This window comes from Sesamum indicum, linkage group LG3 (genome assembly GCF_000512975.1).
Source record: "Sesamum indicum cultivar Zhongzhi No. 13 linkage group LG3, S_indicum_v1.0, whole genome shotgun sequence".
Taxonomy (NCBI): Eukaryota; Viridiplantae; Streptophyta; class Magnoliopsida; order Lamiales; family Pedaliaceae; genus Sesamum; species Sesamum indicum.
The window spans coordinates 5,821,789-5,961,167 of NC_026147.1; the positions used below are offsets into that span (position 1 = coordinate 5,821,789).

The 139,379-nt window shown below is 35.2% G+C and overlaps 17 protein-coding genes across 27 annotated transcripts in view; 9 read left to right on the forward strand and 8 right to left on the reverse strand.

Annotated features, from left to right (window-relative positions):
• Positions 6,471-6,953, forward strand: LOC105157490 (homeobox-leucine zipper protein ATHB-23-like). Its single transcript, XM_011073895.1, has one exon. The coding sequence runs from the start codon at positions 6,471-6,473 to the stop codon at positions 6,951-6,953; it is 483 nt and encodes a 160-aa protein (XP_011072197.1).
• LOC105157329 lies at positions 15,344-23,796 on the forward strand. Its single transcript, XM_011073724.2, has 8 exons — positions 15,344-15,478; positions 16,047-17,336; positions 18,141-19,494; positions 20,335-20,614; positions 21,389-21,496; positions 21,570-21,848; positions 22,092-22,235; positions 23,129-23,796. The coding sequence occupies exons 2-8, from the start codon at positions 16,109-16,111 to the stop codon at positions 23,315-23,317; spliced, it is 3,582 nt and encodes a 1,193-aa protein (XP_011072026.1). The 5' UTR covers positions 15,344-15,478; positions 16,047-16,108; the 3' UTR covers positions 23,318-23,796.
• LOC105157330 (protein NRDE2 homolog) lies at positions 24,525-34,154 on the forward strand. The gene is made up of 10 exons (XM_011073726.2): positions 24,525-25,085; positions 25,350-26,091; positions 26,776-27,391; positions 28,318-28,489; positions 28,826-29,186; positions 30,141-30,251; positions 30,816-31,167; positions 32,280-32,505; positions 33,001-33,222; positions 33,740-34,154. Exons 1-10 carry the CDS (start codon positions 24,577-24,579, stop codon positions 33,891-33,893), a joined length of 3,465 nt encoding a protein of 1,154 aa, XP_011072028.1. The 5' UTR covers positions 24,525-24,576; the 3' UTR covers positions 33,894-34,154.
• Positions 34,671-37,230, reverse strand: LOC105157332 (transcription factor MYB56-like). Its single transcript, XM_011073727.2, has 2 exons — positions 36,196-37,230; positions 34,671-35,184 (listed from the first exon to the last, which is right to left on the reverse strand). Exons 1-2 carry the CDS (start codon positions 36,920-36,922, stop codon positions 34,937-34,939), a joined length of 975 nt encoding a protein of 324 aa, XP_011072029.1. The 5' UTR covers positions 36,923-37,230; the 3' UTR covers positions 34,671-34,936.
• On the reverse strand, positions 43,235-48,031 carry LOC105157333 (DNA polymerase epsilon subunit B). The gene is made up of 13 exons (XM_011073728.2): positions 47,603-48,031; positions 47,319-47,505; positions 46,860-47,013; positions 46,615-46,746; positions 46,145-46,222; positions 45,136-45,240; positions 44,963-45,043; positions 44,724-44,854; positions 44,547-44,641; positions 44,363-44,462; positions 43,971-44,085; positions 43,768-43,878; positions 43,235-43,674 (listed from the first exon to the last, which is right to left on the reverse strand). The coding sequence occupies exons 1-13, from the start codon at positions 47,994-47,996 to the stop codon at positions 43,534-43,536; spliced, it is 1,824 nt and encodes a 607-aa protein (XP_011072030.1). The 5' UTR covers positions 47,997-48,031; the 3' UTR covers positions 43,235-43,533.
• LOC105157334 (bifunctional D-cysteine desulfhydrase/1-aminocyclopropane-1-carboxylate deaminase, mitochondrial) lies at positions 48,774-53,788 on the reverse strand. 2 transcript variants are annotated; one of them, XM_011073731.2, is made up of 10 exons: positions 53,473-53,788; positions 53,310-53,375; positions 52,298-52,492; positions 52,074-52,184; positions 51,469-51,560; positions 50,453-50,545; positions 50,307-50,364; positions 50,113-50,226; positions 49,423-49,520; positions 48,774-49,274 (listed from the first exon to the last, which is right to left on the reverse strand). In XM_011073731.2, the coding sequence occupies exons 1-10, from the start codon at positions 53,746-53,748 to the stop codon at positions 49,070-49,072; spliced, it is 1,308 nt and encodes a 435-aa protein (XP_011072033.1). In that variant the 5' UTR covers positions 53,749-53,788; the 3' UTR covers positions 48,774-49,069. The 2 variants fall into 2 exon arrangements, with proteins under 2 accessions (XP_011072033.1, XP_020548584.1); XM_020692925.1 differs by having other exon boundaries at positions 49,167-49,274; positions 50,082-50,226.
• LOC105157335 (mitochondrial import inner membrane translocase subunit TIM14-3) lies at positions 55,998-58,116 on the reverse strand. The gene is made up of 4 exons (XM_011073732.2): positions 57,904-58,116; positions 57,719-57,772; positions 56,585-56,763; positions 55,998-56,471 (listed from the first exon to the last, which is right to left on the reverse strand). The coding sequence occupies exons 2-4, from the start codon at positions 57,719-57,721 to the stop codon at positions 56,315-56,317; spliced, it is 339 nt and encodes a 112-aa protein (XP_011072034.1). The 5' UTR covers positions 57,722-57,772; positions 57,904-58,116; the 3' UTR covers positions 55,998-56,314.
• LOC105157336 (pentatricopeptide repeat-containing protein At3g24000, mitochondrial) lies at positions 58,657-64,029 on the reverse strand. 3 transcript variants are annotated; one of them, XR_002286871.1, is made up of 3 exons: positions 63,872-64,029; positions 59,747-62,855; positions 58,657-59,621 (listed from the first exon to the last, which is right to left on the reverse strand). XR_002286871.1 is itself a non-coding variant. In XM_011073733.2 (2 exons), exon 2 carries the CDS (start codon positions 62,787-62,789, stop codon positions 60,852-60,854), a length of 1,938 nt encoding a protein of 645 aa, XP_011072035.1. In that variant the 5' UTR covers positions 62,790-62,855; positions 63,872-64,029; the 3' UTR covers positions 58,657-60,851. The 3 variants fall into 3 exon arrangements, 1 of the variants encoding a protein (XP_011072035.1); XR_002286870.1 differs by having other exon boundaries at positions 58,657-59,230; positions 59,373-62,855; XM_011073733.2 differs by having other exon boundaries at positions 58,657-62,855.
• On the forward strand, positions 65,566-74,610 carry LOC105157337 (probable cyclic nucleotide-gated ion channel 20, chloroplastic). Of its 2 annotated transcripts, XM_011073735.2 has the most exons (14): positions 65,566-65,690; positions 65,891-65,936; positions 66,978-67,500; positions 68,038-68,229; positions 68,993-69,091; positions 70,400-70,537; positions 70,923-71,171; positions 71,644-71,904; positions 72,199-72,344; positions 72,605-72,682; positions 72,815-72,944; positions 73,186-73,432; positions 73,516-73,678; positions 74,090-74,610. In XM_011073735.2, the coding sequence occupies exons 3-14, from the start codon at positions 66,991-66,993 to the stop codon at positions 74,214-74,216; spliced, it is 2,340 nt and encodes a 779-aa protein (XP_011072037.1). In that variant the 5' UTR covers positions 65,566-65,690; positions 65,891-65,936; positions 66,978-66,990; the 3' UTR covers positions 74,217-74,610. The 2 variants fall into 2 exon arrangements, with proteins under 2 accessions (XP_011072037.1, XP_011072038.1); XM_011073736.2 differs by lacking the exons at positions 65,566-65,690; positions 70,400-70,537 and having other exon boundaries at positions 65,699-65,936.
• On the forward strand, positions 80,934-84,733 carry LOC105157339 (homeobox-leucine zipper protein HDG11). Its single transcript, XM_011073737.2, has 10 exons — positions 80,934-81,243; positions 81,464-81,581; positions 81,686-81,874; positions 81,972-82,442; positions 82,535-82,636; positions 82,714-82,926; positions 83,005-83,185; positions 83,270-83,538; positions 83,632-83,721; positions 83,819-84,733. Exons 1-10 carry the CDS (start codon positions 81,116-81,118, stop codon positions 84,209-84,211), a joined length of 2,154 nt encoding a protein of 717 aa, XP_011072039.1. The 5' UTR covers positions 80,934-81,115; the 3' UTR covers positions 84,212-84,733.
• LOC105157341 (NAC domain-containing protein 86) lies at positions 88,960-93,043 on the forward strand. Of its 2 annotated transcripts, none has more exons than XM_020692418.1 (3): positions 88,960-89,300; positions 89,602-89,882; positions 92,084-93,043. In XM_020692418.1, exons 1-3 carry the CDS (start codon positions 89,138-89,140, stop codon positions 92,378-92,380), a joined length of 741 nt encoding a protein of 246 aa, XP_020548077.1. In that variant the 5' UTR covers positions 88,960-89,137; the 3' UTR covers positions 92,381-93,043. The 2 variants fall into 2 exon arrangements, with proteins under 2 accessions (XP_020548077.1, XP_011072043.2); XM_011073741.2 differs by having other exon boundaries at positions 88,961-89,300; positions 89,602-89,879.
• LOC105157340 lies at positions 93,392-97,998 on the reverse strand. Its single transcript, XM_011073738.2, has 7 exons — positions 97,736-97,998; positions 97,542-97,640; positions 96,843-97,173; positions 96,016-96,150; positions 94,191-94,273; positions 93,832-93,937; positions 93,392-93,735 (listed from the first exon to the last, which is right to left on the reverse strand). The coding sequence occupies exons 1-7, from the start codon at positions 97,921-97,923 to the stop codon at positions 93,640-93,642; spliced, it is 1,038 nt and encodes a 345-aa protein (XP_011072040.1). The 5' UTR covers positions 97,924-97,998; the 3' UTR covers positions 93,392-93,639.
• Positions 105,179-113,042, forward strand: LOC105157342 (protein argonaute 1). Of its 3 annotated transcripts, none has more exons than XM_011073742.2 (22): positions 105,179-105,336; positions 106,727-107,412; positions 107,515-107,723; positions 107,832-107,981; positions 108,066-108,199; positions 108,412-108,521; positions 108,849-108,955; positions 109,315-109,453; positions 109,532-109,648; positions 109,843-109,950; positions 110,034-110,105; positions 110,476-110,598; positions 110,675-110,840; positions 110,944-111,203; positions 111,289-111,431; positions 111,587-111,649; positions 111,745-111,808; positions 111,915-112,050; positions 112,155-112,228; positions 112,307-112,401; positions 112,473-112,504; positions 112,590-113,042. In XM_011073742.2, the coding sequence occupies exons 2-22, from the start codon at positions 106,735-106,737 to the stop codon at positions 112,802-112,804; spliced, it is 3,195 nt and encodes a 1,064-aa protein (XP_011072044.1). In that variant the 5' UTR covers positions 105,179-105,336; positions 106,727-106,734; the 3' UTR covers positions 112,805-113,042. The 3 variants fall into 3 exon arrangements, with proteins under 3 accessions (XP_011072044.1, XP_011072045.1, XP_011072046.1); XM_011073743.2 differs by having other exon boundaries at positions 105,185-105,393; XM_011073744.2 differs by lacking the exon at positions 105,179-105,336 and adding an exon at positions 105,449-105,471.
• On the forward strand, positions 114,957-119,360 carry LOC105157343 (sucrose synthase 7). The gene is made up of 15 exons (XM_011073745.2): positions 114,957-115,219; positions 115,367-115,499; positions 115,591-115,745; positions 115,832-116,024; positions 116,112-116,230; positions 116,315-116,531; positions 116,612-116,707; positions 116,794-116,967; positions 117,057-117,173; positions 117,267-117,433; positions 117,522-117,746; positions 117,850-118,416; positions 118,499-118,637; positions 118,726-118,871; positions 119,007-119,360. The coding sequence occupies exons 1-15, from the start codon at positions 114,996-114,998 to the stop codon at positions 119,164-119,166; spliced, it is 2,832 nt and encodes a 943-aa protein (XP_011072047.2). The 5' UTR covers positions 114,957-114,995; the 3' UTR covers positions 119,167-119,360.
• LOC105157491 (receptor-like protein kinase FERONIA) lies at positions 119,066-125,002 on the reverse strand. Its single transcript, XM_011073896.2, has 2 exons — positions 119,796-125,002; positions 119,066-119,141 (listed from the first exon to the last, which is right to left on the reverse strand). Exon 1 carries the CDS (start codon positions 123,235-123,237, stop codon positions 119,839-119,841), a length of 3,399 nt encoding a protein of 1,132 aa, XP_011072198.1. The 5' UTR covers positions 123,238-125,002; the 3' UTR covers positions 119,066-119,141; positions 119,796-119,838.
• On the reverse strand, positions 125,080-128,920 carry LOC105157344 (protein REVEILLE 7-like). Of its 4 annotated transcripts, XM_020692555.1 has the most exons (8): positions 128,281-128,920; positions 128,131-128,186; positions 127,969-128,038; positions 127,107-127,220; positions 126,889-127,000; positions 126,298-126,767; positions 125,523-126,192; positions 125,102-125,385 (listed from the first exon to the last, which is right to left on the reverse strand). In XM_020692555.1, exons 3-7 carry the CDS (start codon positions 128,014-128,016, stop codon positions 125,530-125,532), a joined length of 1,407 nt encoding a protein of 468 aa, XP_020548214.1. In that variant the 5' UTR covers positions 128,017-128,038; positions 128,131-128,186; positions 128,281-128,920; the 3' UTR covers positions 125,102-125,385; positions 125,523-125,529. The 4 variants fall into 4 exon arrangements, with proteins under 4 accessions (XP_020548212.1, XP_020548213.1, XP_020548214.1 ...); XM_020692553.1 differs by having other exon boundaries at positions 125,080-126,192; positions 128,281-128,918; XM_020692554.1 differs by lacking the exon at positions 128,131-128,186 and having other exon boundaries at positions 125,080-126,192; positions 128,281-128,918.
• LOC105157345 overlaps positions 136,434-139,379 on the forward strand; it is a 3,951-nt gene continuing 1,005 nt past the window's right edge. Inside the window, exons 1-3 of the mRNA XM_011073748.2 lie at positions 136,434-137,149; positions 137,910-138,134; positions 138,280-138,663. Coding sequence (XP_011072050.1) covers positions 136,541-137,149; positions 137,910-138,134; positions 138,280-138,663 — 1,218 coding nt within the window. The 5' untranslated portion in view covers positions 136,434-136,540. The remainder of the gene's footprint in view (positions 137,150-137,909; positions 138,135-138,279; positions 138,664-139,379) is intronic.

Below are 139,379 nucleotides of genomic sequence, written 5' to 3' on the forward strand. Positions count from 1 at the left end.
AAATTTTTTATTATTATTATTTAATTTTTCTATCATTCAAAAAAGAGAAAATACTCAATTATTTAATTATTATAGTTAAATAAAAATAAAATTAATATTGATATTATATTTAGTGAAAAATATTAAATTCAAAAAATTATAAATTATACAATTAAAAATAATCATTACGTTAATAAATAAAATATAAACTATATATCTATATTAATATTCGACTAGCATAAATGCACATGCATATTATTTTTATTCAAAAGTTTAGATAATAATTCATCAATTTTTTTATGGTAAAAAGATTATTTATTAAATTTTTGTTTAGAAGTAAACTAATTTATACTATTCATAAAAGCGTTTTAAAATTTTTTAAAGCAAAATATGTCAAGAAATAACAACTTATTTGATTAACGGTGTCATGCCATTTTAGTCATTTTACCAATAAAAGACCTTATTATGTCAAACACCCTAAGGAGTTCATAAGATGTTTTAATAAAATTGAGTCAAACATCCTCTAAGTCGACTTTGTCGGCTAATCAGGATGAACTAAATTAAAAAAATTCTAACACAAATCAGGTTTGGACAAATCAAATTAATCATAGAATAAATATAATACACTTATTATGTGATTGGTTATTTTTTATAAATTATACGCTAATCACACGATACATTTATTTTGCACTTATCATAATATTTCAAATTTAATCAAATCCGATCTGAATAATGAAGAAAATAATGTAAATGAGATTTGTTTGAATTTGAATATATATGGGAGAGGAAGAGCACTAACCCGAACCCCAATAAAACATAAAGTTGGTGAAATGCTAACATCAGAGCCCAACACCACCACGTTTTCAACTCAACTCCACATCAAAGCCAGCGTCAGAATATTCTCCCCAACAAAATTGCTCTCAGCTAAAGTACAAAAATCTGCGACTTGTTTATGGCGAAAATCTCATCTCTCCATGGATTCGAATTCTACTGGCTATTACGTAGAATCGCATTTCCTTGAACCCTCTCCAATCCCGCAATTCTCTTAACATGCGTGTTGTTTTTTCTTTATATATATATTTGTGCATGATGGGAGGAATGTTAAGAGCTGGAGCTGAATTCGGTGGAGAGACTCATCCGGGACTGGATTCGGAGTAGAAATTAGGTTCTTTAGACGTGTAAAGAATTGGGTTTTACTCCATATCCAGTCCTGGCCGAGTCTCTTTCTGCTGCTCACATTCTTTGATATGATTGACTCTGTGTCTCGTTTTAGCAGCTCCATGGTAAGGATTTTGTGGCTTGCTTTATTGTCCTGAGAGGAAATTTGGGTAAGTTGGTACTTTGTTGAGGTGCATTATGTGAGTCCGGGTCTTATCTTGTGATTTGTATTTCACTTTAGTTATGAACACCAGTTGTATGATATATTCCCTAATAGACATCTGTTTAGCTTTCGTGAATGAGTGTTTGATAATTTAATTTAGAGCAAAAGATTCGTTTCCATCCAAAGTGCAGGCAGTTTATGCACCCGCCACATTACAGTGTGTACATAAAGAAAAATTTGATCTTGAACAGGTTTCGCTTCGCAAGCTCATTCTAGTCGTTTACCTCTCTGTAATATTGGTTGACTGGTAATCGATAACAGTGAAGTAGTTTTATACCCTTAGTTGACGTTGCATGGATGTTGCTTTGACTAAGAAATAAGTTGAATGATTAATTGTATTGGACTCAAAGTTGATTTGAGGACCTCTAGCATTTTGATAACCGTCTTGAGCAAAAATCAGTTTATGAATGTGTCGTAAATATCGAAAAGCTGCCTTGATAGCTCTGATGCGATCCGTTTGGAACGAAAATTTGAGATACCCTTCAAGCTGGGAGATTAGATCCTGTTGATGGACATATGACAATTCGAGATTATGGTCTGGGGTTTAGGAAATTACTCCTTGAAAGTGACAATTTTTGCTTTTAGGCATGACTGGTTCTCGGACGAGCTGGTTAATGATGGGAGCAGAATAGGAAATTGCATATGGTATGTTGCAACATTGTTGTCTCGTTGTATTTAGAACTTAGGTGGACTTCGTAGCATTTTCCTGAATCCACTGCCAACTGTCCCTTCTAATGACTCCTCTGTAATGCCTAATCAGTCCAACTAAGTAAAAGTAACCATTTTGTTGACTATTCCCTTGTTAAATTCTTAAATTAACCAAGTCATCGATGGATATGGATTGTGTTCTTTCAGGTTTTGACGGGCTATGGATTGTATTCTTTCAGGTTTTGACGGACCATGGATTGTGTTCTTTCAGGTTTTGACGGGCTATGGATTGTATTCTTTCAGGTTTTGACGGACCATGGATTGTGTTCTTTCAGGTTTTGACGGGCTATGGATTGTATTCTTTCAGGTTTTGACGGACCATGGATTGTGTTCTTTCAGGTTTCGACGGGCTAAGATCCATGAAGTATTAGATTAAATGTTCTAGAAACAATCAAAATGCATTACATTAGTTAAATTACCCTGAATATTTGTAGAAGACACAAGATGAAAAGTTATTTAAGACATTCACTTTTGAAATTTCTGTCTGAAGTTCAAGTCTTATTCCTCTACCTAGTTTTCCTCCTTCAATTTGGTTTAGGTAAGCTTACCATTATCTATAAAGTAGAAAAGGTTCCATGCAAGGATGCTTTGAACACAGAGAAATACAGGAACCAAGTGGCAGTAAATATTGAACACCATCTTGATAAAACTCTTCATAAATAAGACAAAAATTGATGTCATCTTGACATGGATGAGCATCGTTTGGCAGGATGATGAGGAAACCAAGACTCAAAGTGAATGATTTATGTGTTTGTTTACTTTATTCGAACATGCTTGTGCATTTGCCGGCACAAAGTACGTCCTTGTACAATTGCTAGCTCATAATGTTGACATAAAACCTGCCAAAAAAAAAAAAAGAGTATGTCATAGTCCATAAAGTACAGCTTAGTAGAAACGTTTACATCTCGTGTCACAGTAAAAGATAAAATACTTGCCTTGATGGCTTCTGAATGCATCCTAGTCCTTTTCGTCCTTCCTCTGGATTCATCTGCCTGTTGTGATTAAGTTTCTTTACCACTAATTTTGGTGATTTGGCATGCCTATAAAGTATGAGAAAGGCTAACGAATCTTAAACATGAGAGGCTTTGGGTGAGGAATCATGGCTAAACGTTTTGAGAAATATCAGATTGAATCTCTTGAGTTGGCATTCAAAGAATCAGAGCACTTAACCAAAGAGAAGAAGATCGAGTTGGTGAGGGTTACAGGGCTGGATATGGAGCAAATTACCAGCTGGTTTAACAGGAAACGAGCATGCAAGCGATCTAGAGAATCAAAGGGGGAGTTGGAGCAGATCAATGCTGAGCTCAAACAATCAGTCCACGAACTCCATAATCGGAAAGCCAAACTCCAAATGGAGTTTAAAGAGAGCAAGAGGAGGGAAGCTGAGCTTGAAGCTGAAAATGAGCTTTTAAAACATCGATTAAAAATTCTTGGAGGTGATTCAGTGTTTGATTCTGTAATTAGGTAATAAGTATCCTTAAAGACTATACATGTAATAATTGTCACCTCTTTCTTGAGAAAAGAGTGCCATGGCTGAGCCGTAAAATGTCAAGCTGACCAGCGTCATCAATCAGCAACACTGTTGTCTCTACTATGAGTTTGTCCACTTGATAACTCTGGCTCTTCTTTTTGTAATATGCTCAAACCTCAAGCAGTATCAAAGTATTTATCCAACCTTTGAATAGAAATGCTGTAAATGTGTTGTTTAGACCTGTAAGTGATGGAGGCCGGCCGGTTTGCCACTTTCTTTCTCACCAGTCACCACCTAATTAGAGCAGGTCTTATTTCCGGGTTGTCGGTACCTGTGTTTTACATGAGAAACAGGACAATAGTACCCCTAAGTTACATTTCCATTGAATCATAGGACTTATATAGCTTTTTATAAGCTAGATTATCAGTACTAAGTTTGTAATTAGTGTAGAGTAAATCCCATAATCCCACACAAGGAAGAGACATTCTATCCAGTTAGTTACAAACATTAAGACATGCATGTAATTTACCTCTTTTCTGTTTTTGTATGCATGCACATTGTTTATTGAGTACTTGTTGGGATTTTCTACTTAACTTTCAAAGTAATTTTTAGTTATTTTTTGTTTATGTATTATCCTGCACTCCACGTTCACGCATAAGAGATTTAGGCAGCATGTCAGTTCCCTGAACTCCCTTCTACCTGACAAGGTATATATATTTTTAAGACAAAATCGTGAAGTTTCAATCACAGTAAATAATACTGTGTACAAGTATGCCCTGTGAACATTTTCTTATAATTCTTGCATGCTCTAACATATGGACGCAAGTTTTGACATTTGAAGTCTCAAATCTCAATCCCAGATCTATTTGAACTTGACCTATGCAACATCATCAACATTTCTTTTAATCGATATTGAAATTTGAATCTCAATTTAATATGTATGACAATTTATTGGAATTTAACTCATGTTTAATTTTATATCTGCTTAATTATTTCAAACTGAATTAATCAAATCAAATTTAAATGTAATTGAAATTAAGAAATATTCATAGATATATACATACATTAAGTAAAACAGAAAAATATATTGTTCAGCTTGATCAGCAACACCTCTATTGTCCCAAATATATACTTATTGCAGGGAAACAACAATTCTGGTCTCGAATTTTACTATTTAATTGAAAAGACAAAGTGACCGTTAACTGTATAAGACTAAAAAGTTTTGATTTTGTTTTTAACTTGTTTTTGGGTATTTTGTGGAGATAGAGAAAGAAAAACAAAGATAAATAAAAATAAGTTAGATATAGTGTGTATATTTGGATTTGTTTTTGGAGATAATATAAAATAAGTTTGGTATATTTGATGTTGGGTAGTGAGGAGACAAAAAGTACTGTTTATTGTCAAATCATATCTTTTTTATATATATTTATATATATATAAATGTATATAATTTATTTGTAAATGAAGAGAGAGAAATTTTAGTTTTGTCCCCTACTCACTGTTACAAAATACCTAGAAACGAGACAAAAAGTGACAAAATATTGAATGCCAAACATTGCTTTGATTTTGGGCCATCTCCGAGATGGCCCAAAAACGAAGCCAAACATAATGTCTATTTCTTGAAAGTTAGAGATAAAAAAAAAAAGATAATCTTGTAATCAATGAGATAAAAAAATATAAAATTTTAATGGTCACATACTAAATACGTGACATTTTTCGTTAAATTATTTAATAAAAAAACTTCATGAGACCAATTATTGCTATTCTTTAGAAATTATGCAATGAAAAAAAATGAGGATTTTATAAACAATAAAATCAAAAATAAAAAAAAATCTTAAATTAGGAAATGAAAAGTGTTATTTCTTATGGCTAATAAGTCGGAGTTGGGACAAATGGAACCAGTCTTTGTTGAATTGCTATAAAATTATCCATCATATTAACATTGGCGGAGAAAACAACCAAACACTATATATATATATATATATATATGCAATTATAAATCAAATTAAGTTTTCTATGCAAATATATATTGCATTTACATCACGTGTATAAAATTTATTTTAAAATAAATAGATGACAACTTTTATATATACAAGTTTAAAACAATAAAAGCATCAACATAGTGTTTGGAAATTCGTTTTATGAGTATTCTGTGGAGATAGAGAAAAAAAATAAAAATAAATAAATATGTGTGAGAGATAGTATATATGTTTGGATTTGTTTTTGAAGATAATTTAAAATAAGTATTATATGTTTAATGTTGTTTTAGGGAGACAAAAAATACTATTCATTATCAAATTATGTCTTTTATATATATATATATATATATTTATGTATATGTGTGTGTATATATGTATCTATTTATACTAAAACGGTTAAAAACGTCCAGATAAAATACTTCTATATGATAACAAACATTAAGTATGTTTTGACTCATTTTGAAGATAACTTGAAAATGAAATATTAAGGAAAAAAAAGATGTAATTTTAGTCATGAGCTTAGGGTGATAATTCTGATCCGATTTTAATTAAAATTTATAATTTGATCTTGTAATTTTAAAAATTTATGGTAATTTTAGTTTTTCAAGCTAATTTGACCTAAAATTCTAGGTTATCAACCATTTCAAGATTAAAAGACTAACATTGCATTTCTTCCCCAAATATCAATATCTTAACACAAACAACGTTACGACAAAGACCCTACATCAATTTCTCAGACAAATTTTTTCATGCACATTCAACCCAATCAAACTCAATCCCCCTTCTCGAAACCTTCACTCCCACAACATCAAATCCTCAATTTCTTCGCCCCTAATTCATCTCAACACATCTATGCTCTCTTCTTCCTACATACTATAAATCAAGAACCAATCTCAAAAACCCTAATTATCATGCATGAGCACAAGCCAAGCCGAGCTAGCTACATCATACCATGGCTAAAAGATTCGAGCAACACCAAATCGAGGCTCTGCAGTCCGCTTTCGAAGAATCGGAGCACTTAACCAAGGAAAAGAAGATGGAGCTGGTGGCTGCTACAGGACTGGATGTGGAGCAGATAGCCAGCTGGTTCAGCCGCAAAAGAGCACGGAAACGAGCCAAAGAAGTCGAAACCGAGCTGCAGCTAACCCACTCCAGGCTCCAGCAAGAGCTCAGGGTTTGCCGATGGACCGAAGCCGATCTGCACAAGGAGCTATTAGAGAGCAAGAAGAGAGAAGCCAATCTCAATGATGAAAACCGGCGGCTGAAGGAGCGCCTCGCGATCGCTGAGGGTGATAAGCAGTTTGGATCGTTGATTAGGTTTTTCGAAGATGAAAACCGTCGGTTCGAAGAGCGGATCGCTGTTGCTGAGACTGATGATCATAAGCAGTTCGGGCCGTCGATGAGGTTTGTCGCGGACGACTATCCGGATTGGTAAATGGGTCGTCGGGTAGCCGGATCCGAATTATTATATATGTATGGATGTATTTGGATACATATATATATATATATATGCATCTGGATCTATAATAAAATTAATCATAAGTTGATCTATATTTTTTAGTTTTAAATTTATATTTCTATTGAAATAAATTAAATATCAATGTATTTATGTCCAAAAAATTATATAAAATTAGCGGGTGATGCATATTATTTCTTCTTTTCAAAACTTACATATTTCTCTAGTCCGAATTTTCTTTAGCATGTGAGCTATTATAAAAGCATCACAATTAAAATGATCTCAAATATACAATGAATTGAAATAGGAAAATTTGTATTTTTCATCTCATATATTAGGTTCTTTTTTTTTTAATGTAACCCCCGTTTGTTATGATTTTCTCATATTGTATTAATTACATGCATTTGTTGAATGTTTTCTCGATTTTAGTCCTCACATACTTTTTTCTTTTAATAATTAACAGAGCTGTTAGCATTTTTCATACATTTTTCGTTAATTATTGAATAAAAAATGCGCGTAATTGTAGAGTGGATATCAGACTCAGCCTATCCAACTATTACAAAAGATTTGGAGTACTAAACTCCTCAATATATATACAAACCAAATATTACAGAAATATTTGAATAAATGACAGTGAAAGGAATAACAAAAAAAAAAAGGAAAGCAAACACTGTTAAGAAATGGTCGGCTCAGATTCTGCCAGATCCAACAAGGAGGGACACGGTCACAACAGTTCCGTACCCAAGGTCACCAAGTCCACAGTAACACCACAGTTTATCGGAGAACCGACCACTCAAACCAATCACTAAGATCTCAGTCTCACACTGTCACAAAGAGCCCTCAAAAACTCACGGTTCATAGAGAAATAGAGTAATAGGCTTTCACTGTTCTGTGTTTTAGAAACGGGGAGAAGACCCCTATTTTATATGGTAGAGAAAAGAGGTGAGAATGGAAGGCCATGGGGGCTTTCCTTAAACCATCGGATTGGTTTAGGAAATGAGCCATGAAATCCGATTAGAGAAGGTAGTAGAATCACAGAGAGATTCTGGAGAGGAAGAAGAAGAAACAGCGGCGCAAATGAGAGATAGAAGATTAGGACAACAGATGAGTAGTATATAAGTACCGGTAAGTGGGTCGGGTCTTGGGCCAGGGTTGTGGGCTGCCGGGTGGACTTGGGTTTGGGTATTGGTATTGGGCCTACCATATAAAGGTCATGGGCCATAAATAATAACACACTCCACCTTGGACCAGACCTTAATTCAAGGAGCTGAGTCCTGGAGTCTTAGTGTTGGATCTGGCGTTCTCATCATAGCCTTCGGGCCCGCTCCGTAGTTCCTGCAGAAAAAACCGAAAATTAGTCAGGAGCCAAGTTCAGAATTTTGAGACAGTTAATAAATTTTTCTGCAGGGGACACTTAGTACCCATATCGGCTGGGGTTTATTCAGTTCTTACCTTCTCCAGTTTGATGATCTCTTTGCTGACAATATCACGAATAAAATGAAATCTTACATCTATATGTTTTGTTCTATCGTGAAAAATAGGATTTTTGTAAAGTTGGATTGAGGATTGACTATCAGAAAAGACAGTGAGTCGATTTTTAAGAAAATCAATTTCTTTAATAAGGCCCTCAAGCCAAATATCTTCTTTGAAAGTTTTGGTAGTAGCAATGTATTCGGCTTCAGTTGTAGATAGTGCAATAATGTGTTGTAGTTGGGATTTTCAACTTCTGCATGAGCCACACAAAGTGAATATGTATGAGGTAGTGGATTTTCTACTATCCTTTTCATTTGCATAGTTGGAATTCATATAACCAACAAGATTAATAGAATCAGAAAACTTTGAGAAGTTTATACCTATATTGCCGGTACCACGTAGATACCTTAGAAGCCATTTTAGGGCCTCCCAATGGGGAGGTCCAGGATTTGACATGTACCTGCTCAAACAACTTATAGCATATGCAATTCGGGTCTAGTACATACCATAAGATTCATTATGGACCCAATGACATTTGAATAAGGAACCTTACTCATTTTCTCTTTCTCTCAAGTAGTTTTAGGACATTGATCCTTGCATAATTGAAAGTGAGCAGCTAAGGGCACAGAAGTGGGTTTTGAATTTTCCATAGAAAACTTTTTCAGAATAGAATGGATGTAGGATATTTGGTTTAAAAGAATGGAAAACCGTTTTCTATTTCTGCAAATATCCATGCCAAGAATTCTTTTTGCGTCTCCAAGATTTTTCATTTCAAAATTTTTGGAAAGGTCCTTTTGTAAGGATTCAATGAGTTTGATGCTAGGACTAGTAATGAGCATGTCATCAACATATAACACAAGAAAAATAGGTACATCATTAAAAAACTTGAAATAGAGACAATGGTCATAGTCACTCCTTTTAAAATCTAATGAAAGCATGAACATATCAAACTTTTTGTTCCATTGTCTTGGTGATTGCTTTAAACCATATAAAGATTTCTTCAACAAGCAAACATGATTGGGTTTGTTTTTATCAATAAAACCAACAGGTTGTCGCATATATATGCATTCATCAAGATCATGCAAGAAAGTAGTTTTGACATCCATTTGTTTTAACTCCCAATCAAAATGAGCAGTAAGAGCAAGAATAATACGCACAGAGATATATTTAACAAAGGGGGAGAAAATCTCATTGTAATCTATCCCTTTCTTTTGAGTGAACCCCTTGGTCACTAATCTAGCCTTGAATTTTAAAGGATTTTCTTGCTTGATTTTAAAGATCCATTTGCAATCCACTAAGGAACACTCTTTTGGTTTAGGCACTAGATCCCAAGTATGGTTGTCTTTTAGAGACTTCATTTCCTCACTCATGGCACTAAGCCATTCTTTTGACTTAAGGGCTTCATCTATATTCGAAGGTTCAGAATTTTCGATATTGAGTGCTACTTGGAAATCGTTTAGCCTAGAGGGAATCCTCCGTTCTCTTCTACCCCTATCTCGTGCTAGTTGGTAATTTTCTAAAGAGGGGTTTTCTAAAAGGTTTTCTTCTATGTTTTGTTCATCACTATGTTCTTCACTACTAGTCTCTCCCTCTTCTTGGTTATCCTCCACCTTATTACAGGTCACATCATTTTGTTCTATTTCAGTTTTAGAAAAATAGGGCATCTCATTCTCATTAAAAGTCACGTTTCGGCTGATAATAACCTTAAAGCCAGGTTGATCGCGAACCCATAACCTATACCCTTTAATCCCATCAGGATAACTAATAAAAATACATTTAATAGAACGAGGTTCAAGTTTATCAACATTCTGATGAACAAAAGCAGAGCAGCCAAATGTACGTAAAAGAGAGACATCAGGTTTCTTACCACTCCAAATAGTTTCAGGAGATTTACCTAACAAAGGTACAGATGGAGATATATTTATGAGATATGCAGCAGTTAAAACTGCTTTACCCCAAAAAGATTTTTGTAAGCCTGAACTAATCAGCAAATATCTCACTTTCTCAAGCAGGGTACGATTCATACGCTCAGCAACACCATTTTGATGTGGGGTGTAGAGATTAGTCTTTTGTCTCTTAATACCAAATTTATCACATAGATCATCAAAGTTTTTATTGCAAAACTCAAGGTCGTTATCAGTACGCAAAGATTTGAGCCTTTCCCAGTTTGGTTTTCAACAAGAGTTTTTCATTTCTCAAATTTATCGAAAACCTCATATTTGTGTTTTAGCAGAAAAACGAACACTTTTCTAGAAAAATTATCAACAATAGAGAGAAAATACCGATTTCCATCGTGGGTGGGTTCCTTAGAGGGACCCCAAACATTAGCATGAACATAATCCAAAATACAAGAAGACATAGAGGGGTTAGGGGAAGGTGAAGCAGGAAAGTGTACACGGTGTTGTTTGCCCATCACACATTCATCACAAAAAGGCAATTTGTCAACTTTATCGCATAAGATACCTTCTTTGTATAGAAATTCTAGTCCATTTTGACTAATATGCCCAAACCGTTTGTGCCAAAGAAAAGATTTATCATGCATGTTTACAGATGCAGCAATGGAGTCATATGTGACAGAACATAAGTATAAATTGTGCCTTTTCTCAGTCTTGAAAACAATAAGAGACCCTTTCATGATTTTTATAATGCCCTTTCCCCATCTACCCTCTAATCATTCATCTTCTAATGCAGCACATGATATAAGATTGTGACTGAGTTCAGGAACATATCTAACATGCTTGAGAGTCATATTATAACCATTATCAAAAATCAGAGAAACATCACCAATGCCTTTAATCTCACAACGTTTTTCATTTGCCATAGATATAGAACCAAATTCACCAAGTTTGAGGTTTGAAAAGATGTATTTGAAAGGACTTATATGGAAAGTACAGCTAGAGTCAATAAGCCATTCATACATGCTCATGGGATGCACAAAATTCACATCAGAAACAACAAACACTTCACCATCATCATCAACAACATTATTCACTCTCTCTTTTTCATCCGTATTGTTATCTCTGTTATCACGATTATCCCTCATTGGTTTTCTACAATCTTTGATATAGTGTCATTTAATACCACAGTTATAACATCTCCTCTCTCTGATTTTATCATCTCTATGTGAGCTATACCTAGTTCTGGATTTACTCCTATTGTTGTTCTTATTACGACTTTTGCTTCAACTATTGTGTCTATAGCTAGAGTTCCTAGATTTAGGCCTACCTCTCACAGAGTTTACCTAATGTAGATTATTACTAGGTCTACTCGTTTTTAAATCCATCTCCTTGCTTTTTAACCCATTAACAATAGTGTCAATATTTACGCTATCTCTATCATACTTAATAGCGGCTTTCACATCAGAATATGTATCAGGTATAGCATTCAAGAGCACAATAGGAGAATATTCATCAATATTCTTATCGCCGGTCAATTTAATATCTTGAACTAATTTAGTGAAATCATCAAAATTTTCGTCAATGTTCTTAGACAAATCAAGTTTGTATTTGAAAAATTTTTCAAGTAAAAACAGTTTACTAGGTAGCGAAGTATCAGTATAAAGTTCCTCCAAATTTTCCCATAAATCTCTTGCAGAGTTTTGTTTATCGACCTTTCTTAAAACATTATCAGATAAATTAAGAATAATGGAAGAATAGGCATATTCATCATTTTCTAAAACTTTTTCTTCAGAAATAGTGTCAGTGTATCTCTCATCTATTGTTTTAAAAACCTTTTGTTGAATCAAAATGCCTTTCATCTTTTGCTGCCAAATTGAAAAATCACCCTTTCCATCAAAATGTTGCAAATTGTATCCGGCCATTAAAAAATTTTCTTTTAGAAAAGGTTCAAGAAAATAGTTTCAAAAATTTTGCAGCGGAATTAGGCCAACTGGTAAACACAGGTCACAAAATCAGAGAGGAACACACAGTAACAGATATCCAGAACAGGTTTTAAACAGTTTAAGACACAAATTTAATGCGGTTCAATAAATAGTTCAAATCACAGATTTTAACAAAGATGAAGAAATAGAGATCACAGAGAGTATATCAACAATCACAATCCATAGTTATCAATAGAATAGGTTTAAGGTGAGATATATCAAGAATAGGCACAGAAACAGTAGTCGTAGTTAAGAAATATATCAATAACAACCACGAGACCGAGGCCTCTCCAGCCTAACACCCAATCCAGATACCCGACGACCTCACGGGTACAGCCAGGAGGGTAATCAGGGGGATAAGCACCTCAGATATAGAATAAGATATGTACTGAAAAAAATAAATCGCAGTAAATGAAAGATGAGGGGTTTCAGCAAGTTACCACCACCGGAGCTTTGACGGATCAGAACCACGGCTCTGATACCACTGTAGAGTGGATATCAGACTCAGCCTATCCAACTATTACAAAAGATTTGGAGTACTAAACTCCTCAATATATATACAAACCAAATATTACAGAAATATTTGAATAAATGACAGTGAAAGGAATAACAAAAAAAAAGGAAAGCAAACACTGTTAAGAAATGGTCTAGATCCAACAAGGAGGGACACGGTCACAACAGTTCTGTACCTAAGGTCACCAAGTCCACAGTAACACCACAGTTTATCGGAGAACCGACCACTCAAACCGATCATTAAGATCTCAGTCTCACACTGTCACAAAGAGCCCTCAAAAACTCACGATTCATAGAGAAATAGAGTAATAGGCTTTCGATGTTCTGTGTTTTAGAAACGGGGAGAAGACCCCTATTTTATATGGTAGAGAAAAGAGGTGAGAATGGAAGGCCATGGGGGCTTTCTCTTAAACCATCGGATTGGTTTAGGAAATGAGCCATGAAATCCGATTAGAGAAGGTAGTAGAATCACAGAGAGATTCTGGAGAGGAAGAAGAAGAAACAGCGGCGCAAATGAGAGATAGAAGATTAGGGCAACAGATGAGTAGTATATAAGTACCGGTAAGTGGGTCGGGTCTTGGGCCAGGGTTGTGGGCTGCCATGTGGACTTCGGTTTGGGTATTGGTATTGGGCCTACCATATAAAGGTCATGGGCCATAAATAATAACAGTAATAAGTAACATTGAGGAAAAAAAATAACTTTAATGTCATGAGTTCGAATCCCACCAACGTATGGTGATGTTATACTATATTAATAGTAGACGATCATTCTACTTTAATAGTAATTATTGAATAGAGTATATGATTGTTATAATTGTCGGTTGTTGTAAAATATAAATATTTTATTAATGATTGTAATTGATTTATTCAATAAATAATAGTTCACGGCTCTCACTTTTTAGAAAAAAGAAAAAAAAACATTGAGAAAATTCAATTTGTGACATGCAATGTGAGAAAATCATAACAAATTGAGCTATTAAAAATAACTATACCATATATGTAGGACCATAAATGCAATTTTCTCAATTGAAATAATTATAATAATTTTCCCGCGCCATGGAAGTTTTAATAGGAAAAAATAACTATCAAAATGGGTCTGAGTTTAAATATTGCACATTAATTGACGGACCTAATACGTTGGATCTAAAATTAGGTCAAAGGGTGAAACAGAGTTACCACATGGAAAGAAAATACGCCATATATATAAAAATTATATTATTAATTTATTGAAGAAAATATTTTATATACATAATGTATAAGTGTAAATAAAATAGAAGATGTAACATGAATTGTTATAGAAAATTCACTCTTGGTCAGCTATCATTAATTATGTTCATCATTATCCAGAATTAAATGCCCTTATTGGAATATATACCCACTAGAGAGTCCAATTCACATCAAGTTTAATACATGAAAAGATAATATATATATATATATTAAAGTACAAAAAATAAGTGTACATTTTAGCAAGTCCAAAATAGAATATAATGGTATTTTATGGACCATAAATAGTTGGTCACAAAATATTTAAATACTATTGGCTTAATTGATTTTTCATGCATGAATCAAATGTGAAATATAAAATAAAGCATATTATATCAGTAATAGCATTTATATTTTGCTGATGTGATATAGTACGTGATATTTTTAAACTTAAATCGTATATATAAAAACGAAAAATTCAACTTAATACGATGAATTTATGGGTAAAAATATAATTCAAAACGACGCATTTTTTCAATATATAATATATGAATATATATATATATATTACATATGTATAATTATTAAATATAAAAAAATATAAATCATACTATTTTAGAGATAGGATTTGTATTTGATGATGCGATATAATTCACACCATTTATTGTTTCAAACATGTTAAAATAATATTTAATGAATTTATTTTTATGGGCAAAGTGGTCATTTCCAATCAACAACCTCAAAATATAGCGTGTATGTATATTTTAATATATATTAAGGGTCGGACACACTCGATGCGTGTACAAAATTAAATTTTTTATATTTATTTAATTGAATAAAAGAGACTAAAGATAAAATGAGTAACAAATAAAAATTGATAAAATCAATTGATCTTAAATATGCATCAAAAAATCAATTAATATTAAATATGCATAAATAATAAATTAACTTAATAAAGTTAATTCATTGTATTAATTTTAATAAATTATTTATAAATCAATTTTATTTTTAATTCAATTAAATAAAAATTGAATCAGGTACAGATATCGAGTCGTATTTCAATTATTAATGTATAAGAATTATTATATGGTAAAAAATATTAAATATTTGTGAATGTATTTTATCCAATCACATCCCAAGACCTGAGAATATTGCAGGCCCATGCAATATATAATAATAATAATAATTATAAAATGAAATCATACCCAGAGAAAGTATTAAAATAAATAAATAAATAAATTTTCCCTCAAAAGGTACCAAAAAATTCAAAAAATTGTCATTTTCCATTTCATAAATTAATAGTTAGTATAGTTTATGTGTTTATACTCAAAAAAAGTAAGGGAAGTGCTTCAAATGTATAATAAGATTTCTTGAGTTTGGGCGATGGATTCAACAGCACCGGATTTGGTCTCTCGAATATCACATTCTTCGATCTGTAAGTTTCCATGTTCACTCATTTCAATCTGGTTTTCCTGTTTCCCTTTCCCCCCTTTTTTTTCATTTGATTCGTTATGGCAATCATTCGCATTGTCAGAAGGTGGTCGTGATTTCTAGGGTTTCGGTAAAGCGCAGATCTTTATGAAATCTCGTTGGGTTTTTATGTTAAATCCTTACGGAAAAAGTGCGGTTCCTTGAGTATTGTAAATTTTGATGTAATTCTGTGTATTGGGATCCATGAAAATGCCATATTACTGCTTTTTTTTTTTTTTTTTTTGGGTTTTTTTTTTTTTTTTTTTGAGTTTATGTTTAGCTCTGCTTGTGGAAGTTTAGTATTCCCCGTTTGCTTCATTGTATCTTGGTTGTGTGGCTATGGTGAAACGAGGAAAAGTGTATTGTTTTTTCCTTTTTTCTCTTTTTTGGTTCCTTTAATTAGAGTGTGGAACAAAAGGAAGCTTACCGCATTAAATTTCTCATTTGTGAGGCAATGGTGGTGAATCGGAATGTTGCTTAACTCGTGTTTAAAATAATGGGTTTGTGGTGGTGTTGTTTGTCTCATTTTCCAGGTTTAGTTGAGTGGTGTTTCTAGTACTTGGCTATTTGGATTGGAGGAAGTGTTTGTATATAAATGGCGGATTCAAGTCCTCTAGATGTTATATTAGAGTTCCTGAGAAGGAACAAATTCACCAAAGCAGAGGCTGCTTTGCGAAGTGAATTAGGTAACAGACCTGATGTAAATGGAATTCTTCAAAAGCTTAGGCTCGACGAGAAGGAGTCAGGTACTAGATCAAGTGAAGCAGCAAACGGGGGCATTGTAGTTGAGGAAGACCGAAAGATAAAAGCTACTCGGCATAGTGGGGAAAGTCTGAAGGAATTATCAACCTCAAGTAGTGCTGACGTGTCTAAGGAACTAATTGTGAAAGAGGTAGAGTGTGGAACAGGAAGGAATGGGTCTGAGACCAAGTGGAAGAGCTGTGGTACTATTGGGGAGCAGAGCAAGGTTAACGAGGGTGTTGGAACGACTGATAACAACTTCACCTTCTCCAAGGATTCGGATGATACTGTGCTTGATTTGTATTCACGGAAATACGGTATGAGCAATGGTCCAGTTACTCTGTATCAGAATGATGGTGGCAGTGCTGATGAAAACAATTTTTCAGGATTCCATATTCCTGGGAAGACGCGATTGAAATCAGCTGAGTCTCTTGATAGGATTAATCAGAAGTCTTCCGAAGATGCTAGTTTTTCTGGTGAAAAGAGAATGTCTTGGCCTGGTAGTGTTAGTAATGTTAGTGTTCGATCAAAGCATGATAAGAACGAACATATGGAACTCGATCAACAAAGAAAGGCAAGCATGTATTCTAAGGATGAGCTTGACGATAATTCTCGGTCCAGAAATGATGTACCTGCCAATCCATCTTCAGAGCATTGGAAAGAGCGTTCCGTCAAAACTGTTTTCCCGTTCTCTAGTGGAGACACTTCTACCAGTCACGATACTGCTGTTGCTGTTGTTGATAAGAAGGATGGGAAGAGGAAATCAGAACTCAATGACATTAGAGCAGCAATAAAAGAGCAAGTTGATGAGGTGGGAAAAGCTCTTTTCCTTGGGAAGACTCAGGTAGCTGAGCCAAAAGATTTTGGTGCATTAGAATTTCATCTTGCTTCCGAGAACCAAAAGGAAGAGTTGCCAAGACTACCACCTGTTAAACTTAAATCAGAAGCCAAACCTTTCAATATTCATTGGGAGGAGAAATATGAACGTGATGGACTTGGTCCAAAGATCTTGAATGCTGACAGTGCTTATCTCATAGGGTCATTTCTAGATGTTCCTATTGGTCAAGAAATCAATCCTTCAGGTTTGCTTGAAATCTTAAGATGTATAGCTTATTCCTTTTTTTTTTCCCCTGTGTTATTACTAGAGCATGATAAGTTTTTTGTTTTACATGAATGCCTATGACACTCTATGGACAGATTTTTGCAAACTTCAATTGCAAATATGTGAATTATCTCTGAATTATAGGTAGAATAGACTATTTATGTTTTTGTTGTTGAATCGGTGAAACATCGTGAATGCACTGAATGGGTGTTGTACTGTGGATCATTCAGTTCTGTGCTATATAAAACTTAAAGACCAACTAAAGCTGCATCTCCAATTGTTCAGCCAAAAAAACTGTCAAAACATTAAGTTAAAGATTTGTTTTTGTCTTTTAAACAATGTACATTAGAAAGTACTTGAGCTGTCTGGTTGCTTAAGGTAATGTTAGCATTTTCTTGGTCCCTCTCATTTCTTGCCTGTTCACTGGCTTCTGTAACATTGAAGTGAAAATGGATTAAGCAAAGTGATCAATATTCTCTTGGGCCAAAGAACTGATCTGTCTTTGTCCTAAGGGTCAGAAACCACTCTCAACTCCACCAACCTTCAATCTGTTTTCAAGGGTTCCAAAGCAATTAGTACAAAATTGTTTATGCCTATGAACTTCCTTCATCTAGCATTTCTTCTTTGAATTAATCTCTCGTTCCTCCATTCCTTAAATGCCCATATTATTGAAGTGGTGGTTGTTCTTTTATCAATTTTTCTGCGTTGATCCTGAGCTTAGATACTGCCTAATATGTTTTTATATTTTTTATGTATCTCTTATTTCTGTAATTATGATTGACAGGCAAAAGGATGGCAGCTGGCAGTTGGCTTTCCGTTAGTCAGGGTATTGCTGAGGATACTTCTGATCTGGTTTCTGGTTTTGCAACTATAGGTGATGGATTGAGTGAATCCATTGACTACCCTAATGAATACTGGGACTCTGATGAATATGAAGATGATGATGATGTTGGATATATGAGACAACCGATTGAAGATGAGACCTGGTTTCTCGCACATGAAATTGATTACCCAAGTGACAACGAGAAGGGGACAGGGCATGGAAGTGTTCCAGACCCTCAAGAAATGGGACAGAACAAAAACGATGAAGATGATCAGTCATTTGCGGAGGAGGATTCGTACATCTCTGGAGAGCGGTATTTCCAATCAAAGAAGGTTGATTCTATTGTGCCTTCAGATGATCCTGTAGGGTTGTCAGACACTGAAGTGTACAGGAAAAACAATGAGAACGACTTGATTGATAAATATGATGGACAATTGATGGATGTGGAGGAGCTGAATTTGATGCGTGCCGAACCTGTCTGGCAGGGATTTGTTACTCAGACAAATGAACTCATTATGCTTGGGGATGGAAAGGTTATAAATGAACATGGAAGACCGCGGCCAGATGATTTCTATATGGATGACGAACAACATGGTTCAGTTAGATCTATTGGCGTTGGAATCAACAGTGATGCTGCTGATATAGGCAGTGAAGTGCGGGAAAGTTTGGTCGGAGGCAGCAGTGAGGGGGACATAGAGTACTTTCACGATCATGATGTTAGTATCTGTGGGTCTAGACATTCACTGCATGATTTAGATAAGAATGCTGGTGAACAGTCCAAGAAAGACAAAAATAGAACAAAGAGACATAGTTCTGATAAATCTGTAATGACTAATGATAAGGGTGGGTATACACTTGCAAAGAATCAAAGTGATGGAGGATTTTCATTCCCTCCTCCTAGAGATGGACAATTGCTGCACGCAAGTACAGGTAAATCTTTGTGGTCAAACCGGGGGGACGCCGTTGTCAATGATGATGCTCACGACTGTTGTGTGGCTAATGAAGAAATGCTAGTGCCATGGAGGCGCACAAGCAAAGACGCTTCATCAATAAAGAGTTCGCGGGATGAAAACAACACTAGCGCTGTGGAATCAGCAAATTCTAGTCCCTCATCTCTTTCAAATTATGGCTACATTGATAGCGAATATGTAAACAAAAAAGAGGATGTAAAAACAACAGGAATAAGAGAAGAGGACCCTGGGGCATCATTGGAAGACGAGGAAGCGGTTGCTGTGCAAGAGCAAGTGAGGCAAATAAAAGCACAAGAGGAGGAATTTGAAACCTTCGATTTGAAGATTATCCACAGGAAAAACAGGCATGTTTCTTTTTCATCTGTTCATGATATAATTTTATGAATAGTCCTTATATAGTTTGACAATTTTAGAAGTGTATCACAATTCTAACGTCTTAACCATATTTAGCCCTTTTGCTTAAATGGGTGGCTATGTGAGCGTACTAAAAGAAAAGGTTTTTGTACCTGCATGTTAAATCCTGAAATTCTTTAAAGCTTCTAATCTCCTCAGGAAAGTTCTAGCACGAAAAATACTTATATTCTTATTATTACATGAAATCATGATTAATACTGTTGGTTTTCAGTTTTTTCAATCACTCTCTTATGTGGAATAAATATATGGGTGGTTGAGAAGCTTTTATAATGTTACAAATACGATTATTCCTTGAGAAAGACTGTTCCATAAGGAATATGTCATGTTGGTGAGCTTTATGGGGTGCGAATTTGTGGCAGCATCACATGCTGATACACAGTTACAACACACATTTGATAGCTATTCAAGTTTACTACGATATGAAGAAATACAGTCTACATGAATGAGTAGGAGCTTAGTTAACAGATAGATATGCTTGTTCTCCAATCTATTACTCTTGGACCTATAACTTACATCACCCTTTATATATTCCAAGTACACAGTTTAAATGTGTCAGGTCATCAGATAGTAGATTTGACTCGTGGAAGTTTTCTTCTGTCAAATGGCTGCAGCAAACACATGGTTTGAAACTGTCATCAAAGCATATGTTGATGTCTCTTTTTAATTGCCAAATTATGATTCTCCACATAGAAATTCTCTTCATTTGACTTCTTCGAACTGTTCTACTGGAGAGTAGTTTTCCTTATTTTGTGCTTCTGCTTATTGTTCAGGACTGGCTTTGAAGAGGACAAAAATTTCCATGTTGTGTTGAACTCAGTTATTGCTGGCCGCTATCATGTTACTGAGTATCTTGGATCAGCTGCATTCAGCAAAGCTATTCAGGCACATGACCTGCACACCGGCATGGATGTTTGCGTGAAGATTATAAAGAACAACAAGGACTTTTTTGATCAGAGCCTTGATGAAATAAAACTGCTCAAGTATGTGAACAAGCATGATCCTGCTGACAAGTATCATATTCTCCGGTTGTATGATTACTTCTATTATCGAGTAAGTGAGCATTTCTTCCATCACTTGGAGTGTAATCAGTCTTTTTGAGCATTAAACTGTAGAGTTCTTTTCTTATTGGTTCTAAATTAGTTGACAGGTGATGAAGAAATCAGTTCTAGTGTGCTATGTTTTCTGATCCTTGTCTATTAAAGTGTGAACATGAAGAATATTGAGGGGCTTGAAGACTTACTTTTTCTATACATTACTGCATCACATGGCTTGATTTTCTTCTTGACTTCTTAAACCTTCTTCTTATTTAAAATAATTCTTCTGCCTGAATTACTTAATAAAAAGCGGTCCAGAAAGTGAAACTGCAGAAGATATTAAAGAAGTTTCTATGTGCAAAATATCGAATGAATGTCTCGTGCTCTTGTCAAAACACCAGATTTGCCAGTTAAGTACTTAAAGGCATTACGAGAGTTGGTGCCACATAGGCGTCAAGAACTTTGTTTTTACTTAGCTTGAGACATCTTGCCTGATGGCAAGCTTCAGAGAACCTGATGCATTCATTTGGACCCCCTTGTATCTGATAATTATATTGTACTAGGGGCTATTTCCATTAAGTCTAACATATAAAAGATTTAAATTTTCTGCAAAATTTTGAAATTGTAGCTCAAAATTCATCAAAGAAATTGAGTTGGCATGACTGGCATACATCTTTCCTACAACTAACTGCTGCAGGATTACAGGTTACACTTTGGTGCAAAGTTTTGCATTTTTGTAATAGTAGTGGGTGAAAATTGGGTACCATCGTCCTTTTATTTGTTTATGCAGGAGCATCTACTGATTGTATGTGAATTGCTTAAAGCAAACCTGTATGAGTTCCATAAATTTAACAGGGAATCTGGAGGAGAAGTCTACTTTACAATGCCAAGACTGCAGGTTTGCGATGCAAATGTCATTTTTTGCTTACTTATTACAGTATTGGTTGCTGATGAGGATTTTGATTGTGCAGTCGATTACAATTCAGTGCTTGGAAGCACTTCAATTCTTACACAGTCTTGGCCTGATACATTGTGACCTGAAGCCTGAGAATATATTAGTGAAAAGTTACAGTAGATGTGAGGTGAAGGTTATTGATCTGGGAAGCAGTTGTTTTGAAACCGATCATCTTTGTTCATATGTTCAGTCTAGGTCATACCGGGCACCAGAGGTTATTCTAGGATTGCCATATGACAAAAAGATTGATATATGGTCCCTTGGCTGCATCTTGGCAGAACTTTGTACAGGCAATGTAAGTTCTTCCAATTTAAAAGCAATGTGTTATCAGTTGTCGATTTATGAGAAAAGATCATATGTAGATTTACCTTTTCCTCTTTTATTTAAAATCAATGTGCCATCTTTTGCCCCTTATCTCTTGTTTCACTGTTTGGAACGTGCAATCTTTTGTTACCATTCTTCTTTGTTCTCTTCATTTTCCTTGTTATATTCTGCTTCAGAATTTTGAAATAAAGTAACTATAATGTTATCTTAATAGGTTCTCTTTCAAAATGATTCTCCTGCTACTTTACTTGCTCGAGTAATTGGAATCATAGGCCCTATTGAGCAAGAGATGCTTGCCAAAGGACGAGATACATACAAATATTTCACGAAAAATCACATGCTTTATGAAAGGAACCAGGTAACCTTTTTCTGTTTCTGTTCTCTCTTTTCTATGTTTTTCAGTTCAGACACAACACATCATGCGAAGAGTAAATATTACTATGGGGCATATTGAAAATTTTGTGTACTGTTTCTTGTGCGAATTCTTTCCTTTTCAATACTCCTTGCAATGTTTTGCATTTGAATTTCTATATTTGTTTCTTTTTTCTCTAGTTATATTATTCTTTTCGTATGGTTAGCTTGGTATGGTAAGGTTTCAACCATCTTTGACCACTCGCACCCGCATTTTCCACCACTCACCCTCATGTGAGTGCAGCTTAACATATGGGAATTATGCTATCAATCTGTTTCAAGCAATCCTGTAAGAACATGGGCTTGAATTGAAGTGCTTATGTGAGCTATGCGTCGGATGACCTAAAAGTGATTAAATTGCATCTATTCGAAGTAACATCTATGGGTCGTTCAGCTGTCAAGTTGTAGTTCTCCTACCAGCTCAGGCGTAGTTCAGTACTGGGAAAAGGGAAAAGCAAAGAAAAAGAATGTTAGTTATTGCAACGTGTTGACCTTGTTTTAAATGCAAACACTGTTAAATGTTTGAAGGACCTCACCAGGTATGAGGCATGAGATAGACTGTCACTACTATGGAAAACTGTTTTTTTCAGCTTTGAAAAGGAAACAAACTAAGGATGAAGTGGATATACAAGTGAAATCAGTGGGTAGTTAACATTGAAGGGAGGAACAAGCTTTCTGGGAAGATAATTGTGTACTGAAACTTGAATGACAATACGATAACATCCCCACAAATTTACAGAAATCTGCTTTCTCTAGTTCGGCACGTCATGACTGCATGCTTGACCTGTTACACTTCCCTTTTTTCACCATATCACATATTCAGCTCTTCTATCTCCTCAGGACACTAACAGACTGGAATACTTGATACCCAAAAAGTCATCCTTAAGACATCGGTTGCCAATGGGAGACCAAGGCTTCATCGACTTTGTTGCTCATCTGCTTGAAGTAAACCCAAAGAAGAGGCCTTCGGCATCAGAGGCTCTTAAACATCCTTGGTTACAATATCCGTATGAACCAATATCATCCTGAAGAATGCAATGTTCCTGTATGAATGATCCATTCTGAAGGTTCCTTGTTTGGCAGACACAACTGATGCATAACATGGACGGAGGACAAGTGCACCTATACTGGCATACCCATTGATTTGCAAACTGATCTTCAAAAGGGTCGTGACTTCGAAGTGCCTGCACAATGAAGGTGTGGTTTGGTTCGTTTTAACAAAAGATGGTCGAATCTTCCTTACCCACTGCCAACTTGTACTCTGATTTTACCACAACCGAAAATGTAATCTTGCACGTAATATGTATCAGTAGGATCTTATGTTCTTTCTTACATTTTGTTCTGGTGGGAAGGAAGTCTCCACTCTTGTTGTACATGATGTGTGATAATTCAATAGGTTATTTAGTTATGATAGCTTGTGAAAATAGTTGCTTTTCCAATTTTGATTGGCTTTTGGGAAACCCTCATATGAATTGTATTGGTATTTAAGGTAGAAAATGTTTGCTGAATTTGGTGAGGAAAATTTCACCCCTTTGAATTTGGTGTTAGCAATGTTTGCTGAATTTGGTGAGGAAAATAATTTGGTGATAGAAAATACTTGTTAGTTGTTTGAAAAATAACAATACATTTTTGGAATTAACGATCATTTAACAAATATCTATAGCAAAAATTACAAATATATTTTTGGAATTAACAACCATTTAACAAATATATTTTTCTAATAGCGCATTGCAGGAAGTATTTGTTAAATGATTATTAATTCTAAAAACTATAAGTAATTTGTCAAATAACGAATGGTATTTATAATTATGATAAATTTTAAAGGAGTTAGTTGTAATTTATCATAATTCAAAATTAGTGGTTATTGAATTTTGAATTGTAGTGATTTGAAATTATTCAGTAAGCTTGATAGATTTTATCTAATGTTTTTCTTTAACTTTGAATATTTAAGATTTATAGATTACATAAAATTACAAGGGTAACTGTCTAAAATTCCTTCTTATTTTACTTTTTGTCTACTAATGTAATTTTGAATTCTGAAGTGTAACTGTTGTAAAAATTTGAAAGAAATGGTGTAAGATTTTAATGTCAAGTATTTTGCATTCATATTACTCCTAGAAAATGCTCTGAAATTCCAACTACCATACTTAGTTAATTCTGAGTAAGGGTTAAAATTAACATTTAGGTAAAGATATGGGGTACTTTTGCAATTGCTTATAACATGTGTGGCCAAATACTTTTTTTTATTCTCACTTTAGAAGCTGTGTTTCGTGTTTCTGTGTTACACCATGGAGGAAGAGGAGCAACCCACTGAAACGACGTCGCTGTTCCCCGCTTACGTCCAGCACCCACCGCCTCAACTTCTCCCTTCCGACCCCAACAAGGGCGCTTCCGCCGCGTCGCAATGGCTGCAGAACACCAGCTTCACCACCGACCTTTCTGTTATAAACGACGCCGTGACGAAATACGACCTCCCCCGTGAAGGACAACAACAAGAAGAAGAAGATAAAGTGGAAGAGGTTAATACCGACAAGCGGCCGCCGCAGTACGAGATGGTGCCGTCCGAGGCGACCGCATCTTCCGACGAAGAGCATAGGAAAAGGAAAAAGAAGAAGAAAAGGAGGAAGAGGGAGGAGTCAACTGGTTCGCCCCCATTGTATAACTATGCTGCAACTCTATCTTCGTCGAGAAATTCGGGTTTTCAGAAATGGGCTTCTTCTTCTACTTCAAATGATAAAGACTACTACTTTGATTCTCGTGGAGATCGCGATAATTTAGCATTTGGTTGCATCTACAGGTGAAGTATCTTTCACTTCATTTTTTGCTTTGCAATTACTAATGCATTTTTGGGGGTTTCTATTTGGTGTGTCATCTACAAATGGATGTCTTCATGGCTGCACTACGAAGTAAAACTATCTATTGTAAATATCTTCTTGATTATTTTTTCGGCTTGGTGTTATAAATTATGTCATTCTTATGTGGATAGAGTTATTTAATTATGGAAATGAAATCGTATTCTTGGTGTATTGACTTGAAGTGCGTCTGCATGATTAAAATGCAGAATGGATGTTGCTCGCTATAAGCTTTACAATTCTAAGAAAGTTTCTGGAAACAACTATTTTCTGCGGACTAAGAAGGTTGGTCTGGAGAGGGATAGTGATATTGATGCATTGGATACAAATCTTAGATCAGGGGGTCGCTATTGGTCTGCGAAGTTTGCTGCTATCGAGCGTCATAAGAACTTGAAACGAGTGCGAGTTCTTGCTCCTAGCAAACCTGGTAGGAGTTCGCTTGCTGATTTTATCCCCTTATCGGCTGAAAATTCTAATAGTAGCCTAGTTTCGAGTGTATCAGTAGTTGAAGAGTCCTGGGAAGATGAGGTGTTGCGAAAAACAAAGGAGTTCAATAAAATGACAAGGGAGCGTCCTCAGGATGAGAGTTTGTGGCTGGCGTTTGCAGAGTTTCAAGACAAGGTGGCTAGTATGCAGTCTCACAAAGGCGCTCGTTTGCAGACTCTTGAGAAGAAGATTAGTATTCTGGAGAAGGCAGCTGAGCTTAACCCGGAGAGTGAAGATTTGCTCCTTTCTCTTATGAATGCTTATCGGAGTAGGGATACCACTGATGTCTTGATTAGGAAATGGGAGAAGATACTCATGTCCAATTCTGGGAGTTACAAGCTGTGGAGAGAATTTTTATGGGTAGTTCAGGGTGAATTTTCCAGATTCAAGGTTTCTGACATGAGGAAAATGTATGCTAATGCAATTCAAGCCTTAGCTGGTGCTTGCATAAAGCAGCATAGGCAGGTTCTCTCTTTAATTTTCCGTACTTTCTTTCTTCTGCTTGCATTATACACTTTTTCACAGACGAGCACCCCCAAAGGGGGTAAGAAAGGGGGAAATGAAAAACCTCTGGAGTCTTGGACTTTGAAAATGAATGGAGGTGTAGATTTGTATTCTTTTCATTGAAATTAATGTGATAAGTGTTGAATTTTCATTTCAAGTAATATGCATTGAAAAGGAAATTATGTGCAGGTGATCCCCATTTGAGTATGAGGGCAAACAAAAAGAAACATTGTCCTTCAGGCAGAAGCTAGACCTGGAAATTTTTTATATCTAGACTTATCTAGCATACACCTAAGTTGAGGCTAGCTTTATGGTTTTATTTTCAGTTATAAAAATACTTGGTGCAATATACATTTTATGCATTTTGCTCACAGAAATTGAAATGCTTCTTTGTTCCCACATGTGGGAAGTGGGATGGCAATGGGTGCCGTATATTTTGTTAACATAGCAAAATTAGAGGATATTTTATGCATTGACTTTGTCCTCCCATTTTCTTTGCTTAAATTTGAGAATGCATGAAATATTCTCAAGGATTATATTTCTTCATATGTTAGTCACTTTACATGACAGTGATGAATTCAGTTTCTCATTATCGGAGTTTCTAAAGTGTTGATGTAGACTCCTTTGTATTCCTGATGGATGCAGGTTCATCCATCTGGCAATGCAACTTCTGTTGATCCGGCAATTATTCAACTAGAACTTGGTTTGGTTGATGTTTTTATTGGTCTTTGCCGTCTTGAGTGGCAAGCAGGTTATCAGGAGTTGGCCACTGCTTTATTTCAGGCAGAGATTGAATACAGTATGTTTAGCCCCTTCGGTCTTTCTGAACAAAGTAAGCGAAGACTGTTTGAGCACTTTTGGGGTAGTAATGGTGCCAGAATTGGAGAAGATGGAGCCCTTGGATGGTCAACATGGCTAGAGAAAGAGGAGGAACAGAGACAGAAGCTTGCAAGTGAGGAGGCCTCAAACGTAGTTGAAGAAGGTGGTTGGACGGGTTGGTTTGAACCATTATCCAGAACTCAAGAAACCGAAATGCCAGAAAGTATTTCTGAGAATGATTTGGTTGCTGAGGAATTTGATGTTGAAAACACAAAGGATGTTGAGCAGAAGGATGATGTTGAGTCTTTGCTTAAAGCTCTCGGGATTGATGTTGCTGCTGAAGCTGATATCAAAGTCAAAGATACAAAAACATGGACTAAGTGGTCAAAGGCAGAGATGTCCAGGGATCTTGATCAGTGGATGCCTCTTCGCCCAGATTCTGGTTTGCTTTCATATCCTCACTGTTTGTGTCTCCTCTAGGTGGAATATCATTTTTCCACCATTCTGCATTCTGTTTCTTTTTCCGATGTGACTCAGAGGGCTTACTCCTGCAATCAAATTGACGAACTCTAAACTAAGCAAGCAATTCTTGGTGCGAAGAATGGTTTGGCACTTACTGCATGACCAAACCCACTTGTACATGCAGATTTACACAAAAATGAACCTTTTTATTTAAGAATTTGGAATGGAAAATAAATGGGCTGTTGTTCTGTGCACTGGTACACTTGATATCATCAAATTCGTTCTCCTTCCATTTTTAGTTCTTTAACTATCATCTCGCTATACTTGTTTCAGTAATGGTGTAGTTATTATAGACTTGGCAGGTATTGCTTCACACGATATCCGTCAAGCCACATCCTCTGTCCCAATTTGATATCTTTGCTTGTTCTCCTGCATTTTGCGAATTAAGAAAGGACCGTAATGCAGTGTCATCTAGTAATTGTGTACATTATTTGCTTTTCTTTCCTTTATGGAGATAAGAATGGTGACCGCCATTTTATTTGTGTAGGAGAACATTGACCTCTTTTAACTTGAGTGGTGTATTAAAAATTCTGAAACTTCATTGGTTCACAAGTTGTGGTAACTCAAACTGAGAACAGTAATAATAGCTGAAGTAAATCAGATGGGGACCAGTATCTAAGTGCATTTCATTATCCCCTTTCGTATGCATGGTAGAGCTTGTTATGTAGGAGGCTATGTTCCATTACCCACACAAGATAAACCCGTTATAAAATATTGTGATGATATTTCCACCTTACATCACATATGCTCCCAGTTCTGTAGACTTCCTTTTTTGGTTGCAATACAATATGTGTTTGAATTAATATCTGTACTGGGGAATATGACTTATCTTAATTGGCAAAACAGGTCATGTTTCTCATGATGCTGCTACGGCTGATGCAGAAGATGATGAGCAGCTTTTGAGCATAATACTGTATGAAGATGTGAGTGATTACCTGTTCTCAATAAATTCTGAGGAAGCTCGGATGTCTCTTGTTTCCCAGTTTATAGATTTCTATGATGGGAGGATAGCTCAATGGTAGGTCTTCTGGCATATGAATACTATTCTGATTTCCTGTTTGTTTAAGCTTCTACTATATACCTGAAATCATACGTCACTTCTAAACTGATGTCAGCTACCTATACATGTCTAACACATAAATCATGAAAAACTGAGGTAAACCACCATCACTGAATACCTAAGTTATTGGTGACTATTTGGGTTTATTTTGAAATTTACATATATTATTTTTTTGGAAAAAATATTAAATGTTTGTTCAAATCTATATGTTATCTTCTTCTACTTGGTGATCATCATAGGATACTGCTATTTCTTTTCATTTCCTTATTACTGCTATGCATTTCATGTTTATAGGACTTGCACAAACAGTTCGAGTTGGGTTGAGAAGACACTTAGTTTAGAGAGCCTTCCTTATTCCCTTCTAGAGGATTTGAGAAAAATGCATGATGTGGTAAATGGAAAGCTGAGCAATCCGATTAGTATCAGTTTGGAGCTTCTTTTGAACAGTTTGGATGACTCAAACATGAGAAGCAACATGATGAAGTTTCTGCGGAATGCTATCTTACTTTGTTTAAAAGCATTTCCAAAAAACTACATCTTGGAGGAAGCTGCTCTTGTTGCTGAAGAGTTATCAAACACGAGAATGGATTCAGTAAGCTGTTCTGTGACCCCATGTCGAGCTTTGGCTAAGACTTTACTGAAAAACAATAGGCAGGTACGTGTTATCTGGTCTAAATTCACATTGACATATGAGAAATGCAAATCCTTTATTTATTACTGTACACCAGTAGTCTCACTGGATCCTTAATTTCGTCTAGATGGCTTGTGTTAGAGACTGTGTTATATCCTAGTGCTTGTCCATTTCAGAGGAATGGTGAAATGTTATACTCTAGTGAGTATTCATCTCATGTGGAACTTCAGTAGGATGTAAGTCTTGCTCTAAAAGAAGATCCAGGAAGGGAACCTGCTAAAACTTCCAAAGGTTGCAGGAACGTGATGCCATAAACATGCTAAGAAAGTCATGCATTACTGGAGTGGTTTTGCATCATAAAGTGTTCAAAGTTTTTATTCTCTCTTAAAAAATTTGTTGAATGCATCTCCAGTGTCACAGAAAATAGAAAATAAATTTCATGAGTAATTTTCTTGGTCAGGTTTTTTATTTGTGATTTTATTACGCTATGATATAACAAAATTCCTCAATAGCAAAGATTATCTCTTATGTTTGTGCGAATGCAATAACTCTCTGGAAGTCTTCCAATACTTATTTTAACCAGTTTCAGATTAAAGATCTGTATGTAGATCACCTTTAAGGTCATGGGTATAGGACCTATAGGTAAGGGTCTGATTAGTATCTGATGCATATCTTGAAAGTTTTCAGTGGAAGATTATTGTCCTTGTGCACATGAAACAGATGTCTGATACTATCTGGGGAGTCTCGGTGTCCAACCTATATCATCTTTGCGTGTAACTTTTAGGGCATTTAGGGTTAGAATGGATTTTTTTTCTAAATCAGTAAACCCAATTAGAAAACATCCTTGCCTTTATCATTTCTTTAAACTCAATGGAAAAATGGTTTATATTTGGTTCTTGAAAAGAATGATTATTACTTCTTACAATGAATTCAGCACTGTTTTTTATGCTTTAATACCTTTGTGTTTCATTATTGTAGGATTTATTGCTATGTGGAGTATATGCTCAACGAGAAGCATTTTTTGGGAATATTGATCACTCTAGAAAGGTTTTTGACATGGCCTTATCTTCTATAGAGGGGCTTCCACTGGTAGGACTGCTATGTTTTCTTTACTGTTCTTGATGTCATGTGCCATCTGGTTATGTTCTTTTGTAAACTTTTGACCAATACTTGCCATTTTGCATCACCTCTGAACATTTTACATTTCTGTTGATATATACTATTTCTTGTCTAGATAGATCATGAGAAGTAATTAAGGCTTTCATATGGATTTCTTTTTTGTTTTCTGTTATTTTGGTTCACTGAATCCTAATTGTACCTGCGACTTGGTTCCATCCATGTACACTTCCCTTTTTCCTTGGATAAAGCTGGGAAAGGGTTCAGTTCTATAGGTAAGCTAGGTAATATTCAGTGCAGTCGGCTTGAAATACTTCTGTTGTTTGACTTTTCTTCCTACCATTTGTTCATTTTGTTTTCATGCTGGGTTTTGGATTACAACTCATAGATCCTAACTGACTTAAGCAGACTTCAAGTCCTGTTTAGATGATGTTACATCCACTTATCCCTGCATGTAATGATTTTATCCTCCTATAAGTCCTTAAGGAAAAGCCTGGAAGATAATGTGTTTGTACCTTTTTAAATTTGACCAAGCAGGATGTTCGCCCAAATGCGTCTCTTTTGTATTTCTGGTATGCAGAAGTGGAGCTTGCAAATAATCCTTCTGAAAATTCTGACTCCTTGCCCCGTGCAATGCATATCTTGTGTTGCTTGGGCAGTGGGGCAAGATATACTCCATTTAAAGGTCAACCATCAAGTCTGCAACAACTGAGAGCCCGCCAGGGGTTCAAAGATCGTATAAAAATGCTAAGTACCACTTGGGCACGTGGTATTATTGATGATCATTCTGCTGCTCTCATCTGTTCAGCCGCTTTGTTTGAAGAGTTGACTTCTGGATGGGCTTCTGCCTTGGAAATTTTGGAACACTCTTTTACAATGGTGCTTCCAGGTGCATAAAACATTTTATAAATGTATCTTTTGCAGTGAACTCTAAATATTTACTCTTTTCCATAGATGTGCACTACTAGAAGGCATGAAAAAGTTTGTTATTCTGAGAGAAGAACATATAAGACAGAGTAGGACTTTGAATGGCTGGATGACTGTTGAATCTTCAGAGAGATATTACATTAAGAAAAATAATTTACTTAAAAATTTAATCTTGTCCAAGCTCTTTCAGAGACTATCTTAAGTTAAAGAAAATACCTAAGGTGCGGTTTTAGAAAATTTGCAAGAAAGGTGATAAGACAAATTTTGCTTAAGGTGCTGCAGTGGATGTAAAAAATGCATACAGACCTGAACAATGGCCGCATAGTTGGGGTATGACCTCAGGTGGTCAGTGCCTTAGAGATAATATGTCTATGATTGCAAAACTACTTCATACAGCAGTCTCCTGCATAAGCATTGGTATTTTAGTGGACACAGGTCCATCAATATGAAATATGTTTCAGATGAAACATGAATTATAGTCTGTGTGGCTCAGTGTATATCTTCCAATAGCTCACAGCTTTCTGGACACGTGTATTATCACTAGCAAAATGGTACAGGACTGAGATATTGTAGCATTTGATATCATTCCAGTCCTAGTACCTAATGTTTTAGGAAGTAATATTACTTTTTTTTCCCCAAACAAATTGATGCAGAAATTCTTTTTGCTATTAGTTTATAAAGTGGGAAAGGAAAACTAACTTGACAATTTATTGTAAGATCAAAATTGAGTCATGCTAGAAAGAGAAGCTAACAAATGGAAAATCCCAATCCTCATATTGGTGGAGAGAAGTCGCCTCCCACCCCAGCCTACCCCACTGCACCTTCGCTACGCCTACACACACTCACACTCAGGCGCGCACACTTATGTTCCCTTCCTCTGGGGTTTTACCGTTATAGAGACTGAGGAAATCAAATACTTTTTCAAATACTCAACGTAGGAAATCAAATACTTTTTCAAATACTCAACGTTCTATCTGTTTTTCAGTTAAATGCCTGCATTTGTTAATTTGCTTGTTAAATATATCCATTTTTGGGTGTTTTGTTGCTTATTTTCTGTATGATACTTTATTGCAGAGAGGAGGCGGCATAGTCGCCAACTTGAATTTTTGTTCAACTATTATGTGAGGATGCTTTGTAAAAACCGAATGGAACTCAAAAGTTCAAAAATATGGGAAGCTATTGTGAAAGGGTTGCAGATATACCCTTTCAGTCCATGTCTGCACAATGCTTTGGTTGAAGTCAGCCATCTTTACTCTTCACCCAATAAACTGCGGTGGACTTTCGACGATTACTCCCAAAAGTAAAACCTTTTATTCTTCTTATTTTAATAAGATTTGCCATTTCTTTCCGTTGTTTGATAAATAAATTTTTGCTTATGCATGAAGGAGCCTATGAATTGATTACACTTGGTACAAGTATATTTTTAAATTCGAAACATATAGAATAACATTCCAAAGCATATTTGTGATTCATCTACGCGGCTGTTGCTAATCTCTTGTTATGAGTCTCTGCCATTGGCTAGATTTCTGTTTTGAAAGATATAATTCTCTGATAAGCTGACCCATTTAATAACGCTGCTGGGGTAACTATTAGTTTACTCTAGTTGTTTGAACTTACAATGTATGAGTTGATTGAATTGTTGTGAATAATATCTTGATTTACTTTGAACTACACGTTTTGGAACATGAGAATCTGCCGATTTTTTTTTTTTTATCTCCTGTAACATCATCTCCAAAATTCTGTTGTCAGATGATGGCACAAGCAATTATAAATCGGTTTGCTTTTGTGTTATCAGGAAGCCATCTGTCATTACGTGGCTCTATGCATTGTCATTTGAGATGAGCACCGGGGGTTCTCAGCATAGAATACGTGGACTCTTTGAGAGGGCGTTGGAGGATGACAAATTGCACAATTCGGTGATTCTTTGGCGTTGTTACATTGAATACGAGAGGACTGTAGCATGCAATACCTTTGCAGCTAAGAGAGTGTTCTTTCGTGCGATACACGCATGTCCCTGGTATGATTTCTATGATAAAAGTAACATGGTGCACACATGCATATCTAGGAGGATTTACCTTACATCTGAAATTGTCTATTGCTTGCTGATTTTTCCGTTATCAAACCGTGTCGTAATTTATTTTACTTCTGACGTAATGCATGGAATGGAAAGCCTGTTATCTTTATTTTTGGAGGATAAAAAGATTATGTGACTAGTAAATAAATCTGGAAACTCATAAATCAACATGCCTTGCGACACGATGTATGTATCGTAGTTAAAGGGGAACCAAATCTTGGATTACTTCGCTACTCAATGTCATGCCTGCCTTACCAAGACAAGCAGGAAGACCTGCCTCAAAGACCACATTACACACCTCATATTGTCGTCATGCTTGCCTTACCAAGACAAGCAGGAAGACCTGCCTCAAAAACAAACACATTACATACCAAATATCATTGTTTGTTTGTTTGTCATTCATTTTTCAATTTTTATCTTCACATTAATATCATGTCTAAAATCTTGTCCAATTTCCCAGGTCAAAAAAGCTGTGGCTTGATGGTTTTCTCAAGCTCGACTCCATATTGACGGTTAAAGAGCTGTCGGACCTCCAAGAAGTAATGCGAGATAAGGAACTCAATCTCAGGACTGATATATACGAGATTTTATTGCAAGATGAGATGGATGCTTAGCCTCTCAATTGTCTTCCCTACCATAACACATTGGGGTCAAACTAGCTCTTCTGCTGTTGCATAGCTTCAAGTACTTGGTCATTCTTCTAATTCCAGTATCAGTTGGATCAGTATCCAAGTACTTACCTGTGATAACTACGATTGTGATAAATGGAGTATTCAGAATCAGAAGTGTGATCTTGGCCTGTGCATTAGCCATCTGCACCTCATCATAATGTAAACTTGTACATTATTTAATACGTAATATTGCATGTTGTTATAGCTTGTGTGATATTGCAACTTTGAGTTATAAAATTTGTTTCTTTTTTTTCTATGGATCTGTTAATAATTTCAATGATGGGCATCTATTAATTATGTATTTCCATGCTGCAAAAATTTCATTTGTAAAAGCATGCTTTGGTTTTTATTTTGATGAAATTTAGCGCAATGGGGTTGCAATCATCGACTGCTTTGGGGCAATAAAGTGAGGGAAATCTGCCTGTTTGGTGTCTCTGATGTAATAAAAACTTGCTGCATGACATTGTGAAAATATAGACATTTGCACTAAATCACTTCAGCCCCAGTATAGACATTTTCACTTTCAAAGTTCTCTGGCTAATAAAATATTTCATAAAGAAATTAACAGTATTGATGTAACTAGGGAAGTAATTAACAATAGCAATGGCCAATAAATATGCTCAATTTACCCCAGATTAATTGGAGCATTAATCAATTTCCAGTAGTGTTCTCTCTCTAGTTTACCATTACCATATTTTTCTGTGTTTGATTATTAATACAAGAGGAATTATCAGTCGATGATGACATCTTTACTTCATTAATGACCACCTCATTTAACAATATTGGAGTACGTGGGTAGTACATTAATATATGATTAATTACATTTCATCTCTCTCTCACTCTATATGTATATATATATGTGCATACAAAAACATTCTGTTAATGCATGCATGGAATGAAAGATGATACAAATCAATACGAGCGTCATGCATGTATGTATAACTCAGGGTAGCTACGGAAATCTACGTATAGCGAGGGGTCGATAATCAAGAAGAAGCGGCGCCTTCCACTGATAAGAAATCTATAAATGGGAGATGATGATGATGATGATGATGTTGAGAGTTGCTGCTAATTTCAGCTGCTTTCTCATCATCATCATCATCATCATCTTTGTGATGTAATTTGGTTGCATGCAGCTGTTGCAGGTCTGTTACTTCACTTGTAGTAGTGATGGACTCCTTATTCACTTGCAAAAAATCGTAGAACTCCACATTTCCTCCTTTGCTTCTGCTTTCTACATTTCAACAAACCTAAACATTAATTGAATGGAAAACAATCGACAACATGCATGCATTATATACATTTCAATTTCTCATTAACTCTTGTGCATGAAAATTAAGTATATATATATATATATAGCAAATGTCACTATATAATTTATTCAATTTTTTTAATTGGTTAATTGAATTATATAATTAATTAAGATATATAACAAATAGATATTCAGATATGTGCAGCTCAGTAAATTAGTTAAACTATCAAAGTTTTAATTATAAGGACAATAATTGAGTTAGTTATTAACAATCAAGAGTTAGACATACATAATTACATATGTGCATATATATATATACAGTATAATATATATAGTATATATTTTGAAAAATGATTTTAGAATAATATTGAAAATCCAAGATTTAATGAAGAAAATTGGGCAAAATGTTTTTTAGTCCATAAAATAAGGACAGAATTTTTTTTGGTAGCACAATTATGGCAGGGGGGGGGGGTTTTAGTCATATAAAACTTACAATCGCATCTTTTTAATCCCAAAATCACAACGCCTTTTTACTCCCAAACAAAGCCTTTTTAGTACCAAAACCACAACATACATGACTCTTTGGAACTAAAATACGTGATTATGAATTTTATGAGATTAAAAGCGACACATGTCATAGTTGTGGTACTAAAAAAAATTATGTTCTTGTTTTATGGGACTAAAAAACCATTTTGCCGAAGAAAATTCTAAAAAATTCCATAGTAATCGAGTTTCCTCCATTTTTCTTTGGCACAAATCTCCGATTCTCAAATAATTAGAAAATCATAAATAGATAGTGATTTTCTTTTGAAAAGTTTCTCCATCTATTAATGTTTTAATTCTTTCATTTTTTTTCCTCTCTTTTTTTCCTATAGAACAAACAAGAAATAAACTAAATAATCCAAAACAAATTAGTGTCTACTACATTCAAATCTTAATTAGACCACACAATTTCAAATGCATGCACAATATATATATGCGCAAATATATTACCTTCATCGTCTATGGACTTGATCATACGATGAAGCACGGGTTTATCTGCAGATTGAACCTGCTTCCATGGTGGCAGCTGGAAATTATAGCTAATTAGGCCACATGATGACTCATCGAATCTGATTTGATCACATGATGACTTAAATTTGTCCAGATTAATTAGATGATGAGGAGGTGTGAAGCTTAAATTCTGATGATCTCCACCACTGCAAACTGCTAAGTGATGAGGCGGCTTGGAGGAGGAGGAGGATTCTTGTTCTTGCTCTTGCTCCATATTATTATTATTAGTATGGCAGTAGTTTGTGATGAATAATAAGGGCGGGTGCGGGTGCGGGTGGTTGTGCGTCCATGTATTGGAATTATTAGTAGAAGCTGATAGTGATTTTGTGGCGTAGAGTTTGGAGGTCTGTCTGCATTTTCTTGCCATGATTACATGCCAGTGGTTCTTGACGGCGTTGTCAGTCCGTCCGGGAAAAAGCCTGGCTATTATAGCCCATCGGTTGCCGTGGATGCGGTGGGAGGCGAGCAGGCGGTCTTCTTCCTCGGGCGTGAAGGGGCTGCGATTGATTCTTGGGTCGAGCTGGTTGAACCATCTGAGCCTGCAACTCTTCCCTGATCTACCCTGAAGCTTCTCAGCTATGGCGTTCCAGTTATGAGCTCCATATCTTTCAACTAATTCCCGCAGCTTCTCATCCTCTGCAGGTCTCCAGTGCCCTCTACTGCACATGGATTCAGAAACCCTAAAAATCCAAGAATCTTGCCTTCTATATATGGATCATCTTCCTACCTGCCTACCTCTCCGCAATCACATTAAACTAAACTCAAAAGGGTCTAATATTAATTGATGAAGAAGGTACGTACGAAGAGGAGATTATATATATATATATAATCACGGATATGAAGGTGGCAAGAAAAGCAGATATATATATATAGAGAGAGAGAGAGAGAGTTAGATAAAGAAGTGTTTTCCGTTAAAAGAGAGGATTTGGATAGAGCAACACCACCCATTGATATATGATGCAACATCTACGCTAATTAACACCCCCCCACATGAACTACTACTAGGCGTGTGTATTATATAAAAATACGTACATATATACAGATGGTGTATCTAAACTCTTCGTCTCTCTACTCTGCAGATGATGGGTTGGTGTGGTGGGGTAAATCAAATGTCCTTCTCATTTCCAAAATTCTAACCTACAAATACAATACTTCTCTTTCCATCTATAAATAAATATATTAGGCACAAAAATACTTGTTGTTAATCAATCATTCATATCACCTCTAATACCTCTACTCTAAAATTAATTTGATTTTGATTATTCTACTTACTTAAACAACAACTAATTAACTCTAGTAAACCCTAATTATGTGATTCATCATTGAAATGGGGATTGGGGAGTTACAATAATTTATATAAAATGAGATAAATGAATCCACATCGCCATGAAAAGTTTGGTATTGTTGTTAGAGCTTAACTACTGAAGAAGTAGGCATGAGGAGGCTTGTAAGTGCTTTCCACCACCTAACTCAAAATTGCACTACATTAATCTCTCTAAGTTACGTATCTATAATGCACCATCATAAAATTAATAGAAATCATGTTTCTACTTAAATTCCCAATTTAAATCAAATTAAATAAACAATATATATATATATATATATGTGTGTGTGATTTTTTCTACCATTAATGAAACTGAATTAAATTATTAATTAGATATTAAATAATTAAAATTAATCTTAAAGTGCATGAATTAGCTAGAAGTGCGATCTTTATATTTGAACTACTCTTGTTATATATAGTTTTACTCATTTATATATATACCCATGCAAACATATATTGTTAAAAATAGTTATATATATTAATATATAAAGCTTAATACGAAGCAATTTTAGTTTTAGTACATATATATATAAATGTGTATGTACCATCCAAATTAATAAGCATGAGAGAACATAAATACATATATTTAAGTTTAAATATATTTTTGGTACTGTATATTGACATTTTGGTATTTTTATTCTTTATTTTTTTAGAATTGCAGAATAATCTTGTAACTTTTTGACATTTCTTGATTTTTATCCTTCCAGTGCTAGATTTTGCAAATTGTCGGAAAAAATCACCGTAATGTTTGGATTCATTTTTTAAGTGCTTTGTTGTGTTTCATGGAGATAGAGAGAGAAAAACAAAGATAAATAAGTGTGTGTTAGAAATAGTATGTATATTTGGATTTGCTTTTTAAGATAATTTAAAATAAGTATTGTATGTTTAATGTTGTGTTTTGGGAGACAAAAATTACTATTCATTGTCAATTCATAGTCAAATCATGTCTTTTTTATATATATTTATATAAATGTATGTGTATATATACGTATGTATTTATGCTAAAACAATTTAAAACACCTAAATAAGGTGTTTTTAAATAATGACAAACATTGAGTATGTTTTGACTCGTCTCAGAGAAAATTTAAAAATAAAAACAAACATAGCGCACATATCCCTCACAATTTGGACATTTTTATCCTTTATCTTTTTAGAGGTTGCAAAAAAAATCCTATAACTTTTTGATATTTCACACTTTTGATCCTTTCGGTGCCGGATTTTGTTTTTTGGTTTTTTCATGAGTAGATGGTTGTTAATTAAATTGATCGTTAAGTCATTAATTAATCATACAAACTAGTTAAAAAGGTAGTTGAAATGAATTAATTACGTATCTAGTGATAAATATATATATATATAATATAATTCTATTGAAGTTAAGGTAAGTATATATATACATAATTAATTAAATAATAAGACTGAATTAATATTCAGTTTATATCCAAATCAGATAAGAATGTTAAGTGTACAAATCAACACCAACCTGCAACGTCTATTGCCCCATTTCACATTTATATAACTTAATTTCACACCACACCAAACCAAACGTCTTTTACTACTTAAATTGCATGCACTTTCTCTCAACTAATTTGCCTTTTCTTATTCATAACAAACTAACTATGTGTATATACATATATATACATATATGACGTCATACATAGAAACCGTACGTTAAACTAGCTATATTTTCACAAGTTTTTCAAACTCAATTCCCAATGATCCATCCATCACAAGTTTTAGCTACACAATATCATCTTTTTGTTTCACTCTTATGCCTCTAACTATACATGCAACAATTATTCATTATGATATTCTTTAACAATAATATTGTAGTTACAAAAATTATTTATTAACATGGCCTCATCATACTTTATAAGCACACCTTGATAAATATATATATATTAGTTAAAACAAAAGAATTAATCAACATTAGACTAATTATAGAGACAGGGCAGGGCATATATGATGATGATAAGTAAATAGTTGGTATGTAGTTGAATTGTCATACCTATCTATACATAACTGCAAGGGAAACTGGTTCTCAACATCGGAAACCTGCTTACAAGAGAAACTACTTTGTTCTTGACCGTTGGCCTACCATTCTTCTCCCTTTTTCTTTTTTATTTATTTCAATTACCTTATAACTACTAATATATGTATTCTTGTAATTAGGTCATGTGTACACACAAAACTTCACTTCCTTCCTCATATATATACAATAATATCGACATCTTACTTTATAACGTCAACATATTAGCTAACTACCCTACTTCAACAGGACAACACGCTCAATAAACTAATATAACCTAATACAGCCTGCAACATAAACAGGCCTTGGATGAGATGATGGAGCAGTGTTATTTCAACAATACAATTCATCTACAATACTAGATGTGCTAAACCAATTAAGCTGATCAAAAAATATATTCATGATTTGCTGCAAGATCGAGCATCGTATTTGAGATTAGTATGTCTAAGTTCATACAATCTTCCAAGTGGAAGATCATGCCGACTGTCCACCAGCTTTACCTACTACACTTCTGCCCATCAGTAAACAAAATTCTTCATCTTCTGCAGTAAATGATAGCAAATATCATTTATTCAACTCACACACACACTATTCCCCAAATATGATCAAAATGTTTAATAACATTTCTGCACTCCACATGAACAATTTATTTCTGCATGTGCCAAAAAAAAAGCATAATGCAAACTTCTGACTCATTCCACTAGACTCTACCTCTACATCTCAACTGATTTTGACTCGTTATCACCACCAATTGGCATACATGATTTCTGAGTCAAGAAGTTATCAGAACTTCCCAACTGCAACACCACATGAAAACTAACAGCCAAACCATTCTAACGAGAAATCTAAGTTTTCTAAGGAACAATATAAGAGCACAACTATCTGACCTAACAGCCTATACTACAGCCACCAAATGCTGCTTATAACTTTACTATACAGTATTCCTGTTTCACGGAAAGCTTGTATTGGCAATAATATCATCAATACTTGTATATGCATCATTTCCTTCATTACGGTGTAAATATCACAATAGCTACTTTTTTTAAGAGGATATTAATAAACAGATAAACCGATTAATTAAAATGTAACAAAAGATATATCCTTTGAGTACAACTTACTTTTTGGGCTTATGGGTTAGTAGGTAGAAGACAAGGATGTAACAATGTCCTTATTTGCATTTTGGATACAATACATTGCAGTTTAACTACTACCTCTGATGGAGTATAACACCTTCCCTTTGCTGCTTACCTATTCATAAATTTCTGCATTTGGATGGAGAACAAAATATACTCTGCAGTTTCCTAACAACTATTTTCTTGCAGTCATACCAAAGGCAAAGTACAATAATATAGCGGACGTTTAATAACCAACACTACAAATAAATCATCTACAGTAGCTTTGCTAATAAGAAACCTTTTATCTGAAGATTAGAAAGTAGAATGACAAAGGCAATGAAAATAAATGCACTAACGCATTTGGCTGTTATTGTTGCCGTGTGCAGAATGTCTTTGACATTTATCGTATAGGATAATGAGTGGAAAAATGCACACAAAGCCATAACTTTCGGCTAAAGTGTTGAATATCACTACTATCTTACAAGTCCATGATGATTGTTACATTTTGTGGGGGCATTTGAAAAATGACTGATATTTAGTAGTTTTTTCATCCTAACAACTTTAGCACACACAAAAATTAGAATGAAACATGATTCTTCAACACTACTCAATAAGAAAGGCCACTAACAGAAAGAAAGGTCTGCTCTCCAATCAAAATGCTCCATACCAGAGTTTGATGGCGGCACATTTCACGCCACATAATTTTCCACAAAGGAACTAGAAAATCCAGTGCTCTCCTGATCTCAGCTTTTATTGCAGTCAAACATTAAATGATAATGCTCAACAGAATATGATATGATGCAACTAAACCACTTATGAGATACTTTAAAAGAGAAACGTGGAAAATAAAGGAAATGCACGGTTGAAATATGAAAGCATAATCTCAATTATATATATTCTCCTGTTTCATATACAGTTCAATTTGAGAAGCCTTTTCCTTAAATCAATATTAATGGAAATTTGTTACCTCACCAATTAAAAGAAACTTCTAACCTAGAACTTCACGTTTTAACCTCATCAGGTTCAGATCATTCAAGCACTAATCAGATATAACAGAAGAAAATCCCACATTAAGCTGAACGCTTAATGTTCATTTTCAGTAGGTAGATGACAGTATTATCCTAACTATCAAATATTACCAAAATTTTAACATAAACAATTTTGGACAGGGAAGACCAAGGCATATACTCTGTCCATCGAGTTTTTTGAGAACCCAACACCAGGCGGTCCAGGCCTCCACGACTGCAGTGTAACCTAGACTTAAAATTTAAATTAGTTGAGTTATATAATCCCAGTAGTCATCGAACTTTCAAACATTGTGTTCCCCCCAACCTCCCCGCCCCCGATTTTTATCCGTCATTGTTACCTTAAGTCTCCTTAGGAATCTTTTGCTATAAGTCTTGCCCTTTAGTGCTGCTTAAGAGCCTGGCTTTGCTTTCAGTTCAATTTTTCTTTGTCTGCTGAGACAGATTTGCTTGCTCCTGTAGCAGGTGTTCAGTCCAAAGCTTGGCAATAACTTAATGTGGTGCTTTGAATTCATTTTTGTTAAAACTCTTATTTGCCTGTATGCCTGAAGAGTCCAAATTAAACTTGAACATTTCTTAGCTATGACACCAATATTGGCACTTTTTTGGTTAATATTTCTCAATCTTTATTTTTGAAGTAGGAAATTATGTTATGTATATTTTTTTTGTCTGGTTATTTATTGTGTTTGTTAGCATAGTCCCCTTCTTGTGTTACTTTAAAATTTCACCCTCAAGAGACGGTAGCTAGGATGAGGGCTTGATCTTGAATTATAATATAAATCAAGATATTATTGAGATCAAATGAGAAATAAGGTTGAATTAGTGGCAGTTCATATAGGTGAAAGTTCCTCTATATATCCCTCAAAAAATCTTGTCCAGGACTCCATCCACTGGAAATAGAAAATGAGAAGCTCTGCTAGGAATTTGCAAAGGGTTTCACTGTTTAAGTAATCAGAACTCAGGTGACACTTCTATATCTGTTTCAAGCTGAACTCTGCAAGTTGTTGATCTTAACTGCAGTCTTATCTAATTTGAATAATGTGGTTCACCTAGATTCTAGCCATTGACACACCTATATTATCCATAATTTCTTTAATAAGTCTTCTGCATTCTGATACTGATTCCTAACTACCACAATATGTAAGTCAACTTCATCATGTCTAGTAAACCTCATCAAAGCTATCTTCAGCTTTCATAGTTCATTTTTTAAGTCTGCCCAATTTCTGAACTATTATCACTTTCTGTTTCTGAAGTTGTATTAATGGCTTTTGCTTTATAAAATTAAGCTTTCTGTTATGCGGAGTTTTCTGCCAAAACCACATATTCCGATCAACAAATCTGAAATATGATAAAACGAAGACGAGAATGAAAGTGAACCCCAAAGATAATCATTAGCAAAGTGCAAACTAGCCATGTATCGTATTAACAAATTGAGAATTTGCATAGGAAGCAACTCAAAAAGTATATGTAACAAACAAAATGGAGCAGATTTTGCACTAATTCTCCTGTTCCCAAGAGTCAAAACATATCCATAAAGTTAGATTAGGCATAACCACTCTTTATATTACATAGAGAATATGTAGAAATTAGGATACTACTTAGAAAGTATATCTGCACAAAATTTTCAGACAAAATAATACAACATAATTCTCACTAGTCAAAGCATTATGACTAAAATCATTGCTTACATAGCTGGTAGTTAGACTTTCCAAGAGGCAGATCCCCAAGCTAGGTAAGAATGGTCATTTGAGAAAACCAATCAACGTATTTAATCTTTGGTGTGTGTACTTACACGGCTGATAGTTCAACCTCCTGAGAGCAAGGTCGATATGCCACGAAAGTGAAGTCATTTGAGAAGGAACCAGGATTAAAGCATGTAATTCCAGTGTACTTGAATGCCTTTTGTTCACTTCTATCCCCCAAGACTATCTGCATAGTAATTGACAACAAAAACACAAAGCTTTTAAGCCAATTTACATCAGTTTGAATTTAAGAAAAGTTATAATTAAGAAAAGGAAATACTGTATGTGGAGTTGGATAGATGTGAAGACAGTGATCAAAGTTCCAGATGATGGGCTGTACGCTCAAAGGCAAAGGGCACAGATGGCTTTGATGTGTTATAGTGGCAACAAGCTGCAGAAAAGAAAATGATCAGCAAGTATATATCAAGGACAATAATATCAGCCAGTTCACACTGGAATAAGGGTGTAGAAGAACAGACTCACATGCTCAAAAGGATCACTTGTTTCTTCAGTTGAGGGAGGCATCAGACATGATCTGCGCATTCTGTAAAGCATATCTTCACGGAAAAACACAATTTCTTGGGTATAAAATTTGATCCTGGTGTAAGCACGAAAGAGTTTATCTCAGTTTAGAAAAAATAAAACATAGTGATGAAGTATGGCATTACAGCAACTGCAGCCATCAATAATCAATGTTGAAATTCATAAAGAAAGCAGCTGAACTAGTCAAGTGCCTCAGCCTCCTTGTGACCATAAGATAAAATAGCCACCACAATTCAGAGTAAGAAATGAATTGTAGTGAAATGATATCGGACGCCCTCCTAAATACTGACTTGTACATCTATAATTTTTCTGAGAAGTATTCAGAAAAAAACCTGCAAGGATTACTTGAGAACACTGCATTTGGGATGTGACTTTGAAGCTCCTCAGTTATGTATTTTGGCAGTGAGCATCTGGGCAGCACATTTGAAGGCCCTGAAAACCAAAAGTAGTTTCCTGTTGACGCATGATAAATGGACAAACATATCAAGAAAACCCGAAAATAATTACTAAAATCACCTATATCATCAGGACCAGGAATAAAAAGAAATCTGCTATGTTCTTTAAGACGTTGATGAGCTGCAATCATTTTTCCTAGCTTCCCAAACTGTAATCTGCATACAACACTTGTCCACTGTTACTCTCACTCACTCCATCAACGATATAACAACAAGAACATAAAAGAGAGTTTCTCACCTGAGGGTTGAGTAAGAATTAAAAGAAAGGTTGCATGGATGAGAACAGAAGTTTCCCATGAAAACAAACAGAGAAGGAACCACGCTCTCATTCTCATAACCACTGAGGATGGTCTCAAGTTTTTCCATAGTCTTCTCTAAGGATAGGAGACTGAAGCAATTAGTAACCATATTCATAAGACAAGAAGAGAGAATGCGAAAAATAATTAGATAATGAGTGACAGCTTCGGGAGTGATTACCTCCTCATCATCCAACCAGACATCAGAGAGTATAATAAACATGTCATTCACTGCGCCTCTTTCCAGCTCTGCAAGTCTAATCTGTAGAAAGCGTTAGGGTATATATGATCACATGTTACTTTGCGAACTAGAGAAACATTTATTTCCAATCAGTAAAGACTATCAAAGGATACGGTCTCTTCTTTTGTAAGTGAACCACCACCAAAGAAATCAATTCCTGCAAACATTGTGACAGACTTTTCTCGGTCCTCCAGTGGAGGAAATCCACACGTTTTCACCTGCAGATCAATTTGCCACCAACTCTTACTGGTCTAAACAAGATTCAGATATCAGCTGAAAAAATACCGGCAAAGCATTAAAATGATCAAGCAGCCTGGTCAAAGCATTTCTATTTCCAGGCACAAAGTACATGCACCGACAATTCAAGACTGGACTTAGAGACTACAGTATGCAATGACCAAGCATTTCTTTTTCTCAGTATGCACTGAAATTCATATACATGAATCGACGGGAATGTAACACAGAAAAAATTGATTGGCCCTACTATAGCAGCAAAATCAAATTAAATATACATAGCATAAGATGCACAAGTATTACCTAATGGAATAGCTTAGTCTTTTAATTACGTTGGACACACAGTCCGTGATTCTAAGTAAAGATGTCAAGAAAATAGCCCAGGGCAGATATGGAGAAAATAAAACTCCAAGCAGACTAGTCACAAACAACTTTTCCATTGCGTAAGGCCTTTCGTTTTACAACAGGTCAATAAGACTTCAGTATACAAATCTAAAGAACCAGTGATGCAACACCAGAAAAGTTCCCAATTCCTGATATAAATTAGTCGATAACATGGGGGCTGGGGGGAACAAAAATCAACATATTAAACTATAGAAGAACATACATTTCTTAGAGTAGACACAGAACAGTAATGCACGGACTACAAATTGAGCAAGTGTCAGGAACCTCACAATGACCAGATATGCAACTCTTTCTTTGTGTAGTATAGCACAGTGTAGTGTTGTACTACAAACCTTCTAGATTAAGGGGAGAAAACATCATTGCAGAATAGATTAAAAAAAAAAAAGACAAAGTAATTTCATCACCCAGTGATGCAGACTGTCATTTGAGCCCTCCAAAGGCATTTCATCATCAAAATGTTCCAAAGCAAAGCAAAAGACAAACCTGAAAGATACCATCCAAGAGCATCTCGCCTTCTGCTAAGACTATTGTATTTTCTGCAAAGAACCCTGTTGTTATTCTGTAGTTTATGTTAAAGAAACTTCAGATGTAGACATTCACATGTGAGTCATTCAACATCTAACACCAATTTTTCCCCAATTTCATCATATGCCTATATGCTGATGATGAGGATTCTCTAGGCATAATGCATGAAGAAACAAAGGAAATGACCCTTTCTCTAGACATTAACTACGCTAACTTTTGCTAGGAATTTAGACCCCTGACAAATATAAAGGAAGCATAGCTTCATACAACAGGGTGTATGGTTTTCAAGAATTACTTACCGACATAGATAAGCAACCAAACGTAACAGAAACTAGAATAAGGTTATCCCTGAATCATCTCGTAGACCACTCAAATTCACCAGAAGCGAATACAGAGAATTCGAGCTGTATTGGTATAATAAAGGATATTGCATTAGATAAATCAACTTCGACAGCTGCAGTTAAGTCTTCCAAGTAGAAATGACCATCCTCCAGCTGAGATATAAGACCCATCACCCACCGCTTTCCTGTCTGACCAACCAGAGATTGAATTGGGGATATCTGGAAAACGAAAGAAGATATTCATTCTCAAAAAATAAGTCTTGCTAAGTCTGTGTTTTGTGTTTCATAGAAGATGAATACAGGAATGCAGGATGATGAGAGGCTAGGGGTACCTGGCAGCTGCCGTAATCAGATATATCACTATCAAAAACAGGCTTGGAAAAATGGGGATCACGAGAGAGCCTTTGAGACAACATGAGAAACCTGTCCCTGTATAAAGTGGCCTTGGCAGAAGCATCACCATGAATTGGAAGCTTCCCTGTGTATCTGCACAAGTTTAATTAATCCTTAACTATCTTCTACAAGAGTAAAATGTTAAACACACTTTATACATACGTCATGAACCATTGATAAGCTTTGGTTTCTCTAAACAGGTGAGCACGTATACCATTAAATTACCTAAACCATTTGCTTCTTATAATAAATGGAAAAGGCAAGTAAAATACGGAGAAAATCTAATTCTTCAACAAAGTACCAGCTTTTAGGATTGAACTTTAAAACCCCTCCTTATCAAGGGGAAAATCCTTTTAGAAACTCAGAGTTAAGACGAACACAAAGAGTTAATAACATACTTGTGAAACAATTTCTTGATTGGATCATATCTAAATTTCGGAAAATCAAAGGCATCAATTATCCTCAAAGCAGAAGCAGACGAGCCAGAACCACTACTCGTTGGACTCTCCTCAACTGCAGCCTCAGCTTCCAGCAAAAGACTGACCACTTTGTGCACCGGCTCCTTATCCAGTATCGAGGATTTCACTAAAACAAAAGAAGATAACAACGTCACCAGCGAAAATTACTCACAAACCCCGATTCCAAAAACAAAAATAAAGCAATAAAATGTTCATAAGCATACGTGAAAGGTGGTGGAGCTCATCAAGGAGGAGTTCAATTGCTTCATCTTCTGCTTCAGGGAAGCGGCTTAGAAAACCGAGGATTTCGGATAGGGCTTCGATTTTGAGCGTATAACCCCTCATTTTGAATTTCCTCTGAACTTTATTTCTCATTGCACTGCTCATCTTTTCCACTGTAGTTACCTCCCTGATCTGAATCTGACAATTTGGAGAAGAGAGTGTGAGTGTGTGTAGTGTGTGAAGATGTAGGCTTTGGCGGCAACGAGCTATCTTCTTACTCAGATCTGAATTCTGTGGTACGAAAATGGCGGGAAATGATTCTTTCTTGGGCTTGACCTGTTTGGTCCTTTTGGGCTTCGGTAAATATATGTCATATGTGGGCCTAATTGGACGCATATGGAGTGGATATGATGGTACAAGTTACTATTCTATCAAATTAATAATTAAATATATACATGTGCATGTAAAACTAATAATTTAAATGAGAATATTGTGAAATATTTAAAAAAAATATACATATTATTTAACATTATTTTTATTCAAACAAATGGAAATAGAAAATTGGAATTAAAAGGATAACAAGAACTAAAGTTTTATTTATTCGGTTTATAGAATGGTTGAGTTATATTATATATATATATATATAAGTATTTATCTCAGTTAATATACATTCCATGATGTTTCGTGAACAAGTTCGAGTTCCACTGAATGTGTGTCTCACATTATATGAGTTTATTGTAATTTGTTTCACTATTCTTAATATTGATGTATTTATTAAATGAATGTATTACTCAATTTATTGATATATAAATATAATCATATAATTACGCTTCCAAAAACAATCTAAATTAAGTGTTTAACAATCCTCTTTAATTTAAATCTCATAGATATGTAAAGACACTCAAGAAAGCCTCAAACCCCCTCCTCTAAGTTCTACATTTAAGAAGGCAGCAATAATATTTTCAACAAAGTTGATCTCTATGATCCAAAGATGAGTGGAAGGATCAATTGAGGTTTATGTCATAGCAAGTAGGGTCATGATCTTCACCGCTCCATCCCCTCTTTATCCAATGATTTTGGATGGACTGATTACGCTCAAGATCTCGTGCAAGACACCAAATGGACAGTAGACGCCTTCTATCTGAAAATACCAGCAAATAATACATATCCCACTTGCAAAATTTTCTTAGATGCATAGTAATCACCAGATGAGGGCTCAAGCCCCAGAAAAACAGAATCATCTCTCAGAAGAAGAATGATAAGCCACTATGATGTTATTACCACAGCCACATATGCAAGAAACAGGGAGGAAACAATTTCTTACAGTTGAACAAACTGTCATGAAACCTTGAGGCTTCCCTTTATTCTTGGACCTCAAGCAAAGGATTTTACAAATCGGAACGTGTGCTTCTTCGCTCCTTGAATGAGTAATAAAATCAATAGCCAGGAGAAGCTTGATCTTGATATGTTCAGAACATTTTACCAGTGCCCTCTTTACGGGGTACAGATTCGTGGATATCCATTCTACGCCAGTTCCCAACCAATGAAGACATCTGCTCTGTTTTGTCGAACAAGCCCAAGAGTCCACCAGTGTGGATGAAGAGAACCTTTCGTCCTTCCCACTTTGCAGGATTCTCAGCCATGTCCTTCATCATCCCAAAAGCTGCTTTCCCACTGCATAACTCAACAAGAGAAACAATGCGTTAAAAGAATTTTAAACTTCATAGAAAAAAAACGTCTTCGTTCTTTTACTAATCTCAGTCCAAAAGTTAAGGAAAGACCTGCAGCATGAAGCAGTTGTTTGCCAAGAACAAGCATATACCTGTAGACTGGGTCAAGAACAACACCAGTGGATTGAGCGATTTGCTTGACAAATGCAAGTTCCTCTGCTGTATTTATAGCATAACCAAGACCTTTGGCCTGTGCATTTATATTTTTAGTAGATTTAGTGAGAAAAATAGATAAAAATCTGGAACAAACCAGGACAAATTGTTTTGTCACAGGCAAGAAACAGCAGAGTGTCATAATACACATAAAGGAACCAGCTCTGTCTTTTTAGTCTCAGTTAAGTGATAATTTATCAGGCCAAGACTCTTTCCACTCAACTATTTTACCGGCTTTAGTTAGCTCTGGGAACACAGAACATTAAGGGCCCGTTTGGTTGTGTTTTCATTTTCAGTTTCCAACATTTGGAAATGGGTAGAAATGCTTTATTGGTTTTTGTGCGAAAACTGATAATATGTTTGGATTAGTTGTTTCCAAATATAGGTATATAGGTGTGAGAATGTTGAATATAAGTATATGTATTTTTGATGTGACAGATGACCAAATTGATTGAATATGTGAAATTATAAAATAATCAAAGTGAGTCTTGCCATTTGAAATAATTTTAATTGATTTGAAATAAGAAAAGACATGTTGACAAGATAAGACAACTATGACAAACCCATGTGACCTATAATTTCAAAAATTTGAGCTTACATTTTGCAAAACCGGCAAACATGGAGCTTACATTTTGAATGTCGACAATATCACGTGAATCAATACCAGCTTGAATTCCGTCAAGTAGGCCTTGAGTGAATTCATAGAAGTACTTAGGATCATCGCATACACAGTAGGCATGGACCTGCATTCACAACTTTTAAAAAGTGGAGAATTTCCAAGATGATGGGAACGCAGATTAGAAGGTGAAAGAAGAACATGTACTTTAGCTCTCAAATCACTCAGCCAAGATCCAACCGCTAATCCAGCAACTGTGGCTCCACTGAAAATTATTAGGTAGCGTATATAAAGATCCATGAATATCATCAGATCATTGGATGATGACTAGAAGCATCAGAACATGGTCAAACCTCCCACATGCTGAAACAATGTCGTCGAATGCTAAATCACCATTTCCCTTCTCGAGCTGTTCTTTGATCTCCCTAATTGCTTCAATGTAGCCCCTGAGAAACCAAAGACTTCTATATTAACTGATGTGAACGTTATCACGTGATATTACAGAGTACTAGACAGTCCAGTAAGCATTTAATATTTATGTCCTCAGGGTGGATTGCCCTTAGCAGTTTCTTAGTAAGTTCTATTAAGGCAGTGCTAAGTTTCCAAAACAGGAGAATAGTTGAGAAAAGGGAAAGGAAAACGGCCAAGTCCTAGGGGAGAAAAAGCACAAAATTCAAGAACTTGCAGATAACTCACTTGAGAAATGAATTTTTAGCATTTATTCTCCTCCAGCAAGGCAACAACTACGGGAAATTGAGGACCCTTTTGGTTGTTATGGCATGTTTAACGACCTATGAAATCCCATCAACCAAGGATCGTACAGAAATTTGCATTGCCATAAAAATAAGTAAAAAGATAACCGGTAATGTGCATCACGGTAATGATATAACATGGAAAGGATAGCTCAGAAAGAGGTTTTCATTTGCAGGTGGGGTGATTGACCCACAATCTAAAGAGCCGTAACAGTAGTCTCTAGACTCATTCTTCAAGATAAGATCAAAAGTTCCTTGAACAATACTAAAATGCTTAAAGTAAATTTCAGTGAAAAATCTAAGGCTGACAACAAATTAATCAAAAAAGAACTGCAGATGTTGAACATGCACACATAAGCCAAGGAAACGAGGTAGATTGAAATTATATTATTTTAGGTCATTTGTGGTGACTGCTGACCAAACTCAAAGAGATGACAGTACTGCCGACTATCCTAAGTACTGTTCATTCACAAGAAAGCAGCTTCAGTTGACTCCACTTGTCATTTTAACCTTGAATAGTCGTTAACAACAGTCCCTATGAAGAGTTACAAAATAAAATATAAAGAACACGTCAACAACATAAAGCATATAGAACATAATGCAAGATAAAATTTTACCAAGTTCCCAAGGAATTGGATCCCCCTACAGGAATGACATAAGGTTTTCTGCCTTCACTCAATAATTTTTCCTTCAGTGTGTTAGTGAGAGCCTGATAGCATAAATGTAAGAAAGAAAATAAATCAGGGAGCTAAGTAGGCACAATTGGTAGTTCAAATAAAAATAGTAAAACCAGCAAAGAATGGAGATAGATCAATTCAATTATAAAAAATTCCTATTTCAAGAAAGACAATAGTAATATTGATTCTCCGACGCTGTTGCATGAGCAAACTATCACCAAGGCTCAAAACAAGAGTGATACGGTGAAAAGGAGCAGTATTCATAGCTCTAATATCTTCAGCAACAATAAAATAGCTAAACATCAGTTCAGTGTTTAAGGACCTTCACCATTCACAAAAATAATAATAATAACAATTAATAAATAGAAAAAGCTATGAGCATCACATGCTATATCCATAATTAAGAAACTGAGTTGTATCAGTCCCCAAATTCCCACACTTGTATATGCAGAAAGTATAAAGAGCTCGACCACTCATACATTGAAGGAAGTGAAGCGATCATACAATTATCAGACGATAAACAGTGAGGCATATAGTAGACATACTACACTCCCAACATTAGCATACTCTTCTTTTGAAACAAGGTCAATATGAGCTCCAACCAGACGCTCCACTAAGAGATTTCCGGTCAATCCAGGATCTTTGTCTACTAGAGCCTGCAAAAATCAGAATGTGATTAAACTCACTTAAGTACAAAATCCATTGGAGCAAGTGCGCGGTACGTCTCAGCAAAGTAACAAGCAAAAGTTTTGGCTGCATAACCAAGTACCTTTGAAGTGCGTAGTATAAGATGACAGTCAAGATTCAAATATTTGGCAGCCACAGCAGTGGCTCGGCAATGATTGCTCTGTATTCCTCCAATTGTTATAATACAATCAGCACCCTGTGCCACTGCCTCTGCCAACAAGAATTCAAGTTTCCTGACTTTGTTACCACTCAATTGCATTCCTGAAAGATCATCGCGCTACGCAGACTTCACACATTAGACTATAGATATTAAAAGAACCAGTCTGAACACTCAAAAAACTAAACAAAAACAGCACCCAGAATCACCAAACATCACAGTTCACTATTCCATTGGTATATCTTGGAAAGACATCTGATTTGCCAATTTAGTTTGAAAATATTGCGCAAGATCATGTTGTAATTGAACATGAGCAACTTATTGAAGCCATGCTGCAAATCTAGTAGATCTTGAACTCTTGAATATAGCAACACACAATCATTGGGTACGAGTCTATAGTCCAACTTAAGGCAATGCCTCTTGGAGTACAAAAATGCTAGAAAAAACATCTGCAAGATTGAAAGCAGCCATCCTATTCTTATGATTGCAAAATTAAGCTTGCGAGTGTAATATCAATCAGTCCATTGAGATCCAAGGATCTCAATTCAATTCTCCAACCCAGATCAATCACAGTTCTTCCCCCTCCAAGAAACTAAATTAGTGCAAAGTCGAAAAAGATGTGGACGAGCATGCTTCTTGCTGTGGATTATCATATTCTATGCTCATCCCTCCCCAATTCTTTTCAGGGAGTACTTTGCCTGGGTACATCACAAGTGTATGAAAAATGATAGCAGCACTTGCAAATTATCAGGAAAACCATATGTCAGCTCTTGAAAATGCATGTGGTAGGAAAAAAACCCAGTCAGTCATCACGATCAAAACTTTCTCACTGATAGCTGTTCTAATAAGTCAATCCATTAAACAATTGCATCGATTACCCAAACACCCAGTTCACAGCGTAACTAGTAATTGGATAAACATCAGGAAACAGTGTTACCTTGAGATAAACCTCGGTGTTCTTAGGCAAATTAGGAAGGTTCCACTTGTGAATTGGAGTTGGCAACTGCGACAAAAATACACCCAGAACACTCAAATCATAAACTCAGCGAATACAAATCCCAGTACTCAAAATTAAAAAAGTAATGAAACTCCAAGCATACATGGCCGAGCGAAAAGATGTGAGAAGGCAGGGGACAGAGGTTCGTAGCCCAAGAAGGCGGAACGTAAGGCTTCTTGGTGAGAAAGTCAAACGTGGGCTTAGAATCCATGGGAATGCTGGGTTTGGTGGAATAAGTTGTTGCAGGAGGAGAGTAGGAGGAGTATGCGATTTGTAGATGTTGGGTTGTTTTGTCTGAGAGGAGGTTCTTGTTACTACCGATGATGATGATGGGCTGAGCAGACAGCGGTGTTGAGCTGAGAAATCTGCAGCATGACATTTTTCAGTTTTCTCTTTCTACTTTGTGTCCTGTAATTTAAGAAAATAATAAATATTATTGATGCTTTGATTTCATTTTTCAAGTTCTTTTTTTCTTTCTTTTTAATAATAAATAATTTTATTTTTATGTTTAACTCAAAATAAATAAAAAATATAGTCGATTTTGTGTTTCCTATGAATATTGAAAACATATTTGGACAATTCTCGAAACAAGACAAAATACATGTTTCAATATTTGCTTACTGTTTTTTACACCTTATCTGTGTATCGTTTTTTTATTTTTTAACTTTTTATGTATAATATATACACATATGTAATATAAACGAAACATGATTTGAACAGTAACCTTTATCTCCCACATTCCAATAACAAACATACACAATTTATTTTAAAATATTTTAAATTATCTCTAAAAATAAATCCAAACATAGACTCTATTTCTAACACACACTTATATTTTTATTTTTTTCTTTCTATCTTTAAAACACAACACAAAACATTAAAAAAACAAAATCAAGCAATCAAGTTTCACTATGTTTGTTTTCATTTTCAAGTTATCTTCGGGACGAGTCAAAACATACTCAATGTTTGTCATCATTCAAAAACAACTTATATATGTATTTTAAACTGTTTTATAAATATATATAAAAAAGACATGATTTGACAATGAATAGTAATTTTTGTCTCCTAAAACACAACATTAAACATACAATACATATTTTAAATTATCTCCAAAAATAAATCCAAACATACATATCTCTAACACACACTTATTTATTTATTTTTTTCATTTTCTATCTTTATAAAATACAACAAAACACTCAGAAAACGAATTCTAACATTATGAAAAATATTTGGTGTGCTTTTTGGGCTGTTTTTAGTTTAAAATAAAAGCAAACCAAATCTCAAGAATTTCTTTTATTTCTTTCTGAATTTTCCAGATTTTTTCTTTTTTGTTATGGTTTAACGTCTGCTGTCTTTTCCGATAAGAAATGCACATATGCTCCGGAAGGTTTGTGATGTACAATCCTTGTAATTTATACTATAATAATCGGCATAATTCACCTTTTCACAAGATTTCGTATCGTTACACATAAATTTTATATGGTGTAAAAATTATATTTAATAACTTTAATATTTATTTTTATTTAATAAATAAATTATTTTATTAATTAAAATTTATCGAATTTATTAATATTAATAAAAAACTTGAATGAACATCTATATTTATCCCCAATTGACTTATCATCGGTCTATTGTAAATATATTTTTTATATTCAAACTATTATAGCGTATTTTGATCATAAAAGATTTATTTGACATGCTATAAATGATTAATAAATCAATCAAGAATAATTACGAATTTTTGTTTATTTTTCTATTAGTAGATAAATTTTGATTAATTGAAAATTCTATTTATTAGATAAAAATAATTCTTGATAATAATAAATACAATCTCTCAAGCCATTAAAAAAAATCTACATTTAATTAAAGAAAACTGTTTTGGATGAATTATTGAATCTAGAAAAGGAAAAAATCTCAACATCCATATGCAATAACAAAAGAGGACTGATCTTACGTTGTCCGTATAAATTATATGTTCCTCCCTTCTCAATGTCAGAATAACCATTTACAATAAATTAATAAGGAATACTGGGCATGCCTTGACCCGCGGCTGCCATGCCATGCCCCCCTCTCCCTCACAACCTTCCACCAATTATTGAATAGTTAAATGTATTTGCCTAGCAAATCTAGGGTAACATGAATTGTTTTAAGACCGGCATCATCCTTATCAAATCAAAATTCACTTGATTGATACATGTACATTTACCAATTCGACATTTGATCAATTTCAAGATATTTCATCGAATCATGTGATGGAGAGATTCTACTTGTTGGCAAAGGATGATCAATCAAATCCGTCAACAAATTTATCTAATTGTTCCTCAAGTTTTTTGAACACTAATGCTCTCAAATATAAAATTCACAATTGAAAAAAAAAAAGAGTTGATTAAGAACAAAACACTATATATTAAATCGACCTTGCTTGGTCATATCGAAGTATTTAAGCAATGACTTAGAAGTAAATACAATAAATTTTGACCAAACAGAGAACCTATTTATTAGATGAAAGTGTTGGATAAATATAATTTTTCAAGTCACATGGAATTCACGGGCAGTTACGTGTAATAATTCAAACAGCCATCAATAGCAGATGTAAATGAACATCAAATGCTCTTACGCTCTCCGTCAGGATTAACTTTACACCAGATAACACATAATAATTCATAAAACTGCAGGGGTTTTAAACCATACAGAAGTATTACATGCAAAAGAAGACATTTTCCTCTTTCATTCAGAGGGTATAATTGGCTGCACTGATTATTGGGGTCATTAAAATACAAATTAATCAATCTGTATATGAATTCATCCATGAGTACCGTAACATTGTGCCATGTGTCACTTCTCGACGAGCGACTCTAATGAATGCCACGAGGCTGTGCTAGTATAAAATGATGGAAATATTTTTCTGAGTCAAACGATTGTTTTCTTGAAGTGAAAATTGATCAGAATGCAGAATCCGGTGACCTGCCTTTCTTTAGTAACACATCTTTAGCTTCATTGATCTTCGAAGCAAGGTAATGACTACCACCAGCATCGGGGTGGTTTGCCACCATTACTCTTCTATGTGCCTCCCTGATCTTCTCTATAACGGCATGCTCCCTGACAATTAGACAGGTCAAATATTAGAGATACAAATATCCGAAAAGCATTAATTCAGTTGATACAATATCCAGGAATCTGTTGTTTGAAAAGTTGCAAGTTGAAATATTTACCTCACTCCAAGAATCAAAGCTGCCTCCCGCCTCGTCATGACCTGTTCAAATCCCCCAGGATAAAATCTACGAGCACGCGGAACTACAGGACGAGCTTTAAATGCTTCCCATGCTCTCATCAAATATCTGGCACCTAAAGCAGCACTTCCAACAGCAGCACCCACTATTATAGGTGATGCCTGCCAAAAAGAGAAATTAAGATGACAAGGATCAGATATATCCTAAGTTGCCCAACAGAGACAGCATTTCTTCTCAATAGACATCAAGAACATGCTTGCATAACAAAAACCATATAGCAATAAGAGCAGTAAATCAATAAGACATGGAAAAATAGGGCATTCTTCTTTCATTCCTTTGCTTTTAGATGAACTCGAGCCAAGCTGATTTCAGTCGAGAAATTTAACCAGCTTACTCAACATGTTCAAGGTATTCACTAAAATAGTAATCAAGAAAACAATTCACCACGGCACACCAAGCCAAAATAACCCAATGCTAAAACAATGGAGCTTAAAATATATACAGGATGAAAGTAGATCATATATCTCCACCTTTACATCAAACTGACAACTATGGAAGTACTCAACCATGTGCAAGACTTATTTATGAACAAAAGTTAGATGAAAATCCATGTTCAGAACTCAACAACAAGACGGAATGTGTTAAGAATCAAAGAGGTTAGCAACGCTGAACATGATAATGCTCAATGTACCGTTTGATTCAGACACAAGACACAAACATCGTACAATTTCTAAAATGGCGGGCAATGCAAAACCCAATACGTGGATTAGCAATCAACGAATTCCTTGTTTTGCCATGGACTACACAACTAAACCACCATTTTCCAGAATCAAACAATATGCTTATCTTCAGCCTATAGACTCAAACACCCAAATGCTGTATAAGTACTAAAACAGTGGAACCCTAATCACCCGATCAAAGCTTCTCCTTAAGCACCCATTTTCCCACTACCACACATGGTCGGTATCAAAATATCAGAAAAACCAAGAGCTCAAGCAAAACAAGAAAAGAAAAAAAAGAAAATCTATCCCAGGAACAATCTGACCCATGTATAAAGAAGAACATTAAGATCAAAAAACTAATAAACAGATTGCAGAAACAGCGTTAATGGAGTACCATCACTGATTCTGCAAGAGACCTGAAGAAAAAACTGGATTCCAATAAAAAAACCTGCAGTGAGATTAAAAAACAATATAAGAATCCAAAACATCACAAAGAAAAACAAAAAATCAGCTGCTGTTTTTTTCTTTTTTCTTTGTCTTTCCCTTTGAGCAAAGAAGAAAAATTGCTCACTGACAAACCTTGTCAACAGATTTTTCAGATAATTGCAAGCAGAAACAGAGTCCTGAACCGTAGTTCTTCGATTCGTTTACGGTTTCTGAAATCAACTTTCAGAGCAAATCTTTATTCAGGGGGATTTTATATGGGGTTGTGCAAAGCCATTGCTTGGCGGACAAGATATACCCGGAGGCGGCGATCCTGCGTGCTCGCGGTTTTCTGGAAGATTCGCTTTTGAAATAATTGAGTGGGTAAATTATATTATTTGTTTGTTGGTATATATATAGTCCATGTATTCATTTCTAATCCCTAATGTGTATATGCCATCATTTTAGTTTTTATTATTTATAAAATTTGGTCTTACCATCAAATTAGGAATCACATTTATAAAAAATTATAAAAAATTAGAATTAGAATTATGGCAAGTGAACATTGAGGACTAAAACTAAATAAGTAGCTATAAACGGACAAAATTTGTAAATTACCCTTATAAGAATATATATATATATTGTGTTAATTTTCAGTAATTTTATTTATAAATTTTCATAAAAATAAATCATTATTCAACAATTAAGTATATTATAACTATAATCCAAGATATATTGGGACCTAAATAAAAAATTAATTTTCATTTTAATTTTTAAAAGTTTATAATATAAAATTTACCTCTCTTGAATTTAAATCTATTCTTGAAATGTATTTTAATCCAACCAAATAAAAATTAGTTTTTTCTTCTTTCATTGTAAGAGATATTTTTGGTCCCTATATATGGCGCTTATTCGCCTTTGGTTCTTAAGGTTCAAGTGCCACAGTTTTGGTCTCTAATACCTGTAAATTCTTAGATTTTGTCCTACCATTGTGTGTGAAGATTAGGAACCAAAAGCAAATAAGTACTTATGTATAGAGACCAAAAATATAATTTCTCAGAACAAGAATGATAGAACACTTTGATGGTATTGCCAAAGCAACATGTGCAAGAAACTGCTGGGAGGAAACATTTCATACAGTTGAACAAACTGTCATGAAGCCTGAGGCTTCCCTTTATTCTTGGACCTCATGCAAAGGATTTCATAGAATCGGGACGTGAGCTTCTTCGTTTCTTGAATGAGTAATAAAATCAATAGCCAGGAGAAGTTTGATCTCGATATGTTCAGAACATTTTACCAGTGCCCTCTTTGCGGGGTACAGACTCTGGATATCCATTCTCCGCCAGCCGCCAGCTCCCCACCAATGAAGACATCTCTTCTGTTTTGTCGAACAAGCCCAAGAGTCCACCAGTGTGTATGAAGAGAACCTCTCGTCCTTCCCACTTTTCGGGATTCTCAGCCATGTGCTTCATCATCCCGTAAGCTGCTTTTCCGGCGTTAAAGAATTTTAAAATTCAGAGGGACAGCATCTTCATCTTTTTACTAATCTCTGTCCGAAAATCAATAAGGAAAGCAAGCCTGCAGCATCAAGGAGCCATTTTTGCAAAAACCATAGAAGTGTATACCTGTGGACTGGGTCAAGAACGACTCCAGTAGATTGAGTGATTTGCTTGACAAATACAAGGTCCTCTGCTGTATTCATAGCATAACCAAGACCGTTGGCCTGTGCAGAGTTAGCAAAGATCAGAACTCGGCTTATGTGTGGTGACTGCTGACCAAGCGCGAAGAGATGACGGTACAGAAACTGCAGGCCTAATTACTGCTCCTTTCACAACCAAACAGCTTCAGTTGACCACACTTGTCATTTTAAGTCGCTAATAAAAGCCAATTTTATAAACCGTTAATAAAATAAAAAATATAAATAACACGTTAACAACAAATAGCCTATAGAACATAATGCAAGATTTTATCAGGTTCACAAGGAATTGGATCCACCCACCGGAATTACATACTGCTTTCTGCCTTCACTCAATAATTTTTCTTTCAGTATGCTAGTGAGAGCCTGATAGCATAAATGTAAGAAAGAAATAAACTGGGGACCTAAATAGGTACAATTGGAAGTTCGAATAAAAATAGTAAAACCAGCAAAGAATGGATAGGGACAAATATATTATCAAGAATTCCTATTTCAATTTAGACATAAGCAATATTGATTCTCTGACGCTGTTGCTTGAGCAAACTATCCTCGAGGCTCAAAGCAAGAGTGATATGGTGAAACGGATGAGTATCATGCATAGCTCTAACATCTTCGGCAACAACAAAATAGCTAGAAATTAGTTCAGTACTTAAGGACCCTCACAATTCTCAAAAAAGAAGGTTATTCGCATCACATCCTACGCCTTTTACAAGGTACTAAGAACCTGAATTGTATCAGTCCCAAAATTCCCGTGCTTGTGTATGCAAAAAGTATAAAGAGCTCAACCACTCGAAAGTAGAAGGACCGGGAACTGGAGCGATCATACAATTATCAGACAATAAACAGCGAGGGATATTGTAGACATACTACACTCCCAAGACATCTTTTTCAAGGATTGCCCTACACATTCAGCTTGTAAACTGGCAACCACGGGAGGTATTCTGCTAATAGATATGTCAAATACCATTGCCAGACACTGCTAGTTGCAAATGGGTAATGTCACGTAAGAAGCTATTCGCCCACTTACTTTCAGTTCTATCAACTGTTGGGCAACCACTTCCTTAACACCTACTTTCATCCCCATGACAACAGCATGTTTCTGTACTTTTGATTAAACCAAGTGGTCTTAAATTGCACAAGCCATGCTAAGGAAGATTGGCATCAGCCCTCAACCTCTTCTTCACTACTGATCGCATACCACCTTGCTCGACCATAAAGGTTTCTTAACAACAATAAGCAAGTAGAGTGAAGTTGGTATCCGATGTTATCAATGATAGTCTAAACCCTTTGACTGGTTGGTTGTAACACACTGTTGCTGTGTGCTCACAAGATAAAATGATGATCCTGTCTCTTCAAGATATAGAAGCAGGAGGCATGAGCCAGATGAAGTTGGCAACTTATTCTGCCTCTACCAATAGTCCCTGCATGAGCATGAACCACCACGAAAATGATGGAATCTGTTGGTGTCTCTCAAGATGATTTCTCTACTCACCAACTTAGATACAAACTTAAATGCAGTATGGCAATCACCACAGACTCTAATGTTTTTCTTTATCGTGATGGGGGTTCCAGGTGGAGTATTAAGGAGTGCAAATGCAAGTGCGAGTTTCTCGCTGTGATATTGCAACCTCTCTTCTCTTTCTTGCTGGTCCAGAAACCAAAGTACGTGGCTAGTATCCGGGACATATCCAATTTTCTTAATTTCATCTCTGAGCTTCTCCCACATTTTACGAATTTCCTCACTTTGTGGGTGGGTATCATCATTTGCCACAAACACGTGAATAGCATTCTCAATCTCCACCCAACTACAAGCAGGTTCTTTCTTAACCCCACTTTCATTCATCATTCTTCTCACTCTTGCAGCATCTCTCAATCTACCGGCAGAAGCATAGATGTTACAGAGTAGCATGTGGGGACCAGAATCATGGGGGTCAAGTTCGAAAACACGCTCCGCAGCATAAGCACCCAATTCCATATTCTTATGCATCCTACAAGCTGCAAGCAACGCTGTCCAAATAGCTGCTGTAGGTTGGATGGTCATTTCTCTTATGAACCTCTGCGCACGATCAAGTTGGCCAACTCGACCAAGTAGATCAACAATTGTCACATAATGTGTAATATCTGGTTCTAACTCATATTTCCTCATCAGCTCAAAGTAATATAATCCTTTGTCCAAAAGCCCAGCATGGCTGCTAGCATTGAGCACACACAGGAAGGTGATCTCATTTGGCTGAAACCCGACTCTACGCATTTCTTCAAAGAGATCAACAGCTTCCTGGCCAAGTCCATGCTGTGCATAAGCAGTAAGCATCGAGTTCCATGAAACAATGTCTTTCTTCACCAATCGATAGAAAACCTTCTTTGCATCCTCAATGCTTCCTGCCTTACCATACATATCAAGAAGAGTGTTACCGACAAAAGCAATGAGCTTCAGTCCCGACTTCACCATATCTGCATGCACCCATTTCCCTTGTTCCAAAGCTCCACTATTTGCACAGGCTGCAAAAATACTAGAATATGTGAAATGGGTCGGTTCAAAACCTCCGCGTTTCATATCTGAGAACAGCTTCACTGCATTGTGTCCCTCTCCATCTCTCCCATATGCCGCAACCAAAGCATTCCAAGAAACCTCATTCTTACTCTTCAACTCATCAAATATCATCTTCGCCATCGCCATCTTCTTACATCTCGTGTACATATCCACCAATGCACTCCCAACATACACATTCTCCTCATACCCACACTTCAGACAAGCCCCATGAATCCCACTCCCCAGTGCATCACTCTGCAAACCTCCAGCAGACTTCAAAGCACTTCCAAAAGTAAACTCATTCGGCTGAAAGCCCGTCCTAAGCATTTCTACATACAACCCTAACGCCTCCCTGAACTCATTGCTCTGCGAATACCCACTGATCAACATAGTATAAGAAACCATGTCCCGTTCAGTCATCCCATCAAACACCTTACGCGCCATCTTCATATCGCCGCATTTCGCGTACATATTCAGAACAGTGTTCTGCAGAACAACATAGTGCTGAAATCTCGAGTTCACAAAATGGCTATGAACCATTTGCCCCTCTTTGAGCCTGCCCTGATCAGTACACTTCTTGAAGAGCTCCATATAAAATCTCGCGTCAGGTTCCATTGCACCTCGATCAATAAGATCAAGAACAAGGAGATTACCATTTGAGGCTTTTCTGAGAAGGTCTTTATCATGGATTACACCGGAAAATTGCTCCAAGTCTCCCTTTTCTTCCAAGTCTGAGTCTTGCATTGAGCTTAGTGTGGAGAAGAAAACACGACGGGACAGTGAGACCACTGATTTCCGATTTATGGAAATCAACATTGCTGAGTGGAGGGAACTTGGATTGCCCACAATTCATGTATGTACAGTGTGGAAATTTTCAAGAATCTTCATATAAATGTTGAGATTCAAGAAAAAAAAGTTCAGGAAAACATATCAAAAGAATATAATCAATGGAAGGAAGAATAGGAATATCTTGGAATATATGAGAGAGCGGCCAAGCCCAATTTCTTTACTCTAATCAAATTAAGCCCACATCACAAGCATCAGAATACATCCTAAGTTGCCCAACAGAGACAGCATTATCAACAAGACATGGAGAAGTGGGGGTTCTTATTTCATTCCTTTCTTCTCTAGAAGAGCGCGAGCGAAGCTTATTTCAATCGAGAAATTTAACCAGCTCACTCAACTTGTTCAAGTTTTTCACTAAATAATAATCAAGAAAACAATTCACCATGACTCACCAAGGGAACATAATCCAGTGCTAAATCAATGGAGTTTAAAATATATATACAGGATGAAACTAGATCGTATAGCTTCACCTTTACATCAAACCAACAACTATGAAAGTACTCAACCATGTATGAAACTCTATTCATGAACAAAAATTAGATGAAAATCCTCTCTCAGAACGCCACTACACGAAGGAATGTCCTACGAACCAAAAACTAAAATCATTCTCCACTTAAAATGGCAAAATTAAGAAGATAGCAACGTTGAACATGACAATGCTTAATGTACTGTTACAGACACAAACATAGTACAATTTCGGAGAAGGAGAGCAAGAAACAGGAGATTCAAACCCCAATACGTGGATTAGCAATAAAAAAATTGCTTCGTTTTGCCATGGTCTACACAACCAAACCGAACTGAACCGAAAAAACCGATTTATTTACAAAAAAAAAATCCGAACTCCATCTCCAATTCATATAACAATACATCATTTGTCATTCCCCAACTACACACAACAATAGTGATACAAAAATCCAACCAAAGCCCAAGCACAACCAAACAAAGTCAACAAAAATTTAATCAGGCATTTCATCAGACACCTAGAAAGCAGAACTTCCTCATCAAACTTATTCTACAAACTGTAAAACAAATTTACAAAGAAGAAAAATCACCTGTTAATGGTGGAGTCGGAGCGAAGGTGTGCCGCGTGCCGCGTGCCGATGGATTCATGGACGTGAAGATGAAGTTCTGGACGTGTGCAATTTTTTCTCACTGCCGCGCGCGAGAGAGAGTGCTCAAATTTCAATAGTCAGACTCAATTGACTCAATTTACATATTTTCTTTTCTATTTCTAATTTTAATTTAGTAAGTTACTTAATTGATTCATTTATTTATTTAATAAATATATAGATAACTAATATATTTAGTTAATATAATATATTTATTTAATTAATAAATACAGAAATAACTCATTTATATCATTTAAATATATAAAAAAATCAATTTTTGGACCAACTACTGAAAATCAATTTTCTTTTATAAAATCGAATGGAAATTTCGATTCGGCCAATAAACCAAATTCTAGAGAGCCCTAATCAGCATTAAATTTCCACATAAACCAAAATCTAAGACAACTATCTGACCAACGTGTAAAAAAATAACATTAAGCTCAATATATTAATAAATAAGTTATAGAAACAGCGTTATGAATGTACCAAATCATTAATAATTCTGCAAGAGACCCATAAGAAAATATCGGAACATTGAGTGGGCTGCAAGGAAATGGAGAGAAAAACATATGATTAACTTGGCTTATCGTGCACTTCTGGCTGCTCTTGTATTTACCACATTTGGAGGGAACGAAATTTGAGACGTTTTGAGCATACGGAGCGACCACCAAATATAATTGCCACCATTATTGTGGAAGATATTAGACAGAGGATTATCAGTGTTAATTTTATCTTGTTCTGTTAGTTCATGTGCGTTATATACACTATGGCGTATCCCTTGGCCTGTCGAGGGAGAAACCACCAGTTGAGCACTGTCGTACTGTACGATCTTATTTTATTAATGAAACTTATATTTACCCAAAAAAAGAAAATATCGGATTCCAATAAAAAACCAGCAGTGAGATGAAAAACACAGTATAAGAATCTAGAAAATCAAAAGCTTATTTTATATTATCTCAAAAAATAAATTAAAACATACACACTATCTCAAATACATACTTATTTATATTTGTTTTTCTCTGTCTATCTCCACGTAACACATCAAAACAAGTTAAAAATAAAATAAAAAATAATTTGACGTAATTAAGTGCTACCAACATTTTGCTATAATTAAAAGTACAGACCAATATACTTTAGGCATATGTTATGATATTATATTACATTTAAAATAAGACAAACTAAATAAAAAGAACGGGAATGGCCCGACAACATGCGAATACACTAATTAAATTAATGAGATAATGTCACAATAAAATCACATAATTTTTATATTCTTAATTAGGAATTAAAATTAATTAGTGAGGTGACATTATTATTATTATTATTATTATAATAAGGTGTTCACATTGTAAAATGAGAGTGTTCACACTCTAAGATATTGAATAGAATGTCTGCTATTCTATAAATGCACATTTATAATTGAAGTTCAAAATCTTGAATACGAAATAAAATTAAATAAATACTATTGTCCATTATAAATAAAATAATTGGATTTATATAATTAATTTATATTAACTAATTAAGAGAGGACAAAATAATAAAATATAATAATAATAAAAATAAAGACTTGGTGCCAAGTCAACACGACATTAATAAAAAACTAGCGTTTCTTAGTCAAAGAAGCGCACACACACACACAAACACACACACTGATAGTGATGGAGGAAGTCTGTCTCTGTCCCTTTCTCTTCTCCACCTTTACCAGTTGGCAACTGGGGAAAGTACAGCTTACGCATAATTTTTGGTCCGAATCGCTTTGTGGGTCAGCGCTTTTCCATCTGCCCTTATTTACAGATCATCACCCACACTGGAAATCACCTTTTTTTTTCCAAGTTTACCACTTAATTCTTCACTAGTAAAGGAATTCAACGCCTCTTTCTTCCCATCTTCTTCGTTTTTCCGCTTCTTTCTTCTATATATTTTGTTGGACTTCAACCCTCTTTTGCGTTTATTTGCCTGCAGACTGGTTTTCTGAATGCTGCTCTCTGCTGAACTTTGAGTGAGAAAGGTCTGAATGTTTTTTTGATGGTTTTTCCGTCTTTCTAATGGACACTTTCGCTTTTTTGATCATTCATACCAATGGGCTGGTTTTTTCTTGTGAGAATTGGAATTTTCTTGCTTCATTTTGTCCTTTTAGTTTCTGCTTTTCCGTCGAGTTTCTTTTTGTTAATTGCTGTATTTAAGAGATGTACAGTGTTTTTATGTACAGTTCAACGCGATTCATGTATTCCTTCATACTTGTGTGCGTGTTTGTGTTTTGTTAATACTTACTACCGCACTACTTGGACGATGCTTGTTTCTTGTCCCCACCGTGTGGCTGCAAGAGCACATAATTATTTGTGCTTGTGTGCATGTAGGCGCATAATTCTATGATCTCTTTTCAGGGTAGAAAGTGAAAGTTGAAATATCCAACATACCGAAATGGGGCCAAAAGGGACATAAGAAATAGTGCATTTAGCATCTCATAAATATAATGGCCAGAGTTTATGCTTCTGTATTATGGACTTGAATTTAAATGGAGCTTCTCCACTAGCCACTTATAAAAAGGGAAAAGATGAAGGAATATTGCAAAATGAGTCTTGGTTGCTTAATCAATTTGTGCTCGTATGCTGTTGCAAACAAGAAGTTGTGAATTGGACACTTTCTGTCACATTTTTGCTCAACTTGAATTCAACACCTTATATCATGGGATGAGATTAATAAGGAGATGTGCCGAGATGAGTATTGATTTCATGCGGACTGTAGATTTCATTGTTGAGCGGACAGCATGGCCTCTAACATGGTCGTTCATAAAGTTCTAGTGTTTCTCAAAGAACTAGATGAAAAACCACTCTCTGAATTTGTTGAATAATTTAATGATTTGACTTATTCCTTATGTGGAAGCTAGTTTTTGCAACAGTACTTTGTAGCCAATTAGTTTTTGAGTGGTTTAATGGAATGTTCAATTTTGTTATCCATTCATCTATCATTCTGAGTTCCTGATTTTAGCTGATTTCGTCGCCTTTCAACTTTTAAAACTCGCCAGCTCAGTTAAATATCTTGCTTTCAGGCATATTTTAGAAATGGATGCTTCTGAAAAAGACAAGACACCTATGTTATCTGCCATGCATTTCAAATCAGATGATCAAGATGACTCAAGATCGAGAAGTAGGATCTTTTCAACTAGGATGAGGAGTGCATCAATGTCCATTCCTGCAAATGTTTTGGATTCCTCTGAGCAGGAGAACAATCTTGTGGGTTTCACAGGTCCTCTGAAAAATGGGAGGCAAGTTTCCTCTGTGCAGATGAGCGGTCCACTATATATTAGCCGTAATCATGAGGTCATCTTTCAGCCACCCCAAATTCCATTAGAGCAAAACGCTAATGAGCCCAAAATAGACAGATATCCTTCTATTGATGGGATGGATAACAATGACTGGCCATTGGACAACTATGAGGCCAAAAATGATCGTCTTCTGAAGTCTGGGCAACTTGGAATGTGCAATGATCCATATTGTACAACATGCCCAACATATTACAATGTTAAGGGGCGCCAGAAGCATTCAAGCACTTCAGAAATATTTGATGCAAAGGTATTATTCTTATGGTAGCTAGTTTCTTTGTCAAAAGTTTCATAAACATCTGAATGTTGTTCCTGGCTCCGAGATGGTGATGTCCATATTGCTGTTTATTATCTGGAGGCTTGTAGTTTCTAGTTGCAGTACTTATATTCACTGGTTGAGGTTTCTTCTTGTATTGCTTTACCAGAGGATAGCACATGGTATAATTATGCCTGAAATCTCTTATCAATAGTTTTATGCTATTTACAATTTAGTATTATTACTTGTTAGGAAGCTTGTCACAGATGGTAGTTTGCTTCATAATAACTTTATTAAACTAAGGTTTGTAAGCTGTTGAGGCTAGTTTCAAAGAGGCCACTACACCATAAAACTCACCCATCTTTTTCAGCCAGTAAAAGTCATTGAAACGGCATATATATTTTCTAATCATTTCCTTAATGGGTCTTTGATTTCCTGCATCTTACTAATACTTTTTCTTGTCAATTTTTTGCTTTATAGTTCTGAAGTTTGAATCACTGATGCTTTCAATTTTCCCCACCTTGTTTGCAGTTCCATAATATGCTCTATGGAGATGCAAAAGGTTGTGCAAAGAGAATGTGTTCCTTTTTGCAACCTTATATTCCAGGAGTCATGAATCCTCATGCAAAAGTTGTTCAGCAATGGAACAAGTTCTTCGTAATTTCTTGTTTGTTTGCAGTATTTCTGGACCCATTATTCTTCTTTCTTCTGTCTGTGCAGCAGGTAATCCCGAAAGTTGTTTCATCTTTGTAAAGATTATATATTGATCACCAAGTTTTTTACTATTGACCTGCAGTTTATGATGGCAAAGTTTCCTATAATAAATAACTTTTATGATGTAACTAGTCAGCACAAGGAGTAGTAAGCAGATCAATTCTGCAAGGCAATTTTACATCTCTGCATCTGATGGATCTTTGTTCTCTTGCTGCAGCCCAGGCTTTGTTTTTGAGGATAAAAATCCCTCCTCAAATGCCTTTTTCTTAATACAGTGCCAAACTAGAATAAGATAATATTTACATCACTACTATATGACTATAGCGAACCTTAGTTATATCACAATTCAAAACCAGTAAGCTGGTCAGACAAATTTAATGAGCAGACATAGTTGATGCAACTGGTTTATTTCAAACCCCTCTAGTGAAAGAGGTACCACTATTTCTATTTTCTTCCTTTGAGAGGAAAAGATGTCGGTTGTAGTTGCAGTGCCATGTATCATTGAAGAGTTTCTTCTTTTTGCATATGACTTTAAATTCTGAAGGAACATTGTCTTTGTTTATAGTTTACTGTCTGTAGACTTGCATGTTCTCTACGTGCATTGTGTTACCTTGTATGCTTTTTTCAATCCAAAGGCAATTGTTTACATGTTTTAAATCCTTTGGCACCTCTTTGACCTTTGTCGACCACTTTCCATGAAGTTGCTGCATAAACTTTTCACTATAATTTTGATTGAACTCTATTTTCTCAAATGACTATCTCATTAACCCAGGATCACAAGTGCATAGTATTAAATTGGCCCATGACGACAACAATTGTGGTCTTGAGGAGCATGACTGACTTCATTTACTTGATTCATATCCTCCTTCAGGTGACTATTCTTGATTGCTACTCCATAGAATCCTTCCATTATTGTTGGGTGTTCTCTACCATGCACAATCAGTTACTTCATTTAGAAACTAATTTATTGTTTCTTAATTTCATTATTTCTTCTTCTATTGTATTGCCTCTCATAATGCTAGCTAGGGATATCTTATAAACATGATTGTGGATGTGCCTACCTTTTCTTAATCAGAGAATAGATAATATTTTTTCAGAGATTTGTCTACGTTAAATGATATCTGGTGTCCTCATTTCTAAGTTTAGTAGTGCAGGTGGTGTCGTTGCTACAATAAAGTCATTAGGTATTTGAACAACAAAAGTTCTATGTTTAAAGTAGAAACATAGAAACACATTGTAATGTATTTTTAAGTGTGATTAGTTCTATGTTTAGCAGTTCTATGTTTCTAAGTATGGTCACTGCAATGCACTTTTAAGCGTGGTCGACACATTTTTTTCTACTATACCTCAGAACAAAATTTATTTTCAGATTGGCAAAGCATGTAAAGCGTTATAAAATAATTTCTAATGCCTTTTTGTTTATGGCATATTTTTTACAAGTAAACATCAATTCATTTTTCTTTATTTTTATTTTGACAGTTGACAATGCAGTCCAATAAGTTTGCTATTTAAAACATTTTTTTTTCATTGTGAGAGGTGGGGGGAAGAGGATGGTGTACTTGGGGATGGAGACTACTTTTGCAAAAATGCCTACACTAGACAAAAGATACTTGCGCTTCACAGCTGAGGCTTAGTCATATTGCCAGCCTTTTGCTTGCATTATGAAACTAATCTTTGCTGCAATATCTTAGTGCCTTTCATTCACTTTTAAAGTGCTTGCTAGAATATTTATTTATGTGGTGTCTCATAAAAGTAATTCTAAAATTATCTTTGACCCAAAGACAGTGCAGCGTATTTGTAATCTCACAGTTGGTTCGGCTTGTTTGAAATTGTATCACATACATATAACTAATCCTATGTAATTTCAGGAATACTATTAAGTTATTGGAAAAGTATATCATGTGAAACTTTTATGGTTCATAAAGAATTAAAATTTTATATTTATACTTTAGATTAGTGTAAGTGGTGATCTTTTGGACTAAACCAGGAATGGGAACTGAATTTTCATAGGTAGATGCATATCATTTATGGCTGGGGATTTATTATAAAATTATTGGCCCCTGCTAATTCCAGATACATATACTTCTCTTGCATCAGTGATTCTAGCTCCATAAATTATGAAAAAAAAGTGAATATTTTGGACAGTGACCAGGATAGCATTCTCAATTTCATTTTGCAGTTCCGACTGGCTTATGTTGCTCCTGAATCTAGAGTGATGGGAGCAGGAGATTTAGTGGATGACCCCAAAAAAATTGCCCGGAATTATTTTTTTGGATATTTTATCATTGATTTGTTTGTTGTCCTGCCCCTTCCTCAGGTAAGCATCAGGCCTGTCCTTGCCCCTTCTACATTATAATATTTTGACCTCTTCATATTATTTGTCCTCATGACTTCTTTCTTTTTATCATTTAGGCATGAAAAATGCTGAAGAAAATGATTATTTGTGTGGCAATTATAGAAATTGAGTGTTTATTACTTGAATACCATTCTTAACAACAAAACTGACTTGCAAATCGTGATGCTAAGGCATATACAGAGCCTATTCTCCCCGTGTTTGGGTGTCTATTGATTATTGCATTCATTTACCAATATATGGATATGAGTATATTCTGCTTCTTGGATTCTGTAACTTATATTTGGCGCTCAGAGTGCAGCAAATTAGCACATATGCTACTGACACGGGGTTATTTTACTTTCTCTAGATCATCATATTATTGATATTACCAGATTCTATGGGAGCAACTGGTGCCAACTATGCAAAAAATCTTTTACGCGCAGCTATTCTTATTCAATATATTCCCAGGCTGTACAGATTCTTGCCTCTGCTAGCTGGTCAGTCTCCAACTGGCTTCATATTTGAGTCCGCATGGGCAAATTTTGTTATGAATCTTCTCACATTTGTTTTGGCTAGTCATGTGGTGGGCTCGTGCTGGTATCTTTTTGGTCTACAGGTTAGCCTCTTGTTAGTTTAGAGCTGTTCTTCATTTAATTCCTTGGAGTTTGATTTTCTTTACTTACTGATGTTTTTGTGATTTAACGTGAATATGTTTCAATGTATCAAGGCACCATGGTAGCCTTGCATTCATCGTTTGGTTTTAGTCATTGCTCCTTAGCATCCTTCTGAACTGCAAGAAACCCTTACAGCAGAGTAGTATGAACTTCTGCTTATGAAACCGGGGTGGTTAAGTTCATACTTCTTTCTTTTGGCATGTTTTTATCCTTTTCTGGCCTCTTCTTCTCGAGATCCTGATGAAAGTGTTAATGTCATCTAGACATCATTATACTAACTCCTTAACACATATGCACAGATCAATTTAATAAATCATAGTATAAGGTGTTTGAATGTGTTATGTTTCTTGTATAATGTTATTTGCCTTGTGGTGTTGGCCCGTACTGATTTTCTCTTTGTTTACTTCTGTGTAGAGGGTGAACCAATGCCTTCGAGATGCCTGCCACGGCTCTAACATCACAAGGTGTATGGAATTCATTGACTGTGGACATGGAAATGATTTTGGGGAGTTTGAGAATGATCCTACTTGGGACCAGTGGAAGAACAATAACGATGCAATTGCTTGTTTCGGACAAACTGGTTTTGCCTATGGGATTTATCAAAATGCTGTTGACCTAACCACCCACCAAAATGTAATTACAAGATATGTCTACTCATTATTCTGGGGGTTCCAGGTATCCATGCAAAGACTAGAATTTTTTATTTATTTAGTCTGTCTTAAATCGATTTGGAGTTCTGTTGTTTACTAAGAAAATATTAAAAAGCAACGCCTATTTTAAGAATGTCAATATCTAAATCTACGGGTAACTGACAACTTCCACACAAAAGAGTAGAGCAGCAAAGACAAAAGGAGAGAGTCAGCATAGACTAGTGCAAATTATTGCATTGATAAGGAAAAGCTGCCGTGCTTTTTCTGAAAAGATCGACTTCTCAATTGACATCATTTCATCTTCTGGTGTTCTGTGAAGCAAATTAGTACACTGGCTGGAAATCAAGTCCCAAGCTATTTTGTGTGGGAAGTTCTTTTCACTATGGCCATCATAGGGGTCGGCCTCCTGCTCTTTGCTCTCCTCATTGGAAATATGCAGAATTTTCTCCAGGCACTTGGACGTAGGTAAGATTTTGCTAATTGTGATGGTTTCATAGCCCTGCAGTCGAATTAGATTTGCTGGACTAAGTTTTCTACTTCCTACAACTAGTTTGTGCTTTTATTACATCTCACCCACACATTGTTTTAGTTACGTTTCCTCTGTATGTCCATGTTATTATCACCTATCTCTGTGTTATTAGCTTTTTGAAACATCTGTATTCGTGCACCTACAATGTCTTCTCGAGTAGAGAAAACTCAGAGAATTTGTATTCATTTCTTCCCAGGAGGTTAGAAATGTCTTTAAGGCGGCGTGACGTCGAGCAGTGGATGAGCCATCGTCGCTTGCCAGAAGAACTAAGAAGGTTAATTCTATTTGTTGCTTGTCACTTTATATTATCCGTTCTGTCTGTATGTTTCAGTTGTGAACTGGTGTTGGATTTATATTTCAATGAAAATGCAGCACCGTAATTTGCTTGGGACTCTACTCCATGCAGGCTAGTTCGAGAAGCAGAACGTTTTAATTGGGCTGCAACTAGGGGCGTAAATGAAGAAATGCTGATGGAGAATTTACCAGAAGATCTCCAAAGAGATATACGGCGTCATCTCTTTAAATTTGTTAAGAAAGTAAGTGTTATTAAGATATATAGATATGGTGAAAAAGTTTCTATTAGAGTAACATATAAGACCAGTTTTAGAATTCAGCTAACCTATCTAGGACAAGAAAATGGTCAAAGTTGTCTCCCTGTGAGGTCTAGCCCCATTATGATATTTCACTGTTATTTTAACATTTCACTCCAAAAAATACTTCAGGTTCTATAATTTCGGATGTTCTTTTTCTTAAAAAAATGCATTTTCCTAATTACAGGTCAGAATTTTCCAATTATTGGATGAACCTATTATAGACGCTATATGTGAAAGGCTAAGAACAAAAACATACATCAAAGGAAGCAAAATCCTTTGCAGAGGTGGTCTTGTCGATAAAATGGTTTTCATAATCCGGGGAAAAATGGAGAGCATTGGAGAAGATCTGACCGTTCTTCCCTTGTCGGAAGGGGATGTTTGCGGAGAAGAACTCCTCACTTGGTGCCTCGAGCATTCTTCTGTAAATAAAGGTACAAGTACAAGTTCATGAGTGCTCGCTTCACTAATCAGTCGAAAGCGAAACAATGTAACAACCTTTGTCTTCTGTTCTCAGATGGAAGAAGAATAAGGATTCCAGGACACAGATTGTTGAGCAACAGGCTCGTCAGATGCTTAACTAATGTAGAAGCGTTCGTCTTGCGAGCTGCTGATCTTGAAGAAGTTACGAGTCTTTTTGCAAGATTCTTGAGGAGCCCACGTGTTCAAGGTGCCATAAGGTAAATCTCGTTTCATGTTGAATCTCTCCACACAAATGTTTAGAAATGATTGTTGAGAAAGTCTGCTCAGGAAATAAAAAACTTGGCGTGTTACCCTCCCCGTAGGTTTTTGTAGGAAATTTTACCTTCCACATATAAAACTTAATGTGCAAACACTTTATGTAGTCGTAGGCTTCCAAGGGTGTTATTGTAATTTTACAATATCTTACAGACCCCCGATTTATATGTAATTGATGATTGATCATCTACTGGAATTGTACAATTGTTTTATTCTAGTAGATGTAGGAACATTTTATCTCCAGAGAATGTACAATCTCTGTTGTTCCTATGTCAGCATTTACTTCTTGTTTCTCTCTACACATCGTAGTCCTGTCTCGCAATTTCCTAACACGCTGCCTTGTTCCCTGACAGGTATGAATCACCTTACTGGCGAGGGCTTGCAGCCCGGCGAATCCAAGTGGCATGGAGATACAGGAAGAAACGACTAAGCCGTGCAGACGACTCAAGCCCCTCGTGCAATCTTTCTTCTAGGAGCTGACAGATGATCCTCTCATACGCATGATTCTTTTTGTCTGCAAGAAAGCATCATCCTATACGTCGTCCCCACTCTAAGACACCTTGTACAGTTTACCAACATATTCAACTGTACACATATAAGGAGACATTTTCGATCATTGTTCGCTAACATTGCCAAGGGACAAGTATTCGACTAACACACCAGTAAGAAAAATCCTCAACCAACCGCAGTGGAAGACAGGCGATAACGATGTATATGTTGTGTGGCAATGTGAATTTCAGAGAAACTGTTGTTTTCTTGTTATTTAAAGTCTCAATTAATGATGTTTATAGATCTCAGTGATTGTCCGAAGAATAGGTGAGGGTTGTAATAGTTTGACAGAGGTTGGTATGAAAGCTAAGGTTGCTGATGCATGCTTTCCTGTGTCTTTTTCATAGTCTATCATGCAATTTCTTTCTACATCATTGATGTTTTACATATTTTTTGAATAAGAGTATTAGTGTACGATGATATATAAGGGTCGTTTGGTTTAAAAAAAATTTGTTTGACCTGCAATAAATCAATAATAAGTCAATTAGAGGTAAATATGAATTTTTATTTACTAATATTAACAAACAAACGTCAAGAATATTAGATGTAATTTTTCAAATCAGCACAAAATTTATGTATAATTGATGTGCTGACCTGGAAAATGTTTACTTAATTACATGGGAAGTTTAAATTTATTTATTTATATTTTAATAATTATTTGACAAGTATAATTAGCTCGCCACGTAATTTGTTTTGGGTCAAAAATGTAAATAAAATAAATCGAGTTGAATGCGTTATTGTTCAAATTTTTTTGAATTGACAAATTATTTTTAAGCTTGATTTGATTAAAAACTTAGGTCAAATTAGGTTGGAGCCTAATTTGAAAACTTATCAAATAAAAAATTAAATTTAAGCTTGGTATGTAAATAAATTAATTAAGGTGAAATGAACTTTTATCTATCAATTTTGTGTGGTAGTATGTCTAGTTTTTCAGCCCTAATTTGATTTACCCAAATGAGAGTTTTCTCTAAAAAATGAAAAAGAAAATAAAAGAGGGAAAAACTATAAATTTTTAGGTAAAAGGGAATGTGATTAACTATCTAATAATAAAGTCTCAAATAGCCTATTGGCTAATACAATGACAAAATTACCCTTATTAAAAAAAATAATACCAACGAGTCCCCCGCCCGGCCTCCCTTAATCTTATTATTTGTTCAAGGGTAAATTATACTGACCACATCTTTTAAAGTTAGATCAAAATACAAAAATATCTCATGTCTTTCGCAAATTTACAGTTATATTCCTGGAGATGTGTTATTGTAATATTTTTCAGGAGATGTTTGTGTAAATTTTACCTCTGAAAAAGGATGTAATTGTAATTACAACTTAAGGGTGTAATTATAATTTTTAAAAGATGAGAAATATTTATATATTTTGACATAATTTTAGAAGGTGTCGATATAATTTACGTTATGCTTAATTTTGTCATCTCTTATTTTCTTGTATAAGGGTTTTTTTTTTCCTATCTCTTATTTATTTTTACTTCACTTATTATAAATTGATAAATACCATATTATTAAAAATAATATTTGATAAGAGATTTTAATAAATATTTAAAATTGAAAATTTAATACACACATCAAGTGGAGTGGGAGATGGTGTTAGTTCCTAATTAATGGCTTTCTGAACTCAGTTGCAACTGTACTTCAAAAATGGCCCATGTGTCTTTAAACTACAACAAAAGTCCAAAAATGTCCACCTAGTAATAGATCAGAAAATAGCCCAAATAAATATTGGTTCAAGATTATAATGTCTATACTAAAATTTAAAAAAAAAAAAAAAAAAGAGTCCGAGTTTACTCAAAATCGACAATTTCTGATACTACTATATCAAATATAATAATATTAATTATATTTTTTAAATATTTATATCAATTATATCAATGTAATTGTGTATCTATTTTAAATGGTCAACGCCATTTTTTAACGGCTAATATATATACTATCATATTTATCTTTCACTTTTTTTTTATCTATTTTTAATTATATATCAATTTTTATTTTACCAATGTCTAGCTTATTTATCTAAATATATATGTGCAAGTATTGAGTGCAACGATGGCTAGTAATATAAAAATTAAAACATTTATGGTGGAATTAAAAATAACAGAATAATTAGAATTGATGGGTGTGTCCCAAGAAAATTTGGCCCAAAGATACACTTCAAGCCCAAGGCAAGCCCATCGGCCCATGAAGAAGGCAGCCCATTTGGAAAATATCGGGCTCAACCCAAGAGGAGAATCCGCTAGGTTCAGCCCAAGACGGGAGCCTGCTAGGCTCAGCCCAAGAAAGGAACCCACCATATTAGGGTCTGTCCAAGGAAGAAGCCTGCTAGAACTAAATTCAGCCCAAAAAGGAGGCCTATTACGAAGGCCTGCTACACTCTTCCCGAAACCAACTGGACAGAAAGAAAATACCCTCAAGAAGTTGGACTCTTGGTAGAGTAAGAGTTTTCGCATAGATGGAATCCTCCCTCATCCAGAGACGTGCTGCTCAAGGAGGGGATAAGGCCACGTCTTATCCCTAGATTTCCGCCTTCCCTCTCGGATATGCAGCTCTCTCTAAAGTCCTTATGGAGAGGGGCTCCTCCTCTATAAATATGGACGACACCTCTCAACAGATCACCTTCCCAAAATCCGGAAACTCTTTTGATATCTCTCTGCTACTTCTCAACTAGTGTTCTTGTTATACTTTACTTCGGAATTCTTATTCCTACTTCAACTTCTCGTTATAATTTATTTTTATATTTATTCACTTTTAAATTTGAAATTAACTTAAGTATCAAAGTGCTAACATGTTGTTTGTAGGTCCTTTCTCTCAAGCTCTGTTACTCAATTAGCCCAAATCCAGCATCAAAATTCAAGAACTTTGGACTTGTGCTAAACTCACATGTATCAAGAATATATAAAGTAGTCAATCAGAATAACTATTTTTGGTAGTTAAAATATAAAATGACTAAAATGCTCTAATAATTATTTCAGTCTAAATCACTATCTTCCTGATTAAGTAATTAGATCAATAATATTGTATTTATATACATTTAAAATTAATTTTTTCGTCATCACTTTATTCATTATTCATTTTATCTCTATTTCATTTAATTATAAATAAATATAATAAGAATTAAATTAAATATGTGTATCGACTGTGTCTCAGTAACTGGTAAATATTTTTTTCCCCATACTTACACTAGAAAAAATATTAATTTTTTATTAATTGCTATAGACAAAAGAAGAAAATCATGATAAATACAAATTAATCACGGCTTCGCAATAGCCATTGACCGTTGTTCCTACAAATGTAACCAAAACTTAGCTATGGTCAAAATCATGACAAATGTTTTAGTTATAGCTAAAAACCATGAAAAATATTGATTGATCGTGGTTAAAAATTAATTTTTTATTTTAATTATGATTAATAGTATTAATTTACTGTAATTTTTAAACTATGATCATTAATCACTTAGCAAATACTCAAAAAAAAAAAATTAATGGTAGTAATAAGAATAAATGTTGTATTTACGAATTTGTCCAAATTGCAGAACAATCATTTAATAAAAGTTAACACCTCATCCTACAAGCCAATAATGGACATTTAATTTGTTACTAAATACAATTTCTTTACATAAAAGTGGACTTTAATTAAAAAATAAAAAAAATAATTAATGCTTATTTGAATCCACATTTATTATTGGGATAAAATTTCACAAAGTAGAGCAATGAAGAGTAAATTTGAGATTATCTTTATAATCCCAATTCCTCACCTTTTTAATTCATTATTGATTAATGATTTATGATTGAGATTTTATAATTTTAAAAAATAAATAAATAAATAAATTACAATTTTTCGAATGCCCTTTAATTCCACAATCGAAATATTGTACGTATTTATCAATTTTACAACACGTGGATTTTTTATTTAAAATAATTTTGGAATACATAATTCAAATAACATAATATATTTTTTTTATCAAGAAAAAGAAAATAAAGACGATGTAATTATCGGAATTATTACCGTAATACATTATAATAAATAAATAAAACGAATAACCCTAGAAAAAACATAAATATGGGACATCTTTTTCATCTTTTAATTGTAGAATGTATGATAGGGTATGGTATAAATGATTATAATTGTGACTAAAACCCTAGCAAATTAATAGCTTTATCAAAATTAATTAATTTTGTGATGATTGTATATATATATATATATATATATAATTTTGAAGTGCATATTTGCCTTTAATTTCATGTACAACCAATCAAATATTTAAATCTTGATAGAATCATTAAATTCAATTATTTTTAACAAGATTAATAGGTACTACACCACCACCAATATTGGATTATTAATTACATCACTCATATTAAAATTTAATTATATGCTGTACTCTACCTTTTCATGTTATTAAACTTTATCCCACCAAATATTCTTTTTTTTTAATAAAGTCATGCATATATTATTCTAATTCTTCAATAATTACTTATGTCATAGTCACAATATTTCTTAATAATTAATTAATAATAATTATCAAAACAAACAAAAGACTCGCGCATTATGCAAATCACATGCATAAAACTTCAATTTCGTCATCTAAATTATGCTACAAATTAATTAATACACGTTTTTTTGATTTTTACGTTCACGATTGCTCATAATCTATCTTTTACTATAACGTGAACCATAGTGGGAGTCTGTGCAAGATGACGAATATAACCCTACGAAACATGTTTTGCATTCATGATCGATGAATGTAAATGATACTGAATCACGACTTGACGTTGTAATAAATTGACGAAAAATTTACCAATAATTTTAGAATTTTTGTGAACGTATTATAACATTGTGGTGCAGTTGGACCCCGTCATCAAATACCATTAAAAAGTAGAGCAAAAATTGTGAAAGGTGAAGGAGCAATGGGCAGCTGAAGAGTCGCACCCGAAATAGGTGGGAAGTTTGACACTTTCTATAACTTTATATTTTTTTTCATTCATTCATTCTTGAAAAGTGTGTAAATATTAAAGACATGGCAAAAGTAACAAAACATAATGGGAAGGGCATATGTGTCATTACACAATGTCCAGACGGCGGTGAGATTTCTCCGGCCGGCGGGCGGGCATTAACTTGAGTAGTGACGTGTTTGGCATTGGCACCTGGCTGGCACATGAGTTATCATTTTGTATCCCTCAATAAATATTATATAATACAACTTGTCCTTTTTCTCTTTCTTTTCTTTTTTTTTTTTTTACTTTTCTAAAAATCAAATAAATGAGAGAGAGAAATATTTTCCCCACTATCATTATGACAAATTAAGGCGACATTGGATTTTAATTTTTATTTTTTTCGACATTACAATATATCAATGTATTAAGAATAATAAAAAATAAATTATAATAAGTCTCAATTCATCAAATAATTAATATAACTCTAAACAAATTATAATAACTCACACATCACATAAAATTCGATAAAAAAAACCCACATATATAATGAATTTTGAATTTTAAATTTAAGAGTAATTTTTTTTCCTCTATATGTGACTTTTAAGAGAAGTGATTTATTATATAGCAATTTTTTTGATGTGGGCTAGTTATTTTTTATTAATATATATATATATATATAAATAAATGCATGTAGGTTTTTTAAAAAATGAAAAAGCTAATTTATTTACATAACTTACCTTACATTTGGACTTTGCTTTTACCTAAGAAATTATGGTAATTGCAATTTGAAAATAATTAAGCAAATTAATAAAAAATAGGCACTAATTAACCTTCAAATAATTCCAAGAAATGATATTTCAAATTTTGGTAAGTGAAATAAATTTTAAAAAAATGTGAATGAAACCCCCCCCCCCCCCCCCCATTAGTCTTATTAATTTAATTAGTATAAAGTTCAAATATTTTTGTAAGCAAAAAAAAAAAAAAAAGGTTCCATCCCATCTCTTGAAAACGAAGAGTCAAAAATTCAAGAAAATAGAGATTGTAAAAAACAATGGCCTCAAAGTGTTTTACAAGAATTCCACCCCACACCCTCTTTATTACAACCTTTTTCTCTCTCACCGTGTGATCAGAAAACCATAAATCCGTCGGTTACAAGTTTACCACCCCCACACGTCCGTACACACAGAAAATACAGTGGTGGTATACATACGTATACCGTATACACCACAGAAAGTGTAGCAGTGAGTGAGTAGGGAGTGTGCGTGTGTGTGTGTGTGTGTGTAGGTGTAGTGTAGTATTATTATTATTATTACGGGTTGGGGTTGGCGTTGGCTTTGCCTCTCTCCTTCTCCTTAGTTTCCCTTTATTTCCCCTCCCCCCCCCCCTCCTCTCCCCACCTCGCTTGCTGATATATATACACAGATATACATTCAAAGTGTGATATATACATACACATACACATACACATATACATATATATATGTGCGTGTGTGTGTGTGTTGGAGGGCGTTACTTTAGCTACACTGCCAAAAATGAAAACATGGCTAGTGCCTTGACAGATGCTTCATCACTCACTTCACATGCTCGAAATCCACTCCCAAAACATCATATCATTTTCCATATCAAAATCCCAGATATTCTTTCTTCTTCTTCTGTGTTTTCTTGCTCATTTTAATTTCATCCTCCTTTCTAATTATTACTTTTGTTTTAATTTTACCTTCAAAATATTGAGGTGGTGTGTGTGTGTGTGTGTTCTTGATTATTATTATAGTAAGCGTAGTTGTCAGAGTTGTTGTATTATGGGAATAGCTCGTAATCCTGTGGAGGTTCTTGAATACAGTATTAATTATATACAGCAGTGCTTTTTCTTGTGGTGAAATCCTCGGTGATGATGGAGTTCAGCAGCGGTGGAGGTGGTGGCTCAAGTGGCGGCGACCACCAGGACGCCTCCGATCCTCACCGGAGAAAAAAGCGCTACCATCGGCACACTGCCCACCAAATTCAGAGGCTTGAAGCGTAAGTTTTAACTCTCTATGGGTGTACATATACTGAAGCTCGACTCCATGCATATATACAGTGATGATAAAGATTTTATCACTTGTTTTATTTGGGCCCAGAAAAGATTTTTTGTTTCCTCTTTTTTCTTGTTTTGGTTAAATCCTTTTGCAAAAAGTGGTGCTTAACTGGTTTCGATGATTCTGAGGTTTGTGTGTGGTTGTGTGCGTGTTTTCATCAGGATGTTCAAAGAGTGTCCCCACCCAGATGAGAAGACAAGAAATCTGTTGAGCAGAGAGTTAGCCTTGCATCCTCGGCAGATCAAATTTTGGTTCCAAAACCGGAGAACTCAGATGAAGGTGTTATTTCCTTTTCTTTCCCCCTAAAAAGAAAAGGGGTTTTCTTTAATTTCTTGTATTTCAATCTTGAAAATTATCATTTTATGACTCTTACTTTGTTTTAGGCACAACATGAGAGAGCAGACAACTGTGCACTTAGAGCAGAAAATGATAAAATTCGATGTGAAAACATAGCAATCAGAGAAGCTCTCAAGAATGTGATCTGCCCCTCCTGTGGTGGCCCCCCAGTCTCTGAGGATTCTTACTTCGATGAGCAAAAACTCAGGATGGAAAATGCCCAGTTGAAAGAAGAGGTTTTTTAATTCTCCATTCTTGCATAACAACTCTAATTTTGTCGAATATTACTACAAAACTTAGTCAATTGTTTTGCTTTCATTTCTATGTTGTCAGCTGGACAGAGTTTCTAGCATTGCTGCTAAGTACATAGGCAGGCCTATATCCCAACTCCCACCAGTTCAGCCCATTCATGTCTCTTCATTGGATTTATCCATGGCTAGCTTTGGTGGGCATGGAATTCCCGGCCCTTCTCTTGATCTTGATCTTCTACCTGGGAGTTCGACTAGTGTAATTCCAAACTTAGCCTTCCCTTCGATGAGCATTTCAGACATGGACAAGTCCCTCATGGCCGATATTGCGGCCAACGCCATGGATGAGTTGATTAGGCTCTTGCAGAGCAATGAACCGCTGTGGATGAAATCAGCAGGTGATGGCAGGGAAATACTCAATCTTGAAAGCTACGATAGGATTTTCCCGAGGCCTAATAGTCACTTGAAAAATCCCAGTATTCGTAATGAGGCTTCGAGAGATTCAGGTGTCGTGATAATTCACGGTTTGGGATTGGTCGAGATGTTCTTGGACGCGGTTAGTTCTCTTGTTTTGTGTGTTGTTGTACTCTGAATGAGTTTTTTGCCTTTATGATTCTTAACATACTATCTGAGTACCTTGACTGGCAGAGTAAGTGGGTGGAGTTTTTTCCTACAATTGTTGCAAGAGCGAGGACTGTTGAAGTAATATCATCTGGAGTGCTAGGAAGCCAAAGTGGCACTTTGCAGTTGGTAATGAATTGTTTATATGTATGTTTGTTGGCGTTAGTTCTGTTTGTTTGTTGACAAATTCTCACTCTCTGTGGCAGATGTATGAGGAGTTGCAGGTGCTGTCGGCCTTGGTACCGACGAGGCAACTCTATTTCCTCCGTTTCTGTCAGCAGATCGAACAGGGCTCGTGGGCGATTGTCGATGTTTCCTATGACATCCCTCATCAAGGCAGCCATTTTTCTTCTCCATGTAAAGCCCACAGGCTTCCTTCTGGATGCTTGATACAAGAAATGCCTAATGGTTACTCAAAGGTTGTGAGGACAAATTCAGACGCTTGTAATTTATGCCTCTTAACTCTAGTAATCGGTTCTGATTCTAGTTTTCATTAGGTCACTTGGGTGGAACATTGGGAAGTAGAAGATAAGGCCCCGATCCACAGGCTTTATAGAGACCTTATTCATAGTGGATTAGCCTTTGGGGCTGAACGGTGGCTTTCAACTCTTCAAAGGATGTCCGAAAGATTTGCTTGTTTGATAGTTACTGCAAACTCAACACGAGACCTTGGCGGGGGTAATAAAATCCTCACATACTTTCGAGTTTGTTTCACTGAAGGATGTTTGTTTCTGATTATTGTAACAATTCCTGTTTATGCAGTGATTCCTTCACTTGAAGGCAAAAGAAGCATGATGAAACTTGCTCAGAGAATGGTCAACAACTTCTGCTCGAGCATTAACCCCGCTAGTGGCCAACAATGGACCACACTTTCGGGACTGAATGAATTTGAAGTGCGAGCAACAGTCCACAGAATCATCGATCCTGGCCAGCCTAACGGTGTGGTCCTTAGTGCAGCAGCTACAATATGGCTCCCGGTTCCTCCGCAGAATGTCTTCAACTTTTTCAAGGACGAGAGGAGTCGGCCTCAGGTAACGAAAATCTGTCTGAGACATTGCAGTTTGAACTTTACTGAATCTGGCTGATGGTTTCATTATTTTAACTTGTTATCGCCGAAATTGTAGTGGGATGTCCTCTCCAATCAGAACCCAGTTCAAGAAGTAGCTCATATTGCAAATGGTTCTCATCCAGGGAACTGCATATCTGTCCTCAGGGTAAGGCTATTTCCTCATTTTGCTCTCAGAATTCATTGTCCTAATCAACATGTAAAATTATATGAATTCTTGTGATGAATGCGACTTCTTAATACAGGCATTAAACACTAGCCAAAACAACATGTTGATACTCCAAGAAAGCTGCATAGACTCATCAGGCTCACTCGTCGTCTACTGCCCTATTGATTTACCAGCCATCAACATAGCAATGAGCGGCGAAGACCCTTCTTACATCCCATTGCTGCCATCAGGATTCACAATCACATCTGACGGCCGGGCCGACCATCTCCAAGCCAGTGGAGGAGATGGTGCCTCAACCAGCTCAAACCTCGATAGATCCTCAGGTTCGCTAATAACCGTCGTGTTCCAAATACTCGTTAGCAACCTGCCAACAGCAAGAATGAGCCCTGAATCAATAACAACAGTCAACAACCTCATCAGCAACACGATCCACCAAATTAAATCCGCCTTGAACTGCGCTACGTCCTGATCATGCATGCTCCACGACTGCTCATCCATCCTCCGTAAGACAAGAAAACAAAGATTTTCAAAGTCCTACGTTGGGAAACAGTCGTACAGATGGACATTGAATGGAGGAAAGGCAGGAGAGGCAAATGCATATCCTTTGTTAGTTGGGGAATTTGAATGCTCATCATCAATAGCTGAAGCTGACTTAATGCTGCATGCTCCTGCTCCTGCTCCTGCTCCTGCTCCTGCTTCTGTTGCTGCTGCTCCTGCTGTGTCATTATAGTTCACAACAACCTTTTCACCATGTAATTACTTTGTTTCAAATTTCTTTTCTCAGAAACCCTTTTGAATTCACTCGAAATAGGAGTCAAGAACGCACCGTTCAGGCATCGTCGTTTCCTGCTGTGAGGAAGAAGGCATACGTAAGTCCATTTTCTTGGAAATTAGGCCTTCTAAACACAGCAAGAAATACTGTATGGTTCGGGTATTGACTTCTGTTCAAGAACTTAATTCCTTATGGAACTACTCAACAATTTGTGCACTATTTAGAAACTCCAATCCATGTCTTAGATTCTGATTATTTTCCATGTGTGTGTGGTCCACTGTTTGTGGGAATAAAGAGGTCATCAAGTTTAAAGTCCTTGGCAGTGGGGGCAATAACAATGACAGTCTGGATAGCTTGATTGTTACCATCAACATAACTAACTCTTCATCAACCTCCTCCTCTCCATAATAGTCTTTAAAGTCGCATTTTCAAGATAAAATAAAATTGTATCGTATAATCGTGGGGCATTTAATTAATTAATGAAAAAGACACGTACGACTTGTAAACGTGTGCATGTGTACATTAAGACGCGTACTATAGCTGCTCGTCCAACTACTTGAAAATTTTAAATCACCTATATTTAATAAACAGGACAATGACACGTAATTCGTGTTTGGCCCTTTTCTTTTTTGCCCCTCTTTGGCATCGGATCGATGTAAAGTTAGAAAAATGTACATGAAATCGTACTTTGGAATTTTTCCGTGTTTTTGGTTAGTGTATTATTAGACTTGATAGTTAAAACGGATATTAGAAAAATGTGCTTCCAAAAGATAAAAAGGAATACGTTTTTCAAGTCTATATGTTAGGACTTGGACTAAAGTTGTTTAGTTATGACGTAGAGTTGAAAGGATTAATTACGTTTAATATCTTTAAATCTGACATAATTACAAATAACTCCCTTAAGGTTAATAGTGGCAACGAGCCCATGATCCGATGGTTAGGTCAAACGAGAGGAGAAGGGCATAATAGAAAATTGCTAATTAAGATCATTAAAAATGAAAAAGAAAAGAAAGAAAACTCAATTAATAGAAAATAAAATAAAAAAGAATATAAAATTTTGAAAGGGTGAAAAAAAAAAAAAAAGCAAAAACCAAGAAGCTCCATCATACATGAAAGGTTATTTTGCCAATCAAAAAGTTATTCCACACGCAATTTGGTGCAATAAACCAACAATTGAATAATGGTTGGTCAGTTTTGGGGTTGAAAATTAATATTCAATACCTATATATATATATATATATATATCCTAAATCATATGTCCTAATATTATAAGACCTACCAAACATTCTTAAAATTACCAATCCAATATAATCTTATGAATGCTTTTATGAAGGAATGTGTGGAAATATAATCAAATTCTATTACATCTATCTTTCCTCCCCTCAGATTTAGTATAATTTTAAATAATTCTTTGTTATTTGAAAATATTACATATACTCCTCAAATAAAAAATAATTATATTCATAGACAGTGAGGTGGACATTACTATTTTACCATTATTAATTTTTTTGAAAAAAATATTTAAAAATTAAGGGTGGGTAAAATAAATAAGTAATGCATAGGATATGGTAATCCATAACAATATTTAAAAAAAATAAAACATATATAAAACTATAATTATTTTATCATTTTCTCTACAAAAAAAAAATAATATAATAAATAATACTTAATTATTTCAAATTTATATATATGTAGTAGTATTTATTGATGTTGAATATTTAAAATGAAATGTTTAATGTGTAAACATCAAAATTGGTTTGTAATGATTATCTTTTCTTGTTTGGTGAAAAGCATTTTGATTGTGGGAAATAACATCAAAAGGAACCCTTTGAGTTTTCCAAATCAATTAATCCAAATGAAGTGACTTATCAACCGTTGATCAAAATCATCATCCCTTGTCATTTTCTATGTCTACATATTCTTGTGACCACTTAATTCCCATTTTTTCATTATTATACCATCAAAATTATTTAATTTTTTTTATTAATATTTCATATATTAGTAAAATGATTTTACATTATTTTTTTAGGGAAATGCAGTTTAGTCCTACTACTTAGAGGGGCGACACTTTTTGTCCTGTGAAAATTAATTTTTATAATTCAGTTCTATAATTTTAAAATTTTAGCAATTCAGGTCATTTTCCGATCAATTTGCAGAAAAATTGCATGTGACTTGCACATACCCGATTAATTAGCAAATTAATCCTATAAATCAATTCGTGCATGATCAAAATTGCCACACCTCCCTAAGTTACAAGACTAAAATTGTAATTTAATTGGGTCGTATGCAAACACATAATTTTTTGATCAAATTGATCGAAAAAAAGACTAAAATTTGTAAAGTTATAGAACTAAATTGTAAAAATCAATTTATGCAAGACCAAACCAATTTATGTAAGACCAAAATGCTCCTCCTCCTAAGTTATAGGACTAAATTATAATTCTTTCTTATTTTTTTCTTCCCATAAGAAAGTCATGTTCAAACTTAAATAAAGTAACTCATTTCCCTTTAATAAGTTTATTTTAGGGTTAAATACATTTTGCACCCCTAAACTATGCATAAAATGCATTTACACCCCGGAATTTTAAAATATAACAACATAGCCGCTCATAATATGGATAAATTTTTTTGTGACGATAATGCCCTTATTATTTACACCCCTCAATATAAGTGCATCACAATCATTCTCCTAAATATAATTTGAATTATTAAAAAAAATATTTAAAATAAATACTACCCAAAATTTATTATTTCTATTATAAAATATAGAATTCATATAAACTCTATAATTTTATAATTCTTATATTTTTTACATAATTGGTAAAAGATTTACATAATTTTTTGCTTCTGTTGTTATATATATTGATTTTTTTAAAAAAGAAATAATCATTATATTTTAAAATATTACATCGAACACACACACATATATATGTATATATGTATATACATTGTACAATATGATATAATTAATATATAATATTTTATAATTTTTTTAGTAATGATATATATGATATACATTATTATGTGGACATGTAATTGAATAAAAATTGATAAGTTATATCACATACTTTTTCTATAATATTATATGCATTATGTATTTGCATATATTTACATGTACTTTTTTAATATAAAATATTTACTTTGGAAAATACATTAGGCTTATAAATATCTTTTTGTATTACATAATTTTATAAAAAGTTATAAATTTTAATATTATATTAAAATAAAATTTGAGTAAAATTTTGAATCACTATAAGTAGTTTTGATAATAAAACATATTTTAAAGAGTAAAAAAAAAAAAAGTATAACGGGGTATATGAGAAAGGTATTTTTTTCCTATCAATGCTAAGCTATTTTGTTAGGGATGTTTCTTATTACTTCTCATACTTTAAGGGCGTAAATGCGACCAAAATATAATTTAGAGGTGCAAAATGTATTTAACCATTTATTTTAATATCATCATTTGATGTTTTGTGGTTAATATTATCCTTTTCTTTTTTTAATAGTTTTAACAAATTAAAGTAGAAATCAAACACGTACGTATATTAATTAAGGATAAATATACAATTAAATCTGTATCTTATTTAATTAGGTTGATGATTAATTAAAATTAAGCCTATCTCAAGTGATACAAAGGCTAGAATATTCTTCAATTATGAAATTTTGGCTTCAAAATTCATTAGAAGCGTGGAAACGCATATATTAATTAATATTACTCTATATTTATTCTAATTATATATATCTTTATGAAATTAAAGATCATTGATTTAGATCCCTAGAAAAATAAAATTCGTGACAAACATTTATTATCTAAAGTAATATAAAAAAAATAATTCAGCTATTTCTCACTCACAATTAATAGTTTGTGGCATCGCAATATCAGATTCTGAATTATCAGTTATACCCTTAAATATTTGTATCAATATAATTATCATTTAACTGCCAATATACTATTATATTTATTTAATTTCCATCGCAGTCATGTTAATCACTTGATATATTTTTGGTCATATATTAGTTTTTAATTATTTTTAAAATTATACATCGTCTATTCAATTATACGCGCACAAGTATTGTATGACACAGTGGTTAATATATCATAAAGGGGCAATAGAGCAAATAAAAAGTGTGATGATCCTACATAAACTACTACCAACCTGGACCATCTCATGATTTCTTGCTTTAAACCCTAATATATATATAAAATAATTTCATGAGGGATTAAAGTGTAAGTTTCTTTAAAAATGATGATAATAATATAAGAAGAGAGAGGTTGTGGTGAACAGAACATTACAAGTATTGTCAAAAGGAACAGTACCGCTGTAAGTTTTATATAGTATATAATGTAATAGTTTTATATGGGGAGAAAGGGCTTGCAAGAAACGTTTCTGAGAATCTGCAAAAGAGAAAAATTAAAGTGAAAAATGACTCAAAGACAAGGGACTTTGAATCCTTTTATATAAATGCACATCATGAGTGCCAACATAATGCTGTTTGGGGATCATCTTCAGTATTACTGTTAAAAGGGCTCAACAGCGGGGCAGTGCTGCGGCGGTGCTGGTGGCTGAGACATAGCGGCGACGGCAGCTGCAGTTCGAGAGAGTAAGTGTGTTTTGTTTATATATGATCATGGCCCCAGTGGGATTGCCTCCAGGTTTCAGGTTCCATCCCACTGATGAAGAGCTGGTCAACTATTATCTCAAGAGGAAAATTCATGGCCAAGAAATCGAGCTCGATATCATCCCTGAAGTTGATCTTTACAAATGTGAGCCTTGGGAATTAGCAGGTAATTAAGTACATTAAATCTACGTATAATCCAAGAATGTAGTATTCTTTTCTTTCATATATGTTATGTTATTGCAACTATATATATATACATATCTTCTAGCACACATAAAAGATCGATGTTTTGTTCCTTAATTTCCTCGAATTATGTTATAATGTAATAAAGCCCGCATGCAGCAAACGGTCATGCATACTGTCTAAACATTTAAGCTGTTAGAGGAGAGACGAGATGATCTGCATGTATGTATAATCGTTATGAATGCTTATTATACATACATTGTGATGTTTTCTTTTGTTTGTAGAGAAATCTTTCCTGCCTAGTAGGGATCCAGAGTGGTACTTTTTTGGGCCGAGGGACCGTAAGTACCCGAACGGATTCAGGACGAACAGGGCAACCCGGGCCGGGTACTGGAAGTCAACAGGGAAAGACAGGAGGGTGACTAGTCAGAATCGCGCCATTGGAATGAAGAAAACTCTGGTGTACTATAGGGGAAGGGCACCTCAGGGAATAAGAACTGATTGGGTCATGCATGAGTATCGGCTGGATGACAAAGACTCCGACGACACTTCTGGTATCCAGGTAGCCCGTATGGTTGGACTGATTTCGTTTCACCAACACACACACACACACACATTGATTGCTTTCTTGATTATCATTTCATATTCTGTGGCATAAAAGCCTCTTAATTTGGCTTTCTGTTTCTTAAACTAGAAAGATGGCATCTCTTGATCCAATCATGCTTGCTTTTGTGGAAGAATTGCAGAGAGTTTGTGAGTGATGGCTTGCATTGTAAATATAGGTTAATTCATCATCACACTTAATTAATTAAAAATCTTGGCTAACAAGGCACTCATTCATTGATTAAGGCATTGATCAGAGTAGAAATCATGATGATCAGTATATCTATAAATAGAGTTTGTTAATTAATGAGCAAACTGCTTAACAATATACAAAAATATATGAAAAATCTTAACTCAAACCAGGTTCGGTCAAATCAAACCAATCACAGAACAAGTGTGATTTACTTACTATGCAGTTGGTCACTTTCTCTAAGCTGTATACCAATGACACGACAAAAGTATTATATTTAACATATAAAAAATTTAAATCTAACTGATCCCAATTTGAGTTAGAATTTTCTATAAATGTAGATTTTTTTTTATATAATTTGTAGGTAGATAGGTAGTGTTCATTCTTTTCTTGTGTTTGTTTCTTTAACTTTTGATCTTTATGTAGTGTAGAGGTAGAGAATGGTGATCTAAGTGATGATCTTTAGTCATAGATACAGATGTCACTATTTGACCTTTAAAGCACGAGTTTCCAGACCCTTATAATTTTGCTGTAAAAAAAAGCATTTATCTCTCCATTTTTTCCATCATCTCTTTTTACTCTTGTTAAAGGATGGATAAAAAGCAAACACCCTCCCTATATGTGCTTTATCATGTGCTCTCTGCCCTCCTCTTATCTTCCTCTTAACACACACACATAATTTCAAATTTTATTACAAAACATGAGATTATATATAAATAAAATGAGGGCATGGACGACTCAATCCGATCCATGTATATTGTCTCCATCTCTTTGTATACATGCATATATTATAGGGATATATGTATATATTATATAGAGACAGTTTACTTTCAAAGAAATGAAGTTGGTAAGGAGTATATAGAACGTGAAGTGCATGGCATGCATGGCAAAGTGTGCTATTTTTGTCACACATAATGATCCAGCTTTATCTCCCTTTCTTATATAATACTAATACTGCTACTGTATAGGTATATATATATATATATATATATATATCATAGGATGATTCTTAATAATTGATCATATTTTATTGTAATTTATAATTAACATAAAAGAAAAGGGGAAATAATTGCTGACATGTTATTCTTTTCTTGCACAGGTCTTAGATCTCTTGAGTGACAAAGTTTAGCTTCACTTTGTCTTTCAATAATGAGACAAAAGTACAATTCTTACATACGACTGAATCTCATGATCATCTTATCACCCCACCCCCACAATCATCATTTTCTTTTCTTTTTTCTTTTTTTGGCATCAACACATATATTGATAATCATATATGTGTGTGTGTATATATTATATATATTATTAGGCATGGAGGACCTGATCTAGCACAGATTCTTGCAGCAAATAATTTGTTCTTGATTTTATATCATATAATGTTAAACTAAAAGTAGCATCCCTTCACTTTCATTTTGTAAGAAGGTGTCGGCCACTTTTCACTTTATTCTCCCCACCTATCTGAATAAGCCAAATCCATAGCTGCCCTTGTGTTTCTTCCTGGTGTGTGTGTGTGTGTTTTAGAGAGAGAGAGAGAGAGAGAGAGAGAGTAATCTATGTTTTGTGGTACAGTTTGAAAAGATTAATGTGAGTGATGATATAAAGTTTGAGGGTTTGATTTGCATGGGATGATATATACATATGGAAGAGAAGAGAAGAAAGATTTCTTTGTACTTGGAACCATTTTACAGAAACCACAAGATTGCCTTTTAACAAATCTGCCTCTTCTTCTTCTTCTCTTCTTTAACTCACTTTTTTCACTTTAATAAACAGCCCAAATTCTTGACTGATAAAAATATCTAAACCAAGCCAGCTTTTGTTGTCATCAGATCTCACAAATCCAAGATTCACCCTCTACACTTTTCTTCCCCTCAAATCCAAAAAATGAAATCAAGAATCTACTTGTCTTCAACTTACAATAATCCTAAGTCCTAAATATTAAACTAATTAATCATTCTTTGGCTTAATTATTACAGGATTCCTATGCATTGTGTCGCGTTTTCAAGAAAAATGGGCTGTGCACCGAGGTGGAAGATCAAGGGCAGTCGAGCAATATATCGTTGCTCGATTACACTCAAGGGGTTGCCCACGAGCACGAAACAATGTCGCCCGACTTCCCCTTGGCATCATCTTCCAACATTTGTATGGAAGATCAAGAAGACAAAGATGACAAGGACGAATCATGGATGCAGTTCATTACAGATGATGTTTGGTGTTCATCCAGCACAGCTTTTGGTGGTGAAGAGGTGTCTCAACTGGCATTCACAGACTAATAAAAAGACAAGGGACTAATCATTATCAAAGGCTGATTAATATTAATAACATCAAATATATATATATATAAATACATGGGGTATCATTTAATTTAAGGATTAATGTCTTGTTTATGCATTACTCTGATCATCATCAATATCTCTAATTGTACTTAGATTTTCAATCTTTTTCTTTTTATTTATTGTTCTTGGTGATGTATTTCTGTACAGCCAGGTTATGTTTATGGCTCTGCAGATTTGGTTTTGGGCCTCTTTATTGAGGTTTCTTTATTGGGTTTGACTAGTGGAATAAAGGGCTTTTATTCCCTTCAGTGGGAGTTTAATTGTTGTGGCCTCATTACTAGTTGGTTGTTCCTCTTTAAGACAAGATTGTGTTCATTACTGTGTTGACCAAACTTAGTCTTCAATTTACAACAAATTCTGGGAAAATTGCATTTTGTAACATGTTGTCTGGGTAGGGGTCCATATTCTCAAACACTCTGATTTCAGCTGTCACTTCTCATTTGTCCAAGAAGTCTACAACTACTAAAGTTCTGATCCGAAGTCTACAGAGTGAGATAAATAATGGTTAAAGCTTAGTCTGATAGATAACCAAATCGAGTTTGAATGGACTTTACTGAATCAACTCAAGTATTTTGATTTTTTTCATATATTTTTATCAGTTTGTACCAATCACAAAATGGAGCTCACTGCTATCTTAACAAAATTGGACATGTCTTAGCAAATTGATTAAGCCAAACATACAACAGCATAAAGTAACTGTAGCAATGCACCAAGGAAGAACAGATTGATGTATATGAATCACTAACCCTACACATCAAGTGCACCAGTGTCAAACAATGAAATCAAGTAATTCAGTGCTCCTAACCAAAAGCTTCCTCCATATTAAACAGTAAACACACTCTTGGTGTCGCCTATGAGCCTTAAAAGAGTTCATATGCACATGTGTTCTTCTGTACTAAATGGAGGTAGATAGGAAATACCAGTAATGCACAGATTCACCTTGGAAGCAGAATATGGAGAAATAGCAATTTAAGTAGCACAAAAGAAACCGTGAATACAAACAAGCAACAATTTGACAGTGGTAAATATTTTGTTGACCAGAGATGACATGTATGAATAAATACAGAATCAGCAGTTTTATTATGTGTACAGTCAAAAAGAGGCATATCAGATAATTTAAAAGGTTAAGGACCCCCACCCCTGGTGGGCTTCATCTAGATTCTAATGGTTAGTGACGAAAATTGAGGGGGCTACACCTAGATTGAGTTATTAAGAGAAACCTTCCACCTTTGAAATTCTGCATTGTTTATCATGAATGAGCTTGCATTCCGGTGGCCTCCACCTCCATATTCCTGCATAAAATTTGATCATATGTTAAAGTTAGCTTCCATTGATTATTATATATATTCTCTCAAGGAGAAATACAATAGTTCAGAAAGCAGAATGACCTGTGATATGGGTGTAGTGTCCTCATCACTGATGCTCCTTAGGCTAATTTTTAATAGTTGGTCATTATCAAGCTCAGGTACGCTGTACACAACAGCTCCAATGCCCCTAATGTAATAAGCATAACGATGATGGAAAAGATGAGCAAGTTTCAAATTGTTTGCAGAATTTCGAAGTGCAGATTTTGTAGATATGGACATTTCTTCCATTTGCAAGATTAACAATTTGCATTATGTTTTCCTCAAGACGACTTCATAAAAAGTAAGGGTGTCCAAAAAGAGAGGAGGAAGGGAAGAGAAAAGGAACCCCATAGGAAAGAAATAGCATGTGATTGAAGTGTAGAAATCAAGTAACTAAAAACCTCAAGTTCATCTTGATGCTTTTATTTGCTAACTGATGCCCAAGCTCGCTCCTTAACTCATATACAGCATCTGCATTGACAGCCTACATAATGGGGAAAATAGGCATATAAGTGATGTAATGTCAACGTAATCAAGCAAACTATTAATGAACTCAAATGCCAAATATATGAATTATTGGCACAAAAAGACATTATGACAGTTATATAACCTCCCAGTACTAAAAAGTTTCTAAATAACACAACACATCAGAATGTAAGTTACCACAGCAACCAAAATTGATACGATTAGGAGATCAAGGATATGACGAAGATTACTCAGATAGTTCATGTGAAGCTGACAAGGAGGGGACAGTGGTAAATGTGTCATCATTTTTTCTCCTCCCTTTTAGACTTATATCGAGCAATGGCCGCCGTCTCGTTGCCTTAGTTGCACATTTAAGTGCATTGATCTCCCTCATCATGTGGATTCCCGCACCTTCCACAGACCTGTTATCCAATTGGGCAGTTTTCCGTCTACAATCCTTACTCTCAGGGTCATGATAATCTTAGTGAAAAGGTCGAAGGCTTGGTGGAGTAATTTAATGATATGCAGGCCAGGATCCTCCCCCAGCTGAGGTCTTACTGCAGCAATTAGTTTATTTTTCTTTTCCCAGCCCCAGTTATCTGTTCAAAGTTTACATGTAAAACAGATCAATTGACCCAGTTTCTATATTCTTTTTGTGCAACATACAGGAGCCAAAATCGATTATGTGATAGAAATTCAACTAATCTTCTAAATTAGACATGATTAGATTCTCAGCATTAATATCTTTCAGTTATAAGGATCCTTTGCCCTCAGAAGAACATTGACTGTGCGTCAACACACTATGTTGTCCGAATTTCTGAGGAGAGGAAATTCATGGAAATTTATAAAGACCTCCCATGTTGAATTCAAGACATATATGTCAATTTGGAAATAACTTTAAGCATTTTAACAGTTAGGAACAGACTCCTTCAACCAGTGCAAGAAAAAGGACCAAATTGCGTTGCTCTTCTTTCACGCTTTAAATAAATTAAACGACACCGAGAGCTCCTTCATCTTATCTTCAATCAGCAATCCTTCCTAGCAGCCTACGGACCCTTGAGCTCTGATAACTCAAAAAAGTAAGAGCAAAAATAATAATGTTTGCAAGCACATCAACAAGTTGTCCTCCGTCGCAAACTGCAGATCCACAATTTCGAGGCGGTACTAGTGGTAACACCAGATTTGCGATTCCATCTCCCATCTCAGAATTATTTTCAGGATACTGGCAACATCTGGTCAACTAACATGTCCACTAGTTGTTGTCCTCAAGCATAAGTTGGAAAACAGAGTATGCACTTCACCGCCATTCCTCAATGGACAATCAATTATCTAACTTATCATGATGTCCAAAGATGTAGTCTTATCGGCTTACAGAAACAAAACAGTCCATGCATTTCTACTGGCCTCTCCTTTAGAAACTCCTATTAACTATTCAAAGAAAATGAATACTTTCTAGCAAAAACCTTCTTTAGTTTTCAACAACATAAACACTTACACTTCAACCAATGCAATTTCCAAGTGTCCACCCCCAGGCTCAGCACAATGAACAGGATATTATACATATGCAGTAAGAGTCATTGAGAGCCCAGTCTACTAGACTAACATGCAGTGGAGTTATAATAAAAGAAACAATCATGTAGAAATTTAAGATAGCAGGTGAATTCACTGGAAGAAAAAACTTTACTAATAAACATTTCTTACAGAAAACAGCTCAAGTAAATGTAGAGAAAGCAGTCAAAAAGTGATGGTTGCCAAATGTACCAGGCAATGTCCAAAAGCTCCACTGCCAAGTGCAATTTCGTATGACTGCTCCAGAACCTCCTCTATAATTGTCTGTTTGCGTGCCAAACTTGACATACCTTGACTTACTACTGAGTCAAGTTTTAACGAGAGCAACTGAAATTATGCCAATTTTAAGCAGAAAAGCCTTAAAAAGAAAAGAAATTGAAAACACGCAAAATAGAGTTTGGGTATTCTGTATCAGTGATCAGTACTAAAATCAATTAGGAACTGCAAGCTTCGGCCACAGATTCAGAAGGCCAACTCATACAGATGGCCATGATAGCACGTTAGTGAATATTATGATTTATTATAAAACATGCATGAGTCAAATAGCAATGTTGATCAAAAGTGCTTTAACATTCAACTAATTATAGAAGTCCAGGCAGCTATACTCGAATATCTTGAATATCTAATTACTTAGACAACAGCAATATAACATTGTGAAGCATGCAAACTAAGAAACAAATACTTGAAACCAAAAAAGAACATCCAATTCTGCCCCTCCACTTATGCATACATGTTAAGTTTGCTGAATTGACGGTATGTTCAGGAAGAAATCATCAAAACTTTTGAAAACAGGAATTATTTTGGTGACTAGCAACTTGACATGTCAAAGTTTCAGCGTCATTAGTTTGAGTCCTCGGCTCCTCGCAACTCTTTCATAATCATTCCACCATCATTTTCATGCATGAGGTAGTTTAAATTTTAAAGGTTTTGCACCGCGAGATGCAACTAATTCATTTTTGGAACTATTTATGTAAGTGTAGTTACCAAATTATGAACGGCATATGTTGCACAGAAGGTACCTGTTGGAACAAGGTGGGGTTCGATATGACATCAAATTCAAGGTTCAAATCCTTCAATCCGCTGCTAAATGCTTTACTATTAGGAAGGCGCCACCTCCACAGATCTCCATCCTCAATATATTCAAATAGTCTCCTCACTCTCTGAAACTCACCAATCACACCATTTTCTCTACTGTTGATGTCCCCACCAAAGAGTTTCTCTTTGAAATAATCATAAGCTATAGTAGCTCCACTCCTCTCCATATCAATTACTTTAATCACCTTTCCACTAGTTGACATCCCCGAACCCAACATCTCTAGTGCAGTCTTGTGATGATCTAAGACCACAACCCTATATTGCAAATCAAAGAAAGAAATAACCAAAAATGCAAAAGAATGCTGAAACTCTAATATAAATTCCATAATAAGAATCAAGACTTCTTTTCTTTCTTTTGCTTTTGTGGGCTAGTGGGAATCTATTCATCAACCGCTACTAGCTTCTCACATTTGCTGAACATAAAGGTGTAACAAACGAATAGCAAAAAATCAAATATTAGTTAGACCCAACATAAAGATCCTACACATATAAGAAATAAAAGAATGAGCTAAACCCACTAAAAGCACTTGACCCTGAGCTTCAATTCACATCATAAAAGCAGAATCATTTAAAAATACCCAATAAACTACTTCCATAAAGAAGTGTAACAAAAAAAGAACTGCCTTTCAACTTTGGGAGAGAGCTGCTGAATGAAACCCGGCGGCCCCACGAAATCCAGAAGGTAAACATTGTCAATTTCATTTAGGGGTAAATCATCCGCTCTGCAATATATAACAAACACTATAAGTGCCCCACAGAAACATACCGGCAAACATAAACATAAAGTTGCATAGAACCTGTTTGAAGAAATGCTTACCTGAGCGGCGAGTAGACGGTGTTCGGAAAGAAGAGAACTGGAGGAGTTGTTGCCGCCCGAGAGTGAGAGAAGTAGAGGTGCGCAGCCAAAGCGGCGAAAGCGCCGTCAGGGCACGGGTAGTGATATAACACCGCTGATTTCTTGATCGTCGCCATTGTTGTGTTTGCTGTCGAATGTAACGCAATCATCAACAATTCTATCAGCTGCGTTCTAAGAACATGTGATCGTAATTCTTGAAATTAAATAAATTATGAATTGATGAAAAATCAATAAATCTATAGCTACTCACCATATATTATTTTTCAAAAAAAAAATAAAACCATATTAATCATCACTTTTTAAAATCTTTAAATTAACGTAGTGGTTAATTTCCTTTTAAATAATTTCCAAAAAATTCATAATTTTTTAATCACAGTTTAAATAAATAAAAACAAGAAAATGAGATATATGTTCTTCCTTAATAATAAAATATAGATTATTTATTTAATTGATCTACGAAAATATATATATATATATATTAGAGTAATTGCATCTAATATAACATGTTATGCACTTAAAACAATAACCCTCTTCTTTTTCCAGTGAACGAATGTCCGTATCTTCTCTTACATTATAAACATTAATGATTGAAATACACTCGATAAATCTTGCAGTTTAAATTATATTTATTTTATTAATTTAAAAAAAACTCAAATGAGTAATTAGTCAAAACTGATCAAATATATTATTTTAAATTGCGTTGAGATTTTCAAATTTTTAAAAATTAAGGCCTATATATGGTTAAATAAATAAAGTCGGAGATATGTTACGATAAATGAATAATATTTTATCATGTAAGTCTGATCTTGCACAAATTCAGCGATCTTGATGTGCGATCTCGTCACAGATTGCTAACCCCTCCAAGACCAAGTATTGGGTCCCTGAAAATAAAACAAGAACAATGAGCTCGTCGGGCACTTCTCCGACAACGACCCTCCAACGCTCAAGTTAGGTTGATCGAGAAAAGTTTGTGATCACAAAGTTCGATCTCAAAGAACATGTAATAGTTACCTCTAACTATGTCATCTGGATCTATTTATAGAGCACAGCTGGATACTGTTGACTGGGCCACGTGGACTTATCCTGCTGGCAGACGTCCATGATCGGACGGCTACTATTGTCCGGGTCTTCAAAGGCGGAGGTGGATCTGGATCGGGTCCTCTCCAACCCGTCCGACATAGGAGGTGCAGATCTATAGCGAAAAGACGGTAATACCCTTATGAAGGGTATTTTTGACATTTCCCAACATATTTTACTAGATACCCATCAAAGTCCATGATTCCAATAAAAATAATTAAATATGTCCCACAATGAATTATAACTGGCAAAAATGATTATTTTGCACTTTAGATAAATTATTGCAAGTAAATACAATTTAAATACGAGACAATATAAAACTTATTAAAAACATAGGTAAGTTATTAATATGTGGACGAGGTTATAAATGGACGTATTTATTTAAATGCAATTATTGGTTTAAATGCATTTATGAAACATCATCCGCTTATAATAATAGAGCCCACTAATTTATGTGGCACGTAAAACTAATCACTTATTTTTTATTTTTTGTATTTTTAAAGAGAAATCATTAAATTGAAATGACAATGGTACGAAAGCGTAAAATTCGAGTCTCGACACCAAAATATTACATTGTACTAAAAAATAACTTATTAATTTCTTAAAATTATAAAAAAAAAATTAAAATGTACGTATTGTTATTATAAAAACTGAAGCTGCTAGGTAATGTTATCGTCTGAACATTAGTAATTTATATACAATTTTAATGATTCAATTGAAACCTCGTTAAAAAACAAAAATACTATAAATCCGTCTGATCGTTTGCCTAAATAATTGTAATTTGAATGCATAGACAATAATTATATAGCACGCTCTATTTCTTTCCGTTTTTTCTTTTAGCAAAATTAATATTCAAATATATTATATATCACATTAATGATATCGAATATAAATAAATAATATATTATAAACAATCAATCATTAATAAAATCAGCAACCAATCATTAATTTTTAACCTAAATATTGTAGAACATAGGATGTAAGTACACAATAATATAAAAATATCCTTGTTTATTGGATATGTGAATTATTGATTCTTGAAAACATAGGTAATAATAATAAATGCGACAACGACGATGTTATAAATAGACGTATTTATTCTCGTGGTGGCTAACAGTATTTAGCTGCATTTATTGATTTAAATGCATTTATGATTTGTTATCCTCCTAGGACTTATAGTAGAGGCCACCAATTAATTATTATGGCACGTAAAAAATTTAATAATTTATCTACTAACATATAAATTTAATCCACTTTACATGCCCAAAATTATTTATTTGTTAAAAAATATAATAAAAAGTCGCTAAATTTAAATTATGGGTGCGTGCAATTATATATTTCGAAACCAAAGAATTGTAATGTATTAACAATTGAAATATTCCAAGATGGAACCCGCATAAAACTATTTTCATTGCGTTCCATCTTATTATTTTTATTTTTTGAAAACTTTCAGAGTAATTAAAAGCATCTGAAATCAATATTAATATTTAAAAATTTATACTGAACCTATCTGATCTTACTCGAAATCAACGACCTGAATGAGCGACATCATAACGGCTAACTAACTCCACTAAGATCAAGTGTTGGGTTCCTGAGAATAAGACAAGCAAAGTGAGCTCGTCGAGCACGTCCCCGACAACGACCCCCCGACGCTCAATTTAGGTTGGTCGAGGTAAATGTGTGCAATTAAAGGCGTGGATCGAAAAGGATTAGTATTAATTACTTCGTAATATGGTGTTTCGGGGTATTTATAGGGCTTAACCGGATATTGTAGAAAGGGCCACGTGGCCTTATCCGGCTAGCTTACCTCCGCGATCAGACAGCTGGCGTTGCCTGGGTCTTCAAGTAGGTAAACGGGTCGGAGCTGACTGGTTCGAGTCGAGTCAGCTCCGACCCGACCGATAGAAAAAATGCGGATTCTGGACTAAAAGACTAAAATGCCCTTCATTAATGGTATTATAGGCATTTTTCATGTATACCTATCACTATCGATCCAATCAAAATATCAAGAAAAAGATGAATGATTATTTAAAGTATAAATCCTTTCGGCATGCACATAAAAATCGAATTCTTTTACAAATTTCAATTATTTTTTTAAAAAGTATAGATAAAACCCCAATGAAAATAACCCATTTTAGGTCCAATTTGGCTTGACAATTGCATAATTAATCATAGAAAAATGATTATGACATTTTGGATTCACAATTTTATAATTAATTATGATTAAATTTAAAAAATTAACTTTATTTATAAAGTTAATGAGAGATTTAAGAAACTATTTAACAGGCAAAATGAGTAATTAGATGAAAAACAATTACAATTGAATTAACAAAGCATAAATTATTGCTTTTTATGAAAGCATAATTTTAATAAAGTTTAATCTTAAGTATTATTATTATCTATATTAATATAAAAAAAAAGACGATGTACATTCATAAAAGGTCGTTAATGACACTATACACCAATTTTTAAATATGATTATTATATTCCTAATTAGATAAAATTATAATTATTTATATATATATTAATACAAAAAGAAAGACTCCCCACACTCATAAATGACGATTAATGACACTGTTGCACAATTTTTGTGTGAGAATCATGAACTTCATTGTTTGAATTTATTTTTTAAAGATAATTTAAAATAAGTGTTGTATGTCTAATATTATATTTTGGGAGACAAAAGTCATTGTTCATTGTCAAATCATGTCTCTTTTATATGTATATTATATAAGTGTTGTATATTTGATATTGTGTTTTGGGATACAAAAATTACTGTTCATTTTCAAATTCTGTCTATCATATATTATATTTATATATGTATATGTGTGTATATATATTATATATACAAACCCAAGATAAAAAAATCACACAAACAATATGTATAAAAAGCAGACAAACATTAAGTATGTTTTGACTCATTTAAGAGAAAATCCAAAAATAAAACCAAACACAGTGCATATTCTTTGGTTGTTCCAGGAGCTAAAGAAAGAGATCCTTTAGCTGTTGAGGCAAAGAAAGGAATTGAATTGAGTTAAGTTGACAACTTAGTTTTCTTTTGTTCCTTTCATTCTTTTTTTTTTTTTTTTTTGCAATATAAATGTATTATTTTATATATTTTACTCTGATTCATAATATATTTTAAATATTAAATATTATTTATGACATACACAAAATAATAACGTGCCACAATAATTAATTAATATAAAAAAAAAGACTTTTTATATTCATAAATATTGGTTAATTAATGATGCCGCTACACCAATTCTTAAATACGACAATTATTTTTCTAATTAGATAATTTTTAAATTTAATTGCAATTATTTTTTTCTTTTTTTTTGGTGGTCTTAATTTTTTTTAGTGCGATGAATTATTATTATTTTTATTCGAATAAATCATTTACAATTATCAATATTAAATATTTATATTTAATAATTATCAATAATGATAACAGTCACATACCAATTATCAGTATTAAATAATTTTATATAATTAATATTTACTATTAAAATATAATAACATCCGATATATTAACCCCCAATTGATTATCACAACATTTTTTTTTTCTTGAAATGGATTGGTCTAAAAAAGCATCAACACACTCATCACATAATGACATCCCCATAGTCATTATACATAGGTCCAATTTTAATTTGGGTCTACCAAACAGAAACTTCTAGAAAAATAGAAAAAGAAGAAAATTACAAGAGAGTCCAATTATGAAAAAAGGACAAATCTTGTGATAGTCTTAATTAATACCTTATGTTTCCAATAATTACCCTCATTGGATACTGCTTAAAATAATATACCAATAAATCAAGAAAATCTTATTCGATTCGTAAAATTGATGCTTCATAATTAAATAATTATAAATTCGATCTCATGAATATATATATAGGAAAAAGTATAATTTTAGTCCGTTAAGTATGTCTAATTTTATTTTAGTCCGATAACTATGTCCATTTTTGTTTAGGTCCAGTAACTCACGAAATTGCTTACTTTTAGTCATCTGGCAGATTTTCGAACAATTTTACCTCTATGCAACTTTGGAAAGGTAGTTTTAGTACATATGCACTCATAGGGGTAAAATTGTCCGAAAATCTGTTGAAGGACTAAAAGTAAGCAATTTCGTAAGTTACTGGACTTAAACAAAAATGGACATAGTTATCGGACTAAAATTAAAATTAGGCATACTTAGCGGACTAAAATTATACTTTTCCCTATATATATATGTCTACTTCTATACTATTTTTTTTTTGGGATGCGTTTGTTGATTTGAATTATTAATGTATTGAACTAAATATTGAATTTAAATATATTGAATGACGTAATGAATTAAGTATTATAAAAAAAAATCATAATTTCCTAATTTATTGAAATTGTGCTGTATTTAATTTAATTTAGGGAAAAATTGGAAATTAAAATATTTTAATGTGTGTTTGGTTGGGTGGTGGTAAGGCCAAAAAATGCACTGTAAAGCACTGGTCCGTACCTTCCACCACCTCCAATTAATTATCCACTCGCTCGCGTTCGTACACCAAATGGTGTGTTTGGTGAGAGGGAAAGGGAAGGAGAGGAGATGGGAAAGGAAAATCTTAGGTATATGCATTTTTTTTAAAATAGTAATTAGAATAAAAATATATTTATTTTTATATATTTTATTAAAATTATATTGATTTGACACTACAATTTAATATAATTAAGGAATCTAATCACATTCTCATTTTTTATATAAAAATTATATAAAATTAAAAATACATATTTATTACTGAAAATTAAAAACATATTTTTACAAACTTTTTTTTAATAATTTTTAATTCATTTTTGGTGGGCTTTATGTTTATTTTATTATTGAGTATATAAAAATCTATAAATGCATGTAATTGGACTGCAGTTATTTATATTTTTTTAAAAATATAAAATATTATAATTATGTAAAATAGAATAATGTATTGAATTATGAAAATTATTTGATTATATTCATCATTGCATTAATATTCTTTGATTGGTGAGGAAGATATAAAAATATATTCCTTTTTAGTTTTGTTTGTATATATATTATTATAAAAGGAAGAAATAAAATTTCCTTTTTCCTTCTCTATCTACACCTACCAAACACACCACAATGGCATTTCTGGAACAAACAAAAAAGTACGTACAATAATGAAGAGGGTGCCAACTCTTTTACACGTGGGAGCTTAGAAAGGCGAGTAGGCAATCTCACAGACACATGCGCAAGTGGTTGTGATAATCAAGGGGCCATGCATTGCTTTTCCCCCTGCAGTAATCGAGACGGGTCGTGGCCAATCATGTGACACGACCCTCGTTTGCTCCCCAATTCACTAACTTTTTATTTATTTCTTTAAGACCCCAACTTTTTGCTTAAATTGTATATTGATCAACTTTTTTGGTAGTATTATCTCGCACAGATGAACAAAAATATTTGATACGTACCAAAATCTGAAAATATTATAATAATTAAAAAATTTCAAAAAAATTCTAAATCAATGAATGACTAACTTATAAAATAAGAGTTGGCATTGCGATGCTAAAGTTAATAAATTAATTTTTTTTATTGAATTATGATGAAATTTTATAAAATAAATGTATATCAATACCATAAACAATATAAATAGGAACGAAAACCCTCTTGATTTTTATTTTTATTTTTTATGTTTAATGCATACAAGTGGATTTGATTGTTAAAAAAAAATATAATAATGACAAAATCAAGTCACATTGTGAGAAAAAAAATAATTTACATTAAAAAGATAAATATTTCTGCAAATTCTAAATTAAAATGAATTAAATTTAATGGTTCATTTATTTTTCGGGTATGTAAAATGTTAGAACATGGGTGACGCGTCCATAAATTTATTATAGAGAATTGTGTCATCATCATATGTACCAATCAAAGTTTTTATAGTTGAATTATTGTCGCAAGAATCAAAGTATTATGAAAATTTTATCATGTGCATTTTCAAAGTGGGCAGAAAACTAGTTTGGCAAAGATGAGGGGGTGAAAACCTAATTATGAGAAACTGTTCGGGCCCCATGCTATATCACCATCCACGCTGTCATTCCCACCAGTCAACGTCTCCAGATTCTCCACGTCATACGCCACATCACCACTCAACGGCGGTCAACGCCTTCTTCATTCCACATCAGCACGAGTAAACACCAGTCCAAAAAAACGGATATCTAGGGGCTGAGTTGTCATTTCGAAATGGACCAACGCGTGGTATTCTCGTAATTTCCCCGAACACTAGTGTCTTTCTATCAACCCTCAACCCCTTGTCGTCCTTTTTATTATCCCCTCTCTCTCTCATCATACCCACTGTCTCTCTCTCTCTCTCTATTTATTTGCAGTTTCTCTCTCTCTTTTCTGTGTGTAGTACACACAGAAAACACATACTTACAAGTGTGTGGGTTTTGGATTGGAGTTTTTCTGAACGGTTTCATCACAAGTTAGTGGCGGCTTTGAGGTAAGGGGTATGAGGAGCGATTTAGGGTTTGCTGGTGAAATGTTTGTTCTTACTTAGGTTAGGGTTTTTGTTTTGTTTTCCGCCTGTTGTGTGGTTGGATCTTGTTGGATCTGGGTGTTTCTTCTCTTGCTACTGGTATTCTTTGAGGATTGTGTCTCTTAGTGTTTATTTGTGTGCTTCTTTTAGGTGATCTGATTTAGATTTTGATTCTGTGTTTTCCTTTGTTAAGGATTTGGTTTCTATAATATTTTTTGGAAAATAAAATGTTTATTAGGGTTTTTGTTCTTAATGATCGTTTTGGAGTTTAAAACTCTGGCACAACTTTTTCTTTGGGATTTTCTTAAGGATTTTGTTCAATCTTTTTCTTAATTTTACACTTTATAGCCGTTTGAAGTGTTTGTGTCGATGTTTGTTTCTTTGTGTTTAGAGGCTTGCTTTTGTCCTCTTCATTAGCTTAGAGGTCTTTCAGATATTACCATGTTTTTTTTTTCCTTATTTTGTAGTTCTAGAACTTTTCTTTGATTGTTCGCTGGAAAGGGTTCTTCTGAGTGAGATGCATTTGCTGTTTGGCGCCCGTGTTTTTGTGGTGTTCGCATTCAGTAATTCCAAAGTTTGTGTGTAAGACTGATACGTTTGTTGTGATATTAGAATTGTGCACCCGAAGTTGCTGAACTTAGAGGGTCATCGGTTCAAGTTCCCCAGCCTTTTGGTTCAAATAATTTGATCATATATCAATATGTTGTCATTAGTTTATTGGTTTTGCTCTGGAAAGTCTGTTCATCTCTTGAAATGTTTGCATAGTAAAGTTTAAAATTTGTAATTATGATTACATCTTTGAGAAGTATAATACTCTATGTGTGTTATGTTGCACATGCTCTGAATTTGCATTTGTAGTAGTTTACATGGCAGTAGTTTGAAGGTTTCGTACACGAATACCCTCTGAGTGCTTGCATTCCAGCATCTACAATTGAACATTTTATTGTGATTATGCTCTTCTGGATAAACCAAATGCACTCTTGAAGATATATTTCACTTTTAACTACCACTCAGTTCTTTAATGCCTTTTGAGTGATTTGTAAAATTTTATGGATGTGAATTCTGGCAGTCCTTACTGGTATTAAAATGGTTTGGTGTTGTTGCATGTATTTTCTGCGGGTGTTAGCTAGTTTCTCTTGTTCGCATTCTTTTTCGCATGCCATAGTTCTGTAACAGTTTTATGTGGGTGATTTGTGAATGGGCCAGAGAAAGTTCTGCTTCTTTTGTCAGTAGCAGTGGTTGTGCAGTGTGTAACTATGCTTTCTTCTGCTCCTATTATTATGTTTCCTTGTTACCTGACTGTGGCTGGATACAGCTGAGGCATCTTCTGATTTCTATTGTTTCATTGTTCTAGTTGCTATCATGGGGAGAAAGAGGCGAACTGATCTTCCTGGCTCTGGTGAGAGCTCTGAGTCTCAGGAGGCTGGTGGAGGACGTGGCGGCCCACAACGTCCACCGGCACAACAACAACCACAACCTCAGCAGCCACAGCAGCAAGGAGGATATCAAGGAGGAGGAAGAGGCTGGGCACCCCAACGTGGAGGCTATGGTGGCCGTGGTGGTGGAGGCGGCAGAGGCGTTCAACAACAATATTATGGTGGGACTCCTGAGCATCAGCAAGGTCGGGGTGGCCAGCAATATCAGCGCGGAGGCCCCCCCCGCCGTGGTGGATATGGAGGTGGCCGTGGGGCACCTTCTGCTGGTGGGCCATCTAGGCCACCAGCTCCCGAGCTGCACCAAGCTACCCAGTCTCTGTATCAAGCTGCAACGACTCAGCCATATGGGAGACAGGTGGAGACCCCCGGAGGGGCTAGCTCTTCTTCCCAGGCACCTGAGCCAACAGAGTTGGAAGTGTCTGAGCAGATCCAGCAACTTTCTATCCAGTCAGAAGTGGCCCCGAGCCAAGAAATGCAACCTGCTTCAAGCAAGTCGGTGAGATTTCCTTTGAGGCCAGGCAAGGGTAGTTATGGGACCAAGTGTATTGTGAAGGCAAACCACTTTTTTGCTGAGCTGCCTGACAAAGACTTGCATCAGTATGATGTGAGTTGTTTGTATTAAGTCATTTATCTTATCTTACTCATTTCATTGTGCGGTCTAGCTTTCAGCACATGATTGACTCATCCTTCTCTCCTTTGGTAATAGGTTTCAATTACTCCTGAAGTCACATCCCGTGGAGTTAATCGTGCTGTGATGGAGCAGTTAGTGAAGCTATATAGGGAATCCCATCTGGGGAAGAGGCTTCCTGCCTATGACGGTAGGAAAAGTCTCTACACTGCTGGGCCTCTACCTTTTGCGTCCAAAGAGTTTAAGATCACCCTTATAGATGAAGAAGATGGTCCAGGCAGTGCTAGGTATTCGTGCATAAACTTTCTAGAAGTTGCTGTCTCCCACATTTTTGAACGAGATTTTATTCTGGGCTTCTTTTCTTATTCTAATTATGAATTATAATGATATTGCAGGCGCGAGAGGGAATTCAAGGTGGTTATCAAGTTTGCTGCACGTGCTGACTTACATCATTTAGGCATGTTTTTAGAGGGAAGACAAGCTGATGCACCCCAAGAAGCTCTTCAGGTGTTGGACATTGTTTTGCGTGAACTTCCCACCACTCGGTATGTGTTATTTGCTCTTCTCACCACTTTGATATTGTTGAATTTTTCATCACTCTGTTTCTTGGTTATTCTGTTTATTTTCAGGTATTGCCCAGTTGGCCGCTCTTTCTATTCCCCTGATTTGGGTAGAAGGCAGACTCTAGGTGAAGGGCTGGAAAGTTGGCGTGGTTTCTACCAGAGTATTCGCCCCACTCAGATGGGTTTGTCATTGAATATTGGTGAGCAAGTCTCTACTTGCTATTCTGAATTCAATCTTTTTATATATATATTGATTAACTTGTTGGAACTTCCTTCTGTGTCTTCTGGGTTTAGTAATTTTAAATGATTCTGATTCATTTGTGACAGCACTAGTTATCCTGTTTGAACTATCCATTTTCCAATGTTAATGAGGATGATTTTTATTCCTTAAACCTTTCTTCTTAATGAGCAGATATGTCATCCACTGCTTTCATTGAGCCACTCCCGGTAATTGACTTTGTCACCCAGCTTCTGAACAGGGATGTGTCAGCTCGACCATTATCTGATGCTGACCGCGTCAAGGTTAGATCATCTGTCTGATTAGTTGATTTTTCATCAACTATCTTGATACTGTTATTCCATTTTTTTCATCTAGCTTTTGCATGCTCTGGAAACTCGCAATTTGTTTCTGAAGTTCTTGGGATCATTTACTTGATCTGTTCTACTTGATTTTGATTGCTGTGATATTTGTACTCTGGTCCGTCTACTGCTGTAGATTGCTCAATTTCGTTCTCATGTTGTGTTAAACTGTTTTGTTCTTGTGCCCATCATTCTGTTGTGGGCTTTAGGTGTCAGTTTGTTAGTGTGTTGTGTGACAAGGACTTTTGTTGATCATTTGATCTGTGACAGATAAAGAAAGCTCTTCGAGGAGTAAAAGTGGAGGTTACTCATCGAGGAAACATGCGCAGGAAATACCGCATCTCTGGTTTGACGTCTCAAGCAACACGAGAGCTGACGTAAGGAACAAAATGCATCATTTTGTTCAGTTATGTATATTGGACTTAATGAAGGCTAATATTTTGAAACTGATAAATGTGTTATTCTTAAGGGTTTTGCAGTTAAACATTTATATTATTTTGTCTGCTAGCTGCAAGTACAGCTGTCTTTAGTAATTTTCACATGACAACATGGCCTACCATTTTCAATTTTAGATGTTGCTGTGGAGCATTTTATGAATTTTTTTTTGAAATATGATTAATTATGGTGGATGTTGCAGATTGTTTTTACTTTCCTGCAGAGTGTCAAACTGTGAAATTTTAGATCTGTTTTTAAGTCTGTTTATTTTTGTTTTCTGACCTGACTCTCGTTGTGTCAGATTTCCTGTGGATGAAAGGGGCACAATGAAATCTGTGGTTGAATACTTTCAAGAAACCTACGGATTTGTTATCCAACATACCCAGTGGCCTTGTCTGCAAGTTGGAAATACTCAAAGGCCAAACTATTTGCCAATGGAGGTTAGTTTGCTTTCTGTTTGATTAGATCTTCTGTAAAGAATCTTGGATAACTTGACAAATTGTTTTTTGTTGATAAAGGTGTGCAAGATTGTAGAGGGCCAAAGGTACTCTAAGAGGTTAAATGAGAGACAGATTACTGCACTCCTTAAAGTGACGTGCCAGCGTCCCCAGGAAAGAGAATATGATATCCTTCAGGTTGGTCTTCTGATTACACTTGTATGTCATTGTGGCTGTCTGATTCGGTTGATGTTGTTATTTCTCCTACTGATGCTAATGCAATAAGTTTTTTTCATGGGTCATTTCCAAGTTTTTGTTATGTGGGCCTTTCATTTGCACTTAGGTGTTGCATTCATTGCAAGTAATATACACTTTCTCTTATCTTCTTACAGACTGTACACCACAATGCATATGCTGAAGATCCATATGCAAAGGAGTTTGGAATTAAAATCAGTGAGAAGCTAGCACAGGTGGAAGCTCGTGTCCTGCCGGCACCATGGGTAGCAAAAAATCCCGAATCTCTAATTTGCTGAATTGTTTTTGTTTTCTTCTTAGGTTTATGATTTCTATGTTGTTATTATAGCTCAAATATCATGATTCGGGGCGGGAGAAGGACTGCCTTCCACAAGTTGGGCAGTGGAATATGATGAACAAGGTGACATGCTTTATAAACTTGATTTACTTGGTTGTATGCCCGAAGAAGATATAATTTTGTGTCTAAAATCAAGAGAATCATGGACCGTATCACTTGGGAAGACTGAACTAAGTGTAGCTTGTATGTTTATAATGCCCAACCTTGTGAGTGCATTTTGTATTTCACATATTTAACTGAGAGCTAGTAGCTGCTTCATAAACAGCCAAATACTGAGACACATGAATGGTGCATTTTTCTCATATTTTTGGATAGCAAGCCTGTCTTTTTTTCTACTGGATTTTGTACTTTTGTTGCTTTATGACTCAACTTTTGATTTAGTGATGCATTATATTTGTTGATTAAACATTTGAAATTGATTGGCATCATGCAGAGGATGGTAAATGGTGGTACAGTGAACAGTTGGATCTGTATTAACTTTGCCCGCAACGTACAAGACAGCGTGGCTCGCAGTTTCTGTCATGAACTTGCTCAGATGTGCATTACGTCTGGCATGGTAAAGATGGATCTTAATGATACTGGTCTTTCAGTTTTTGGATTTTTCCCTCACTTATTTTATTTTCGTCTGTCAGGCCTTTAATCCTGAACCTGTCTTGCCGGTTTTGAGTGGTCGCCCGGATCAGGTAGAAAGAGTTCTAAAAGCTAGGTTTCATGATGTGATGACAAAATTGCAGCCTCACAGGAAGGAGCTTGACTTGCTAATTGTTATATTACCAGATAACAATGGCTCTCTTTATGGTAGGAGTTGGTTTATCACCTCATGTGAATGCTATGTTCAGTTAAAAGTCAATGGATCAGGTATCTGCGGTTCTGTTCATAATCTTATTTTGATTGTGTTCAGGTGATCTGAAGCGGATATGCGAAACGGATCTTGGCATTGTGTCCCAGTGCTGTCTGCAGAAGCATGTCTACAGGATGAGCAAGCAGTATCTTGCTAATGTTGCTCTGAAGATTAATGTGAAAGTTGGTGGGAGGAATACGGTTCTGGTTGATGCTCTATCCAGACGTATACCTCTCGTCAGTGATCGGCCAACTATCATTTTTGGTGCTGACGTTACACATCCCCATCCTGGAGAGGATTCTAGCCCATCCATTGCTGCTGTAAGATTCTTTCTTAGTAGAAATTAAGATGGATGATCCCATCCATTTCTTGAGGTTGCTTACTTAGGCTTGTATTTCTTTTCAGGTGGTTGCTTCCCAGGATTGGCCGGAGGTCACAAAATATGCAGGCTTGGTTTGTGCTCAAGCTCATCGACAGGAGCTCATCCAGGATTTGTATAAAACCTGGCAGGATCCTGTTAGGGGCACTATGCATGGTGGCATGATCAAGTATGACCTCGAAGCACCTTAACGAACTCCTGAAAAAAGAAAATTTCCGTTGTGCCTTAATCTCTTTTTTGTGATTATTGTGACTGAATTTGCATTGTCTATGGATAATTGTAATGAATAATTCATTGTAATAACTTTGTGCTTCAATAATTCAGGGAACTGCTTATTTCATTCCGTAGAGCAACTGGACAGAAACCACAGCGGATTATTTTCTATAGGTAATTTGTTGGATTACAATTGTATTATTTGACACCCTCTTGCTTTCTCCTGGTTCCTCTTTTTGTATCTCATGGATGGCTGCTGGGTCTTGTAGGGATGGTGTCAGTGAAGGTCAGTTCTATCAAGTCTTGCTTTATGAGCTAGATGCTATACGCAAGGTAATTTCTGGAGTTTGGGATCTATTATGGAGCAAGCATATTATTTGAAAAGTCATCTATCTGATTTCTCTGAGGCTGTTTATTACTTTATCTTGTACTCATCCAGGCATGTGCGTCCTTGGAGCCAAACTATCAGCCCACAGTCACCTTTGTTGTGGTTCAGAAACGTCATCATACTCGATTGTTTGCTAATAACCATCATGACAGACATGCAGTTGATAGAAGTGGAAACATTCTGCCTGGTATGCCCACTCTAACTTGATTCATAGCTTGATTTTTTTCGTTGGCTTGTCCATTGAGTAATATCATTTGTTTTTTAAATCTATTTTACATTGAATGCTTACAGGTACTGTTGTGGATTCAAAGATCTGCCACCCAACTGAGTTTGATTTCTATCTCTGCAGCCATGCTGGGATACAGGTACTTTCATACTCTTACTTAATCTCGAATTTATACATCATCATAATCGACTTATTTATCTTCTTGGATCCGATATAGGGGACTAGCCGCCCGGCTCATTACCATGTACTGTGGGATGAAAACAAATTTACTGCCGATGCCCTCCAGAGTCTGACTAATAACCTTTGCTACACGTAAGCTCGTGCTCTACCCGGTTAAGGAACTATTCTGGTATAGTTGCTAAATTAGTTGTTTACCTTTGCAGATACGCGAGGTGCACTCGTTCCGTATCCATTGGTATGTATTTGACTTGCTCTTTGGTTTTATATTCCACTTGGTTGGTATCTCTGCTTGATACCATCATTCTAATGTTTTCTGGCAGTGCCTCCTGCATACTATGCCCATCTGGCTGCCTTTCGTGCTCGTTTCTACATGGAGCCGGAAACCTCTGACAGCGGCTCAATGACGAGTAGTGCAGTTGCTGGTCGTGGTGCAGGTGCAGGTGCAAGGAGCACGAGGGTTCCAGGGGCCAATGCTGCTGTGAGGCCACTTCCCCAGCTCCGGGAGAATGTGAAGAGGGTAATGTTCTACTGTTGAGGATCGTCCCAGAGGTGGCCTCAAGCATGGTGGATTTGGTAGCTAAATTAAAGGTTTGCTTGAATTGTTCTTTTGTGCTGCCAAGGCACTGGTAACTTCATTTGCTGCATCTTTTGTGGACCTTAGGTGTGTAATAAATCAAGGGTTGATACCAAACATGCGTGCTGGTGGTATTTTTCATTACCTATTCTCAGTTGACAATGTTTTATTAATATTATGGTATGGTTGGTTACTTTTATCTCTGCCCATTTAAGCCAGAAAGGGCAATTGTTGCACCAAACCTTAACTGTGTTGTAGGGCTATTTCCAAGATTGTTGTGCTTCAGGTTATTAAGTTTGACAATATATCCTTGTGAGTTTGAATGCAAACATTTAATTTTTCATTAGTAGAGAATGTAGTAAAGTCCTCCCACTGCAATTTACCCAGTGGGATTTCTTCTACTGCATTTGATCAGCGCTATCTTAACTCGGGCTCGGAACCCCTGCCCCATTTTTGCGGCTGAGCTCGGATTAACTTGCAACAACTACCAAATATTTCTCCTATCAACCCAATTGTGTCATTGTATTTATGATGTTTTGATCTCCATTATATAAAATATCAAAACCTAATACAAATTTATTACATGAGAGGAAATTATAAATGAGTGTATTTAAAGAATACTTTTATATTTTTATAGACGGTCTATGGGCGTAATAATAAAATATGTAGGAATGAAATAGTTTCAATAGCATTTTGATATTTGGTATAATGAAAATGAATTAAATGAAAAAATTTCAAATCTCTTGTTTATTACCTATTGGGTGGATAATAATAAAATTTGAAGAAAAAAAGAAAGACCATATACATACAAATTTTGTTACACAAGAAATATTATTTACACTATATAAAATAGAAAATCTCAGTTTTACTCATATATGACAATTATTTACATTGCAACACCACTTTTTTTAAATTATCAAAATGTCTATATTGTTTTGACCATCCTTACTTAAATTCTTTTTCTCATCTATTATATGCTATATATCTATACTAATATGAAATGTTCACTCACACCAAATTCTTTTTGTGTCAATAATATCCCTAAATTAGTTTTACTTTATTTTATTTATTTATATTTTATAAAAATGGAAATTTCATTTTTCATGCGTAATTAGCGGTAACTGATACTAATTTTTGAAGTATAAAAAATATTATTATTTTCAATCACCGCTATTCAAATTATTCTTCTCATCTACATGATATATATTATATATCTATACTAATATGAAAATTTCAGCCGCATCAAATTCTTTTTGTGTCAAATATACCTAAATTAGTTTATTTTATTTTATTTATTTTTTTTAAATATAATGTATTGATTTATATATCTTATTTTTATTTGTAATATATTTTAAAACGTAAATAATTATTTGTTATATGCACGTGGGGACAACGTGCGCTAGTTTTAAAATACCAAATTAAATATAAAATTTCAAGATATGTATATATTTGGAATATTTTCATGTATCAGATATTTAATAAATACTTATTAGTTACTAAAATAATATCATATTTATTAAACAAAGAACAAGTATCAACAATATTAAAAAAATTGAATATATATTTTGTACTTATAGTAAATATCGATTCAATTACATATATGTATGTAACTATTTTTATATTATATTTAATAAAATATTTAAAAATTTAAACTATTCATGTTACATACGATTTAAATATTTTATTATTAATTAATATTTATTGTGTTTAATATATTTAAAATAATGTATAATTTTTATGTAAATGTAAATTTTTCATTAAATGTAACTTAGCAATTGTATTCCCAAGCGGGTTAAATATATTTTAGATCTCTAAGCTATTGGTCGTATTTAAAACTATGAGTTTGGAAATGAGGTAAATAAAATACAAATACAACCAAAATAAACTTCAATTCTCTTTAGTCTGCCACTCCTTACAGTCTGTAATCTATTTGTTTTTGCAAGTGGAAACTTTGAAGGAAAGAATATATGAAAATGATTCCCCTCTACCTTTCAAGTAATCAATCAGTTGAAAAATGTCTGAAATCAGACACTAATAACTTGTAAACATGGACGAATCCTTTTTCTTCATCTTAGTTTGTCTTCCCCACAATCATTCCTTAAGAATGTTCTTTTCTGTTCTTTCCATTGTCTACACAATATTCCTTTTGTATATGCATGCACACTTTCCCTTTGTTTTCTCCTATATAAAGAATCAACTCCACTTCTTGTCCAAACCAGACAACCCCACCCCACCTGTACTAGATCTGAACTTGCCAAAACAAGAAAGGATAATTATCTGTTCCTGCGATCATTCAATGGCTTCAGCTGCAGCAGTGGACACTATGCCGGATGCGTTGAGGCAGAGTCGATACCATATGAAGAGATGTTTTGCCAGGTTTATTGCTTAGTTTTTCTTGCGTTCTTAAACTTGGGAACTTGTCTGATTTAACATGAGATGTCCTGATTTAGTTCTTACGTTGGCATTTGAAGTTTGTCGAATTCTTGAAAATAACAAATGACTGGAAAAAATATGTGTGTGAAGGCTTACTGGAATGGGAAGAAGGCTGATGAAGTTCCAGCATATAAAGGATGAGATAGAGCAAACAATTGAGGACAAGATTGAAAGGTCCAAGGTTTTGGAAGGTTCACTTGGTGACATCTTGAGTTCAACACAGGTAATTAACAGCATGTTCTGAAAGTACATTTTCAGTTCAGAAAATTCTAACAAAAATGTGGTCTGAGGATTTTCATGCATGCTATTCGCAGGAAGCGGCTGTTGTCCCACCTTATGTGGCTTTTGCAATAAGGCACAGTCCTGGGATTTGGGACTACGTCAAGGTGCATGCAGATAGTTTGTCTGTTGATATAATCACATCCACGGATTACTTGAAGTTCAAAGAAACGCTCTTCGATGAGGACTGGTATGTACTTAGCGTTGTTCATGAGAATTTTCTTGATGAAAGTGGCTCATAAAAGACGAATGTGGTTTAATTCACTGCATGCACAGGGCAAAGGACGAAAATGCATTGGAGATAGATTTTGGAGCGTTCAACGTTGGTATCCCAAGCCTAGCACTTCCGTCTTCCATTGGGGACGGACTTGGCTATGTCTTGAAATTCATGACTTCAATGATCACTAGGGGCTCTGAGAGTGCAAAACCTTTGGTTGAGTACTTGCTTACACTTAACCATCATGGAGAGGTAGGAACATCGAACAACTTAGTCCTAGCAAGTATTATAGTCCTAACAAATTAGTAACAACTTTATTTGCCTTTTTTTGAAATTCAGAAACTTATGATCAATGAGACTCTAAACACTGTTGGGAAGCTTCGAGCAGCTCTGTTAATTGCAGATGTTTTCGTCTCTGCCCTCCCAAAGGACACACTGTACCAGAATTTTGAGCAGAAGTAATGTCACTCATTTCCTTTTTCCTATAGTGATCTGACACCAATCGACAGTTGTTAAGGGAAAACTCGGTTTTTGTATTACAGGCTTAAAGAATGGGGCTTCGAGAAAGGTTGGGGGGATAATGCAGAAAGAGTTAGACAAACAATGAGGATACTTTCTGAGATGCTTCAAGCTCCGGATCCTACAAACATGGAAGCATTTTTCAGTAGGCTTCCAGCCATTTACAAGATTGTCATATTCTCTGTTCATGGTTACTTTGGACAAGCTGATGTTCTTGGTTTGCCTGATACGGGAGGCCAGGTACGTATTTAAGTTTTCCTTTGATCTAATGCTAGTCGTTCGTTTATTAGCATATTTGCAATAAATTGCATGTGGAACAGGTCGTTTACATTCTTGATCAAGTTAAAGCGTTGGAAGAAGAACTGTTACTAAGAATAAAGCAGCAGGGCTTGAATGTGAAGCCTCAGATTCTTGTGGTAAGGCTACTACTAAAATTTCCTCAAGATGGATTTACAACACTCAGAGTTGGAGATGTCTCAATTTCTTTTCTACATGCATACAGGTGACTCGTCTCATCCCCGATGCACAAGGGAACAAATGCAATCAAGAAATGGAGCCGATAGCCAACACAATGCACTCCCACATTCTGAGGGTTCCATTTAATACTGAGAAGGGAGTGCTCGGACCATGGGTCTCCCGGTTTGATATCTATCCTTATTTGGAGAGGTTTTCTCAGGCAAGTACTCTCTTGTCTTGATTCCGAAACAGTATACCTGCTACAGATGAAGTGACTAAAAGTTTTTCTGTTGTTGCCGATGTCATTAGGATGCCACTGCAAAGATTCTTGAGCTAATGGAAGGTAAACCAGACCTCATAATTGGGAATTACACAGATGGGAACTTAGTGGCATCTTTGGTGGCTAGCAAACTTGGAGTTACTCTGGTCAGTATTAAATATCTTCCTATATATGAACTGTGTATACTTCTAGTCTGTGTTGTAGTAAAGAAATTCGCACGATTGACATTTTTATCACAGGGAACAATAGCTCATGCTTTGGAGAAGACCAAGTACGAAGATTCAGATGTCAAGTGGAGGGAGTTAGATCCCAAATACCACTTTTCTTGCCAATTCACTGCTGATATGATAGCAATGAATGCTGCTGATTTCATAATTACCAGCACATATCAAGAAATTGCTGGAAGGTGAGTATATATGCATGAAAAGTCTGACTGTCTTGTTAAGGCAAAAGGATTGTAAGGTATCAGTTTTTACTGATTTCACACTTTTCAGCAAGAACCGGCCTGGACAATATGAAAGCCATGTGGCGTTCACTATGCCGGGACTTTACAGGGTCATCTCGGGCATCAATGTGTTTGATCCTAAGTTCAATATTGCTTCCCCTGGGGCTGATCAGTCCATCTACTTCCCATTCATGGAGAAGCAGAAACGACTCACTAAATTTCAGCCTGCCATTGAGGAACTACTCTTCAGCAAGGAGGATAACGACGAGCACATGTAAGTTCATTGACTCAAACTCAGACTCCCCTTCTTCGATTGTGATGAGAAGTGTACTATCTGAATTATATATAACTGAGGAAAACTGGTGTTTCTTGAACAGTGGATTTCTTGCAGACAGAAAGAAACCGATTATCTTTACAATGGCAAGACTTGACACTGTGAAGAACATCACAGGATTGACTGAGTGGTACGGGAAGAACAAAAGGCTTAGAAACTTAGTTAATCTTGTTATTGTGGGGGGATTCTTCGATCCATCGAAATCAAAAGACAGGGAGGAAATGGCTGAAATCAAGAAGATGCATTCTCTGATTGAGAGATACCAACTCAAGGGTCAGATCAGATGGATAGCAGCTCAAACTGACAGATACAGAAACAGTGAACTTTACCGTTGCGTTGCAGACACGAAAGGAGCTTTTGTTCAGCCAGCATTATATGAAGCTTTTGGCTTAACCGTCATTGAAGCAATGAATTGTGGATTGCCCACATTTGCAACAAATCAAGGAGGACCGGCAGAAATCATAGTTGATGGTGTCTCAGGCTTCCACATTGATCCGAACAATGGGGATGAATCGAGCAAAAAGATTGCTGATTTCTTTGAGAAATGCAAAGGGGATACTAGATATTGGCATAGGATGTCTCAAGCAGGACTCAGACGCATAAACGAATGGTACTTGCTCCCAGAAACTAATTCAAGATTCCCTCCATATCATGTTCTGTATTTGTATTTGATATTTGTTCTTTTCTTGCAGCTATACATGGAAAATCTATGCCAACAAAGTTCTGAATATGGGATTGGCTTATGGATTCTGGAGGCAGTTAAACCAAGAGCAGAAAAAAGCCAAGCAGAGATACATTGATATATTTTACAATCTCCGGTTTAGGAAGCTGGTGAGTTCCCAGAAAGAAAGTCAGTCAGTTTTTTGCAATGGAAGTCTATCTAGATTAAGTTTTAACGAATGTAGCAACAATGCCACAGGCCAAGAATTTCACTATCCCTCTTGAAGGAATCAAACCAGCAGCATCGACTGAAACTTGTGAACCTAAAAAACGAGCACCAGAACCAAAATCAGAGACGCGTGATTCAGCCTCACCAGCAGTAGAGGAAAAAACTCAAGCAACAAGGCATGTTTTCTCTGCTAATAAGTTTACGAAGATAGACAATGATATATTTCATAATGGTTCTTTACTCATAATAATCTCATTGAGTTGTAAATGCTTGCTCATTGTCCCATTGATATGAATTTGGTGGGATAACAGGACGGAAGCTGGAAAACCAGAAGAAGTTGATCAGAAGATTCATCAGATTTCAACAATAAGTCGTACGCCGGGTTCCTGCTGCTGGATTTTTTTAGCCATATCTTCCTCAATTGTTGTTTATGCTTTGCTGAAGCTCTGTGGATATTTTTCAAGTGATTGAGTTCTATGACAGTCATCTACTGCTGATATAAACAACAAAGTGTACCCAAATTATCCACACAAGAGCTGAGTAGGATATTAGATGGATTGTATACATTATGTATCAAATGAAATCGATCAGTCAAGAAAGAACAGGAGCCTTGTAAGTGGATAATTTATTTAAACATATTGATGATCTGTGATAATAAATATTTTCACTTCTGTAACAGTAATATGTCAAATTTCATAATAGATTATACAAGAAACAATAACTATGTATTTGGTAACAAGATAATATTTTTTACATAAAATATAGTTAAGACAAATAATTTTCTGAAGAATAACCAATACAGTACTAAAAGAACGTCGTTTCATTGTGCTTTAGTAAAAAATAGTTAAGACAGGTTTCATCTGTATATCATATAAATGGCTTCATCTGCAGCAGGTGGAGACAAATATGTACATATGTCTGTGTAGGGACTACTTGCCACAAGAAATGCAAATTTGCTACTCCATACAACAAGGTCTGGATCCTACAGTCAAAGCATTAAATACACCAAATATATGGTTTTGCTAGATGTTTAAGCTCAAAGTATGTGATTATGGCTGACTCAATATTAATGCTTATGCAGATAATGAAATAATGGCTACCTGGATACTGCTTCTTCACACAGAAAGCAGATGGCTTCGAACACTATCGACTACTTGTGATGCCACTTTGTTGATTGTTTTGAAGAGTGATTGATGCAAAGTGATGTAATTCTGGATAGACATTGTCCAAAGTGAATCCATCCTGATTCTCGTTGTCTTTTAGAGAACGTTTTTCTGCGTCGCACTGCAGCCATAGAGCTTCGTCTAGGCAAGATACTACTCTATCCATTGGTGGCCTATCGACTTGCTCCAGTTGCAAGCAGCTAAAAGTAACTTCAAGAAATTCACATAAAGATTTTGCTTCAATTTTCCCATGTAGATATGGGTCAATAATTCGACCAAGAGCCTTCTTCTTGATAGCTTGTCTGATCCTATCTAGTAGCAGGTGATTATGGAGGTACTCGGGACACAGTACTTCCAACAGAAGCACCCCAAACAAGTACACATCAGATTTTTCAGTGAATTTGGTGGGATATGTGAAATCTGGTGGCATGTTTTGCAATTCAAGGGACGTTTGCCATGTTAAAGCTGGATCATGAACATCTGAGGGGCTTAAAATAGAACCAAAGTTTACAACCTTTGCGCACCAACCCTCGTCCAAGAAAATGACGCTAGGACTGACATCCCCATGGATGATGGTTTTCCCGGTGCGCATATGAAGGTAATCCAATCCTTGTGCTACACCAATGCAAATAAAAAGCCTGATTTTCCAAGATAGATTGCTGGTTTTCAGGTAATGAAGGAGGGTGTTATCTCCTGCATACTCATATACAATGAATATCTCACCCTTATCACCGCAGCAATATCCGATTATACATGCAAGATTTGGGTGATAAAGCTTCGAAAGCATTTCTAGCTCCATACAGACAGCAGGTATACGCTCTTGTGCACATTTAAACCGAGCAATGGTTATATTTCTGCCAAAGGACTTGTAGCTACCTGCATATATCTTGTAGAATACATTGCTTATGATGAGGCATTTATCACTAAAGTTTTCTGTGGCATTCTCAATACTAAATTTTGAGAAGTGATGGCAAGGTCCATCTGGAAAAGTCAGTGCTTTACTCCTCTGAAATTGTTTTCTCGGCCTAAGCATGAATTGCTCGTTACTTGAAGAGCTTCCTCCAACACATACCTGTGCACCTCTGGTGGAATCCTTGAGAATTTTTGGTTGAGTACTTCCTAAAGGAGCCTCTAGATGTTGTGTTCCTCTATCTTGAGCCACACGATTTTGAACCATTTTGGAGTTGCTTTTTCCAGCAACATGTTCTTCATGTAGAAATTCAAGCATTGCCACCACTTGAACCATAGTAGGTCGTTTCTTTGGTTCATCATGCAAGCATTTTTCGGAGATTTCCACAAAGTCTTTCAAGCATTTGAGTGACATTTTCCCCCTAAGACTGGGTTCAACAATCTTATCAATATCTCCATTACGTATGTGACCTCTAGCCCAACTGATGAGGTCAGGCTGGCAGTCTTGACCTCTTGAGTTCACTGCTCTTTTCCCAGACAGAACCTCAAATAACACAACACCAAAGGAGTAAACATCAGATTTCTTGGTAAGTCGTTGATTTCTCATATAGTCTGGGTCCAGGTATCCATTTGTGCCTACAATCCTTGTGTTAATATAGCTATGCAGCTGCATCGTCTCCCCAAGTTTTGCAAATCCAAAATCAGAAATTTTGGCCCTAAACTCATCATCTAGTAAGATGTTCGAGGACTTCACATCGCGATGTATAACTCCATTAGTGTGAAGATAGTCTAATCCTCTGGCAGCTCCAATGCAGATCCTGAGGCGCTGCTCCCAAGAGAGGGAGTTATCAGTGATGTTGTTTTTGAAGAGATTGGCAGCCAATGTTCCAAGCGGCATAAGTTCATACACAAGGATCATTTCTTCACGTTCATAGCAGTAGCCAATCAAAGAAACAACATTGGCATGCCTCAGCTTGGAGAGTGCTTCAACCTCGTTCCAAAACTCATTTTCCCCCTGATGAGAGCCAAATGTTAACTTTTTTATGGCAACCTTGCGTTGCCCGTCATCAATTAGTCCTCTATAGACTTTTCCAAATGACCCCCTTCCAATAGGAGTATGGCTGAAGTTGTCCGTGGCTGATTGCATCTCATCAAGTGAAAAACAACGTAATCCCTCTGTCAAGGCAGATTGCTTCTTCCACTTAGCTTCCGCAATTTTATGCAACTTATAATTAACTAAGGTGGTTAGAGTCCCGACAGCGACCACAATACTTCCAACAGCATTTCCATGATCAGAAACTAAGAGTAGAATAGACTTCCATAGACCCCTGGATGATAAAGTTTGTGATGGAGGCAAGGGGTCCAGACTGGCAAGGCTATTATTGAGGTTGCTCAATTTGAGTATCTCAAATCGCGCTAGTGGTCCATCACTCAGACCACTCTTTGTCTTCATTGCAATCATGAGATCACGCTTACCTTCTTGCCCGTGTCCGTTCATCATCACCACATAGTCCCTGTAGCAATGGATGTCATTGTGGCTCCTTCGGCGAGCTGAATCCACCTTAGTGTCTGCAATCTTACCATTGATTAGGACACTAAATTCCATGATACCTGAAATTTCCATATAATTTTGTGGTTCACTCAAATGAAGACGTACTAAGTATCTAAATCCCACATCCACTGGTACGTTCCATGCAAAGAAGTTGATCTTGTTTGTCTTTCTGGTAATCCTACTATGAAGCATGCCAGAACTATTGGCTTGTGAAATGGATTCCTCTTGAATATTTAACTGATGAACCATTTCAAGCACAGTGCTACTATCAAGCAACACGTGAAAGTTATGGCCTATGAATTGTGCTCCAAGACAATTATCATGAGTGTAATAAAGGGAAGTAGGCATGTCGATGACTTCTATTCCATTTACAAATGCATATGTATCATGTAGTAGACTACGTGCAGGGGAAAATTTTAATCTCAAAGTTTGGTTTTCTTCCACGGTGATCCAGAATTCTTTGACAAAGTATTTCAGGCCAAGAGCATCTGCAGTTAATGAAGCACTGAAGTTACCAAGGAGGGTCAAACGTCCAGCCTGTACTATGAAAAGGTCTCTATACATTCCAAAACCCCGGTATGAAACTGGATTGAAGTGAAGGCGAATATGTTTCTGACCTGGACTGACTTCTTGGAACACATAGGAAAACTGAAAACGAGAGATTCGGGCGTATCTGTAGGGAACCGGATCAGCATCTGCCATATCCACAGTTGAGCTGACCGATGAGCCTCTTAGTAGGGGTGAACGAGTAAATTCTGATGGTACATCTCCTATCCATTCCCCATAATCGGTCGTCGCTGATGTACCATTTGACCCACAATTGACAGCAATTTTCCTGGAGGAAGCTAGAGAGTACTGATAAGCTAGTATGGAAAAAAGATGAGAATGGAGCAAGAGTGAGAGGATCATGAAAGCCATTGAAACTGGGCAAAGGATTAGTTCCTGAACACTTGTGCTTCTTGCAATTAAACCAGGTCAACCAAACAAGGAAGCAGTTGCTTATTACATAAGATAAAACACCCTCAACGCGGTTTGATTTCAAGTTTTGGAAGTGATTTTAGGACTTCAGAGGCACCAGCGTGTTTACTTTAGTGCCTAAATAAATGCCCCCAGGACTTCACCTGTTCTCTCCTCTCTTCAGGTCTGTATATGGACACTATGCGTTGAATTGAATCAGTCAACACTGCTTTCTAATTACTTATTTTGCACAATTACTCAAACCAGGTAATATCTGCCTTGAGAAAGACAAAAACATTTGCCTTCAGGAGTCTGAGTAAGAAGAACATTTTTCTTTGCTGCCATACATTTAACCATGCATGGCCAAAGAGAAAGTACGGAGAAAAATTGCGGAAGAATCAGATGGGAGAACTGAAAAGAGCTTTCAGGTAAAACATCTACGTGTAAATAGGTGAAGCCGGTTAACGAGACTTGCATCCTTTATTTTTCCATTGAGAAAAGGCTATTGCAGAAGCACAGCTCCAACAGACTCAAGGCGTGGAAATGGTATTGCAATCACTGGAACTACAGCAGAAAATAGTAGTTCCCAGGGTGTCTTTTGCACAGGATCCTTCAAACAAAGCAGAAATTGCTGCATCATTCTCTCTCTTTGTTAAGGTGCATGCTTCAAGGAATGCTACCAGAAGAGCATAAGGCTTAGAAGATTAGTGTATCTTGTTGTTCTGGGGGATTTATTGATCATTCAAAATAGAAAGACGAGAAGGGATAGCTGAAATCAAGAAAATGCACCCCTAGTTGAGATATACCAACTCAAAGGTCAGATGATAGATAGCAGCTAGAATGGACGGAGATAGAAACAGTGAGCTTTATCAATGTATTGCAGGAATGGAAGACCTTCCATTCAGCCAGCATCGTTGTAAAGCTTTTGGCCTAACTGTTATGAAAGCAATGAACAGCCCTAGTTGATGGCTTCACAGCCTTCCATATTGGTATAAACATTGGCGATAAATCATGCAAAAAATGGAAAGGGGGTAAGGACTCGACGCATAAATCAATGGTACTTGCTACAAGAAGCTAATTCCAGATTCCCTGTAGTTTTATGTGACACCCATTCTTCTTGCAGCTATACAAGGAAAAAAATTATGCCAACAGAGTTTTGAATATGGGAGTAGCGTCTCAAGGCCATTAAATAAATCAAGTATCAGTATCTTTCAAGATGTCCAGGTCAGGAAACTGATGAGCTCAAAGAAAAAAAATTCTTGTTACTTTTCTGCAGTGAAAGTGTGTCTGGATACCCAAAAAAAAGAAAGTGTATCTAGATAACTGCTAATGAATCTAGGAACATGGCCACAGACCATGAATTCTGCTAGCAATTTTGAAGGAATCGAACCACCAGCATTAACTAAACCTCATGAACCTAAAGGAGAAACAGAGCCACAGGATTCAGCCACCAGCAGCAGAGGAAAGAATACCAGCGACAAGGCATATTTTTTCAGCTAATAGATTCCATTTGAGAATGGCTCTTGATTCATAATAATTTCATGATTGATGAATATTTTTGTTGCAAATTGATATGAATTTGGTGGAATAACAGGAAAGGAAGCCAGAAAACAAGAAGATTAGCAAAATACAGATGAATCAGCTGTCAATAACAAGAAGTACACCAGGTTCATGCCACTGGTCTTGTTCATGCATATCTTCATTTTTATCAAGTAATTTCTCCAAACCTTCATGTATTTGTGCTAGAAATGTTTTTATGAAGCCATCATTTACTGAGAAAGGAATAAAGTTTACAAGGACAGATATCAAAATTGTGGATCAATGATAAAAGAAAGAAACTGCATTTGCAGCAAAAATTAGAAAATAAAAGTTACACAAGTCTCAAGTTACAGTGTGAAACTACAAAAAATCTGAAACAAAATGTCTTTCTCAAGAAGGCAATTACTCAATACAATTGTGTTCTCGTGGTGTAGCCGCCTACTAATTGAGGAGTTGACCAATGAGCTACAGGAAATTAGATCAGAACTGGCAGCAATCCTTCATTATCTTCACTATCCATCAAATTGTAAGTCAAGAAAGTTGTCAATGCTAGGTACAGTTGTTGCATTCCTGAAACCATCTCATAGCTAAATGTAAGACTAGACTCCTCGACAAGAATGGCAACTCGGAAGGGTGCAGAAAAGGTAATATAACTTTATGCTGAAACATCAACGCAGGTTAAAGTGTTAAAAGAAGTATAATTGTACCAGAGTGCTATGAGCAAACACGGGCTCTTTGACCCTCCCGTTCCTGTAGGAAAGATATGGATAATTTATCATCCCTCTCTGCCAAACATCGCTTGTATGGCACAAAACCTTTTCCGCATTCTTTTTTCCCAGGACTCGAAAGCTGCTTCGAATCAACAACATCACTATTTCGATTATCATTGTTGACTTCACCAGTTGACCCGCTGTTTGAACCAACTAAAGAACCTTCCCTCTGAAGCTCTTCATCTTTTAATCCTTCAAAATTCTCTATGACTGTGTTGTTATAAGATGATGAATAGGGGAAAGCTGTACTATGGTACCAAGTAGACCAGGGCAAAGTGATTAAGTTCTCCATGGGGCAATAAATGTTTGCCAGTGGCTGAGGTGGCAAACAGGCAGGAGATGAACTGTTTGAAACAAATCCAAAAACAACACGTGAATCTAAGTTGTTGGGACTTAACCCCTGAGCAAACTTGTCATTATTGTTCTCAGACTTATCATCAACAGCACCAGGCAGTAACGATTCAGAGTTCTCCACAACATCTAAAGGCTGTTTTGGAGTATCTCTTACCACAACTGTCTTTCCGAACAATTTAATACTTGTATAAGGTTCTCCAGCATTTGGAGAATCCAGAGAAGATTCTGTCTCTTGAGGAAACAATTCAAACTTCTGCAAGCACACGAAAAAGCCAATAAAAGAGGAAACAACATTAATATTGAATCTGCAAGAAATAAATCAGATTTAATTGCTCCAGAGATGAAAACAAGAGGATACCATGGTGGTTTTATTATCAGGGACTGAAGCCGAAGATATTTTCATTGATAAATGAAAGCCATCCTCCTCTTTAGAAGATATGTTTGAGGTCGCATATTCGTTATCATTACCAGAAAGAGCATCAGTTGCACATGAAGCTGGCGAAAGGCGAGATTTATGCATCTCAGCAACTGTAGATTCTAAATTATCAGAACCGATTGCTGAAAAAACTGAGGTAGGAGAGTAGTTCTCTCTTTCAGCAGCAGATTCAGTCGTGCCTCCTACTTGATTTGAGACCACGACTTCTGTATTAGCTGGATCAACTGTTTTACGAGGGTAAGGGTGTAAAGGTTTCTTTTTGGGGCGAGGAGGGGGGATCTCAATTGGACTCAGAGATCCTTCAGCATCAACACATGGATCCCGAGTGACCTTAGCAAAGAACTTTTGGGCGTGACTCCGGATTTGGATGGCAGTCTTGGTGGCCACATGTTCTGAATAACAACAAACCTTAATAAGAAGAGCTTTTAAATTTTAGAAACAATGTCAGCTACAATAAACTAGACTCGAAAGAAGACATTCCCCTGGCGTCGGACAACCCTATACCACACTCACCTTCTATTTGGCGCCAGGCACGACCATACAGCTTCAGAGCTTCAACAAACCTTTTATGTTCTTCCTCTGTCCATCTTTCTCTCTGTTTTGTGATGGTATAGGGTTTTCTCACCTAATATAGGTAATAAAGGAACATCTATATTATGCGGAGTTAAACATGGATTTTAATGTATCTCACATGAAGCAAACAAGTGGCGGTGTCATGAAAGGATTGAAACCTTAGGCGCATAGCCATTTCCATTAGATGATAAGGCCTTAGATTGAGTAGTCACAGATTCCAGTTGCGAGCTAACTGCAACAAAGGCATCTCGGCAAGGGCCTGCAGTTTGATCCTGCAAATTAAAAGAACAATCAGAGACGACATTGGAATGGCTCTGCTGAGATATTAATCTTAGTTGAGAATCTGATCCATGCCTCTCCCTTGAACTTTATATTTTGTCGCTAAAGCAAAAATATAGTTAAACACAAATTTCTCAGAAAGTATTAACCTTTCAAGTTTCTGTGATTATGCAATTTCCCCCACAGGAGACCCCACCTCTATTTCTTAGATATTATATATTAAATATCTCTCCTCTCTAACAACTTGAAATTTATATGAGGTAATCATTCAATACATTATCCAAACCAAGCCAAACAAGAGGTCCGACATTCAAATCTTGCTTCCACCCATTTACTGCGAAAGAGTTCCACACTCTAGGCATTTGAAAAAGCAATATTGACTGTATCTGAGGGAACAAGCTAGAGTTATTAAATATTGCACGGATCTCCTCCCTATAGTTCCGAAATAGAAGACTTTACCCAAACTAAACTCAACAATGTGATTAATTCAAACGCGGCTAAATCCACTAAGACTGCTGATAATCAAATTAATCTTCCGCCATGGGTTTAATTCCAATACCTTACTATATTGGATTGACGTCTTTTAACATTGCCGATAATAATGACGTGATTATGGCTAATATGCATCATAAAACTTTATGTTGAAATGGCAGCCAAAGCAACATGAAATAAGTGGAGCCCTTTACATTTCTTGAAGAGGTGACCAAAAACTTATAAACTCGACAAAAACATCTAATTTACCATACAGAAGCCTACAGCATTGATTTTCTCCAGAGTATAATCTAGCATCAGCTAGAAGAAGATAAACACTCTGCACACCAGAACCCAAGAGGAAAAAAACAAGAAAAATGAGAAACAGCAGATTATTTCTTAAACCATACTTATGCATATATTTCTACATACTGTAAGCACAAATCTGATTACAGATCAACAATTTGAGTAGTCCCCACTTCTCCTACCTTAAGCAAATAAATGCAAATAAAAACATAAATTATACACATAAAGCAAAATAATTCGAAGGAAAAAAGAAGGGATTTTCAAGAAAATACATACCTTAGCTTCAGCAACCATAGCTCCAAGAATTGCTGATACAAGAAGACGAAACGGGCAAAATGCGAAACTAATACAAACACAAAGGACCGAGCTTTACTCCTCAGAGTAAACACCTCCCCAGAGTATCAAACAGTTTGAGAAGTGTGGAGAAAAAAGGCCTAAACAAGAATCAAAGAAACGAGAAGAACTGAGAGAAAGCAGAGAGAGAGAGAGGGGAACAGTAAGTGTGAATGGCGTATAAATGGAGACGGAAGAAATGAAACGAAAGGGGAAAAGAATAGGAAGAGGGGATGCCCACGTAGGACTAGGCTGGATTTTTCTTTCCCAAATTTACGTATATTAATTTTTGTTGTAATAATAAAATAGTCGTAATAGAAAGGTCGAGAAGGTCGGAGGAGCAAAAGGATCTTTGGTGGTGGACAGTAGGAGTTTTTGTGGCTGAAAATGAAATGGGCCCGTGACACGTGTCCCTTGTGTGCGCTGTCCCCCCATAATCTTTTTCTTACTCCTGCCTCCCTAGTCCCTCCTACCCGAGAGAGAGAGAGGGAGAGAGAGAGAGTAGGTAATTGTTCTTCTTTGGTGGCATTACTTTCTCTCTCTTAATCTTTATCTCTAAGACAACAACACTTGTGAAGTTTTTCGTGGAAGATATTCAACCAACCAACCACCACTCTCACAACTCGCAAGCCCCACAGCGGGTCCACCTCCCCTTCCCCTATATAATATAATATCTTTTCCTGTGTGGGAAGGGAAGGCAGATATTATTATGATTTGGCATTGCTTCCCTAACTGTTTTCTTGATCATTCATTCATTGCACGCCTCTAATTTGTGGTTCCAATTAGATCTCGCATTTCCGACCCCAATCCCAATAGCCTCATGTATTCAATCTATGGGCCCTACAAATCATTCCACTCTCATTGATTTTTTTTATTCAAAATAAATTTATCGAATTAAATTAATCACGAAATAAATATATTATTCAGTTATGTTTGTAAATTATATACAAATTATATAACAAATATAATATATTTGTTATATAATTGATCTGGATCCAATCAAACTTGATTTAAATTAAAAAAATTTCGTATTATATAACAACAATACCAGTGAACTTTTTCATTCTTGGTATAAATTCTTCTGCATCTGCCATCTGCACCCAGACGAGCTCCAAAGGCTCACGGGCGAGCTCAACCGGCCTGTGCCCCTAGTGTGTGGGGGGAATGAGGGCATATAAGCACTGTGGTCCAACAATTAATCAGCTTCATAAATAGAAATTTGAATAAAATATCAGCCACAAAGTATAAGTATAATCAAATTCATGGACCTCAATCTATTCTATATGCTAATATTAAGTACTAGGTGCTAACTCCAATACTAGAATCTCCAAAATTCAACAGATAATTTGCCCAACAATCATAATGGTGCATGTCATAGGCGAAAATAATGCGGCAAGTTGTGCCAAGAACGAGAGATCTTTCCACACATAAAAGAAAACAAAAAAATGGATGACAAAATAGATAACACGTATACGCTTACTACAGGATGTAATCACATCCATGACCTTCAATCTTGTACTAAGTTGTTACTAAATTATCTCATGACTATCAATTTTGAATTCGACATGACAATGAATGCAACACCAAACGCATAAGATACATACAACAGTATTTGGTTGTTGTCAAAAAAAATCAATTTCATCTTCTTTGAGGTCATGGTCTAAAGACCACTAAAACTGAAAGATGCATCAGCTTGGATAATGCTGGTTGAGTGACAACATTGAACATCAGGATTCTTGCTGTTATCCAGCTTCTTGTGACCTAATTTTTATCTTCATCATCCACCTGTAGAAGTTATAGTGGCAGAAATGCATCTCTTGCAATAACATACAGAAGCATCGCACTGTGCTTTTCCCTTCCCATGGATGCTTATTTGCCAGTCAAAAGTATCATTCAGTCTGATTCCAGGGCTGCAGTGGGAAACTAAAAATGTTGACAGTAGGGTAAAGTTATTCACTGAAAATGCAAACAATCTTATTGTCCAATGAAATTGAAATTATATGTCGGGAAGATTCTGCAGTACAGCATGAAATCCCAAGTTATGATTCATAATTTGTGCAACTATATGTTAAAGGAAACAACAAGTTCTTGGTTCTTGCCAAGCTAAGAAATGTGGAAAGCAATATCATGTCGCAACTAGAAGAATTAGTAAAGCAGTAATGTATGATAAACAACAGCTGACAGGGTCTGAGCTTTCTCATTCGATTTAGCTTTGTGAAGGCACGGCATAATACATAGTATTTAGATTAAGAATTGATATTATGTAAAGGCACGGCATAATACCGTCAGATTTACAAGACCATCCAAGAAGCAAAGTTCCACTTGGATTATGTAACACAAAAAACCAGTGAAGGACGCAAATGATACCTGTGCAGGCAAATCCCGCAAGCTAACTGTGAAAGAGCTGGTTGCAACTGAGTTCTGCTCACCATGTTCCCTGCTCTCCGTTCTTTGAATAAGGGGCCCCTTTCCCATCCCTTGAAGTGTGTTTAAAGCATATTAAACGGAAGTTAAATCATATGGGGCAAAGAGTTAGGGCGGAATGGGACCCAATAGTTCTAACTCTATTCCTAATTAAGAAGGAAAGTTCGGAAAACCAAACGACAATAAGCACGACGAATCAGAAATTCACCAAATATTTTAAACAAAAGGCTTGGATAGGTTGGATGCGGCTCGCCTAAAACAATTATCAAACTTCCTGTAGTTCACCAAATATCAGAAACAGAGGCTTTTCATCTTCTAATCAACCATTGAACCTTATATTATCTCCGTTTTTTGTCCAATTATCGTTGCTTTGACTGATATATCAGTTTTGTACTTTGCCAATTTCATCATAACAGCTCACCAGATCATCTATGCAAACCTGCAGGATTCAAACAGCAACCTAAATCGTAGGAATCAACTCCTCCAGGAATCAAACATCAAACCTAGATTTTGTAGCCAATCAACAGCTTCGCAACACATGCATGCACCGGCAGGAGAATTTAACACATACCAAAAAACAATCATGCACCTAGCAGAACTTGCAATTTCTCACAATATCCACTTCGGAAGAACGAAACGAACCAATGCGGCCCATCGCACCTCCGTATTTCCACACCAACCGCTTCAGTACTCTCTCCGAAATCGAGTGCTCTGCTCCCGCCCGCCAAATGCTCGGTCGCGTTTCCACTGAAATACCTTACAGAAGTCCAACATTAATGCTACCTGGCCAATTGGGCTCGCACGTGGGCTGGATAAATGGGCCGATATCCATGAATGTTCCCAATTTAATCCCCAAAATTCCTAACTTACACTTAAACTTTATTTGAAATACGAGGAAAAAATATAATTGTAGTCTTGTAATTTATGGGGGTGGCGTTTTTTGTCATTTGTGTATTAATTTTCTCAATTTAATTCTGTAACTTTAAAATTTTAACATGTTAGCCGTTTTTCGAGGTAATTTGATTAGAAAACTGCACGTGACTTATAAATGACCAAATTAATTTGCAATTTTAGTTTTATAACTTATAAAAAATTGATATTTTTAGTTCCGTAACTTAAAGAGTTAGCAGTTTTTGTCTTACACAAATTAATTTATAGGACTAAAATTTAATTTAACTGAATTATGTGCAAATTACATTCAATATTCCGGCCAAATTGGCTAAAAAATGAGTGAAATTGTCAAAATTTGAGAGTTACTGAACTAATTGAAAAATTCAATTCGTATGGGAGATAAAAAATGCCGACTCCCTATGTTACGGGACTAATATTGTATTTTTTTCGAAATACCATTTATAAGATTTTTAGAATAATTACATTTATACTCTATGATCTATTTATATAAACTATCCCTATTTTTTTGTATAATTATAAAAAACAATCCCTATCAACCAAAAAAATAGAGGTAGTTGATGTTTTTGTGGGGTGTATATGTATAATTTTTTAAAAATATATGGGTAGTTTGTGTAAATAATTTTGATGGATGTATGTATAATTTTTCAAAAGTTATGAATAATTTACGTAAATCATAGATTATGAGATGTAAACGTAATTATGCCACTTTTTTTTTTAAAAAAAATTATGTGTTTAATTAATACTATATCATTATTGTGAAATGATAAAAAGATGAGACTTCTTATGCAATGATAATAACATTCAATTAAATGGTAGTTGAGTACTGCCTCTTATCTCAATGATTTATGTATGCAAATCAAAATACATAATTGTTATGTAATGATACTATATGAGAAGATACACTAATTCCTAAAACTTTCATACGTATGATATGTTTCCAATACCATCTATATTTATATTTAGGGATAATTATATTTTCCTCGCCTAAAGTTTGGGGTAATTATACGTAAATTCTCTATGATTTGGACAAATTACATTCAGCATTCTTAAGATTTGCTTTCGTCTAATAAATATGTCCATTCCGTTAATCATAATACACTGGATTTGTTCATATTAATAAAAAAATTGAATGAAAATTTATATTACCCTCTATTGACTTATTACTGATTTATAGAAGGTCAAACATATTTTTCCTGACTAAACTATCCTTACAACGATGAAGATATACCTCCTTATATGCATTAACGCGTGAAGACGTATGAGGATAATTTGCTCATAGAAAGATTTATTTGATTTGCAATAAATCAGTAATAAGTCAATTGATGGTAAATATAATTTTTCTTATTTCTTTTGTTAATATAAGCAAGTTCGGTGAATTTTGACTAATATGGAATTTATTTGTTTGACAGACGCAAACCTTAGGGTGGTAAATATAATTTTCTAAATCACAGGAGATTTACGTATAATTATACCAAATTTCGAGAGAGGGGAGTATAATTATCCCTTATATTTATGTACATTAATGATATTACCAATTACCCACTAAAAAAAATATTTTTTGGGCTATGAAATATTGAAAAAAAATATCTGAAAGTTTCACAGAAGTATTATCAAGAAATGCAAATTTGGATGATAAAATAATATTTTTCAATTAATTTGAAATGTTCTAATGTCTTTAACTTTATTTTTTTACCCTAAAGTTTTATAAAGCAAGAAACAAATGTTCGTTTTTCATCAATATCTTTTATAAATTCAATACCCACATTGACTTATTATTTATATTTGTAAGTATTTTTTTTATTATCAAATATCGAATAATACAAATTATATAAATATTTTTTCCTTTTAAATATGTGAGAAGCTCATAATGCACCCTATTCGATGCATCCTGATACTATAAAGATATATTGACATTTAAGATAATACTATTGGTGGCAGACAATGAAGAAAAATGTGATTGAATTTGTGACTAAATGTATGACATGTCAGCAAGTAAAGGCAGAACATCAGGTACCAACAGGTAAACTTCGATCTTTATCAATACCAGAATGGAAGTGAGAAAGGATCACTATGAATTTTGTCGTAGTATTACCATGTACACTCAGGAAGTATGACACTATTTGGGTAATTGTGGATAGATTGACGAAATCTGCTCATTTCTTGCCGATACAACTAGGTAATTCTCTGCATAAATTAGCTACGTTGTACGTTTCTGAAATGTGAGGTTACATGGAGTGCCTGTATCTATTGTGTCAGATAGAGATCCTCGATTCACCTCACATTTTTGGGAAAGTTTTCAAAGGGCGTTAGACACAAAATTATATTTAATTACTGTATTTCATACTCATACAAATAGGCAGTTAGAAAGAACGATTCAGATCTTGGAAGATATGATAAGAGCTTGTACCGTGGAGTTTAAGGGCAACTGGGATGATCACCTACCTCTGATGGAGTTTGCATATAATAATAGTTTCATTCTAGTATCGATATAGCCTCATATGAAGTTTTATATGGAATGGGATGTCGTAGTCCAATCTGTTGGGATATTGAGGATTATGACAACTAGAAGGCTCTGAATTGGTGCATGAAACAGTAAGGAAGATACATGTAGTTAAGAAGTGTTTGAAAGCAGCTCAAGATCGATAGAAAAGTTATGTTGATAAACGCCATAGGGAGATAGAGTATGAAGTAAATGATAAGGTTTTCCTAAAGGTATCTCCATGGAGGGAAATCTTGAGATTTGGCAAGCAATGGAAGTTGAGTCCGAGTTATATTGGGTTGTATGAAATTATTGAAAGAATCGGACCACTAGCGTATCGACTAGCTTTACCAGCAAAGTTGTCACAGATACATGATGTTTTTCATGTTTCAGTGCTACGACGATATCGATTTGATCCTAGCCACAGCATCCATCAATCGAAAATAGAGATTTATGAGGAGTTAACATACATGGAAGAGCCAACAGAAATTTCGGACAGAACCGTAAAAAAATTGAGAAATACGAAGATACCAATGGTAAAAGTGAGAGGAGTAATCATTCTCCGAGAGAGGCAACTTGAGAGGTTGAGGAGCATATGAGAGAAAAATATCCCTATTTATTTCACTAAAAGGGTAAGTTAGTTTAATTTCGAGGACGAATTTTTATTAGGAGGGGAGAATTGTAACATCCACAAATTTTTATTATATAATTGTGGGATTAATTGATAAATTTTATAAAATTTAGTTAATTAATAAATAAATTATAAATTAAATATAATAAAATTTGAACGGGATTAATTGGAACTCATTATAATATTTGAGAACAAATTATATAAATTAAACAAAGTAAAGGACGTAATGATAATTTAATAAAAGTTTAAAATTTGAAAAAAATACATTAAAAGGAAAAAAAGGGGGCAGCAGCACGTGGCCACCCCATGACTATCACTCAATTATCATCATTATATATATACACATATATATATATATTATATAAGCTACACCAAAATTCAATTTCACAAATACACACATTTACACATAACCGAGGTGCGATTATCAGGTACGTGATTTTCTATTTTAATTTTTATTAATTTATATAATTATATTATTTAATTAATCCATTTATTAAACATAATTTATATTGATGGATTTACTATTTAATTAAAATATTTTATGAGTTTGATTATTTAAATTAATGTCGGACTAAATATCACAATTTACATAAAAATGCTATAGTTAGTCAAATTATTAAATTTGTTAGATTTAATCACTATTATAGTTAATATATTTTTTATTTCATTGGACCTATTAACCAAATGCGTAGTTTTATGTATTGGTGTTACATTAAATTATATAGTGATGAGGAATGATTAGAAAATTTATAGAAATATTCGAAAATTATATTTAAAAAATATTAGAAAACTACATTCAAGAAATATTATGATTGTTAATAAGAAAAAAATGAGATTCTCGTGATAATTTAATTTAGAGATGTTATTAAGAACTATAGTTATAAAGATATAAGGGGTTTGATTTAATAAATTTTTATGAGTTAGTTAATAAATTAAATATATAATGATAATTGAAGTATTTTGAGATTTGAGGTAGGTATAACTAATTGATTTATATATATATATATATATATTTATATGTATAGTATTATATATTGGTTGCTTATATATTTGACCGTGAACTTGGGTTTATATCTATACATGTGGATATAGTATATTGGTTGTTTATATATCTGATCGTGGACTATTTGTTAGGTTACCTTGATATGGATGAAATTGTTGTTACGTGTTATATGTGGTTGTATTGTACGGAACATGAGATAAATGATTATGTGGTTATATGGAAGTATTTGATGGGGGAAACCTGTCACAAACGATCTAAGAATTTGCAGTATTCAGTTAATTTTGACTAATAGATAGACTTATTGTTATATGAAAGCAAATTTCAGGAGTGCTAAATGTAATTTTTGAAATCACAGAAAAAATCTAGGTGTAATTACACCAAACTGAGGAAATGTGAGTGCAATTATCCTAATTTTTTAAATATTATATTTATATCTCTAATAGATAATTTAAAAAAAATTAACTATAATTTTTTTTTGTTTTTACAGAAGTTGCTTTATGATATTTTAATACTACTACACCAATTCTTTTTTATTTTGTTTTTTATAAAATATCATTTATTAATGTATATATTTTATTTTTATTTTATAGAAAGAAAAATTATTTGGCACGGCAGTTATTTTTAAAACTGTGACAAACTGACATCTCATTTTAGTGCTAGATTTCAAATAAGAGTTGAAATCCCCAAACCCCCAAATCCAAAACCCTCTCCGCCAATCTTCCCGCCCGCACTACTCCACTTGCAGCTCCCTACAATGTCCATCTCCGCCGCCATCGAACGAACTCTATTCAAAGACAAAGACGGCGGAGGCGGAGGCGGAGGATTCCACACTACCATCATCAAGCACCGCTTCTTAAGCTTCTTAATTTGGCAATCCCTCCAATCGACCTTCCTACTTTTCCTCTCAAAACCCCTTTTCCTTTCTCCCTTTACTACAAACCCTTTTCGTCCCACTTTCCTATCCCTCGTCTTCTTCCTTTCCTTCCATTTCTCCCTCCTTCTCTTCTCCATTTCCCTCTTCTTCATCTCCTCCCCCCATCCCTTGCCTTTCGCTTCCCCTTTTGAAATATCCCTTTCGTTTATTCGCCTAATTTTGGTATCTGGAGGTGACCAGTGTGTGTTGAGGAGGAGGGTCAGAGTTTCGTTGACCTTCGTGTTGTTTGTAAGCCTTTGTGCTGTGGCAGGGGCGGTATCGGTCATTTGTGTGTGCTGGGGCTGTGACCTTTATTATAACGTCGAGTTGAGGTCAAAAAGAGATGTTGCGTTCGGGATTTTGGGATTTAGGGGCTTCGTCATCGGTTTGTTTTACGGGTTGCATTATGTATACAGGCAGCGATGGGTCCTGCGGTTTCCGATTATTCAGGTGATTCGAGTTTTAGTTTTTCTGAGTTCATTAGTATTTAGTGATCAACTTTTGTTGACGGGTTACTATTATAACGTGGTAATATTGATTAGTGGAAACCATTCTTTTATGTGGTCATCATATCTTTTGTGGAAAAAGAAGAATTGTTTTACGCGTATCATTAAACACATTTTATTTCTATTGGATGAATATAGGGAAAATGTGCTTTGCAAGTGATATGTTTATCTGGGTGTAAATGTTCTGCAAAAATGTAATCTGGTGTTTCTATAAAGTAAGACAATAATGTAGGTAGAAAGTTCCAAGTAAATGAGAGGTGAAGTTTGGTTCGGAGAATGGATAAGGGAGAACCTCACATACATGGGTCTTGATTACATGAATCATAATAATTCATGGTATTGTAATTAATACATTGAAATTCAGGGTTATCGCATCTTTCATCATTAGAACCATGGGAAAAGAAAATCTCGGAGAATCACTCCTATGTAACACCAACTAATTGAGACTATCAGTAAAAGCAGTTCTGCATAACTTCATTTTATGAATAAGAGAAGTATTTGAATTGAGTGAAATGAAAAAAGGAAAAAAAATAAAGACTTCATTATTTGCAAACACAGAATTAATAATTTTAGTGAATCGCTTCTGGAGTCTGGACTTATCAGATGAGATTGTTGTTTTCATTGTGATTCATTTTGAATTATTACAAACTATGGTTGGGTTTGGTTTCATCTGATCCACTGACCCAACTTAATTGTATCAACAGCGCCCTCCTTTCTTCAGCTTCAAGATGGGGCTTCCCTTATCTGTTGGGCAGGCTTTAAAGTTTTCTGCTGTTGGTTGTGCAATATCAGGAGTACTAGCTTTTTTCCTGCCTACTGAATACAGAAGTCAAGGTTCAGTTGGGAAGTTCATTGCTGAGCAGATCATTTCCTATATTGGGAGTTTTGTAGTAGTTCTTTGTTGGGAATTGAGCCATCACTTACACCAGGTTTATTTTTCTACTAGATTTTTCTTCTATTCCTGTTTAAAACATTTAAGTATGCAAAGTCTTCTTCTCTCCCAACATGATCATATTGTGTACATATGATTCTAATTAGTCCATAAACACTTGAAAGACTACTGTGGTTCTGTAGGTGCTACATACTAAGAGGTTTGTATTTGCACCCCACAAAGGATCAGCAGCTGCAGAAACAAATCCAAGTGAGCCACTTCTAGCCACCCTAGAGGAAAGCACACCAAAGTCGCTTTTGCAATACCTTGCTTACCTAGATCTCTGTATGGTGTGCGAAAACAATGTTGATACATGGCGGCGAGCAGCATTCTTTGAGGAGACTGGTGAGACGTATAGAAGAGTTATAGCTTCATGCCTGCGGCCTCTGGACCAGTTTACTCAAAAACTAGCTGAAGGTCTAGAGAGCTCTTCAGCTGAAAAGCCATTGCAATTAGCTGATCAGTTAAGTGCACCTACAGATCGGCTTGCAGTTTTGAAACTCTATGAATCATTTCATGACTTCCAGGTATGATATAAGTGTTCAGGATCCTGCTCATTTGTTTCGGGAATTGATAATTTATTCTAAGTTCTGATTCATAGATATTTGACTTCTTTCTGTTATAACTAAGTTTAGTTTATCAACTCTCAAACCTAGTGCTCAGTAGTCAGTTCACATTTTTAGTTTCTTGGCTCTACATTTCATTTTGTTCATGCGAATTTTACAGTAAAGTTTCAGCTAACATGAGAAGTGGCAAAAGACCAATTGCAAACTACTTAATGATCCTTTAAAACTGAGCAACTTTTGTTGGTCATGTTCAATTTACTTAGAGGTTGGGTTGGTGGCTTAGTAATTCTGAAATCGTATTCCATCGCAATTCAACTTATTTATAGTTGCAACTCAAATAAATGATAAATAAGTAAAAAATGAATGGTTATCTCTAATTTTAGTTTGAAGCAATTATAGAAAGAAAGTTATAAAAATCAGAATTCAGATAGAGGAATTTAATCCTGAAAAGATTGAACCATCACTTGCAACCATATGCAGAATAGGAGTATTGTACTCTTTTCAGCCTGTGACACAATCACTGGAGCAGCATTCCTTTTTTGCTTTTGCCATAATGGTGTATATTTTAAGTGTCACTAAAACATTTCAGGCTAATTCAAAGAGGACGCCCCAGATTTACATGCTTATTTATTGATACTATGTGTATGCCTTTAGATCTTGTGTGTTGAAGTCCTGCT

Excerpts from the sequence above, each read along its gene's own strand:
- LOC105157344 (XM_020692554.1), bottom strand. The coding sequence starts at position 128,016 with ATGCTAGATTATACTCTGGAGAAAATCAATGCTGTAGGCTTCTGTATG. Across the intron at positions 126,768-126,888 it reads TGCCTGGCGCCAAATAGAAG|AACATGTGGCCACCAAGACT; the intron begins GTGAGTGTGGTA and ends GTTGTTATTCAG. Across the intron at positions 126,193-126,297 it reads CTGATAATAAAACCACCATG|AAGTTTGAATTGTTTCCTCA; the intron begins GTATCCTCTTGT and ends GTGTGCTTGCAG.
- LOC105157341 (XM_020692418.1), top strand. The coding sequence starts at position 89,138 with ATGATCATGGCCCCAGTGGGATTGCCTCCAGGTTTCAGGTTCCATCCC. Across the intron at positions 89,301-89,601 it reads TGAGCCTTGGGAATTAGCAG|AGAAATCTTTCCTGCCTAGT; the intron begins GTAATTAAGTAC and ends TTTTGTTTGTAG. Across the intron at positions 89,883-92,083 it reads ACACTTCTGGTATCCAGGTA|GATTCCTATGCATTGTGTCG; the intron begins GCCCGTATGGTT and ends TAATTATTACAG.
- LOC105157332 (XM_011073727.2), bottom strand. The coding sequence starts at position 36,922 with ATGTGCAGTAGAGGGCACTGGAGACCTGCAGAGGATGAGAAGCTGCGG. Across the intron at positions 35,185-36,195 it reads CAAGTCCATAGACGATGAAG|AAAGCAGAAGCAAAGGAGGA; the intron begins GTAATATATTTG and ends GTTGAAATGTAG.
- LOC105157343 (XM_011073745.2), top strand. The coding sequence starts at position 114,996 with ATGCATGCACACTTTCCCTTTGTTTTCTCCTATATAAAGAATCAACTC. Across the intron at positions 115,500-115,590 it reads ACATCTTGAGTTCAACACAG|GAAGCGGCTGTTGTCCCACC; the intron begins GTAATTAACAGC and ends TGCTATTCGCAG. Across the intron at positions 115,746-115,831 it reads ACGCTCTTCGATGAGGACTG|GGCAAAGGACGAAAATGCAT; the intron begins GTATGTACTTAG and ends CTGCATGCACAG.
- LOC105157335 (XM_011073732.2), bottom strand. Across the intron at positions 56,472-56,584 it reads GCTTTGATTCTTGGAGTGAG|GGAGCATGCCGTTATAGAGA; the intron begins GTAAATATTTCA and ends TCTAATTGTCAG.
- LOC105157329 (XM_011073724.2), top strand. The coding sequence starts at position 16,109 with ATGGCGGATTCAAGTCCTCTAGATGTTATATTAGAGTTCCTGAGAAGG. Across the intron at positions 19,495-20,334 it reads ATTATCCACAGGAAAAACAG|GACTGGCTTTGAAGAGGACA; the intron begins GCATGTTTCTTT and ends CTTATTGTTCAG. Across the intron at positions 21,497-21,569 it reads TTACAATGCCAAGACTGCAG|TCGATTACAATTCAGTGCTT; the intron begins GTTTGCGATGCA and ends TTGATTGTGCAG.
- LOC105157330 (XM_011073726.2), top strand. The coding sequence starts at position 24,577 with ATGGAGGAAGAGGAGCAACCCACTGAAACGACGTCGCTGTTCCCCGCT. Across the intron at positions 29,187-30,140 it reads TACTGAAAAACAATAGGCAG|GATTTATTGCTATGTGGAGT; the intron begins GTACGTGTTATC and ends TCATTATTGTAG. Across the intron at positions 33,223-33,739 it reads GCGATACACGCATGTCCCTG|GTCAAAAAAGCTGTGGCTTG; the intron begins GTATGATTTCTA and ends CCAATTTCCCAG.
- LOC105157340 (XM_011073738.2), bottom strand. The coding sequence starts at position 97,923 with ATGATTGCGTTACATTCGACAGCAAACACAACAATGGCGACGATCAAG. Across the intron at positions 97,641-97,735 it reads ACCGTCTACTCGCCGCTCAG|AGCGGATGATTTACCCCTAA; the intron begins GTAAGCATTTCT and ends TATATATTGCAG. Across the intron at positions 94,274-96,015 it reads GAGCTTTTGGACATTGCCTG|GCTGTCAATGCAGATGCTGT; the intron begins GTACATTTGGCA and ends CCCATTATGTAG.
- LOC105157333 (XM_011073728.2), bottom strand. The coding sequence starts at position 47,996 with ATGCGTCCAATTAGGCCCACATATGACATATATTTACCGAAGCCCAAA. Across the intron at positions 44,463-44,546 it reads TCCTGGTCCTGATGATATAG|GGCCTTCAAATGTGCTGCCC; the intron begins GTGATTTTAGTA and ends TTTGGTTTTCAG. Across the intron at positions 44,086-44,362 it reads TTCTCAAGTAATCCTTGCAG|GATCAAATTTTATACCCAAG; the intron begins GTTTTTTTCTGA and ends TGCTTACACCAG.
- LOC105157336 (XM_011073733.2), bottom strand. The coding sequence starts at position 62,789 with ATGTTGATTTCCATAAATCGGAAATCAGTGGTCTCACTGTCCCGTCGT.
- LOC105157339 (XM_011073737.2), top strand. The coding sequence starts at position 81,116 with ATGATGGAGTTCAGCAGCGGTGGAGGTGGTGGCTCAAGTGGCGGCGAC. Across the intron at positions 82,443-82,534 it reads TCGAGATGTTCTTGGACGCG|AGTAAGTGGGTGGAGTTTTT; the intron begins GTTAGTTCTCTT and ends CTTGACTGGCAG. Across the intron at positions 83,539-83,631 it reads ACGAGAGGAGTCGGCCTCAG|TGGGATGTCCTCTCCAATCA; the intron begins GTAACGAAAATC and ends CCGAAATTGTAG.
- LOC105157342 (XM_011073742.2), top strand. The coding sequence starts at position 106,735 with ATGGGGAGAAAGAGGCGAACTGATCTTCCTGGCTCTGGTGAGAGCTCT. Across the intron at positions 108,956-109,314 it reads CAAGCAACACGAGAGCTGAC|ATTTCCTGTGGATGAAAGGG; the intron begins GTAAGGAACAAA and ends TCGTTGTGTCAG. Across the intron at positions 110,841-110,943 it reads TAACAATGGCTCTCTTTATG|GTGATCTGAAGCGGATATGC; the intron begins GTAGGAGTTGGT and ends GATTGTGTTCAG.
- LOC105157491 (XM_011073896.2), bottom strand. The coding sequence starts at position 123,237 with ATGGCTTTCATGATCCTCTCACTCTTGCTCCATTCTCATCTTTTTTCC.
- LOC105157337 (XM_011073735.2), top strand. The coding sequence starts at position 66,991 with ATGGATGCTTCTGAAAAAGACAAGACACCTATGTTATCTGCCATGCAT. Across the intron at positions 71,905-72,198 it reads CATTATTCTGGGGGTTCCAG|CAAATTAGTACACTGGCTGG; the intron begins GTATCCATGCAA and ends TGTTCTGTGAAG. Across the intron at positions 73,433-73,515 it reads GCATTCTTCTGTAAATAAAG|ATGGAAGAAGAATAAGGATT; the intron begins GTACAAGTACAA and ends TTCTGTTCTCAG.
- LOC105157490 (XM_011073895.1), top strand. The coding sequence starts at position 6,471 with ATGGCTAAAAGATTCGAGCAACACCAAATCGAGGCTCTGCAGTCCGCT.
- LOC105157334 (XM_011073731.2), bottom strand. The coding sequence starts at position 53,748 with ATGTCATGCTGCAGATTTCTCAGCTCAACACCGCTGTCTGCTCAGCCC. Across the intron at positions 51,561-52,073 it reads ATGCTAATGTTGGGAGTGTA|GCTCTCACTAACACACTGAA; the intron begins GTATGTCTACTA and ends TTATGCTATCAG. Across the intron at positions 49,275-49,422 it reads GTTCTTGACCCAGTCTACAG|TGGGAAAGCAGCTTTTGGGA; the intron begins GTATATGCTTGT and ends TGAGTTATGCAG.